The sequence below is a fragment of the Protobothrops mucrosquamatus genome, unplaced genomic scaffold (assembly GCF_001527695.2).
Source record: "Protobothrops mucrosquamatus isolate PMUCROS unplaced genomic scaffold, P.Mucros_1.0 scaffold1, whole genome shotgun sequence".
Taxonomy (NCBI): domain Eukaryota; kingdom Metazoa; phylum Chordata; class Lepidosauria; order Squamata; family Viperidae; genus Protobothrops; species Protobothrops mucrosquamatus.
In genome coordinates, this window is record NW_015386388.1 from 2,979,698 (window position 1) to 3,102,195 (window position 122,498).

The 122,498-nt window shown below is 36.9% G+C and overlaps 3 protein-coding genes across 3 annotated transcripts in view; 2 read left to right on the top strand and 1 right to left on the bottom strand.

Annotated features, from left to right (window-relative positions):
* The first annotated feature begins 4,603 nt into the window (after positions 1 to 4,603).
* Positions 4,604 to 58,096, top strand: GRB7 (growth factor receptor bound protein 7). The gene is made up of 16 exons (XM_015832263.1): positions 4,604 to 4,644; positions 10,418 to 10,587; positions 32,906 to 33,101; positions 35,358 to 35,499; positions 41,521 to 41,677; positions 42,573 to 42,694; positions 43,792 to 43,872; positions 46,710 to 46,847; positions 47,672 to 47,782; positions 48,845 to 48,943; positions 49,393 to 49,473; positions 52,579 to 52,695; positions 53,991 to 54,051; positions 55,109 to 55,196; positions 55,738 to 55,831; positions 56,841 to 58,096. Exons 3-16 carry the CDS (start codon positions 32,914 to 32,916, stop codon positions 56,985 to 56,987), a joined length of 1,626 nt encoding a protein of 541 aa, XP_015687749.1. The 5' UTR covers positions 4,604 to 4,644; positions 10,418 to 10,587; positions 32,906 to 32,913; the 3' UTR covers positions 56,988 to 58,096.
* A 776-nt stretch (positions 58,097 to 58,872) lies between these two features.
* LOC107303016 (retinol dehydrogenase 8-like) lies at positions 58,873 to 69,471 on the top strand. Its single transcript, XM_015832196.1, has 6 exons — positions 58,873 to 58,969; positions 62,187 to 62,348; positions 63,036 to 63,215; positions 64,614 to 64,707; positions 68,557 to 68,740; positions 69,232 to 69,471. The coding sequence occupies exons 1-6, from the start codon at positions 58,873 to 58,875 to the stop codon at positions 69,469 to 69,471; spliced, it is 957 nt and encodes a 318-aa protein (XP_015687682.1).
* Positions 69,472 to 100,947: 31,476 nt separating this feature from the next.
* IKZF3 (IKAROS family zinc finger 3) overlaps positions 100,948 to 122,498 on the bottom strand; it is a 42,086-nt gene continuing 20,535 nt past the window's right edge. The window contains exons 7-8 of the mRNA XM_015832197.1: positions 113,121 to 113,237; positions 100,948 to 101,647 (exon numbers count right to left, since the gene is read on the bottom strand). Of these exons, the coding sequence (XP_015687683.1) occupies positions 100,956 to 101,647; positions 113,121 to 113,237 (809 nt within the window). The 3' untranslated portion in view covers positions 100,948 to 100,955. The remainder of the gene's footprint in view (positions 101,648 to 113,120; positions 113,238 to 122,498) is intronic.

The following is a 122,498-nucleotide window of genomic DNA, read 5'->3' on the forward strand; positions in this document are numbered from 1 at the left end:
CGTCATCTTCAGGCTGGTGTCTTCAGCTTCGTGCTTCTAAGAGTGGTGTGTGATCGCAGCTGTTTCTTCCTTTTAACTGCCAGTGGGGTTGGAGCTGATTGGGTGGGAGCTTGGCTGTGTTCTGATTGGGTGGAGGTGTGTTCTGATTGGTTAAGGAGCCTGGCTGTGCTCTGATTGGCTGGGGGGTTCGCTGTGCTCTAATTCTACGCGGGAGAAAACCCGAATAACTAAAGACCTACATATATATATATATATATATATATATATATACTCTAAGAAGCACAAAGCTAAAAGCACAAGCCTGATGATGATGATTGTGATTTCATCGAAACGTCGCTATGATACTTCTAATCTTACATGGGAGAAAACCCGAATGACCAAAGACTCACATATAAACACCCGTGAAAACCTTAAAAATCATATATATATATATATATATATTTAAAAGACAACAAAGTGATCACCAGGAAGTATAAAACAATACAGTTTTAATAAATAATAAATAAATAAATAAATAAAACCAAGCTTTCGATGGCCTAAAACTGCCATCATCGTCAGGGTATAATCAGGATGCTGGGAGAGCTTGCTTATAAATATAGTCATGTCTGCGCACGGCTCCTAGATCTTGTGAAAGGCCCCGGCCGGCCAATCCTGGCCTCATCTGCAAACTGAGTTAATTCTTCCTTACCTCCTTTACCTACATGTGTGTTGCCGCCCTCCTCCCTCCTTTTTTGTGTCTGTATCTCAGGTGGGCGTCCTCTGCTTTCCCAGGCTGGAACACGCCTCCCATCCTTGGGCTGATTCACCCTTTCACGATCCTTGGGGGCCATTCCATCTCCACCCCTTTGATGTTTATCATGACTACCTCCACTTTCCCTTCGGTGAAGTCCAGTCCTAGGGATCCTGCATCCACTCACAACCTGGCATGGTGGGGGTCTCAAAGATGTTACCTCCCCCTTTCTTGCTGTCTCCACTGTCGTGTCCTGGGCGGGGGGGGTTGTACGGCCCCTGGGATGGTAGCCATTCCATCCCCTGGGCGGCGTGCGTACTGTCCTTGCTCCCAAATGCTGGTCATGGTGCGGAGGGCTGTTCAGTAAATCGGGCGGAGGGGCATTGAAATCGATGGGTTCCCTTGCCTGCGACGAGCGTGCCTGCCGGTGCTCAACCAAGGGGGCTCCGGACCGTAGGTCTTGCTTCTTTCCAATGCCGGTCTTTTCCGGTGGGTGCGCAAAGTTTTTGTTAACTAGTCGCTTTCTCCATGGTACTCGAGTACGTGCTTCCCACGCAAGACCTACGGTCCGGAGCCCCCTCAGTTGAGCACCGGCAGGCACGCTCGTCGCAGGCAAGGGAACCCATCGATTTCAACGCCCCTCCGCCCGATTTACTGAACAGCCCTCTGCACCATGACCAGCATGGTTGTGAGTGGATGCAGGATCCCTAGGACTGGTATCAGTGAAATGGAAGGAAAGAACACAGTGGAGGTTGTGAGTGGATGCAGGATCCCTAGGACTGGACTTCACCAAAGGGAAAGTGGGGGTAGTCATGATAAACATCAAAGGGGTGGAGATGGAATGGCCCCCAAGGATCGTGAAAGGGTGAATCAGCCCAAGGATGGGAGGCGTGTTCCAGCCTGGGAAAGCAGAGGACGCCCACCTGAGATACAGACACAAAAAAGGAGGGAGGAGGGCGGCAACACACATGTAGGTAAAGGAGGTAAGGAAGAATTAACTCGGTTTGCAGATGAGGCCAGGATTGGCCGGCCGGGGCCTGTCACAAGATCTAGGAGCCGTGCGCAGACATGACTATATTTATAAGCAAGCTCTCCCAGCATCCTGATTATACCCTGACGATGATGGCAGTTTTAGGCCATCGAAAGCTTGGTTTTATTTATTAAAACTGTATTGTTTTATACTTCCTGGTGATCACTTTGTTGTCTTTTAAAAATATGTTCATACCCAGGAATCGATGTTCCATTTTTAATGTTATTTTTAATATATATATATATATATGTTTTCTGAGGTTTTCGCGGGTGTTTGTATGTAGGTCTTTGGATATTCGGGTTTTCTCCCGCGTAAAATTGGAAGTGTCTTGGGACCAATATGGTAAAAGATAAAAGAAAGTGAACACCAGAAAGAATTAAAAACTATAAAAGTTTTAATAATTTATTAAAACTTTTATAGTTTTTAATTCTTCCTGGTGTTCACTTTCTTTTTTCTTTTACCATGATATATATATATATATATATGTAGATCTTTGGTTATACGGGTTTTCTCCTGCGTAAAATTAGAAGTGTCTTGACGACATTTCGACGAAGTCACATTCATCATCTTCAGGCTGGTGACTTCAGCTTCGTGCTTCTAGGAGTAGTGTGTGATCGTAGCTGTTTCTTCCTTTTAACTGCCAGTGGGGTTTGATCTGATTGGGTGGGAGCTTGGCTGTGTTCTGATTGGGTGGAGGTGTGTTCTGATTGGTTAAGGAGCTTGGCTGTGCTCTGATTGGCTGGGGGAGTGTTCTGTTTGGGTGGGGCTTTGTTGTGCTCAGTGCGTGCAGATAGCGGTTTGTGTGTGCACGCACTCTCACAGCTGGAGCTTGGCGCTATATCCTGGCACTTCTGAGCCCAGAAGAAGCGCCAATCAGATGGAATGTTGCAGCATCTCCAGGCTCTTGTGATTTACATTCAGATTCTTGGCAACAGATTCATATTTATGACGGTCTCAGTGTCCCAGGGTCATGTGAAGTGACCAAAACCTGCTACAACCACCCAGCAGACGGGGGGAATAAAAACCAAACACCCCCCTACTCCACCCCTGCTGCCAATCCTCAACAGAAATGCTCACAACAATGAAAACCTCAGATAGAAGGAAGAGCGCTGCCAGGTGGGCAGGCGTCTTGCTCGGCTGTGGCTTTCGGGGGCACTTTTTTCAGTGCCATTGTAACTTCGAACAGTTACTAAGCGAACTGTTGTAAGTCGAGGACTACCTGTAGTTCATCACTTTTTTTCTTTTATTTATGGGTCAAGTTTTTGACACCTTGCTAGGCGACTGATGGTACTCGGATGTTGCCATATCCTAAAAGTGGTACAATGGGTGAAAAGGTTGAAAAGCCCTGGTCTAAGGTGCAGATGATAATGCTTTCTGCAAAATGTTTCTTCCCAGCTGGCTGGGAATTTGGGAAACTATAGTCTCATGTATTCCAAGAATAGTAAATTGGGGAAGTCTGAGATATAACTCAGTAATAACTCAGATACATGAACCATAATACTAAACAGAGACTATTTTATGCAATCACAATCGGGACAGAATTTCCATTTACCAAGCACACAATAATCCCATGACTGTGTGAATGCTATGATGGTTGTAAATGCAAGGACTGATTGTGCATTTTTTCACTGCAATTGTAACTTCAGATGGTGGCTAAATGAATGGTTGTAAGTTGAGGTCTACCTTTGATGCTATTTTTCAAACTGCATCTTGGAGAAACTCAGTACTCTTTGGAAAATATTCAAAAGTTCATTTGTAATTCTCACTACACTTTTCCTAAAGACAATGCACAAATGCAACCACAGTGGACTTTGGGCCTTGCTCTAGAGCAGGGAAGAAATTGTTTTCCTCCAGTTGTTGACAAAATGCTACCTTCCTCATCCCTAGGAAATATGGAAATCATCATCAAGGATAAATTTAAGTAACTCTACCTGTTGCCATTATGTAATTCTTAATTCAGGAATGAAAATGATGGAAAAATTGGGTTAAATATGTCTTATAATATTTTTCTATCTTCACTTCCCTGCCACATTGCATTCTCTATCAAACATATATGCCATCCATAGCAGAATGAAGAAAAAGCTACTAGAAAGCTTGAAAACTACTGAAAGATAAAACTTCAGTAAAAAGGTTGTTGCCTTGCTTTCCATTAAAGATGGTTTGAGTTATGTCCATCTAGTGTCACAAGATTAAATTAAATACTTCTTTTGTAAAACTTAATTAAATAGCAATGCTGTTTTTTAACATTTAATTTCTTTTTAAAAAAAATCCTTCGTATAGAACTCTTTTCTGAACATCTAATCGTCCCATATGAAGGAGAACTTGGGATTTGTTATGTAGATTGAAATCAGCTTGAGGTCAGTATTCTAATAGAATTTATCTCTGGGCAAAATTATAAATGCCAAGTGCCAATGTACACATTAGCCAAAAATATGATCTTTCACACCCCATCTTCTACTACTTGCCCCATCCCAGACTTGAAGCTGTCAAGTCTGACTTTATCAGACTTTACAATAACACTCAATGATCTTTCCCTGCTAATTAGGAAAGTCTGAAATGGTATGAATAACCCCAAGAACTGACTGAAAAACAAAGTAGAATGGAGAAAAGGAAAAGGAATGTCCCAGAGGAGGGAAAGTTAAGCACGTTAACCATAAAACTCTCTAAAATGCTGCCAAGAAGAAAGAAACTTGAAATTGTGGTGCACCTGCTCTATTACCTGTGGTTAATTCTAGTCTGCTTGTATGTGTGTTTTGGCCGGCTGTGATGTCAAGAGAAAGAGGCGTGGCAACTTTGGAGGCAGGTAGATAAAGGATTCAAACTAAACAGGATTCCCCAGTTCTGAGAGTGGAACAACAGCGGAATCACAAGTCACCAGAGTCAGGTAAGCTTGTTTATCTCTCCCTCTCTTTTCTAACTCTTTTTGCTTCTCTTTTTCCTTCTTAAATCTGGAGTTAGGAAAGGTCAGGTTGAGGATAGGGGGTTGAGATGCCAGTGAACTGAAAGACATGCTGCCTGATCTTATTATTTACTGAGGAATAAAATCCACAATCTTGTTCCAGATAGCATTGCAGTTCAAACCTAACATCTGTAATGTAAGATTTTGAAGACTTTTGTACCTGAATTTGTTTTAATCCTTTTCTTGTGTTTCTCTCACATTCCTTTCAAGCCTGATTTTTCTTCTTTTTCTCTGGAAGATTTTTTTTAAAAAATGTTTTTATAAATATATACAAAGACCTGCACAGAGTTTTAAAACTACTTTTGTAACTTCCTGTCTCCTCAAAAAACTCTTACTCTTCCTTCTATTTGTTTCCTTTAAGATTGCAGTCTTCCTTTCCTGTTTATATTTCTGGAACAAAGATGAAAACAGGAGAAGTGGGACAAAGGAAAATGATAGGAAAACAGATTATAATTCAGTTTTGGTATTTGGAAAATTGGAAAATTGTACTCGGGAAAGAGATAGGAAAATATATGGAGCAATATGGCAAATTATATTATGAGCATAATTTCCAGAATTATTATATTTGAGCCTACTGACAATGCCTTTTAAGTACTGATAGAAGATACTTTATCAATAAATATGCATATGGTCATATTAATTTGAGTACTAATTGCAATAAAAAACTATAGCTTTTATTTTTGGTGTATTTAAAAGACTATGTAGAATGCCCTGAAACATGTTTACAAGGGGATCCTACAAACTGTAAATTAATACATTCCCATCCCCATTCTTGTTCCAGCCCTTCAGCTCAGTTTTTCTCAACCTTGGCAACTTGAGGATATGTGGATTTCCAGTTCCCAAAATCCTGGGCTGAGAAGCTGAGAAACAGCTTTAGTTGTAAGGATTACAACTCCCCAAAATCTAAGCTAATTTTCAGGGACGTTGGATAGATGGATGCCTGATTTGAGCATATAGAGCTTTTTAAAAATGCAGTATTGTTAAATTGCAGGGTCAAAATTCTTCAGATCACTCCCCAGAGGAGACTCTTGTCCAAATATAGAATTCTAGAAGCCATTGTTCTACACTTCTATTGTACCTTGTAACTGAGAATTCAAAATAGTCAAATAGTATAGCTTAACCATGAATGTGTGCGCCCATTGCTCTGACAACGTATAGTATCTGGGTTTATTAAAGTCACAAACAGAACGCAGGATAAAGTAATGATTCTGAAAGGATAGAGCTGATTGCTTATTATGCTCTATGAGTCATAAAATGGAATCACTTGTAACTGCAGTTCCAAATCAATATTTGTACTACTGCAGATCAGGAATTTTACAAAAGAAAAAAAAGTATTGTTAAACAGTGGAGAGTCATTCCTTGTCATTCAAATGCAAACCACTGCACTTTCAGTTGTGACTTCAGGTTTCTATGTTGACATAATAAGGTGTTTTTGTCTTCTGTTTGTTGCCAGGTTCTTCATAATAATCTGGGTAATCTATAGTCTTCTAATGCTATAAATCAAACCTCATGAGGTAGCCTTTTTGCCCCTTTTTTACTTTTTATAAAACATATATGGGTTCTGGTGGGAGGACAACTTTGTGTGTTCTTATTCTATATCCACTCATAAGAATCTTGTGGCATCACAATTTTAGGACTTCACTCAGCATTATAAACAAACATACAGGTAGATAAAAGAAATCGAACTCCCCTTTTCTCTTTAGCTGAAAAACTACTGATCAGAGGGTGTTAGTGTGATCTTAGTGTGGTTTAATTTCCTTCTTTTTTAAAACATTTTTTTAAACAAAACCTAATTTCACCCCCCCCACACACCCACTGCCATGGGTGGCAAACACTGGCAGAATTGTTCACAATTTTATCAAAGTTTGTAAACTTTTCTCCAAGAAATGAAATTAACATTTAAAATATAGAAGAAAAATTATAAGGAGTCAGATTGTCTTTCTTGGCACTTTTTCAACATGCCCGCTCACTCTAAATTGTTAAGTGCCAGCTCTTCCAAAATATTCAGTTATCTAACCATTCAACAGAAAATGAAAAGAGGCAGGTGTTAAGCTCAAAAACATGTGGCTCTTTTCCTAATTTCCCACCCATTAGGGCCCTTCTACAGGCAAGAGTAACACTGGATCCTGGAGTGATGCTACCTTTGTTTTTTCCAGTGCCACTGTGGGACTTCTAGTGATCTTCACACACGGCACCGATTAACTTTGGAAATTAACTGTTTCTGCTGTAGATTCTGAAAAAAACCCACATTAAAATAGAGGTGCAGCATTTCTTCCAAAATTATGGGATGGTGGATGCAGTCATCGTTTAGCAGCAACTGCTTCTAGGCTCCTGTGTTTCCTAGCCACTCTGAAGGTTTCCACACAGTGGGTGTGGGGTCTCTATTTTGTTTTTTATTTTTGTCCTTCTCCAAATAGCAGACACAAGGAGAGAAAAACAAGAATGGGGGCAGTTTGCTACCTAATTGATGTTTTTAGCACTCTGTTGACCAGCTGGAGGTACACATGCTAGCTCAATTGGGAAAAGGTGAGAGCACTCATTTTTTAAAAATAGCTTTTGATATTTTTTTTGTATATAATGCTTTGTCCCTTAGGACAACGCGTCATGATTTCTTCAGCAAGTTTGTAATCTTTGTTTAAATTTTTTCTACACTTTTAGGTAGTATGCTTCACATAAAAATAAATTATAATTTAGACACGTTATTTAAAATTTATAGTTGTATGCATTTGAATATGGTACATAAGTAACAAAACCAATTATACTTTTGTCACTGAAGAAATAAGATATTAAAGCCCAGAAATAAAAGTCCAAGTACAGTTGTGATGTGGGACTTCCTAGTGGAAGAGCCTCCATTGGAATCATCTGGTCCACCATTAAATACACTGGAATATTATTTCATTTATTATATTTACATCCTGCTTTTCCTCCAAGAATTTGGGGTGGGATAACTAGCGCTCTCATCTCTATTTTTTGGGTGATTGTATTCTTACGCAGTAGGTTAGGCTAAGAAAAAATGAAAAGGAGTTACCTAAAATCGCTCAATGTCTGAAGATGGACATGGGTCTGGGCCTCTCCCTTGGTCCTGGCATAGATAGATCCATATTGACTGTATGCCATATTTCCCTAAGTTATCCAGCAACTTCAAGAAGAAAAAGCTGTCCTGTTAGCCGTATTGAAATAAAATTCGGTCCCCAGCCTACTAGATATTTGTACCTAAGACTATAAATAGAGAAAAGGCCATCTTTATGTTGTAGGCATTCAGTTGTTTGGGCTAGTCCTTTAGGTAAGTAGATAAGTAGATAGATAGGTATCCATGGTTTTCTAATCTTGAAATCTTGAAAATCTTCCAGAAAATCTTTTGGTTTTGTTTTCTCTAAACAGATAGGTCAGTTTTGCCATTTCTGACATTTCCCCAATCCATTCATCCACTGTGGGAATTTTATTATTTTTACATCATTATGAATACAATAATATTGTTGAAGTTACCATAGACAAAATTAATGTACCATAAGTCTTTTCTAATCCATTGTCCATAAGTCCCAGTATAACCAATTTCAATTTCTTTGCAATATTAATCTTTAAAATCCTTTACATCACTGTGTGAATTTGTATCCAAAATTTTTCAGCTTTCTCACAAGTCCACCATGCATGATAAAAAGTTCCCTGATGCTTTTCACATTTCAAACACTGCTTTGAAATACCCTTATACATCTTTTATAAGTTCTCTGGTGTCATATACCAAAAACACATCATTTTATTAAAAAGTTATCTTAAATTAGTATACAATGTAAATTCAATACTATTTACCCACATTTTCTCCCAAATGTCCATCTAGCTGTGCAAACGAAAACCGTTGAAAACTATGTCCTCCTGCAGCCATTTGTTTTTTTTACTTTACCTGAGTCCTGTTTTTTTTTCCCAGTGGGAAGAGAATTAAGCTGCTCAGGGGCCTTCTAGTATAATCTTTGACTCAATGGTGGTGCTGCCAGCTCCTGTTTAGGGGCTGCCAGTTGGCCATTGGCCAATATTAGAAGGACATGACTTGTTGGCCTTGGAGAGGAACAGAATGTTCTGTTAATAAAAATCCAGGTGGAACCCAACTCTTGCCATCAAGTTTAATTAGTGAAGATAGGGCACAGAGCAGGGTGACTTGTAGCGTTTGAGGGCTGCCTGACAAAGGGATCCCTTCTTTGTGAAACTTTCCTTAGTAGACGACCTCTGCCATGGCCTTGTAAGCTGTCTGTCATTTCTGGAGCCATGATAGAGCAGGGTTAAACTTTAAACATATTAACTGGATCCTTAACTTGGAAGAATATCTGGATTCTTCACCAGAGTTAAAAAGAACAGTATATGCCACCCTGTAAAAATATTATTAGGATTAGACCTACAGTGTAATATATCCTAATTTTCCCCAATTGCTTAAAACATTTTAAAAATAGCAATGATCAAACTTTAATTGCCAATATGATAGAAGGGAAAATAGAATGGAGAGTGATCATATTAAATACAAGTACATTTACTTAATTCTAAATTGAATCAAATACAGTTTTTGTTATATCTTGCAACTGCTTTTGGGAATGAAGCCCCCAGCATTTTATTCATTCTACTGGAAAATCACATACACTGCTAAAAGCTCTATTCCAGTGTTTCATACAAATACACACATACACACACACACACACTCCCTCTCTCACACGCAAACACATTCTCACACACACTCATTTTTTATCTCTCATACGTACACATAAAAGTCATTAAATTTTTTAATAACAATAAGAACTAATATAAACTAAAAGAAAAGAAAAGAAAAAGGGAGAAATAAAAGAAAAAATGCAAAAAAACAAAAGAAAATGTACAGTGGCTTCTGATCTTTTTTACAGCAATTATAAGTACAATTATGTGTTTTCCTCTTATTCTATGGGTGCAACACTACTCTCTTCTTTCTATAATCTATCCTGTCTAATAATCAAAGCATAAATCATAAGTTCATTTTTTCTGTCTTATGCAAAACTCCAAAAGGAGCTTCCAGTCATTAATGAATGTGGATATTGTCTTTTCTCTAATCAAATAAGTCAATTTAGCCATTTCTGCATGTTTTGTCAACTTCACCAACCATTTCTTCATTGTAGGTACTGCCAAATCATTCCATCTTTGTGCATACAATCTTGTTGCAGTTATATATAAAAACAGTGTTCCATGATTCTTTTCTAATTGCTTATCCATCAGTCCCAGGAAGAAATGTTTTAGTTTCAATTGATTTTAATCTTTAAAATCCTCTAAATCATTATATGTGTTTGAACTCAAAATTTTCTAGCTTTTTGACACATCTACAAAGCATTTCTTATTCACATTTCCAACATAAACTCGATTTACCTTTACACATTCTAGATATATATTTTTGGTGCCATACACCAACAGTACATTATTTTATAAAAAATCTCTTTAAGATTATATTTGTACATAATGTAAATTTCAATCATTTCAATCACATTTCCTGTTGTTCCATTTGTATATTTTAATCAAAGTTTTAGCCTATTTTATCATACATTCTTTAATCTGTTCTATTTCAAATTTTACTAAATGTTTATATCTTTTAGCTATTACATATTCATCCTTTGTTTACAGTTCCATTTAAAATTCCTTCTTACAGTATTCAATGTAATGAATTCTTTTGTTTACTTTATTCTTTTTACTCCAGTGTTTCTTAATCCAAGCAACTGGAAGGGAATTCTGGGAGTTGAACTCCACCCATCTTAAAATGGCTGGGATTGAGAAATAGTGGCCTACTCTGGAATGTAAATCTACTTTGCAGACGATACTGGCTTAAAGCAAATAACAGTCTGGCTTTCCATATCTGTACCATATGTAGTGAGTAATACTGCTTTAAAATATTTATAAATGCACATATAGAGACAGTATTCTTTTAAGTCAACAATATTTATATCACAAAATGGATTCTGCTGTAGAATTCTGGGTCCTGAGTTCTTTTCGCTTCCTTATATACAACCCTATTTTAATGCTTTAACCAACAATTAGTACTGAAGTATTTTCTCTCATTGTCTCATTAGAAATTAATTATTTTGCTCTAGAGTTCTATGAATTTTGACTGAGAACTTAAAATCCAGTTTCCCTCCACTGTCACTCATTCTGTCTCTGTTTCTTTGTCTCAATTTCTTTCTTGCCAGCTTGTTCAAAATATTTGTAAAAAGACTAGAACTTTTTGTAACCTCTAAGTCAGGCATGTCAACTCGCAATGTATCACGACTTCTTCCCCATTACCAGCAATGGGGTGGGCACAGTTTCACCGTGACACATCTGGCCCGTGGGCTGGCAGTTTGACATGCCTGCTCTAAGTAGAAGCCTTGTTTCTTTATCCAGGTAATTGAGTTTGCTGTGTGACATCACCATGACATATCAATGTTCTCCATTAACTTTGCTTGTTGCAAGCTAGTTGGGAAGCATACAAATGACAACCACATGATTGTCACTGTGAGAAGCTGTGATGGCTGTAAAAGCAGGCCAATTGCAAGGCATTTGAATGGTGATTATGGGACCCTCCAATAGTCATAAATACAAGGCTTAGCATCAACCTGTATTTTTTAACACATCCAACTCTGAATAGTTGCTAAACAAGGGAGTCAACAAGCAAGGACAACTTGCATAGATAAAGAAGTGAAAGGGAGAATTCTGGAAACAGGAACATTGTTTTCTATTAGGCATAAATTTCTGCTCATAGGAAACTAATGGATAGCCTAATAAAGATTTTCTAAAATATATCATTTTTTGACAACAAAAGCAATAGTCTTGTGGCAACTTAAGTCTAAAAAAATGATTCATAAATTATCACATACCTGGAGTGTCATGGAAGGAGAAAAAGAAAATGGCAAATGGCAAAAGGACAGTTCATAAACAGAATTGCACATAAATGTGGCTGTTGTTAAAATGGTAATTAAGTACAAGAAAGACTGTATTAGACTTTTGAGTTGGTTAACATATATAACATGATAAAAATGTGCAAGTGGATATTAAAGACTGTGGGACAACGTTGCACTTTCAGCTTTCAAAGTGTATATGCCCATTTCTTAAGACAGGAATGGGAACCATCAGCTATTGGGCTTTCTATCTGTACTATTAGCTTTTTATCAAGGCCATGGACTGTTTACTACATTTATATAAAGCATTTAATAAATAAATGCAATTGTTTAAATTATCCTCTATATTTTCTACACTGTCAAAAACATTTGCAATTTTGAAATCTCAGATTGGTTCTCTAAATTTTGATGTTCAAAGTTAACAGTTTGGAGATGAGAATGCTTGGTCTCCTCTTATTATACTAGGGAAATAACATAGCAGCAGCCTTATCAGCAAACCAGATTCTTGTCCTTTCAGTTAGTTTATAATCTAGTTACACAATCCATGAAAAAATTGTGAAGTTTGATATCTCTGCTTTCCATGCCCCACCCAAGCCATTAATTTCTCTGCCACGTCAGATACATAGGGACTACATCTCTAGTCCAAATTAAAATAAAATGATAATCATTTTATAAAAAGACCTAATAGTATAAATGAGGGTTAAAAAAAGTCCCTGCCATATATTTTAATGTCTAAATACTATATTAAAGTGTCAAATCTTTTGGCCAGAAAAAAGACGGAAGGATGGAGGCCATATGGATTTTAAGAGCAGCTTATTGCACAAGGAAGTAGCTGCTTTTGAAAAGACCTGGTTTGGGAGCCATCTTACTTTGATCTCTCAAGGAGAGAGACTCTGAATGGATTGAACAAGACTGCTAGATTCCCCTTGGACAAGATATTCTCATTGGTAGTCTGGATCCAAGTCATACTGAGTTCTTATATTATGGGTAATTACAAACACATTGAACTGTACTCAGAAACAAATTGGCTATTTATGATATTGATGTAGTATCACTGTAGTGGCTCCCTCCATCATAGTTTGCAATCCTTATTTTTTATTTCACTTCAGAATATACTGGCACTGCATATGATTGTTCCAAATAATTTTTAGTTTTACTTATGCTTGAGTATTATAAAAGATCTGGACAAATGCCTTTAGCCCTCAAGGCAGGTGACCTGAAAGTGTAACATAATAAATGAATGATTAATCATTAGAATCAATTATCAACTTAATTTTTCAAGCTAAAATTTTAAATAGCTACCTCCTGCAGGCGTTTTAACACATTCCACATCTGGAATGTTCCTGTGGATATGAATATATCATGTCTGATCTACAGCATCAGATATATATTCTTGTGTATTAGTGACCTTTTTAATTACAGTATTCTGAATACACATTTGTTCTTTGTGATTGAGACAAAAGAGAAAAAAAATGGCAGTGAATGAACAAGGCCTCTTTTTTTTTTGTAAAATGTGGGAAACCTTGGACCAGTACCGTCGTATCTTTCAGCTCAGCATATTCACAGGTTTGTTTAGGAAGCACAGTGCTATATAAATCACTGTGTATAATATCTAGAAAGAAAGAAGCAATATAAATATACTAAGCAAAAAGGGGATTTTTTTAGATGTAATTTTAGAAGGAAATGAAGTCAGATAAAACAAAATAGAATACCCCTCTGGAAATACAATGATTGAAAGTCAGATGTAACTGTATTTGAAATTCTTCTAGTCTTTTCAAGAAAAAAAAACCTTTATGAAAAGAATTATCTCTCAGAAGTTTGGCAAAACAGAATTTTGGGAAAGTTTGATTCAGAGATCCCTTGATTGGGGGGGGGAAATCGGTCTATTAGTGAATATTAGTAATTGCCCCCATTGAGTAGTGTGTTGAATTACTGCATGGAAGTAAAGGAAATGTAATTTTATATATCAGTAGTTGATGTTCACACAGACATCTATAAAACAAAATTCCAATGTCTCTTGTATATAGGTTACCTACTAGCATATGAGATAAAGTAGCAGCCAACACTCATGTAAAGCAAAAATGATACTGTCAGTGTTCTCCAAAAATAGCGAAACTATTCAAAAATCAATCTTCTAAGTGGCTAACTTACCAAAAAGGGAGACAGAATGGGAAGAAAGAAAGAATCATGCTCCCTTTCTTAGATTCATGGGGAATGCTTATTCTAATAGTTCAAGAACACTATGCCTGACCATTGGCCATACCAACTACAGTATACCTGATGGGAACTATCACTATCCAACAGATATCTGGAGGCTGCCTACCAGCTTGGGGAACATAACACGTTTCATGATATAATGCAGCATGTGTTAAGAAGCTAAAATTTATTGGCCAAGGGGCATGGTAATGTCAATGATGGGAACTGAGCTCCTTTTTTTTTTGGAGGGATAGTTCATTTTCAGTAAAATTGATGTATTAAATCTGCTATTGTTTAGCACATTTACAGTAATGTCAATTTTTTTTTAAAATAGGCAAAAATTACTACTGAGAAGTGATAATTTGCTGTCCAATATTTATTGCATGATTATACCAATCAAATATAGACCAGGAATTGCCCAACTTTGGTATATATTGGACCCTAAGCAAAAAGACAAGTCCTTGCTCAAAAGAACGTTTAAAGTTAAAAAAAAAAAAAGCTATAATAGACAAGAGCCAAGTAATGGGGTATGAATGAAGCTACATTAGATGTATGTAGGATGGGTATCTACTGAGGAAATGAAAGTCGCATTTAAGAAATAGGAAAAAAGGTTGCTGAAGCCAGCAATTTTTTCTTTCTTTCTCCCCAGCATGTTTTACCCTATGTCATGATTATGCTGTGATTGCACCTTCTATCTAATCACTAGAACTTTGATCATCTTTACTCTGTTTCTTGCCTTCTGTGGGCTTGCTTTAAACCTCTTGTAATATAATTTTTTTTTGCGATAGGCGAAAGTGCAACTAATGTGCTGGGCTCAGCTTTGCTGCCAAGTTCAGATCCAATCATCAGGATCCTGATGAAATTACTTAGTCTCAGACGTCAGTGGCTAATGACTTACGTGTAGCTTTTTTATACAGTGTGTTGGCAGGAACCAATGTGCTTTGCTGGCAAATATGAGGTGGTAGGAAAATTCTTTGTGGGAATTACAGTTAAGTGTGCTGAAAAAAGCTTTATAAACTCTAGCATCCTCATAATGTCTCCCAGTATCCCACAAACAGGAACCATAATTAAATTATTTTAGGAAATATCATATATCAATATTTTTGTTAGAGTGATATATATTGGCTTGCAAATGCAGTTTTGCATATCTTGTCAAACTTTTCTGTTTGATGTAGAATGAATAATTCAGTAGGTTGCCTTATGCATCATAAGTATAACAAGCTAAAAATAGATCTGCCTGATTGGATAAGGGGAATCTGGCATCTGGTTTTTATAGTGGCCAACCCAAAAAATTAATACATGAGTGCCGTTGCTATTCAGCAATTCACTTTTAGAGTCATACCATCTTTGATTCTCCACCATTAAAAATCTAGCTGATCACTAAGATCATCAGAATAGATCCATGTCCTGAGATTGCTAGGATGTCTTTTTGCATCTTGATCAAAATCTTGGGTTACCTGTTGCTGTGTTATCAGTATATCCATGAAAACCAGCTTTTCAATCCTTCATTAAAACCAACCATAGATAGAAACAAGAAGTACTGGAAATGAAAAGAGAGAATGCATAAGTATCCTACTGGGAAATTTTGAGGAGACTTACATAATATTGCATTGTTACCTTGCAAGGCTATGCAGAGTACAACACTTATGTTCTGTCATATAAATTATTTGGACTGATTTATTTTGGCATTAGCAGTGCTATGCCAAGTCTACAGAACTTGTGATTAAGAAGGTAGGCTTTGAAATAGGAAGGTCTCAAATTTAAATCTTGTTTGTGGCATTTAACTCCATATGTCCTGTTTGGCACTCCAATCCTATTTTAATTACATAAATATCGATCTATGATTAAGCACAGTTACATGGTTTTGCCAAGTTTGGATTTGAGGTTATATAAGTCATCTAAAGTGTAAGACTGATGTAGAAGGAGTAAGCAGAGGAGTATATATTGCCTTGCTTCATCTTTTCTCCTCTACTTCTATTCCTTCTTTTTAGAAGTGAAAGGATGAACTGAGACAATATACTTAAGGCTTCCTCTGCTTTCTCCTTCTACATTAATCTCACACCATAGATGATTCCCTGACACATTTATATCTGGTCCTGGAGTTCAGCTGAAAGCTCTGGAGGACAGATTTCAAAAGTCAAATATCTTCTGTCCAGTAATTCTGTCCAGCAAATACCTCCCAACTGCCTTTGTTTAGTAGTTCCACACAAACAGAAGATGGAGGAAGCTGTTGTACTTCAACACAAATATTTGGCATCTTTTGTTATTTGTGTGTTATGGTTTCAGCTAATTATTGGGTCAAATAGCAACATCGGTTCTTATTATTATTATTTATTATTATTTATTGAATTTATAATGTAGCCATATGCCATAAGGGTTACTAAGTCATGATGACTGGGTTTGAACAACACAATAAGTAAAAAAAAAAATAGAACAAATTAAAGTTACTGTAATAATATACCCAGTCACTCAGTTCAGTGTAAATCTAAAATGAGAAAGGACTGGAGTCCTTCAAATAATTATCTGGGGTAAGGGAAATTGATTTTCAGCAAACTTGTCTACATACTTACTTTCAGGTAGAACACAATTGTTTTCTTTCACCTCACTTTTAGTAATAATAATAATAATAATAATAATAATAATAATAATAGTAGTAGTAGTAGTAGTAATAGTAATAGTAATAGTAATAGTAATAGTAATAGTAATAGTAATAGTAATAATAAAGTTGGAAGGAACCTTGAAGGTCATCTAGTCCAACCCTAGGCAGGAAACCCTATACCATTTCAGACAAATGACTGTCCAGTCTCTTCTTAAAAACTTCCAGTGTTGGAGCATTCACTGCTTCTGAAGGCAGGTTGTTCCACTGGTTAATTGTTCTCACTGTCAGGAAGTTTCTCCTTAGTTCTAGGTTGCTTCTCTCCTTGATTAGTTTCCACCCGTTGCTTCTTGTCCTGCCTTCAGGCGCTTTGGAAAATAGCTTGACTCCCTCTTCTTTATGGCAGCCCCTGAGATATTGGAGCCTATAACATGAAGGAAACCATTTGGCATAAAAATTAGATCCTTCAGAATACACATAGCCAATCCTGAGTCAAATTTATAATAAAAAATACATTAATTTTCAGCATAAAGATATGTGGAAAGTAAGAAAACAAATTAAAGATTTTAAGGAAAATGTGTCTCTGACTCTCAAGAATTGGGAGAGAAAATTTCTAGTTAAATCTGACACTAGTTTGCTAGGCACAGCATAAAGATTATCTATTATAACTTTTCCAGCCCATAAAAATAGAATTATGAGGTGCTGCATTCAGGAGATATCTTCCATATGTTCGGTAGAACCTTTTTTAATTTGAAACAGTGTTCTCATTGAACAAGGGCATGGATTAGATTGTTGTCTATAAGGCTGGAGATGATCCAATAGTATAACTAGTGGAGTTAGGAGTAGCAGATGTTGAGAATAGGCTCAACATCATTTTCAGGATTGAAATTGGAGTACACCAAAACTGATATAATTTCCACAGCATACTTTTTTGCCTACATGGAAAATTTTTTTATAGTGTGGAACAAAATGAAGGACTAAATGGTTTGAGATACACACACACACACACACACACACACGAGACAGAGAAAGAGAGACAGATAGAGAGTGTGTGTTCTATTTATAATACTGCCATTGCCTAAGCATTCTTGCATTAATACTGGATTTGAGAATGCTATATTTACCCTATTATGTACAGTTCCAGTCTTACTGAGTGTGCGAATAGCCTTGGATTCTCAATTTTATTATTTTTATTATTCTTCATATTCTGCAATAATCTGACATATTGCATTTGGCCGCTCAGCATCTGAGACTAAAATGTCTTAAGGTTAACTGGATTTTTTTTAAAAAAAATCTTTATAACATAAATTTCATGAGCAAGAACTCTTCTCCAACTACATACCCTCTAAATATATTGGGACTCCCAGAATTCTAAACCAACCTGCCTGCTGCAGATCTGATGTGTACTAAGCAACAGCCTGTTGATCATCTAGCCTTATTCCAGAATAACACTAATATTTGCTCAATTGCCTTTGCTCTCATGCCAAAAGCCCAGTATATATTTTCCCATTTCTTCCTCATTGCATACAGTGTGAGAAATGCCCTGTGTTGTAGAAAGAAAACAAGGAAGTAAATAAAGATAACAAAAGCTGTGTGAGTTTAGATATGAGTTTCATACAAAGGAAAACCATAAGTGTCCTGATTTCCTATTCAAAATTTCAAATTCTGGACAGTCTGCTTCTGCCTTAACAGACAAATTGTTTATGTAAGTGTAAAGTTGGTCCAAATTTGCTAATTTTTATTAGCAACTACTAATATCTGGGAGCCTTTTTCTTTGCAAAAAGTATGTGTCCTAGTATTGATTTTACAGCTTTTCTTGATTCAGCAACCACTCAGAGTTATAAATGGCAACCAGCAGGAATCCTTAGTAATGCTTTCTTGGGACATGTATTTTTTTCAGTCCATCTAGAAGAAAAGCTTTTAAATGCAATATTGCTGGCATGCTACTCATGATTTTGTGATCATTGCAACACTTTCAGGGTTTGCTGGGATAACACTTTACAGGGATTGCTAGAACACCACTTTCATAAGATCCACTCTTCAATCTGGGGAATAGAAGATTTTGAATGTTCAACACCTTTTGAAAGCATTTGAGATCAGCAAATGGCAAGGATCTGATGCAAAATTGCAAGTTGGTTTTAAAGTATAGTGCGAGTTATTAGGAAATAGAGGAGACTGAACAGAAGAAAAAGGCTTGCTAAATATTTACAAGTGAATTTTTGGTTGAGGTGAGTTTGATTGGTATACACAGTTATGCTGATTTAGTTCAGTTGTGATAAATATCCCTGGATATGATTTTGTTTTACATAACTTCCAGTTCATGGATTGCATAAACACTCATAACTATTTGTTTTTATAAGTATTTATTAGTGATTCAGCTGTTCTGTGACATTCATAAATTTCATTAAACTGTAATATGATGTGTTAGATTATATCCAAGAATAATGTGGATTCAATCATATGCTTAAAATTATGGTGTATGACTTTTAGTGTTATGTGAGACTACAATGAATTACATGCTGCCCATATCTAATATCTTATGAGATTTTGCATAACATTGTGAAAAAAATCTGAGATATGATGATATCCTGAGATTTTGAAATTTGTTTCATTTTTCATTACTTAGCTTTATAATGTTGTGGGCACCATTTCTGGACATTGATAGATATCCTGAGGCTGACAGTCACTGTATTAGTGACCCCTGAATTAGATGGAGTAAATGTTTCCAGTATTCTCTGTCCATGTTCTGTAATAACTTCTATATAAGTTCCCGAGTGAGCAGAAGGATGCATTTAATTAAAGTGGAATGCAAGAGTCCAGCCTAGAATCCAAATGTACTCTACAACACTCACTCTACAAACATTTGATTCTAAGGAGATTCTGTGTAATAAATGTATATATTTTATGTGCAATAACGTATACTGCCTTTCCTCCAAGAACTATGAGCTTGTGTACATAGTGAATATTTTTCTGTTTATTCTCACAGTCTCTCTATGATGTTTGAGTCAAATTTAAGGATAGGAATTACCCAAAACCATCCATCAGATTTATGATGTGAGAGAATCTGAAACTATGTTCTTGTGTGAATATTATTGAGCACGATGGGCCTCTCTTTCCAAGATCCCTGTCTGGCTATTCAGCCTGGGGCAGCCAGAAGATGTGTAATGAATTACACCATAAAAGAATAATGATTGTGACTATGCTTTTATTGCTTTTGCACTTTGTGACTGAAGGGTTAAATAACTCCTTTTGGTGCCTTGCTTTCTGCTATAGCTGCATCAGCTTTTGCTGACTTGCAGACTTTCTCTAGTTTTAGATCTGTTTTTAAAAATAGCTGCTGCTCCAGCTTATGCTGCCAACAGGGGTACTAATGGTGCAACTTATCACAGCCTGAAAGAATGTTTGAATATTGTGCCTTGTTTGGATCTGTGCCCATCTCAACCTGCCAACTCCCTGCATGGTCTTATCTCTGCTTCTTCTCAGTAGGGGTTATGTGTTAACACTTGAACTTCTCTTCTTTGTAAACCAAGGCATGGAGTCAGTGTGGGAAAATTGCAAAAAAAAAAAAAAATACCCTGCTGCAACATTTCTGTGGCTCACAGTGACATACCTGATTGAAATTAATCAAATAACTACATGTAAAGAGGCATGGTCTATATGGTTTTAATCCTGAAGTGGATTATCTTATGTGGGCAAATATCTGGAGGTGTGGGGATCTTAAAGGATTACTGGATAGATCAAAGGATAAAGTGCCTTCAACCCAGTGATTGCACTGATGTCTTTCAAATAGCAGGACATGGAGAGATGGAAGGAAGAATATTGTAATTTAGCATGGAGAAAGAATTAAGTGCTATCCCTCCCATGCTTTTCCAAAGCAGTTATTAAAATTGCTCAAAGGCTATTGGAGAACATTTACACATTTCTATCATGCAGTGTGTGCAACCTGGCCAGAGATCTCTGAAAATGGTACAGCAGATTGGCCATTTCAATAAGTTGCAACTAACAAAATGTTACAAAGCATTCCTCCGAAAGGTTTTTTTTAAAGAGCAGCAGATGAGTGATTTAACAAAATAGTAATTTAGTAACTAAGATTTTTCCCACTAGTTAAACTGGAATAATTGTGGAATATGGTGCTGGAGGTGGATTGGCTATACCCCAGCCTCTCCCCTAACATGGACACACACACACACACAAACACACACACACACACACAAATACATGGTTGAATATGGTATGACCTTGAGACTGTTGGGAAACTTGATCAGCCATGAAAAAGGCCTCCTGAAAGGCACAGAGCCAAAGAGAAAAGTAAAATAAAATGTGTTTGTCCCGTTTCCCTGGCTGGTTTGCTTCCTCTACAGAAAGGAACTGAATGCTTAACAGCCTGGTCTGTCTGAATTTGGGCTGTTCCTTAGGTAGTTCAGTGTATAGAGTTGTTCTCTCCTTTACCTGAGTATCTAAATCAAATTGAATGAGAGAGCATGTGCTCCAAAGAGACTATCATTTCCCAAGCTACAAGGTACAAATTGCAGTATGTGAAAGAAGTGATAGGAGCTAGCTTTAAGGAAGTCAGAATTTAGCAAGATTTTGTTCTGATTTTCCCAGAACAGTAAATGCAGCATTTATTATAGAGTTGAGAAACAATACAGGTAGTCCTTGCCTAACGACAGCCTTGTTTAGTGGCCCTAGGAAGTTACATTGGTGCTGAAAAAGTTACTTTATGACTGATCTTTACCCTTATAACCATTATAATGTTTCACAGTCACAGGATCATTATTTTGCCTGCTTTGCATCTGGCTTCAGACAAGCTGATTCAATAGAGAATTTGGCAGTAAAATCGCAAGGCATGGTCACATGACGTCTCACTTAATGATTGCTATGGATGCATAAGGTTGTTAGTCCATTGCAGTCTCACTTAACAACTATGTCATTCAGTGATGGAGTTACTGGTCCCAGTTGTGACAGTAAAAGCAAGGACGATCTGATATTAATCAATTCATAAATATCTGCCTAAGGATAAAAGGCTCAATGGCTATGCAAAGCTGAAATTGAAAGTGAGACCAGCGTAGATGGCTACAACACTTTGAAATAAGATGCTACCAAAAACAAAAGTGGATGATGAATCATAGCCTGCCAGCCTTTCTTTTGCAACATCCAAAGCCCCTGCAGAAAGGGTGGTTTACAGTGGATACCAAGCATTAGTTCACTATTAAGGCAGCATTTCATCTCTTAAGGCCCCTATCTGGCCAACCACAACTGGCAACTGAAACCTTTCATATTTTATGTAAAGCCCAGTGTTGCCTGAAGTCAGGGGTGTCAAACTCAATTTCATTGAGGGCCGCAGCAGCATTGCGGTTGCCCTTGGGGGGGGCAGGTGGGTGTGGCCAGGGTGGGTGCGGCCTACTGTGTGGGCATGGATGGAGTGGGTGTGGCCTACTGGGTGGGTGTGATTTCGGTAGGCAGCGGGACGCTCTCCTCACAGCACCGTTGAGCCGGGCAGTGCGAAGCTCGCCAACTTTGCACCTTGCTGCCTGCTGAAACCAGGCAGGCAGGGGGCTAGGCAGCATTGCACTTCTCATCAGATTCGCACCACCCAGTTCAGCTCTTGGCGCTGTGAAGAGAGCGCCCCGCTGCCTGCTGAAACCGGGCAGGCTGGGAGCTGGGCGGCCTAGCATTTCTTTTTGGATTTGTGCCGCCCAGCTCAGTCTCTCGGCGCTGTGAGAAGAGCGCTCCGCTGCCTGCCAAAACCCCTCCCCCAGAGCCCATCAAGATGGATATGTGAAGTAGGCAAGGGCCATTTGCTGGCCACATCCAGGTGATGGTGCATTTCTTCATTCCTCACAAAGGGTGACACCTCCCCAGCATGCACCCAAGGGGTGGGGCCGACACGGCAGGGGCTGGTTCCTCACTGTTTCCAGATGGCCTTGTGGAGCTAAGACTGAATGCTTGGCCACCACAAAATGTACATTGGCTCCCGGCCGGCCTGGTCCAGGGCCAAAGCAGCGGGGCCATTTCTTCACTGTTTCCAGGATGGCTTCACGGGCCTTGTGTTTGACATGTCTGCCTTAAGCTGACAGAAGTTGTGTTTATCATGTGTAGAGAGTAGAGAGCATCATATAGAAAGTAGAGATATTGACCTTGGTGTGCTAAGGAGAGAAATGCAAAGCAAAAGTATTCCCTATTAACAGAAAAAAAGTCAATTCAGCTAAGCTTACATGTTCCAAGGAAATGTTTTGGGCATGTCTCTTACCTGTTACAGTGGCAACAGGTCAAGAAAATATCTTTCTTCACTTTGGAATCTGAGATTTTTCATTTCAAAACCCTAGAAATGAATCTGGACCTTTTTTATGTAGAGCACCTGTTTTTCCACGGAACCCAGATGCCTCTCATATTTTTCCTTGTAGTTTAGCAAAAATGAAATAAAATTTTTAGACCTCCCATTGATGATATCATTTTGCCTTACCAGAAGGTGACCGAAGAGATGGTGATGGTTAATCTATTGATGAAAATAATTGTGGAAACATTCTGTTATATCAGGTGCTCAACTTTGTTGAATAAAGGCTGTCCTTAGCCTTTGAGTGGCATATGCTGAGATGGTAAAGATAAAAACTAAAATTTATTGAGTATGTCTTAAGGTAAGATGTATATTCAAATTGTAAAATGTAGTTAAAATAATGTCTATCTATGTGTTTAATAAATTCCCTCTAATATTTGCAGTTTGATATCAGGATTCAATAGACAACTTTTAGAATCTAGAATCTTCTGCATGAAGGTCTGGGAGTCCAGAATGGGTACCTGTTATGGCAATGGTACTAGTCTGCTGTGGATCCGGCAATGGCTATTCTGTGTAATTTCCTGGTTGGGGATAACATCTTCCAAATGTCCATTCAAAGGGAATACAGTGGGGGAGGGTTTTCGAGGATCTCAGAACTGTCTGGCAGGTGGGAAACAAAATACGAGACTAAGCAATGTCTTGGTTCATCACTATGTTTCTAAGTGAATTACAAAACTAGCATTAACAGTTGTGAGGGATTGCTGAATGTAAAGAACACAGCTTTTTTTCAGAAAAAAATTTCTTGATTTGCCCAACAGACTTCCATTTTGGGCAGTACTTTGAACTATGGAGAACTATTTTTAATGCTACAATTCTGCAATTATCTCTGAGCTATGGTAAGAAAGGATAGAAAAGTATGAATTAGCCAGATTAGTTGACCAGAGTGAGAGAAATACCAGGCTAGGTGAATTTTCCTGTTGCAGAGTTGCTTGAACTAGCTGTTGTATCCTGTTTGTATGAGAAGGTATCCAAAATTGGTAAGAGAGGTTAATCTAATTAGAAATAAAAACATAATATGGAATTATGGGATATTTTTTGTCATCCTCTGATTCATTCATTTATTGCTATGTGTACACTTGTAGTAGGTGAGCCCCAAGCCTGTATAGCAATTTCCTCCTCTGTTTGCCAACAACTGTCCCATCTCCCCCTCCCCACCACTATCCAATTTTTACAGCTCTTTCTTCCTGCTAGCCAAAATGAGCTGTCCTTCTTTGCAAGTGTCCCAGATACCAACTCAGTTAAGTATTACCAGGGAAGGGTTATTCAAGCATCCTTGCGTGGGAGATCATGATGCTAAACTAGTTTGACTGGAAATGAGGAGGCATAGGGACCTTGAGGTGTGTTGACTTTCTGTGTGGTGAGCAGAGGAAAAGGGGAAGGAAGGGATTCAGTCTCTATGATTTGATCTTGATTTCTCTAAATATCTTATGTGCTGCTCCTATCTTCAATCCTTTCCAATATGACCTCCATCTTTAATCTCATATTTTAAATGGGGTTCCCGTCTCTTTTTTTCCTGGTGTCTGTTATTCTTTTATTTCCCTTATTCTTTTATTTGTTTACTTATTTTACTTTCTAATTGCATACTGGGCATCCCTCTCTGTGTCTGAATATTTTAGGATGAGTCACATAGAGTGAAAAGGTTTCTGGAGGGAAAACAAACATCAGGCAACTTCTTGAGTTACAGGATGGGATACTACCACTTACTGCTAGAAAAGCATATTTGGTGTTAGATATACAGTTAAGTTACACATAGAACTTATTTTGTTTTCTTTATTTGTATGTTTATATGTCTACAATTTATTCAAATTTACTATGACTAATTGTTTAGTTCTTAAAGTGGTCTCAATGAGGCTTAGATATAAAGTATTAGCAGTGACGTTTCAGAAACTGTGCTGATTTTTTAGTAAGACTTGTAGCTTTGGTTCACATATGGCTGCTCACAACAATCAGATTGGTATGTCTGTCTAACCTGTGAAATTTGAAAACTTGGTTTGGTATAGCCTTTGGAATAGTTAACACTAATCTGACTCAGTCCTTGATCTTCAGATACAGTACAGATTGTTGGGGAAAAGATAAGAGCATTGGGGTTTATTTTATTTATATTCCACCTTTATTATTTTTATAAATAACCCACGGCAATAAACATACACAATTCTCCTTTCTCCTCCTATTTCCCCAACAACAACAACCCTGTGAGATGAGTTGGGTTGAGAGAAAGCTCAGCCAGCTTTCACACCTAAAATGGAGCTAGAATTCACTCTCCTGATTTATAGCTTGCTATCTGATTCACTACACCAAACTGGCTCTTTATATAGCTTGGTGCAAAATAATCATTTTCTTTATAGTACTATGTTCCTTTATCTCTGCTGCTTTAGTATTGCTTTTATTTGCTACATTTAATAATAAATTATCTTTTATAGATATTTTTGTATTTCTGCCATCGTTAGCTAAAAGATTTTTTTTCAGTGATAATCAGCCACACAATTAGCCAAGAATAATACAGAACAGAATCAAATCATGTGTTTTAGTTTTCTTTCTTCTCCATTGCAAGGGCTGAGCACCACTTCTAAAGTTGTAAATACTCTGCAAGTCACATGATTTTTTCCCCCAGGATGTTCCCAGTTTCAGAGTGCTAGCCAATGAGGTAATTCATTTTCCTCCAGCACCAAGCTGGCGCTTCTGCTATTTATGATGGTAAACCCTTTGTAAATCATGACTGCCTATGCAGCGAAAAACTTGATGATATAGCTGTACTGTTTGTATTTTATTCCCATTTCATTTATGCTTTTTAAAATAACTTATACTTCTTCTGTAAAATATGTGTTAACTACAAAATATCTGTGTAATTCCCAGATTTTCCAAAGTGGGTAGCATTATTTTGAAGTTCAAGAAAGTGCAGAGAAACATGATCAGATTTAGGGTCAAGATTTTGTGTTTCCACAATTTCCTGTTTCTTTCTTTGCAATTAGAAATAAGGATTGGCTTCATTTATAAATAAAAACTTGTTCAGCATTTCATTTAGGATTCTAGAGCTTATAGAGATTATGAGATGCTATTAAAGTAGTAAGTAGTTATAATTGTCTGTATTAACAAAATGTAAAAACACTTGAAAACAAATATAGTTGTCTTTCAGTTTCTTAATATACTTTTACATATAAGCTGATAAGATTTTTATTTGTGTTGTTATTTCTGGTTCTTTTTCACAATCTATAGTACTGTATTTCAGAAATTAATATCTAAGAAATTAATATCTAAGAACACTGAATGCTAAAAAAAAAACCTGGCAATACAAATGACTATTGAAAATTGATTTAATTCTGGAGGAATTTCTTGGGGCTCCATCACCATTTTGGTTTTTTCTAGATTTTAAATATGTGCTTAAATATCACAGAAGAATATATCTGCATACAAAACTTAGGCAACTAGACCAAATTATATTTTTCAGAGAATCCTACAGTAAACAGAAGCTCATACAACCAAACATTTCATGGAGAAGGAATTTGTGTCTATTTTATGCCTATACTTTTCCTCAAATATAGCATATCTGAGAGCGATGAGAATTTCAGTTGAGTGAAATCATATCGAAAAAGATAAAAAACTAAAAACAGTGACTGGAGATTGTCCAGTGCTAAAAATGAAATAAAATCATTCAAATTGCTAGGGAGAAATGTAAAGATCATCAAATCCAACACCCTGTTCTACCGGTATGTACAACCCACAGCGCTGATTGCAGCTAATACTACTAGTAGCATACCTGGGTGCTTACAGCACATACGTTGGCTGATCTGAAAAAAACTAAGCAGCTCAGACATGATGAGTAGTTGGATGACAAACCACCAGGAAATTCTAGATGGTAGGTTAGAAGAAGTAAAACAAAAAACAATCCTAAGAAGAAGGAGTGGCAAACCACTTCCGTATTTTTGCAACAACAACAACAAAAAATAACCTACATGAAGTGTTAGTACAATTTGAGCTAACATGAAGGTGTATGTCATGTGAAAAGAACAACCAGCATCTACATAAACAAATGCTGAGAATGCTAGTTTTTTCAGTGGTTGCTTTTGTGATTTACAGCATAAGGTGAGGTAGATGTTTTCTAATTGTAACAAGTAAATTAGAATAAGTAACACCCATTGTGACTGATCAGATATCTACTGTTGAGTCCAGAGATAGAGTGGCTTGTTTTCCCCTGAACCCCCACAACTCTCCAGGGGAAAAAGGAATCTGGAAGATAGAGTGCAGGTATGTGAAGGCTGAGACATGCTTGAGCCGGCACAAAGGGTGTGGTATGAGATCTGAATCACCACCTCACATTCTGACTCACTAGTTTCTTTTGATGGAAGGGAAACAGATCGGATAATAAGGTAGACCTGATTTCTACTTCCTTCCCTAACTCCGCCCCCCCCCCAGCCCTTCCCCTGCAAAAAAAATGACAGAGAGTATAATTGGTCAGTGTCAGATCAGTAATAAAGGAAGCAACATTTTTAGATGCATGCTTTTTTATAGCAGTATTCATCACTGCTGACGAGAGGCGGATGACTTCTCTTATAAAGATGCAGGTATGTGATTTTGATAAGCAGGATCAAACTGGCATCATGAGTTGATGATTCATGCCTAGTGACAAGTCTAGTCCCGCTGGAATTGAATATGAGGCAATATTGGCGCCTGTAAGGAGAAAAAAAAATGATGATAATAATAGTTACCTTCCAGGAGAAAACAATTGCCAGAGAGTTTGGAGAAAAATGTTGGTTGCCTACTACTCAGGTCGTGAATTAGGGCAGGCTTGCCTGCAAGCCAAAATAATTCGTCTTCTCCCGTCATTGTGACTCCGCTGCTCTGTTATCCACGCAGTTACAATGCAAGGTGCAGAATTTGCAAAACTTCAACTAATTTAGTCCCAACCTACTTGAATCTTTTCTCCAATGTCTCATTATGTTTTTAAAGTACCATCTGTAAGAATACTACCTGTGTACCAGTTTTACAAAGCATGACAGAAGGAATTGTTGGGATGGCTTCATGATTATGTGTGTTTCTCCTATAGACACAGCATCTTCAAACGCCTGTTTGAAAGTCCCATAACTTTTCCTACTTAGGCCTAGCCTTTGCTGTTAAGTCTAAGAAGAACAGGACCTATTCAATTAATTTCAGTCATTATACATTGCTGTTTTCTTACAACAGGCATGCATACCCATTTACACAAATATACTGATAATTATGTTTGCTTATGTTTTTGGTGATATGTAAGTTTGCACTTTTTAATCAGCTAAACCTTTAATAAATGGCAGACTACAAATATGAACACAGTAGCTGTGCTCACAGAGAACACTGAAACCTAATTCCAATTTAACAAAAACAGTTGCTGTGTTCATGTAACATGTTATGCCTAACCAAATAATCCCTATTATGACTTATCAAGTTGCATTTAGTCCTCATACTAAGGCTGGCTTCCCACAATACAATGAATTACAAATGATCCAAAGCCATTTTAGCCTATCCTAGCATGTTGCATGAACCCAGCCATGATACAATATGAAGAAAGGGCATACAAATGGTTTAAATGTTGATCACCTGCCCCCAATTTTGCAATACCGTAGACTTACTATACTTTTAAGTAGTAAAATCAGGGCAGAGGATTTAGAATTCTTTCAATGCTTCTTCACTTGCCTGCACAATTTGCAAAAGCAAAGGAGGGAGGGACTTTATTCAGCTAATCCAGAGCACAGATTTAATTATTGAAATTCTTTTCCTTTTCTTGTAAAAGTGGGGGGTGGGGGGGAATGACAAATTTATTCTCTCCCTTTGCTCTTCTGTAGCCCTACTTCCCGGACATTTTTTAAACCGATGTATGTATAATTGGGACAATCCCAGTTAAACCAGGGCATATGGTAATCTTACCCACATCTTTTCAGACAAATGGTGTACTTCTTGCAGTTTTTACATCTTTTATATTTACAGAAAAATTTATATGCACCATCTTTTTCAGGAATTTTCTGCACTGTGCATAGAAATCAACTAAGAACATGCTATTTATTATATATTATTCCTGCAGAGTGGGAAACCATAAGCTCCTAATCTGTGAACCTGATCCTGTTTTCAGGATATTTTCTTAAGTGCAAACTGAACTGCTTCGAGCTGAGAATTGCATTACAATAATTGTACTATCCAAAACTAAAATTAAGTTTAATTTATGCAGTGGGACTAATTTAACCACTGAGTTACCTTTAGATCATTATTCATATTTATTTGTTCATGGCTGCATTGTTGACCTAGTTTGCTAATATGCCTGTGCCAATTCAAAGTAGAGACTGGGGGCGGAGAGAGGATACCATATGATTAAATGCTTTGTAGGCTCCTCCTCCAGATTTTTACCAACACACTTATTTCTGTCGTTGAATTTAGAGCTGCTTGGTCACGTGATCTCTCACACCCATGGAATCTGAAGTGGTGTAGTCCAGGGTGTGCCACTGTTTTGTTTTGGAGGAGGCCAGAAGCCTTTTCTTAAATCAGAGAGCTCTGATTGTTTAGGCTCCATTTGGGAGAATAAAGAAATCTACAGATTTTATCTTTGTCCCTTTTACAGTGTTTTTTTTTTTTTGTCAGACACACTTATAAATCACCAACATTTACCTTAGTGACAAAAACCTGTACCCAAGCAATCTGTGTTGGGAAATTTTTAAAAGGGGAATAGTTTTAAGAATGCCTTTGAAAGGCTCAAAAATAATGTACACTGATTTGTGAAGGTAGATTTATCTGGACAGTAATGTTGCCTAAAGTAATTTTTTTGTTTTGTTTTATCAGTGAAGCTCTTGGTAATTTGGGATTCTGCAAACCTACTGGTTAAGAACTGATTTATTTATTTGTTTATTCGTTCATTCATATCCCTCCTTTTTAATTTTTTACACTGAACACATGTAATCCTCTTTCCTCCTATTTTCTCCATAACAACAACCTTGTGAGGTGGGTTGTGCTGAGAGAGATTAATGGCCCAAAGTCACCCCATTGGCTTTCAGGGCTAAGGCAGGACTTGATTACAAATAGGCTGCTATTTGTAGTTTTTCCTGCTGAGAAAAACCTGAAAGTCTGTGACTAGAAACTGACAAAATGTTCATTCTTATGAAGGGACAAGATCTCAGTGAAGGGACAAGATCTCAATGTCTCCTGCTGCTCTTTGTGAATGACAAGAGTGATTCAGATTAAGCAAGATTCCATATTAATGGCCAAACCTTCTTGTAGCATCTTGAAGCTTAACTGTGGTAATTTACAACAAAGACTTTTGTGGAGTATTTTATCAAAATATACTCAGCCACTTGAGCAACAAACATAGTTTCACCATGAAGCACAAAAGTGGTTGGCACAATACAACAAAGGGCGTGTGAAATTAGACTTTCTGATAACTTCCTATGCCACCTGAATTGCTTTTTGAACTCTGTCATCATTGCTTCTTTAACCCAAATAACTCCTGAGTCACCTTTACCTGATTCTGATAATGAAGTCATAGGTGAACAAGGAAATAAATACTAGGAGAGCTAGGTTTTTTAAAAAATTCTGCTGAGCAGTAAAAACATATGTACATTTGAATAAAAAATGATAAATAGAAATGTGATTATGAACTAGATATTAGAATTCCCATTGATCTATGTGAGTCTGTTGCATTTGGGAAGGAAATGCCTACAATGAGTCTGACAATACATGGGAAATTGACAGGTTTATTGTTTCTTGGTCTTTGAGAGACATTGAAAATATGTTTATCTCAAATGCAGCCTTATGCAAACTGGCACAAGGTTCTAAGGTTAGTAATGCTGGGATCCACTTAGATTTATAGCCATATTGATCCCATGTGACTGAATGTTACTAATTTCTTTTGACACAGATGGTACTTCAGTGTACGTTCCTTTATTTTTTCAATTCAATTCAATCTTGCATATTTCTCCATTTCCCAGAATTTTTATCTGAATGATGTTTATAATTCTACACAGTTTTACCCAGGCATATATCCTAATGAATTCAGTCATATATCCTCCTAGTAGATCTGTTGCCTAATCTATTAGATTTAATGGTTTTAAAGGCTTTTCTGTGTCAGAAAAGAATGTACCTACATTAAAAAAACTATAATAAATATATCATGAGAAATTGGGTAGAATACTATTTCTGCATTTTTCCCCTATATGAAAGGGGCTGAAACATATTCTAAAAATTAAATTCTGGGAAAGAATCTTGTATATTATGGGTTTTTTTTTCAATCCCAGCCTAGTTTAGCTTTCAGAAGTATAGATTTTAGTTCTCATTATTGACAACAGTAATCATGGTAGCTGGAGAATTTGGGCATTAAAGATCATACATCTGGAAAGGAATCAGGCTGGATGAGGTTATTATATAATTTCATATTTTGGTTCTTGCAATGTATCTGTTTTCTTTTTAGAAATATGCCTATAATTTGGACCTTAGTATTAATTCATACAGCATTGGCATTATAATTTGCTTGAATGGATTGTGTAGAGTTTATTTTAGGAGGAGAGAGAGAGAGAGAGAGGTTACCTGCCTCATTGTTATACTCTTATTAATTCTTCTGTCCATGCATTGTTGCATATGTTATTCTCTTATATCACTCTCCCATATCACAATAATCATTAAGTTTATATTAACGCATATACTGGATATTATATTTTTCAATGAACAATAAGGAAAAAAGCCAGAGCCAGATGGCAGCAACAGCTTATATTTGGAAAAAAACCCTGCATATAAATCAGAGTATATTTGGGGATTTGTGTAAAAATGACAGTTTGGTATAGTAGTTAAGCTGCTGGCCTAGAAACCAGGAAATGGTGAGTACTAGTCCTGCCTTAAGCATGTAAACTGGCTGGGTGACCTTGGGCCACTCACTCACTCTCAAGCCAACTCATCTCACAGGGTTGTTGTTGTGGGGAAAATAATAATAATAATAATAAGTATTATTTATATGTATGTTATATTAAGTATTATTTATATTTATATTAAGTTACTTATAAATAAGGTAGGGTTAAATCAAATCAAAATAAATAAAAATATTACTGTGTTTCAACGTAGTACACATTACGATAGTTGCATACAAAAAAAATCTCCCAAAATGACCCAAGTATTGGGATAGCCATGTAGACTGTCATATAAAACACTATATTCCACATACTGTGAAAATAAATGTTCAGAAATCGAAAAATAACTAAAGTTTCCCTGTGTTAATTAAAACTGAGAAATTAAATGGCTATATGTCACACATTGTACTAAGCTGTAATGTGGGTTGCTTTGTTTTGACACAATGTGATGAGTTTATTACTTAATATAACCATATGTTTCATTATTCAAGAAACCATGGTTAAAACAAATATTGTTTGTTTTAACGCAAATTTGTCTTGCATACTGCCATCTTATACTCATTATTCACAAGAGTAAATTGAGGCTTCTATTCTCCTTTGGGACTTGAATCAACTGTACAATTAACTATGTGCTTTCTGTATGGTTTACCTCATCATTACAGTATTTGAGTTTAAGGGAACCCATTGACAATACTCATATCCAAATATTCTAGAGCTGATATGAGAGAGAATGATTCATTTGGATGCTGCTTTTTCTATCAACAGATCACTGGCTAATTGCCTTGGTGAGACCCTAATCCTAACTCTAACCCATTTATTATGCTCCTGCAGTGCTACCAAATTAGCTCAGGGAAGATAATTTCTCTTGGAGCTTTACCAAAGACTGTAACAATGCATTCTTCAGCAGCATAAACAATGTTTTAATTGTGTATGTCACTTTGAGAATTTGAAGGTGATTCATATGTTTTACAAATAAGCAACTTTTGAGCTGAGTTTTACTGTCTAAGCTAGAATGGGATAATTGTAATAATATTGAAAAATTATTACCGGTACTTGTTTCATTAACCATTATCATTAACCATTTCATTAACCATGCACATCTTTTTGCCCTTTGAATATAAAGTGTTACACAGCTTTACAGTGAACATATTTAATTACACAATCCTATCACATCCTAAAAACAGCAACTGTTCATGTTAAAAAATAAAAAATAAAATGTGATAATGTTTTGAAGAATTGCTTTAAAAACAACTTGCATTTATCTCTCAGAATCTTATTCTATCTGAATATTTGCATTATCTTATTTTGGAAGAGTTAGTCAAATTATTATTTGTTACAGATAATGACATGGATCTTGGAACTCCCAGAAAAACCCTTAACAGAATGTTGGGCAACTCTTATGATGGTGACCTGCCATCTGATCACACTGGAACCCTTTCCAATGACAATCCTCTCTGCAATGGTGAACAGAGCAATTTTCTAGCCCGCACAGATATGGTCAAACGTTCTCAACCTCTGTTCATCCAAGCAAATAGGTAGGTTACAATGGAGCAAATCATTTGATACCACAAAAGGCTCATTTTTATAGAAGTAGAAATCAGTTGTGAAAAAAATTAGTCTGACCTTTCAGCTTTCTGTGGAATCAATGACAGTGCCACAAATAACTATTAATAAAAATTATTTCTGAATGACTCTGCCTTGTGTTTTCCACTTCATAAAAAATAGGAAAAATTATGGGAAGTCTTGAAATCTGCTTGAATTAATGATCGTCCAAGGTATGTTTGTATCTCATCTAAAAATAGGAAAAAATGAGATGTGGCTCATATGCTAATAGCTTTTTCTATTTTAAATAGAATAGAATAGAATAGAATAGAATAGAATAGAATAGAATAGAATAGAATAGAATAGAATATTGTCACTTTAAATGTACACTAATCAGCATACATTAAAATGAAATTTCATTGCATTCAGCTCTCAAAAAAATACCATTATTCATATAATGGTAAACATACGTATATGACATAGAGAAACATCACAGTCTAATTTGAATGTGTGTGTGTATATATATATATATATATATATATATATATATATATATATATATATATATATATATACACACACACACACACACACACACACACACATATACATACATACATGGTGAAAAAAAAGAATCCTGCGAATTTACAAGATGGATGACATAAGGAACAAAGCTGTTATAGAATGTATAAATACTTCAAAACCTCCTCCCAGAGGGGAGCAACAGAAACAGACCATGAAATAGGTTTGTGGGGTAACAAGTGAAATAGATTGTTAGTTTATCCACAGTTTATTAAGTTAAATCACTTTATGATCAAAATGAAATATTAGAATTAAGGCTTATGGGTAGTATGCAAATCTTTCATTTGACAGGATAGATAACTTTTTTCTGTGAGGATCACACTTCCTTTGGGATAACCTGCTGAGTTTGTATGCCAATGGCCATTTGGAACAAAACAAAAACATGGATGGAATCAGCCATTCTGTTACTCATTATGATATATTTTCTTGTACATTCTTGATCTACAGTTACTTGAATTCATTTTAATTCTGAAACCGAGGAACAGTTAATTTTGAGCTGCAGTGCTAGAGCACTTGCCATGCTAAGTAGAGCATTTTGAATTCCTTGGTAACTGCTCAGATAAATCTGCACACCTTGTGTCTTGTGGTGCCTCAAGATGCTTTGGTAGATGTGCAAACTTCCATCCTCAGTAATGGCCATGCATATAGATTACAAACCTGCAGTAATATAGAAGGGTTGGGGAAGAAAAAGCCAAAAGAATTAAATATTTGCTTTCTTGTCTGCTCACAGTATTAGTGGCACACAAAAATGGATATAGCAAGTTTGCTGAGTCTACTGACTGTTGAATGAGCTCTTTGTGAACAAATGCAGAGTGATCTAAAGTCTGGGCAATAAGTGTTGAATGTGATATATTGATCTGAAATATTTAATTATATGCAAGAGATGAGTTCAGACTTCTGGTAGGAATTATCTGCCTCTTCTCTTGCCACTTGTGGGATAAAAAAAAAATAGAGGGTGTCAGAAGAAAAAGAGAGAGATTTCCAAGAGATAATGAATGTTTCATCCACATTTGATTCTAGCTACAGAATAACAGACATGGAAAGGACCTTGGAAGCCTTATAGTCCAACCCCTTGCTCAAGTAAGAAACTCTAGACCAGGGGTAGTCAACCTTGGCTCTTTTATGACTCGTGGACTTCAACTCCCAGAATTCCTGAGCTGCTGGCTCAGGAATTCTGGGAATTGAAGTCCACGAGTCATAAAAGAGCCAAGGTTGACTACCCCTGCTCTAGACCATTTCAGAAAAATGGTTGTCCAATCTCTTCTTAAAAACCTCCAGTGCTGTACATCCTCAACTATATCCACCATGACTCTATGAGGAACAGTTGATTTGAATTGCAGGGCTAGACCACTTGCCATGTCATGTAGAGCACTTTGACTTCCTGTATACCACATCTTGTTTCTTATGATGCCTCAGAAACTTTGATAGATGCTGAAACATTTATGTTTCAGTAATGGCCATGCTGTACATGTAACTAACATGATTAGCTCTGAGAGAATATAAACTTAGGAAAAAAGCCTACCCCAATAATAATAATAACAACAACAACAACAACAACAACAATAATAATAATAATAATAATAATAATAATGACATTATTAACTAACCCAGATGTCCTATTAATAGTTAACCCATTTATAACAATCTTTCCATTTTTTTCCCTTTAGAAAAATGAAGGAGGAAAAGCCTCGTACCTTATCTTTGCCTTCTATCCCAAACCCTTTTCCAGAACTCTGTAGTCCCTCAAACTCACCTATCCTCACCAGCTCCACACTGGGGCCAGGATCACAGCGTGAAGGTGGCTCTCATGTAAGTGTATCTATTTGCATTTGGGGAAAGAGGAAGATGGCCCAGGGCTATATCAATTTCTCCTTGCTGGTCCAGCTAGGTGGCAATATCTATTTGATTTGACTAATCTGGGAAAAGCTAAGGCTCCTAGATAATCCCAGGATAAAGACTAAACTGCAAACCAAGAAAATATTTCAGAAGAAGACCATGAGTATTCAAGAACATTTCATGGATATATGCACAAAATCTTTAGGGATTGAACTCTTAGGAGAAACTCATTTTACAGGTTCTTTTTTTCCCCAAAGCTGTAGTGAAATAGAAGTATAGTAAACTTGCCTCTGAAGAAAGGCTTAAGGGATCTTTCCCTCTCATCACAACTACACACAAATGAGTTTGCTCTGCCAAGTTTAGAGTAGCTTCTCCCAATGTGATAGCCTGTACAAATGATTGATTTCAATTCCATAGGTTCCTTTTGAAAGGAACCAGTTTCAGGGAGTTTGTTTTTGAGTCTTGCAATTCAAAGATGATAAAAAGCGTACCAAGGTACATTTTGGCAGGACTACAAAAAAAAGGGCAGTCATGTATAAAAATTGAGTGAAAATTGCCTGCTGGCCCACAGTAAGAATGAGTTATAACTAAATAACCTGACAAGGTATTATAATTGGCTAGGTTCACACATTGTGCAAATGTATTTCTTTTTATTTTGCTTCATGCAACATATGAATCCAGGCACTATTTTTAATCAACCATTTTTAAATAAATAAATCATTTAGCATATCAAGTTGAGATTGGAACCTCCTCATTCTGGAGATCTCTTGTAATATTTCCTTATTTTTCTATGTTTGTTTCAATTTTTCAATATTTTTATAAATACTGTAATTCTGTTTTCTTGTTAATTCTAAAAGCTCTCTGAAATTCTTTGTTAACTTCCATCCTAACACAGTGGGTTGTTAACTAGCTAACCATGCTTCAGCCAGCCATGTTGCAAAAAAATCAGCCAATCACTCCTTCGGTCTCCTTGAAATATCCATCAAAATGATTTGTTTTTAGAATATCATTACAACATAATCTGAGTCTTCTCTATTCTTAAGAGCTGACAGTTGAACCCATAACATTCAGAGTTACCCATTGTTTTTCCCCTTCCATAAAGTATGGATAAAAGGAACAGTCAAGGGAAAATTACAGCTTTGGACTCTGAGTTCATAGGACAAGATATGGTGAGGCTGGTTCCCTTAGATATTGTTGCCAGGATTCTCAGGTTTGTTTAACTAGCCTGGGAGCCTCTGCTGGGAGTCTTTAATTATGGGATGGAAGGCTTCCAGCTGCTTTGTAAGTATTGGAGTTCATTTGATGTCTCTTTGGTTTCTTATCTAAAGATATGCTTTAAAAAAAGGACTTTGATGTGAGGCTGAGGCAGGCTAACAAATCAGCTGATAATCTCCTATCAGCTGGTTCGTTAGCCTGCCTGTGCCTCACATCAAAGAACTTTTTTTTAAAGCATCTTATTCTTGCTGTCTTGTTATGGTTGCTAATAGAAATTGTAATAATATATCTTTATTAAATAAATAATCCACATTTATATCACAACAAATAGCAATAAATTCTATGGTGAACTTAAAGAGACAACATCAGAACTGCATTAAGAAAAAGTGGCAAGCCTATATCCACTTACTATCATCCAAGAAGGACTTTCTAGATATACCCCAAAGAAGTATTGCTTAAAATTTAAAAACTCATTTTATCTCCATTATAAGATTCCCATTTCTGTTTTAAATTTAAATTATTTCATGGAGAGAGGCTAGTCTTTCTTTCAATTTTATATAGTAATTCTGATAAATATAGTACCCTTTTCAGACTGGTATCCTCAAGTGTTACCATGTGAAGAGTTCTTGACATTATATTGTAACTGATTGGATTTATTGCTTTCAGTGAAAGTTATTGATCCAGCTGACCATTTCAAATTTTAAAGGATACTTTTGCTCCATTTCAAATGTGGGAACTGATTTCATTTCCATTGCCTTTAAAAGGACATATTAAATTGTCCAGATCAGTAACTAGTGTTCACAGAAAACTCCATATATCATGAATGGTAGTACAGTAATTTAATATGGAATATAGAAGAGCATGGAAAGTAATGGCCAAGTTGTCTGTGATAAGAACCCACAGATTGAATTTAGAAAGTAATACTGAAGATTTTTTTTTCACAATTAGAAAACACATTGATTTCACACTCTCTTCATTTTTATTTCCAAGTACTAAGGCACAGACAAGATGTGATGAAGCCACTATGCATTATTCATCTCTGAAAGTGACCAGTGACCGAACATTTTTATAAACTAAACACTTCTCACTTTCTCATCTGATCCCTATACTTTTGTATTAACAGAAGTTTCATTTGCAGTCTTCAGTGCAGCAGTGGGAAAACAGTGATTCTCCAAATATTTCTGAAGTATAACTTCTAGCAACTTCAATCTTGTAGAAGCAATGGGAACTAAACAAGAAGCAATGGAAGTTACAGGTTACACCCCCCCCCCGTGATGATTTTTTTTACCTGCAAACTATAAAACCAAAACCAAAGATGCCCTTCACTCAATGATTTCTGTTGATCAAGGTGTTATTAAAGTTGTAATAGCCTAAGGCAATAATTTGAAAATTATTGGAAAATAAGCTAGGTGTACTCTATCTGGGCTACAAAAAGCTGATGGCCACTAGATAACAGTCACAGAAAACTCTAAATCTTTGCTGCCATCCAATGATGTTACTTATTTTTATAGCTTATATATTACAGCCCTCATAAATTAATACATTCCGTAAGTGCATAATCTCTTCTTTCCAAAGATTAGTGCTTAGCACTAGTGGCAAAAACTGCTTTATTTCTTATTTGTTTGTTGTATTCTAAATGTTTCTCAGACTGCTTTTGCATGGATCAGTGGACATTGGTTGCCTATTAACCTCCAGCCATCAATGCTAATTTAAACAATAATTTTCTAGATCTCAGTGCAATTAAAGGCATACCTTTAGCGAATGTAATAAACTAAGACATAGCACTCACTACTTATGTAGTATAGCTATTAAAATCTAATATTTCTCATGGAATTTAAATTACTTTTTGTATCTGCCAAGTCTTTGCAAAAAGGATGCCTTTCATCTTAAATACCTGCAAGGAATGTGCAGTGTTGCTGTTGTTACAAGTTTGGTGGCATACCTTTGGGAACTTGTGCAAAAGTGACTCACCAAAGGACTATAGAAATCCCTTTGGTATAGCCCTCACTGGTTTGGAACTTTGTTTGCCCTAAAATCTTCATGGCAATGGGAATTTTTTATAGAAGTTATCAGTTCACTAATGTATAAACATTATTTTGCACATTGTATAGTGATACGTTATCAACAGTAACACCAACAAAAATCATAAGAGCAAAAGCAGCATTAAAAATTAAATTTTGAGATTTCCACTGACTGATGCCCAGAAGAACTTTGGGATAATAAAGGTAAAAACTCCTTGGCTCCTGGTGACTATGTATCTAGTAGTTTTCTGGGCAACAGTACAGAACTGTATGTCTTCACCTTTTTCTGGAGTGTTTTTTTAACACTCCCATCTAGCCTAAACGCTGGCATTTCCTGGTGATCTGTATTCAAATACTAAAAATGATCACTTGTGAAGCAGAAATAACCACTTTCTGCTTGATGACTCCAAATCTGTAGATGGAGATACCTGTCAATAAAAGGAAGAGATGCTGAGATAAAGGCCAAAATGGTAAAAGGAAACATGGTTGGAACAAGGGAAATGCTGGATCTGACCCAAACGTAGCTATATTAAGCCATATGTGTTAGAGGGAGGAATGTCAGCAACATTCAGATGTAACTTCATGCCTTTATAAGGACATTTACATATGACATTCTGCCTTTCACTTATGATCAAGATAGATAGAATATCAAGCCAGCAACTGTTGTCAATCTTGTCATATGTTTGGGAAAAAACATGATACTGAGAAAATAATAATGATAGTCTGATAATTCAACTACTGGCATCTTGAAGATGGATTTTTTTACTAGATGAACTAGAGCCCTGTTCTTTAAAGGGATTGTGCCCTGCTTTATTAATAGCTTTTATACAAACACAAATATAGAAGAGTTGAAATGTAAACAAAATAATTAAATGGACATCAAATATATTTAATAATACAAACTGAGTGTTTACCACAATTCAGAAGAAGTTTTCTTACTTCTTTTCATCTCAAATAGCCTGGAAATTTGAATTTAATTGTGGAGGAATCTTTAAAAGACACACATCCCATCCTATCTCTTTTTTAAGGCTTAAAATGAACTTAAGAATCTCTTTTGAATATCATGTTTATATAAAATAATAATAAAGAGAAAATCTAAATATATGTATAATATATTTCCCCTTCATCATCAGGAATTCGAATACAAGACTATCAATAATTATGAGAACTTGTTTTGGATACTCTCATTTAATAAACTGAACATATATCCTTAATTATCTTTAAGCATAATATATTTAACTGAATTACTTGTTACTTGAATAACAGATTTACTCCCTCTTGTGGAATAATTGGATTGTAGCAGAAATATTTCAGAACTGACTAATTCATAAAAACATAAAATCAGGGCTGGGTCATTTGACATCGTCTTAAACATCTTGTTTCCATCAGTAGACAACCAAACTTGTAGGAGAAATGTAGGAGATAGGAAAGCAGCATCCTTTCCTATTTTTTGATTGGTGGTTGCCATCGTGCATGATATATGGAGGTATGTAAGTCTTGAACAGGTCATTTTGATACACATGTAAATCAGATTGTAATAGCTAATGGTACATGAGCTATCTGAAACAATCTGGACATTTGAAAAACATAGAATATATTGTTGAAGAATTTATCCCTCTGTTTTCTGAACAAGCTGATAGAATCCTTTACATTGCTGAGGGCTCTGAAGCTTTCCTTGGTGCGATAGTTTATTCATACTTACTATTCACTGAACTTGGTAGTCATCACTTTTCAATGGATGATCATGTTGGAATCACCATCATAGCTAAAGATAAATGAATGTGTCTCTTTTGGTTCCTTCAACTTTCATATTTTTGGACCACATAATCATTCCTGATGATTCTTTTAATAAGTTGTCTGTGTAATGAGGCACATATCTTAATATATCCTTTTTTAGTATGTGTTTTCCCCCTGATAGAATTCTAGATGCACATTTTGTGGTTTGTTGAGAGCTACATTGCAAAATTCAGAGAACTTTCTTACCAATGTGTCAGTTTGCATATTAATTTGACAACCACCAGTTAGATGGGTTCTTCCATCTGTAGCTGATTGCAGAGATTATGTCAAGCAGGAAAAAACTGAACCCTAAGAATGAAGTACAAGCTATCTTAATTTTATTGAAGGTTTTTTTTAAACAGGATAAAAATTACAAATTTAAAGGAAAAGTAAAGGATAAGTGAATAAGTAAAAAATAAAAGAGAAAATACAGAAAAGAAATAAAAAGAAAAAAGATATAAACAAGCGACTTTCAATTTTCTTTACAATAGTTATACATGCATTTATATTTTATTCTTTATAGCTATATCATGGCTCCTTTCTTTCCATATCCTATCCTACCCATAAATTATCAGTTCATTTTTCCATTTTCAGAAAAAAGACCATGAAGTGTTTCAAGTCACTGACAAATGTATTTGTTATCTTTTCCCTAATCAAGCAAGTCAATTTAGCCATTTTGCAAATTCTGTCATCTTTACTAACCTCCTTTATGTGTATTTCAAAGTCTTTCTTTCTTTGTGTGTATAATATTTTTGCTGCCGTACCATTCTCAAAGAATGAAGTACAAGTTATTGTATATTGTTATTGTTTAGAAGTTTCTTTAAAAAAAAACTTAGAAAGAAAAACCAGGAAATTAGAGTAATGAATTGTATGTCAATTTAAGAATTCTTAAAAGTTGTTCTTATAATTTTGCTCACAGAATTGAACAGGCCAGTCCTTTTAAGTGTTTGAGCTTATTCTTATTCTTTTTCTATTCTCACAGGTAGTAAAAGTTTACAGTGAAGATCATACTTGCTGCTCTTTGGAAGTCACAGCAGGGACCACGGCCCGTCATGTTTGTGAGATGCTGGTGCAGAAAACCCATTCTTTGCATGATGACTGCTGGTCTTTAGTAGAGGTCTATCATCACTTATCTCTAGGTGAGGAGGAAAATTAAAAAAAAGTACAGACTACATTTATCTTGGAAATCATGTGTTTTTGGTATCATTATATTTATTAAATAAGTGATAATAATGATAAAGTTGGAAGGGACCTTGGAGGTCATCTAGTCCAACCCCCTGCTCAGGCAGGAAACCCTAAACCATTTCGGACAAATGGCTGTCCAGTTTCTTCTTAAAACCTTCCAGTGTTGGCACATTCACCGCTTCTGGAGGCAGGTTGTTCCACTGGTTAATTGTTCTAACTGTCAGGAAGTTTCTCCTTAGTTCTAGATTGCTTCTCTCTTTGGTTAGCTTCCACCCGTTGTTCCTTGTCCTGCCTTCAGGCGCCTTGGAAAATAGCTTGACTCCCTCTTCTTTGTGGCATCCCCTGAGATATTGGAACACTGCTATCATGAGATATTGAAACACATGCATTCACATCCACAAACACACATTCTGTCAGATATATCCAGGAATGTTTTTACAAATAAAAAGGAACTTTTGGCAACAAGAAGCAAATATGCTCAAGTGTTCACTTTTTGGGGGCCCAGGTTGTAAACCTGTTCTGCTATTGGTTCCATGTAAAAGGATGCTTCACCATATAAAATAATTCCTAGGACCTAAATAGTTAGAGTATCAAGGAGAAAATATTATGTATTTTCTATATGGAGGAAATCAAAACTCCTACGTGATTTCCTTACCTGAAATCTAAAATGTTCACTTCAGAGACTGTTTGGGAAAAACTTGATTACAAAGTGAGATCAGATAATTGAACATGGTGACTATCAGATTTTTCCAGTTGCTTGTCTGTATGCATTTAGCATCTAGAAAAGACCTTCTGAATGTAGATATAATATTAATGTAGTGTATTTTTTTCTCCCCTTGTTTTCTCCAGAGCGGATCTTAGAAGATCATGAGTCTGTGGTAGAGGTTCAGGCCACATGGCCTGTGGGAGGTGACAGTCGGTTTGTCTTCAGGAAGAATTATGCTAAATACGAGTTGTTCAAGAGCTCACCAGTAAGTTGGAATAACCTTAAAGATAGCAACAAACATCATTTCATTCCTGTAATTTGCAGTTATTTCATTTTTCATTTTTAAAGAATTCCAAATTTCAGAAATGAAATAGTGTTTCCTGATGCTATTGTTTAGTAAAAACTCTGTGTTTCACATTTATAATGTTAATACCAAAAATAATGATTCTCAAAATGTGGTCCACCAGTAATCCATAACTGCTTGCCTTATAACACTTGGTTAGTTTGTGAAAATAGATCAGTACAGAAACTGAAAACTGGTTCACTGAAGCAAAGAATTGATAATAATATAAGCAACATGCGTACTATATTCCAGAAAACTTATTTACCTCCTCCCCAAAGTGAGCTTCCATGCTATTAAAATACAAAATGTTGTGAAGGATATGTTTGTTTCATTGGGCAATGCTCATACTTTAAAAATATTTATTGAATTGTCCATGATTAAAGAAAATTTGAGAAGCATGATTCTGAAAATATTCTTTCTACAGAAACCATTGTTTTCTACCTTTTATACTTTATGATCAAATGTATGCTTCAGAAAATTACTAACTTGCTTTAAGATGGCAATCTAATTTAATAATCATTCCTTTTATATTAGGTATTGGAAGAATTATAGAGAGCCAGTTTGATGTATTGGTGAAGGCACCAGGATAGAAACCAGGAGACTACAAGCTATAGTCCCTCTTTAGGTACAAAGTTAGTTGGGTGACATTGGACCAGTCATACACTCCTAGGAAGAAGGCAATGGCAAATCACTTTTGATAAATCATGGCAAGAAAAGTCCAGGGATTAGTCAACAGGAATCGATACTGACTCATAAATACCCCACTCCGCCAAAATGAGTAAACATAAAATAACATTTGTGGACATGTGAAAGCCAAACTTTTACAATTTTAGTAGGGATTTCCACTAGAAGTATAAGCGCAATAAACTTTTTTTTTAATCTAAAAATAAATGCACTATTTAGTATTCAGACCACTTTTTCCCTTGGTATTAAAACAATATGTTTAAGAACACAATGATACAGTATATGACAGTCCAAATTCATGACATTATCCTGCTTTTCTTTCTTTCCCATCATAGCAATCAATATTTCCTGAAGCTATGGTCTCCAGATGTCAGGATGCAGCTAATAAAGGCATGTCCCACCTAGAACTCATACAGGTAATTATCTTTTTCCTTTATCTAAACAGCAAGTAATCTTTTTGCACACTTATACATACATGCATACATATAGGTACATACATGTGTTTGGGTGTGTGTATATCTTCAGAAGCTTCTGTTTGTGTGTGCATGCACATATTTATATTCATTAGGCTTAAATATAAACCTTATGAACTCTCAAGCTTCCTCCTTCTGTTATATATTCAAGATGGACAATGTTTAATATTCATATGTTATGTATATGTAGGGGTGTAGGTCTATACATATGTTGTATATAGTATATATATGTTGTATATAATATGTTTAGGTGTGTGTCATGTATGTGTTCACTTTGAGAGCGGGCAACTAAATTTCATTTTTGATATGTGTCATTGTGCCCACACTAAAAAATGACAATAAATGTTATCTTATCTTAAATGCTGCCTATCGATCTAGTAGTAAGATTATATAGGTTAGTAGTAAGATTAAAACAATGTTAAAAAGAAATTCTATAGATAGAATCACAACAAATTTCCCAACACTGAGGAGAAATTATTCAGACAAATATTCATTCTCAAGAGGGAATGAGACAAAGACTACTCTTCAAAACCCAGATATAGGCTTCTGAAGATCATAGGACAGTGATGGCAAACCTTTTAGAGACCGAGTGCCCAAACTGCAACCCAAAACCCACTTATGTATCGTCGGGTGCCGGGTGGGCATGGCCCATTGGGTGTGTGGCCCATTGGGTGGGCGTGGCTGCGGTGGTAACAGCAGACTGGGTGGGACTAAAAAGTTCAATCAATCAATTCCAACTTTGCAAGATCTTTTTTTTTTCCTGCGAGAAGTTGAAATTGACTGATTGAACCTTTTTTTTTTGTACATGGCACCGGAGGTCTAAAGCGAAAAGGTTTTATAAAACCCAGCTGAAGGCCTAGGACTGGGGCGACGGCGCATGTGCCCACAGAGAGGGCTCTGAGTGCCGCCTCTGGCACCCGTGCCATAGGTTCGCCACCACTGTCATAGGAGGTGTGATTGTGATTTAGTGATATCACTGGAGGAGAGATGTGCTTGTCTTTGGTTGACTGCTTTTACTACATTTTTGACATTTGACATTTCAACAACATTTTCCCCCTCTTCAAAAATCATGCTACCAAATGTCTGTTTTGACAGTTTGTCACACATTTACAAGAAAAAATATTTGCAATCCGAGATGTGCAAAAAGGGAACTTGGGTCATTCCTGCTTTACTCATTCAGAGTTTTTTCAGTTCCCCTTTCATTCAAAAGGAGAAAATAGAGATCTTGGATGCTTTGATACAGAAACTAGATACTGCCTCTTTATATTGGATAGGAAACAGTCAGAAATTTGCAATATAAATTATATTGCCTTAATTATTTGCTCATCATGAAAGGTAACAGAAGGAATGTATTGTATCTGTAAAATTTTGCACAGTATAACTAAACTGTTGAAATCTTCTCTTGCAAAAGTTCATTGGCAACCAATTCCAGCCAGAGAAATGAATGTATTTCTCCACACAATATGCAATTAGATTAAAATAACCCATTGCCTTAATGTTGGATGGCTTTAAAAACAGTAGACAAATTCATAACGAACAGTTTTCCAGAAATTACTTTCTAATACTTAATATTGTGTTAAATGTATCATTACTTCTTATATTTTCCATTTTTTAAAATATCACTTGAACTTAAGCTATGTCAACGTTTTATGGCTGGATGTTCAGCTTTTTGTTGCTAGAATGTACTTATTTGAAAATTAAATAAGTATACCTATTGGCCTCTGAGATATGGTAGTAATTTCTGGGAGTTTGAAGGGAGTTTAAAAGATGAAAGGAGGCTTCAGACATACATTTTGTCCTTTAATTTCTCCTCTGCATCTCACTTCCAAATCCTGGAAAAACCTAGGGTTACTATATGTGGTCCACAAAAATCCATATGACCTCTAAATAGTAGCTAATGACTTGCTGCTAGGTAATCATCTAAATTTTCATAGTTCATGTATGATAGTTCTGTGTTTTGTTTTTAATGAGGCAGAGTAGATCTAACCAAACTTGATGTCCAAAATCTGCATTTTTGCTACCAAGTTGTGATGATAATGTGACCTGGGATGTTCTTGAGCGGGGGGGGGGGGGACACAGAATGAGTAAGGCAGGTTGTATATACCTGGATTTTCAAAATATATAATACATCTTTTTTTTTTTGCTTTATACCTGATGAGACAACATTCATACCTTGATACTTAACTGCTTCAAAACTCATTGAATTTGATACTCAGTGTGTTTTGAAGAGTAACTTTTGTCCTGGGACTCATCTTTCTCCTGGTATTCGATGCACAAGGTAGAACTTGCTGGCATCGGCTGCCTCATAACTTGCTACTCCTTCAGACTGAAATAAAGGGTCACATGGTAAGCCACATAGTTTGCTTGGTACTCATCATTTTTAGTACTTGTAGCTCCACCCTGAATGAAGTAGCAATGAGTACCAAGTTGCCACTGTAGGGGTTTTTTTTGACAACCAAAACATCTTTAAGGAGTTTTAAGGAGAAAATACAGCAAAGCACACTCCTTTGGGTCAAAGTATTGATCATATTACTTAGTTTGGTTATGAAATATTTACAAGAAGAAAACTAAGCTCAGCTAACAGCAGGATGCCAACAGGTATTTTAGAAACATTTCATATTCCCAGGGCTGCATGCTACAAATCTAAATCATGCAACACAGAACTTCTGCCATAATTTTCCCTCCTCCCATAATTCCCCACCACTCAAAAAGAAGCAATTAGGACCACCAGTAAATTTGTAATGCGGCCTGAGTCTTTAATTCCATTTTTTTTCTTTCAGAATGTTTTAAATTCAGGAAGTTGCCCTGAAATCCAAGGGTTCCTGCATCTGAAAGAAGTTGGGCGCAAAGCCTGGAAAAGATTTTACTTTTCTCTGCGGCGTTCTGGGCTCTATTACTCAACAAAAGGCATGTCAAAAGTAAGTTTGTGAGTGCAAGATATAATGGAGGATTCCCTTGTTTTTTTTCCCTATAGACACAGTTCTGAGTGTATGTTGCAACAGTTTTCCCAGAAAGGAAAACAGGATTAGGCATCAGCAATATTTAGAAGAATGATGTTTGTATGAAGCTTGATAGCAGAACCTGGTGATCTGAGACTTGATATGCCCAAGCTGAAACTGTCATACAAATTATAGACTAATGGAATTAAAATCTATGCTTTTCAAATGTTATGGATTTTGGGAATTCGTCTAATGTAAAATAAGATACATACAGTAATAACTTTAATCTTTAATAATGATACAATTTGCCTTCAGCTTCTATTAGCTCAGTAATTGTTATAGCCCTGTTTAAAGTAGTCAATATTATTATTCTGACATTGCTAAATAGATGAATTCAAGGAATTGATGAAATATGAATGTTTCTTGACTGCTATGCTCTGTTCAGAAATTAGAAACATGTATGTGTTATGGACTTATGCACATTTTCTTTTATTTAGGAAACTGAGATGGGAACTATACAAAACAATTAAGTCCTCTTGGTCCATAAAAGTTTTATTATTTTTAGTAATTATGAAAGCTACTTTTTTCTAGACAGAGGAAAGAAAAAAAAATCTTTTAATTTAGAAGGATACTTACGTTTGCATCAGATGCTAAATTCCATTCTTAGCCTTATCTAATCATGCATATACAGAATATGTCTAGAACCTAAATCCCCAGGTACAATTGGTCTGAAGTAAAATCTCATTTGTTAATACATATATATGTATGTGTGTGTGTGTGTTTTCTTGCCTCCCCTATGGTAGGACCCCCGGCATTTACAATATTGTGTTGACATAAATGAATCAGTCATCTATTATATAAGCCAAGGCAAAAAACAGTATAACACACCCACCGAATATGGCTTTTGTATCAAGGTAAGAGAAGTGAGAATTAATTTTGGGTTCATTCCACCTTTAATCTCTTAAATGATCAGGTTCATTAAAATATCCATAGAACTGAATATTAAGGATCAGGTAAAATGCAAAATGAGTATTGTTGTTCAATTGTTGTTCAGTCTATAACCCTAACTTTAACCTTTGATTCTCTGGGAAGTTGTGTTTATAAGGTTTTTCTTAAAATACTAATATTTTGAGGATTCTTAATTTAAATCTCAATATCCAAATAACTACATTTATAATATGCTATTATTAACATTATTATTATTAACATCTTATTGAGCTGAGAGGAGCAGGATAAAAATATAATAATGGTAATAATTTTCTTTTAATGTTTCATTCTGTTTTGAATATCTTAAGGTTTGCTTTTAAATTCTTTGATAGACAGTTTGACTATCTATTTTACCTTTTCATTTGGTTTTTAATATCTTTGTATTTTTATAATTTTATATTTGTATATAACATTTCTCAACTACTGTAAAAACTTGAATGTGAATCTCTACAAATAAAATTTAGAATGCTGACCAATATTTGAAAACTGGCAATACTTTTTCAAATTAAAACTGAAGGAATACTTCTCTTCAGAACGTATTAAAAAAATGCCAATCTCATAGTTGTCACACAAGCCACTCTCCTATTTAAAAAAATCCTGAGCAATAACTCAGGAAGAGATGCAATAACTGGGAATAATTTAATTTTCCTGACAAGCCCAATATAGAAAGGCTAGAACTATCATTCTTTTAAGGTTGATGAAAACAAACAAACTCAAAAAGTAAACCAAGAACAAAACACCCTGAGAATAAGTATTTTGGGCATCTAAGAGCATGCTTTTAACACATTAATTTTTAAAAAATGTTTTCTTCCATAGAATCTTGATTTGGGATGATGATTCCCGAGTCAAGATACCCCTAAAACAGGAGGCTTAACGATTTTTCAAATTAGACCAAGCACGTGTAGAATTTTTTCAGATGAGGAAGAGGAAGATCTTGCCAGAATTGTCATGTTGTATGCATTCTTATCAGTTTTTTCTCTCTCTTAAAGCCACATAAGGCACGCAGTGGAATCAAAGGCCTGAAGCTCTTTTGCTGTGAAGATGAACAAAGTCGCACATGCTGGATGGCTGCCTTTCGTCTCTTTAAGGTGGGAGCCATTCAGTTTGGCACTGGAAATAATAGGACATTTCTTTCAATATAAATAGAAATTTCCAAGAAACCATGTTCCTCCAAATGGGAAGGAAAGAGAAACTCCCTCTTTCTTCTTATTGCAACCTTACTTCAGCGGTTGAATTTTTCCTTTATCAAAAGGTGTAAATATACAAGGATGCATTTCAGTAACATTTAGCTTGACATAGGATTTTAAGCTCTGCCCACACCATCCTTCAAATCTTGCCTGCTGTATTGCTATATTGCTGATTTCCAATTGCATTTGGTAGCTTTTAATAATTTGTGTGGTCTCAATACTATGATTTCTAGAGGAAAGAAATAGTAGGACTGTACAGTATTGTCAAACTTGTCACTTTCAGGCATAGAAAACTGTTTCATGGGCTGGAGTTGCTTTCTCTATATTAACAACTATTAATCTTTCCTCAGTATGGCATACAGCTCTACAGAAACTATCAGCAATGTCAGGCACGGCAAAAGGAACCAGCTTGGTTTGGCACTGTGCCCCTGGTACGTAGTCTGATAACAAATCAGTTGTTTTTATTATTTGGGTGAACATTTTGATACCTTATGAAGGTGTAGGCATTTTAGAAATACCTTCCTCATATAAGTATATATTTCCTGAGTGGATGAAATGAAACCCTTTCTGGAGTTAATTTTAAATGGTAAATTTTTCTGCAGATATATTAGTTTCACACACCTACTTCCTATGTAGCGACTGAGTTCTAGTGACCAAATTGTTAAGCAAAATAATCATTATGTAAAAAAGTGGCCAAGATAGAAGCACATTGCAAAGATCACTGGTTGTTGCCCTCTCATTTAGATAAAGTTGTCTCCCACAGCTATGCCAGTATTATTCTTATTCCTGTGTGCAGTGTTGTCAGGACATGAAATTTAGTCATAAATACACATATTGGTCTGAAAATGAGTTCCTTACTACTGTCATAATAAATAGTGTAATAAATTCTGTTGTATTATGGTAGTATTAAGTATTGTAGTAGTACTGTATTAAGATAGTCACTAAATGAGGAGTGGCTGTACTTCATCAGATCTCAACCATATTTCTTCTGCTCAGTTTCGTGTGCAATTCAGCACTAGTCAACATGTTAGCTTTGTTTTTTGAAAAAAGCATGGACATATAAATTCTGGTCTATAAATGGATAACATCCATTTCAAGAGTAAGGAAGGACAAAACTGAGAGAGTTTCCAGACAAATTGCAAAACCAAATTTACACAGTGGAACCTTTTGTAATTACTGCTTTATATTTTATATTTGTCTTTGTGCTGAGAAAGTTTACCCATGAGGCTCTGTTGGGAGGAAGTTATTTACACTGAAAATAAGATCTTTTGTTTAGGATTCAAAATCTTTTCTTTCAGATATTGTGAGTTTGATTTTTTGATGTATATAGTATATTCATCTTCTACACTATCACCATTTTTATCCTGTTCTGTTGTTGTTTAGAGAAGTATATGTTGTTCATTCCTTTATAGCTCTAGGTACTTTGCAGTAGTCTAGCAGACAATTCATTTACACAGCTATTAAAAGATAGAAGAAGAAATGATGATGATGATGATGATGATGATGATGATGATGATGATGATGATGATGATGATGATGATGATGATGATGATATGGGAAGGGACCTTGGAAGTCATCCAGTCCAGGGCTTTTCAACCTTTTTACCAATTGTACCACTTTTAGGATATGACAATATTCAAGTACCACCTAGCAAGGTGTCAAAAACTTGATTACCACAAAAAAAAAAATCTGTTCAAAGTTGCAATTGTACTGAAATGACTTATGACCATTTTTCACACTTATGACCATTGCAGCATGCCCAGGGTCATGTGATTTATATTTGGATGCTTGGCAACTGATTCATATTTATAATGGTCACAGTGTTCCAGGGTCATGTGATCCCTTTCTGCAACCTTTTGACAAGCAAAATCAATGGCAGGGCTGCTGGTGGCCAAGTGCTAAGGCGGGACTTCCTTTCCTCCCTCCAGCCATTGCTGCCTTTTTTTCATTCCTCTTGGAGGGCGACCTCTCCCCCGCTGCATTTCTTGCCTGTTTGCTGCTGCCAGCACAGGTGGCTGCCACAGCAGTTGTAGATCGGTTCATGGCCAGCCTGCTTGATCTCTCACCCCACCCTCCCCCTCCCCTTCCCCCTCCCCTTCGGTGCAGCTGACTCTGCCTCCTCCCAAGGCTGCTGCTTTTTTTCTCTCTCCCTCTCCTGCCCAAACTGCCTCCTTTTATAGGCTCTCCTGTCTCTGCCCCCCCTCCTCCTTTCTCATGGGGGAGGGTGAGCCAGAAGTGAGCCTGGGGCCTTTGCAGCTCCAGAGGACTCTCTCACTGTAAGTCCTTGCCTGTGCTGGCTCTTTCCCTCCCCCACTACATTTGGCTAGGCAGGGCTGTATACCACCTGCCACTCATTAATATACCACAAGTGGTACGCGTACCACCGGTTGAAAAGCCCTGATCTAGTCCAACCCCCTGCTCAGGCAGAAAACCCTATACTGTTATGTCCTGGGCTGTGATTACACAGCAGGTGCAGGAAGCTTCAGAGAGTCCCGGGCAGACCACGAGGCTGCCCGGGCCAGACAGGCTGTCTCCAGCCTATTGCGCATGCGCAAGGCGGGAAAAATATGTTGCATTTATTGGTTGATGCTGCTCCCTGCAGAAGGGTATAAAAGGGATCCACGCCATTTTGTGTTGTTCTGTTGAAGATTGAATAAAGAAGCAACTGTTGTTACTCCTGCCTCGTCTCAATGCCTTACCAACGCTCAGAACAGAACATATACTATTTCAGACAAATGGCTGTCAAGTCTCTTCTTAAAAACTTCCAGTGTTGGAGCATTCACAACTTCTGGAGGCAGGTTGTTCTACTGATTAATTGTTCGAACTGTCAGGAAATTTCTCCTTAGAGAAATAAATAAACAAACAAACAAACAAATATTTTTAAATTCCCTCCTAAATTATAGCCAGAAGGAAACTTGCCTTAATTTGTTCCCTGGTGTGAAAAACATCAAATTTGTTGTCAGTGTCAAAAGATCCCTGGCATGTTCAAGAAATTATTTCTTTTTGATGACCTGAAAATGCAAAAAGGATTGTACTTACTTATGTCCTTCTAAGATTTATGTAAATACTTTTTAAATATTATTTCTGAAAATGATATAATTTTATATATTCAATTATTTAATCATTGAAATAATGAAACCATTTTAAATTGTATGTCAGTTGTAAAATCTGTTTACAATTTTATGGCCTATCTACTATGTATTTTCTCATAATCCTTTTTGTGCAGTCGTTTATTTTATTTTTCAAAAGTTTATTTTATTTTTTTAAAGAAAAGAAGTTTAAATGTAGACATAAACCTTAGAATTTAGAAACTGGTATACAGTATCAAAACTTGACATAAACCTTAGAATGTTGATGTGTGGTATCAAAACTTGCTAATTTCTATGCTAAGTATCTCCCTCTCTTTATTTGAAGATTTGTGTAAAAACTTTTTTGAAAGCTACTAAATTAGTCCCACCTTACCATGCTGCCAGTAGGAACTGATTATGCACTAGTAAAGAGAGCAATTGCTAAACTCTGTTTTAAAAATCCGCTAGCGGAGTGTGTCGGACAATACCCTCGTGGCCATGGACTTTTCGGGTTGTACAGGGCGAGTGATTGAAAATCCCAATGAGGCCCTGACTGTAGCTCTAGAGGAAGCTCGGGCATGGAGGGTAGGTCTACTATTTATTTCTTACTTAGACATTTCAGGGACATTGATACAGAAATGTTATAGAAGGAGAGCTGGGTTAATCTATGATGGCAACAGATTAATATTTTTGATCATAAAGTTGAATTAGCAAAACACACTTACTGTGATATTATAACTTGCCCATAAAATTAAAATATATAAAGACTTACTAAAGTCTTACCAAGGCTTTATTCAATAAGTTAAGAAAATAGCACAGTTTCCACAATACAGTCAGCCAAAACCAACCCATTTTCATTTTAGCCAGATTGTACTGTATGTGTAACTGTGTGCGGATAAACTCAAAGTGTCTTTAGGAAATTAAATGTCCCATAAGAGCTAAGGTCATCCTAAGTACAGGAAGCAGCATCCATTTGGGAGGCCAGTCATGGATGGCTGCTAGCAAAAGAAATTTAAGAGTTTAGGACAAATGGCAAGGATGTGCAGAGTTGAAGCCTAAAAGCCTGACATTGGAGTATCTTGGACAATAGCCAGAAGCCTGATCTAGTAATTAAACAAAACAATTCCTATAATAACAAGGATTTTAAACACCATTAGGCTCCTATTCCTAATATTAGCAAGTAGCTTGAATCAAACCCACAGGAATGTTCGTTATGTGTTTAAAATTCCTGTTTGTTTTTTTTAATATCCTTTATATGGCTGCACATCTCACATAGATGAGTCTGAGTGGCGTACAAGGATGAAAAGCAGAAAACCTGCAACACACCATTCACAGTGCTCCTAAATAAAACAATGGCCCCACTCACCAAAACAAACAAACAAACAAACAAACACATGGGCAACAGCACAATTCAGTTAACCTCCAATCCCAAACACCTCTACCATCCCATTATTTCCCTTCTTATTTCCCTTTCTCTTTATGCCAAGCAAAAAAAGTCCAATTTTGATATTCCTGAACACATTTATTCCTTTGGTGATACAAGATTATTAGACAAGTAAATCTGAAATAATTTAAGGCAACTCAAAAATTAACTCATTTATCATACCATCTGGCTTCTGTGAAGCTGACTAGGCTTTGTCAGATGAATCTGATGAAACCAACTCTTCTCCAAGGAAGTTTGCAGTCCAATCTCAAGAATGTTTTCTCTAAAGAAGCTCCCACTCTATACAGTAAATTTAGGACAGCAATTTTTGTAAAATGTTTATATAGTTGTTCACTGGAATTGTTCAAAACGTGTATGGCAATTAGCCAGGATAATTACTGTGAGGGCAAATTTAAACACTTGAACAACCTCTGATGTTTTTCTTTCTATGCTGCAGAAGAAGACATCTCAGCGATACAGCCTGCCCACTGCATTCCAGAGCTGTCCATTCAGTGCTGGTGAGTGCCTGTCCCAAGGACGTGATGTGATGTGTTTCATATTGGCAACATAAGCAGAACCCTGATTGGTGTTGTTGGTAGCAAGTTAAGAGGTGAATGAGGCCTCGTGATTGAGCAGGGGAAAATAATACTCTTTCTTATAGCACTAATTGTCCTTCACTACTTGTCCTTAAGTAGCAAAATAGCTAAAACAGCTTACTTTTCCAAATCATCATAGAATACTTACATTTATCATGTTAATATCCTCCTTTCAGCAATTTATGACAAAATGGGAAGGTGTCTTATACATACATACATACATACATACATACATACATACATACATATGTTCAAAGTCAGTCAATAGACGTGAGCACCAGGGAATACAAGAAATAATTTAATAATAATAATTTAGAGATAAAAGTTCTTAAAAATATTAAAAACCTTTAAAACACATAGAAATCAATAAAAGTGCCTAGCTTTCGTCGGCATCTGCTGACATCTTCAGGGTTTAGAATGCTGGTCAATGGGAAAGTCCCTTTATAGATTTAATTAGGGCGTGTGCACGACTCTTCGATCTCGTCACTGGGCCGGTTATACTAGAATGTACTCCAGGCACCGAGTTCTTACTAGAAGTTGTCCTTCCCGCACGATCCGTATCAGTGTAAGTAATAGCAGGGGATGTCCTTTCTTGGAGGTTTAGCGCGGGTAGAGCCTCTACTCCCCTTTAGGAATGAAAGAATTTCCCATTAATTGAACTTCAATTTAACTTAATTGGTTCATACTGATTATATTAGTTATATTAGTTCCTAACAGATTATTGATTAATTATTCTTCTCTGTTCATCAGCTCCAACTTATTCTCAACAGCCCAACTTTCTTCAGACATGATTTTTAATATTCTTCATTGTAAAAGTTAACATTTACACTTGAAGTTTTTTGTAAATATTTTTTAAATGCCTTGCTTCTCAAAGAAAAAAATATTTCTTTCTTTCTTTCTTTCTTTTCCTTCCTTCCTTCCTTCCTTCCTTCCTTCCTTCCTTCCTTCCTTCCTTCCTTCCTTCCTTCCTTCCTTCCAGCCATCCACAAAACTCAACCCTGGTTCCATGGTCACATTTCTAGAGAAGATACCCAGCGTCTTATAATTCAACAAGGACTTGTGGATGGGTATGTTGCTTGAATAACATTTCAGTTTGTAATATTAATTATACTACTATATTCAGATGTAGGGCTGTAGAAGTTGGCCAGGGTGGAGAGGGATATAGGTGTACCTGAAATTGTTCCCATAAGAATATTGTAAGAGAGTAGAACAATGTATTTCTTGATTTGGGAGAGTCAAGCAAGGAAACTTAGCAGTTGCTGTTCTTCACCCTCATAGCCACCAGAAGTTTTTTTAAGCTTTGACTTTCAAGGAAAAGGAATCACCATCTGTCCAAGTACTTGCCTGTTGCATCTCCCAACTCTGCAGAAAAATTCATTCTAGCAGTTTTCTATAATATAGTCCTTTAGCTGGGTTAGGACATTGGCAACTCTCAGATCTGCAATCTGTTTACATCTGGAAGAGACTAGTATCAGAAAAGACAAATTATTCAAAGATGTATAATTTGCAAGCAGTGCAGTACAATGGAAATTGGAACAGTGTATGGGGATTGGCCATGGTTACTGGGTGGTAAAAACTAATCCTTGTTTGGGATCTTATCAACTGCAGGTTATTCCTGGTGCGTGAAAGCCAGCGGAATCCCAAAGGCTTTGTCTTGTCCCTTAGTCATACGCAAAAAGTAAAGCACTATCTGATACTTCCGGTAAGTGAACAATGAAACTGGCTGATCTGCTTTCAACCATCCAGCCTAGCTTGTTGTCTAAGTGCAATGCAGGAATTTTCTTAGGTTTCTTACCTAAATTACTATTGCTTCAGTATGCTAGGGATTGAGTTTAAATGTTCTGCATGTATTCTTCTATTGTACTTTACCTTCCACAAAAGATGACTTCTATTTAATAGCATCACTCCAAGCCTCTTTTAGCTACATTTACAGCATGCTAAGAAAAAACAGTTCAAAACATAATCTACTTTAATCTGCATTTGTAGATGTGTAAGGAATTGATAGAGCATACAGCTCCCAGCTGCTAGCTAGATCAAGGTTATCTAGGTTTAGGGAAACAGAATCTGACCAAACCAAATATAAATGTATAAATATTATTGTTTTTAATGATATTTTGGAAGCAGGTGTTGGTGTTTGTTCATTTGTCATTGTAGGCATATCCTGAATACTATAATAAGTGGAATAGTTTACCCCCAGAAATCGTGGGCACTCCATCACTGGAGATTTTTAAAAAGAGGCTAGACAGTCACTTGTCTCAGATGGTATAGGTTCTCCTGCTTGAGCAGGGGGTTGGACTAGAAGACCTCCAAGGTCCCTTCCAACTCTATTCTATTCTAAATTCTAAATATGTGATAAGATTAAATTCCAATTCATTGTTGAAAAATATGAAAACGACAAAGCAGGAAAAAAAATATCAGCAGTCCATCTGTTTAACCATATTAGGAGAACTAAACAGTCATGCATAAGGAATTCTTGGGAGACCTGCAATTCATCTGGTGTTTACTTTTCCCACCACAAAAAGATGTTGTACTATACTCAGGTCAACCTGTGGAAGCACTGTTACTGGAGAGCCAAAATGGGCAGGGGTGGGGTAGAGCACTTCTGTCTGAGTTTAATTCTTGAGATGAAGACTGATATCACATTCCACTTATTCTGTTCTCTTTTGCCTCTTTTTCTATGCCAATGTTTCCTCATTCTTTATGTCTTTCAGTGTGAAGAAGAAGGACGTCTCTACTATACTATGGATGATGGCCAGACACGTTTTGCTGACTTGATTCAACTGGTGGAGTTTCACCAAATCAACCGTGGCATCCTGCCTTGCAAGCTGAAGCACTACTGCACATGTGTTGCCTTATGATAGACTGTCGTCCACTGGCCATTCCTGGGCCCTGAATATATATTGGCTAAGGCTTATATATAGATCCTTTTGAAATCAGGAGCTACTTTAGACTTTCACCTTGCCTTCAGCCACTCCTACAAGAAACCAAGAAAAGAACAGTATTGGACCTTCCTATGAGGCTACTCATCAGTAAGCCTTGAGGTTTTTTTTCAGAATCAAAGAAGGATTTGAGGTCACAGTATAGTAATTTAGTTTGGAAACAGTCACAACATTGTTGACTGGTGCCTTTTTTTTATATGACATTTTTTTTACCTCCTGAGTGTCCTTCTACATATATGTTTTTATACAGACTTTGCTTTGTCACCATGTTACAGAGATTTTGCTGCATTGATCATTTAATATTTCTAATGTGATTGCCGATTTCTAATAGTCTGGATGTTGTCCAGCATCTATGGCAGAGTTATGCATTGTTTCAAAATCCTAACTGACTAGAAACAATAGTAAAATGTAAGAATTGATTCTTATTGCAAATATTTTTTTATCTTATTAACTGTCTTAAGAACTATTGTCTGGTTCTACCCCAAATTCTGTGGGTGCTGTCATCTTTGTTAGAAAAGGAGCTCTTTTATTGTTCAAATCTTTTCCCCTGGTACCTAGTAGCATAAGTTTATGAAAGTAAATGCAAGCTGTTCAAGGGATTGGCTACAATGTTATAAGGATCTGATAAGAATCTTTGGGACTGACCTGAAAGAATCCACAGTAGGAAGGTTCACATGAAGCCAAAGATTGCTCTGAAATTTCTTGTGACTGTTTTAGCTCTGAGAACAATGGCTGCCTGGTAGGCAGAATCATCTTGGGCTTTGGGAAATCACAAAACCCATAAATTCTTCTAATTGTGAGTCCTATAGCAGAGCAAAGATTGAAAGATTTTTTGTTAATTTTAGTTAATGCGACAGATGAGAAATCAAGGTTTGAGGAGTTGTTTTTTTTCCTCCTTGTGTTAAGGGCTTAAAATATTGTGAGAGCGAGAGGGGATGATGCAAGAACGCTGTGACACTCTTATTTCTGCTACTTTTTGAGGCCAGTATATACTGTGATGTTTTTTTGTTTGTATCTGTAAATGATAATAAATCTTATTTTTATGATACCTTGTGCTGGTTTTTTACTCAAATCAAGTTGTGAAACCAACAAGCTAATTGCAACCTTTGATATGCATAATCAATGTTACCTAACAGAAAGAATGTTAAATACGTATACATCTCCATATCTAAGACACCAGGCTTCTAATGTATAATTGTATTTCAGCTTCATATTTTCCTATCCTAAACAGTGCCTACAGCAAGAACGATAGAGGAGTCAATAAGCAGACTTCCTTCATTGCTTTTTTTTTTTTAAAATAATTTGACTGCCTAATGTCTTTCCAGATGCCTTGGAGAGAGAAGTGCTAAATAACATTTGCAAAACCATCCAGTAAATATCACTTGAAAAATGATTGTATCAGGAAAAAAAGACCACTGTTCCAGATTAATTATGATGATTCTATGATATTTTGTCTACAAACAAACCAAGCTCAGTAATGTGCAAGGTTATTGGGAAATGCCATTTTCTTTTTTCCAAATACTTTGCCAAGTCTCATGGTTTTGTTTATGTATCACGAGTGTCTGATCCTGGAACTGATTAGATGGGATTTGTATGCAAATCCATTTGGGATTTAACAAAAATTTGGGAGATTAAGAGTTTACATTTTAGCCAATTAGGTCTTAAGCTGTCCCTTTTAAAGCCCTTTGAACCCTTTGAAGAAGATGTAAGGGTACAAAGTTTTTAGGAAGTTCAAGTCTTTTCAAAAGATTCTTAAAAGTCCTTTTTTGGGGAGTCTACATTTCTCTCCTTCACATACGGCACTATGTCTCCCAAAACTGTACTGATAACAGGTTGTTCATCTGGCATTGGGCTGGCTTTGGCTGCTAAACTAGCAAAAGATAAGCAGAGGAGGTTCAAAGGTGAGTTTTCAAAATTGTGGATTTTGTGTGATGTGTGTAAATGGTGTATATGCAAACTGTGACTAAGTTCATAAATAATGAATATATATAAATATATGTATATATTTCAATTCTGCAATTAAATAAAAAGCTGGTATGTTATCATGCAACACAAAGGAAATAAACACAAAGGAAATATCAGCGAAAGTTAACTATTTCCAACAATGCCTCTCACATCCTTAAAATATCTAAAGTATTCTTAGAAAACAAAATGAAGAGTAGTTTGTAGCTGAGAATTTCATCTGCCTTCCAAAATATGAGTGTTATATGACTGGTTACAGCTTTTTCAACAATCATTTTGCAAGCAAGTTTAAAATAAACTCTCTTTATTCCAACATTGTCTATTATCCCCAAATGTTAGGTAGCCTTGTTATATATAATGATTATATAGATAATAAGTTAGTAACTATTTACAAAACATGGTTAAGCAGGCCAGTTACAGATTTAACAAAAGTTTTCGCACAAAATCTTATGTACAGTTAATGATACTAGCTTAGTTATGATAAATATGTTTGGTTGTTAGGAGTTCTGTGTATTATACTAATCCAGAATACTACCTAACCTTGAATTGTACAAGATAAAAGCAGGATATAAATCTAATTAATACAAGAATAAATTCAGTAACCAGGTTAAAATTTGAACATATATAAATAGGTTTAAGTATTTATTTGGCACTTAAAGCAAATACAATTTCTCTGTCAAATAGGTTTTGATGAATTATACAATATATTGCTAAATGGGAATTCAAATTTTATATGAATATGTTAAAAAGTGCACAGCAGTGAGTATCAACCTCACTTTCAAAAAAAGTTTCAGTTGCCTGGTCCATCTCTATACAGTGTTATATATTTGTTCAGGACAAGCATGATCTGTTGTATTGGAAAAGCCGATTCGTGGTAAATGTTGAATACTTTCAGAGTTCAGACTTCCTCCCTAGTAATTATATGCATATTCGCTAACAGGCCATAAGCTGCACTGAAGCACCATTTCAGATAACAGTTTTAAAGGACAAAATGGTGAAAATATTAATATTGGGATGAGATTAACCATAGTTACAGCTCTTTCCTGGTTTGCCCATTATATTTCATTGCAAAAAGGATTAAATTTTAAAAATATATTTATACTACTAGTGTTTTACAGCAAAAGCTTAGTCATCTCTTGAAGAATTTTAATATAACATACCGTAGTACCAATTTTAGAAATGATGATCTCTTGGAACCTTTGCTTATCTATCTATTGCAAATTTTGAATTCCCCCTTTTGCTAGTTTTAACTTTCTTAACAACTGTTGGTATAACGAATAATTTTTTCATCTTGTGACTGCATGGGCATTCTGTAGTTCTATTTAATTGTTTGCATAATTTGCCAGCTTATTTTAGCTTACAAATGTTTTTGAGATATACAAAAACTATAGTTTGTAGACTTGTCCTCTTGAGGATCAAAATAATTTATGTCAAAAGTGGGGTCTATGGATCTCTAGTGTGCAAGCTTGAGAATTTACAGTATTTGCTCCAATTTATTTTGCTTCAGAATTCCTGCATGATCAAAAGCTATTGATTTATGCTAACCTTTTCTTCTACTGTTCCAGTTTTAAATCCAGATGTCCACTGCATGGTCTTCAAAACACTGACATCTTGGATCATAAAATGATACTTTGATATTTTTGGAATAGATTATTTGCCTGTGTTTAGGGTCATCAACTGGTGAAAATAAAACATCCAAGTCTTTACTTTTGGACCTTTAGTAGATTGATATAAAGCAACCAACAACTTGTTTTTACAAATGAATTTTAGTATACTCCAAGGCAGGTTTTTATTTATTAAATTTTTATCTCACCTTTATTACTTTATAAGTAATTCAGGTATGTGATCATAAACAATACTCCTTCCTCCATTTTCCCCACAACTGCAACTCTGTGAAGTGGGTTAGACCAGTGATGGCAAACCTTTTAGAGACCGAGTGCCCCAAAACCACCGCCCCACCCCCATCCCTGCTCCACCCTGCCCATTGGGCCACCCACCACCTCCACGGCCCACCACAGATCACCCAGGCAGCCCAGCAGCGCCATGGCAGCCACGCCCTCCGTCCATGCCCCGCAGCAGCATCTGCGCACAACGGGGCACAAGAGCAGAGTCTTGTCCCCACTGCCCGGCTACCATGTCCTTGGCTGCACTGCTTCGCGTGGGCCGGGCCCAGGGGTCACTCTCCTCCGGGGGGGCTGCTGGTGAGGAGGGGGCCGTGGGAGGAGGCGGGGCTGGGAAGACAGTGCGTGTGCCCACAGAGAGGGCTCCGAGTGCCGCCTCTGGCACCCGTGCCATAGGTTCGCCACCACTGGGTTAGACTTTCAGAGTGAATACCCCAAAGTCACCCAGCTGGCTTTCATGCCTAAAATGGGACTAGAACTCAGAGTCTCCTGATTTATCAACCAGCACCTTGTGGGGAACACATCTGCACACTACTACATTAAGAAAAGTTATATTTTAAGAACCATGAGATTGTTATATACACTAGCTGGACCTATAGTCCTGTACCATCTTGATCCTGATCATGGAGAGACTTTTCTTCCCTTTGCTCAAGACAAATGTTAGTGGACTTACACCCAAGGCTAACAATCATATTGCAAAGGATGAGTCTTGTATAGCATTTTCAAAGAGATAATAAACTATATTCCATGCTGTAACTTCCAATGTTTAGCAAATGCCAACTTTGCTATAGACCCTTCCTTCAACCACCTGTTGAAAGAAAATAGATTCAGTGTGAAGTGAGAGTCTGCTTCAGTTTTGTGAGGACATGCCCTGAGAACACATTTGTGCTTCCAAAAGCTCTGGTACCAGGGAATAATTACTGAATATTCTGGAAATACATTACAGTTCATAAAAATGAAGTAAATATCTATTGTAATGCACACCTGAAAATACCAGGTTGAGAAAAAATATGAGAAGAACTTGACAAAAGCAACATTACGAGACCAGTTGGTAAAATTGCTAATGTATTATGTAAGTTCATGTTTACCTAATATGCATATATTTATACAATTGACAATCTTATTTATATTGGGTTCATACTTTGAGAAAATTTTAAGCATTTGGCCATTTGAAATAAAACAGGAAAGAAACCATTCCCAAATTTGGCCAGCCAAGTTGAAAGGAATATATGACCAAGCCTCACCCTTATTCTAGTGATTGCCACAATGAGGAACGTCACCAAGAAAGAAAAGCTGGAAGCAGCCGCAGGGCCAGCACTCAACCAAACTCTAGAGATCAAACAGCTGGATGTCTGCGATGAGAAATCCATCCACAACTGTATTAACAGCATTCCTCAGAGACATATTGATATCCTCAGTGAGTACCCAGAGAATTGCAGCTTTATCAGCCTTCTGGGGGACATACAACAAACCCCTGTGAACCTGTGTGTTTGTGTGTGTGTTTGTGTGTGTGTGTGTGTGTGTCTGCATGGACCTGACTCAGTTAAGCAGATACCTCCATGAAAGCCAGTTATCCAGTTTCTCCTATTGCCCAAACCAAAATGGCCATTGAAGACAAGGGCATGTAATAATAATAATAACAACAACAACAACAACAACTTGTTTTCATTCTTTCCCACCATGCACATAAGCCATGCACATAAAGTCTGCTTTCACATATAATCCAGTCTTTTACTACTCTTGAATAACAATTCAGTTGCCAGGTATTCAGACACTTTATTTTGAGTGTATTGGTGAATATTTGGTTAATCTTCGCTTCAAGCAGCAAGAGGTCTTGGATTTTCTTTGGTGATGATCATCAACACAATAATCATGTGGTGTGGCAGTCTTCTTTATATTATTAATCCTCAGGTCTCTAAATATCTGATTATCTGGAAAAGTTAATGGTAGGTTATATTTTTTTTACTTAAATCTTTGGATATCCAAATGGCAAACTTTCAAGGTCCAATAATGTCATTTTCAGTTGACTGATTCCATTTGATGCTTTGTCTTATTGAGTGGGTAAGTGGGTAAAACAGTTAAAATTCTTAATTACTTCTTATAGTCAACAATGCTGGGCTGGGCTTTATTGGTCCTATTGAGTGTCAATCAATTGACGAGATGAAGGCTATAATGGAAACCAACTTCTTTGGTGTAGTAAGGATGATTAAAGAGGTCTTGCCAGACATGAAGAAAAGGAGGAGTGGACACATTGTGGTCATCAGTAGTGTCCTGGGTTTGCAAGGTAAGCTGACTTTAGTTTATCTACATTGTCTGTACAATAGTCAATTCAGAAGCAGCAGATAAGGCATCCCTTTCAAATGTATATCTTTTAGGACAATATTTCTTGCTCAACAGGTATATTAGATCACAATCAATTTCCAGATAGCATGAGCAAATAAACTGTGGGAAGTTTTCCCTAAGATATCTGGAGGATCCATGATTTGAAAATAATGCGGTTGAATAAAATAACCATCATAACCATTTTAAATCATGAATGAGGTAGAGATATCATAGATCATTCATGTACCAACATATGTACATTTACAAAAGAAATACTCTATACATATAATCCTTTCTGTATAGATCCAGTTGTTTCCATAATGCTAGTTTGAGACAAATCTTGCAGATATTTTGATTGGTATATTATTGTATATAAATAATACAGCAAGTAGCAATGTTTAAGCTATCTAAAAATAATAAATATATCCAAATTGGAGATACCAAAAACCTTTATAAAAGCAGTAGGCACATTTTGCTTTCAATTTTATATTTAGTCTCTCCAAATGTTCCTTTGGTTCCTAAAATGCATAAAACTCAGGAATCCAAATGAACAAGAATTTGCTGCTTGATCACGGTTCTAAAATTAATAATAAAAATAAAACCAATTCCAGTACCAGGGACAGGTTGGATTCTCACAACACATCAGATTAGCATTTGGTAGTTTCTGGTTTCAGCATGTTATAGGAACTTAGTCATTATCTTGTCTTGTTGACAGCCAATATAATCTATTATCCTACGAACTGATTATTTTTTCCTGGGTTAGGGATTGTAGTTCATTCTATCTTCCCATTGAAGAACCATAAGTAACATCAGGGGAAAGATAGAAGCAATGTTTCCAGTTAGTGTAGGCTTTCACAACCAGTTATCTATGGGAAGTGTTGAGCTTCAGGGTTTAGTGTCTGTGGTCTAGACCACAAATTTCTTGATATTTTGCTGGCAACTGTGGTTGGCTCTTCAGAGGTAAGGTGACCCAATGTTTTTTATTTTCTAAACTTTGGGAAAAGAAAAGCTGTGGGAAGCCATTCACATCAATTTCTCTTGTAAAATCCCTTCAACAACCCCCCTCTTCCAAAAGGCCTAGGCCAGGAAATGGTCCTTTCTAAAAATGTGAGGAAAACTCGGCCAACATGGTTTGGGCTTGTCTTGAATTCGATCACACAGTTGTGTAAAGAAAAGCCAGCAGTACAAGGGAGAACTATAGAAGAAGTGAAACTATTTGGGCCTTTATAGACTGCACTAAAAAGGGGAAACAGCCAATTGGATCTTATCATCCCAAGCTAAATTCCTCATTTCTGATTAACAAACTATAGAGATAAGGTCATGACTGCTTAACCATAATCTATTATGTTTTGTCTTCTAGGCATCATTTTCAATGACATCTATGCTGCATCCAAATTTGCCATTGAAGGTTTCTGTGAAAGCCTTATTATCCAAGCACTCAGATTTAATATCTTGTAAGTGGGTAGTAGTGGTGATGCTAATAAACTCCCCTCCCATTAGAATATAGTCAGATTTGCCATGTCTTTATTTCTATAAGGTTTTAATGAATGGAATGCAAACAAAATTTCAGGAAAAACATCTGCACTCATTGGAATAATCTAGCAGAAGGCTTAGCTTTTGACCTTTAGCAGAAAAAAGTGGCAATATGTGAAAAAAATTTGTTCCGTTAACTAAATATCACATAGCTGCTGATCACTATGAATAGTTCAGGGTTATCCTCTATACAGATAGTCCTTGACTTACAAGAGTTTGTTTAATGACCATTTGAAGTTACAATGGCAAAGAAAAAAGTGACTTATGACCTTTTTCACATGATCATTGCAGCATCCTCATGGCCACATGATCAAAATTTGAATGCTTAGCAACTGGCATGTATATATGATGGTTGCAGTGTGCTAGGTCATATGATCACTTTTTGCAACCTTCTGACAAGCTAAGTCAGTGGGGGAACTAGGTTCACTTAACAACCATGTTACTAACTTTTGTTTTTCAACATGTTTTATTAATTTTTAACATACACCTTAATATTTGGTAAACATCGTGTTGTCTGGGTTAGTGTTTAAAAAACAATCAATAACAATTAATTTCTATAATTCTGTAGCCCATATAGTAGCTTTACTTGATTTCCTTTTCTTCCAATATTCTCTTTTGCCAACCTTAAGTTAATACAGTTCTTGTTTAAATAAATGACAATTGAATATAAACATTTTTCTCATGTTTCTGCAAATACTAACCACATTAATATAAAGCTTCTTTTCATTGATCATCTTGATTGCCTCATCATAAATCCTGTTTACATTCTTATTTAAATTTGTTTTCCCCACAATATTCAAACCATTCTTACTGGTTAAGATTTTTTCAAAATTAGTTACACTTAAATATTTAAGTCTTTTTTTCCTCATACAAGCCATCACATTTTTACATTTCTCATGTCTTAAAGAAAAATAAGAGAAAAGAAAAAAGACAAAACAGAGAAAACATTTCTTTTATATAAACCATTCCAACATTTTTATACTTCTCATGTCAAAAAACCAAACACAAAATAAAAAAAGAAAGAAGGCATACTATATTACTTGAGGGGTTCGTGCCTCTTGAACTAATCTTCATTTATATTCAAAATCTTTCTATTTCTTTAACCATATTCAAACACATGCTTAATTTTTAAATACTCCCTTGGTAATTCCCATTATCTAATTTCTTAATTCTCACTTCAGCCTTTTTTTTTTTTTGCCCAACATCTTCCCTGTTCAATATACTTCGATGAATCACATAATCTTCCCATAATCTTATAAATGTTGTTGCCAGTACAAAAGGCAAAACAGATAAAATGTTTTTATAGGAAGGTTTCACCCCTTTGTATTCAGTGAAAATCGTTTCCTTTTTTCCTTTCTTGATTTTATTTATTATTTTTTGTCTCTCAAATTCTAGTAATTCTTCTGGCAAAGTCCATTTTGCCAAATCTTTTTTCTTATCCTCAAACTTATTTTGTTATCTTAAAGTGTAGTTTGTCTTTTCTATATCCAGAATTTCCTGTAATTTTTTTCCATCTGGGTTAAGTCATACTTCCTTGTATCGTTAAATTTCATCTTAAAATCTCTCTCCTCTGTCTCATATTCAGCTGTCTGTTTTTTCGGCTCACTCTCTATTTTTATTTTCTGAGAATTTTTATGTTGTAAAGTTAAATTGGAGATGTGTTCATTTATATTTTCAAGGTTATGTTTAATTTCCTCGTGGTTTGAAATTATTGTTGTTTGGGTTAGCTGCAACATAGCATAGATCTCCTTCTGGAAAATATTTGTTTTTTCTTGGTATATTCTTTCTGCAGATCTCTGATTTTCCATGATAGCCAAAAATCAGGGTTTTTCTTACTCTGCAGAAAGCTTATGAGTCACAGTTGAGTTAGTATTTGTAATTCAGAAGGTTAATTCTTTTTTTCTTTATTTTAGAATTTATAATTCTCACTTTGTAGAAAACCCAAGATGTTTTCTTTTTTCTTTTTGTCACAGCTGTTCTCTGTTATTAAGACATTGAAGGTCACCAGAATAAAATTTATCTTTTCCTAGGCCTTGCCAGTCCCCGTAATAGAGCAGCTGTTGTATATTTTCATCCACCACTAGATGTCAGCACCAGTTCTTTCAGTTCTTTTCAGTAGTAGACAATTATTTACTTCTATTTTCATGATATAAAAGAAAAATCTTAACAGATTCCACCGATTTTAAACTTATCCAAATTAAATCTTATATTCTTTTTATTTCAATATATTTCTGTTCCCCCTGAAAGGTTTAATTCACCACTTCCATGTGCAGGAGGGTGGGGCAAAAGTCCCCCTCCTTCTCACTTTTGGAGGCTTTTTGCTTCTTGAGGTTTTTCTTTTTCCAGGAAATCAATTTCTAAGTAGAAGAAAGAAAATCACAGATCTTACCCAGTTCCAAACATGTTGTTTACAATCAGCTTGAAGTAGTACTTTTGGACTTCAGTTGCTTGTAGCTTGGGCTAGACTCGGAAGTTACTGTTCTGACCAAGAGTTAAGTTGCTTTTGTAAATCCAGATCAGACAGATAAACTCAATAAGAATGATTATAAAACAGATACACTTTATTCAGAAGGAAATACCTGCAATTGTGGTTGTTGCTCCTGGATAATATACATCTGTTCATCCTTATAGGTAAGAAATTAAGGCTTCCTCCATACCAACTTCTAGCATGAAAATGGGACCATCTGAGTCCTGCCATGGCCCCATGCTTATATCAGACAAGGAATGTTCCAAACTGGCACGTAGCCAGTATATCCTGCAATGAACTTTAGAAACTACTCCCACTGACCTACTAACATGATATAGCTGACTAGTTAAAACTACATTACCCATAAGCCATCTCTTAAGGAGACAGCACTTAACCCAATAAATGCCAAACATTCTAACATGCAGATCTCCATGATCCAAAACAGCTAGCCTCTTCTCCTGCCAGTTTCTGGAGGGCTTTTCCCAAACCAATTGGATTGACTGCCATTTCTCTGCAATTGGCAGGACTTCCCCCCTTCTATGTTGCCTCTACAGGGCAACTTCAGGCCTATTTAAGGTCCCCTGGCAGGCAGAAATCAGCCGTAGGGTGTGGAGCCCTGCCATCCCTCAGCTGCTGCACTAATGTGCAAACCCAAAAGTCACAACAGTGTTACTAACTTAACAACTGCAGCGATTCATTTAACAACTGTGGCAATTGTGTCATAAGTCGAGGATTACCTGTGTGGACTTTTGGAATCTGTTCCCCTAAAGGTCAGTTGTAACCCAATCCAAATTCAGAGTGTTGTTAAGTAGAAGAAAACTGCTTTAGCATCTATAAACATTTTGATTAAAAGCTGTTTCCAGAGGGACATTACTAGTCTAAAACAGGTTTCCTTGTCCTGGTGTCCTCCAAATTATTGACCCAATAAAATAGTACTTTGGAATTCTGTGAGTTGTAAGTTCAGCATTTCTTGAGACTTGAAGAAGGTAACCCAATATTTTCTTAATAACTCAATACAAACAACTTTCACTCTTTTCTTGGGAAGCTTACCTGATTGGTTCCAGTTTCCAGTATGAATTCCGACCAGTATAAACATTAGATCTGTACGATTGAATAGATTTTTGCAGCTCACTCAATGATTTTGAAGATGAACACGACTAGTTTACAATGAACACGACTAGTTTACAAAAATTAAAAACTGAAGGAAACTGAAATTTTGTAGCCAATGTCCTCCAGATTAGGACTGCTGGTAGTACCTTCTAAAAATCCATTTTTGTTATGATTTTTCATGCTTTATTTGTAGTGTCAGCTTGATAGAACCTGGTCCAGTGGTAACTGAGTTTGAGATGAAAATCTATGAAGATGCAGAAAAAGCTGACTATTCCCAGACAGATCATGAGACTGCTGAGATATTTTCTCAGATTTACATGAAAAATTCCAGAGCCATCTTCTCCAGCCTGAGTCAAACACCTGAAGATGTAGCTGAGGTGATAATATCCTCTAATGTGGGATTTGATACTGTAGAATCAAAAGATTCAGAGATTTCCTGTGATCTTACCATACTAACTATACTCCCTGTGTCCTGTCTCCTGTCTGTTTATAGTATCTGTAAGCATGTATGTGAAAGGAGGTTGTATACATGTAATTTTTTTTATGCACTCACACAGTATTGATAAATGTGATATGCTTTTCTCTGACACTTGATATCCTTAGGACTCTTGTTTATTTACATCAGGGGTCTTCAAACTTGGCCGCTTTAAGACATGTGGACTTCAACTCCCAGAATTCCTCAGCCAGCATGGTTGGCTGACGAATTCTGGGAATTGAAGTCCACAAGTCTTAAAGCGGCCAAGTTTGAAGACCCCTGATTTACATCATAGAACCTCATTTGTTTTTGTTGAAAAAAATCATCCTTTTGCTTCCTAAAGTTGACTTTTAAAATAATACTCACATGAATGTCTTCTGATTCCCTTGGCAGCATGTCCTAAAGGTCATTAGTACAGCCAGACCACCCTTCCGTCACCAGACTAATGCCATGTATACCCCTATGATGGCTCTCAAGCAAGCTGATCCCACTGGGGCCCTGATGACCAATTCGTTCTATAAACTGATCTTCAGATATGACAAGCTTTTGCGCATTAGCCTAAGGGCCATCCAGCTTCTCCGCTGGCAAGCCCGCAAAGTGAAACAAGGTGTCCGATTGCTGGGCTTCAGATAAAGTTCTTTGTGATGGTAGCCCAAACTGCACTGTCAGCAAGACGGACGAATGCTTAGGGGTTGTTGCATGGAAACTATTCAAGCAATTGCTTAATGTATTAGCTTTAGACTATTGAACTTACACTTTATGTCTGTTGACCTCTTAACTCCCCATTCTTGTTTTATGTGCATTGTAGCATTATTAATTGCAATGCGTATATAATTATTTGCAAAACAAAAAAAAACAGAGGAAAAAAAATAAAACAAAGAAGCATCAATAAGAATTCCCCCAAAGAAAATCAATTTATAAATACAAGAAGCATAGCTGAAAATCATTAACTGGGAATTTGCCAAATTCAGAAGAATATACACAAAAATATGGCACACACACACACAAGCACACAATCTTGAGGAGAGAAAAAAAATCAAAAAAAGAACATCCATTTTCAATATTTCTGACAAGAATGATATATTAGGAGAACAATTATTAATATAACCTGCAAATAGTAAATAAATTTGATTTATTTAATTTTTCCTGTTTTTAAAATAATTTTTGGAGCTTTTCTATAGTAGTAATTTTACAGAAATACAATCTACATTTTAAAACAGTATTGATAAAATGAAAGATATTTTACTTTTCCAATATATTGCAATAGTCAATGGATAACCATAAAAATTGAATCAATTCATTTTGTTGTATTGTAAAACAACCTTAATTCACTATTAAAGGCTTTAAGTAATTTTCTTGGTTTTTTTAAAAAAAACCTCTGACCAAAGCACTAATTAATTGGGCATTACCACTAAAGTTGATAATATGTACCAATTCATTTACACCCCAGATAACACAATCTATTATATTTCTAGCCTGCAGAATTCATGCTCTGCTAATGGCAAATTAATTTGGAATTGAGTATTGTTTATATGGTGCAGAGCATTAGAAGGCTGTATTGTTATTATCTCATTTTGTTGTATTTTACTCTTTCCATTAATTCAGTTTCTTATCCTGCTTTATGGTATTTTATTGTACCTTTTTTATTTTTATATGCTAGGTAAGCCTGTGACTTGATTCAATTGAACTGAATCTAGCACAGTCATAATGTATACAATGTAACATTAATAAAGTGTAATACCACTGCTGATTTTTTTTTATTTCTTTATGGCTTACTAAAAAGGTTTAAAAGAAATTGAATGTAACAAGAATTCCAATGATGTTCATAAAGTTTAGTACTCAAATAATCTCACCACTTTAAAACTCCTTATAGAAAGCCATTTTGCTTAGTATAAAAGTCTTATATTAATTTGATAAAGTTCTCTTACTATCAAATTAAATGCACGCTGTTCTTTATATCTTAATGATTTGTGGAGTACATATATTGTATGAAGTAATGACTGAATGTGAATACTTAGTTCTTTAAAAGTTCAATCTTCTGAGAACTCCACTAATTATTGCTTCATTGGTTTCAGCTTCCTGCTAAATCAAGATAATGATTTAGGTCTGATAGATTTAGTAATAGTAACAGTTACCTGGACATCTTCTAATGCCACAGATTGTCAGAGGTTCAACAGTATGTCTGAGAAAGAGGTAAATTCCCAAGAATATTGAAGAAATTAACTGGATCTATCAAAGTGCCTGTCAGACCACTTTAACTGACCCTCCAACTTTATACAGCAATGTTTCTCAACCTCAGTAAGGTTAAGATGGGTGCCACAATTTCAGAATCAACATGCTGACTGGGGAATTCTGGGAGCTGAAGTTCACCTGTCTTAAACTTGCAGAAGTTGAGAAACACAGCTATAGTGGATGATAGCAAAGGCCAGCCTAAAACTGAATAACAAATAAGTTATCCAGGACAGCATAGTTCCTCCACTTTCAGATAACTGGCTCCAGCTAAACAAAATACCAAATGTATGTCCAGACCAGAAACCATTGGGAATAGTCCAAGGTCCTCATGAGAGATAAGAAATCCTGATCCATCTCCTACCTGGGGAACTTCAGTTTGATAGACCTATAGGGTAGTCCACTGCCATGCCACAATTCACTCTGTCTAGCTCAGGAAGAGTAGCTGTTGTGCAGCAATGTAGATAGCATACCAACAGCCTCCCATTCTGTCCTGACAATCCAGACACAGCAACAAACATTCCACACTGATGGACTGCCTGATGAAGTTTATAGATACAGATGGCCACACCAGATCCATATTCTCCAGCCTTAGCCTGATGCATTGCAGAGTAATCCATTGCACACAGAGCTGGGAGGAATCAGTTTCTCATCTCCAAGCAAGCCATTCCTAATCCATTTACATATCTGGGTCTTCATTCAGGATGAATAAATATTACCAGCAAGTACACTAGCATTAAAATATAGGATCTTTAGGTTGAAGGGTCCTCCTTCATGATTGGAAAGGATCACTCTCCTGTCTCTGAAATGGCCAAACTTTTGTTCCTGCTACATCTGTCCTTGCCAGTTATGACATCAATATTTACTTGTAGATCCATGCAACAATCCTCAGTTCAGAACCTTAGCAGTTCTGCTTTTGTTCATGGTTATTCATGCCATGATCAATTCCCAATTGGACTCTTGCAGAGTGCTTTACCTAGAAAACTGTTGAGGCTTCAATTGGTCCAGAATGCTGCAGTGTGGGTAATTGTGGGCAAATGTTGTTATATTTATGTATGTATGTATGTATGTATGTATGTATGTATGTATGTATGTATGTATGTATCTATCTATCTATCTATCTATCTATCTATCTATCTATCTATCTATCTATCTATCTATCTATCTATCTATCTATCTATCTATCTATCAAATTTATTTGCTACCCCATCTCATGGTTCAGGCAACTCTGACTCTTAGGCTCATATAATACTGCTATATTGCAAGCTGCACTGGCTCCCAATCTTAACTGGGGCTTTATTTTTGGGGTGGCGCTTTCATTACGAGTGTTCTGAAAAATCACGCTAGGGCTTATTTTCCAATTGGGTTTTATTTTCAAGGAAACACAGTACAACTCATCTTACCATTACAAAAGCTATTATAACTGGTTCATTCCTCAAGCTTTAGGAGTTAGTTGAGCAGGACTCTCCCTATGGTTGTTTATTGTGTGCTGGTCACCATTTTACATTTTGTTATTTGCTTATTGTTATATGGCCTCCTCTTCCTCCTGTTTGTTGTTATGCATTATGCAACCGAGAGGCATACTGTTTGAGTTGGGTAAGGAAAGAAGGGAAGGGATGAGAACAAGGCAAGGTAAGGCAAAGCAGAGGAGGGGAGAGGAGAGGAGAGAAGGGGAGAGGAGAGGAGAGGAGAGGAGAGGAGAGGAGAGGAGAGGAGAGGAAAGGAAAGGAAAGGAAAGGAAAGACATCAAGTAAAAACAAATCCGGCAAGCAAATGTTCTTAAGCTTTCAGATTTCTTGGCTGGGGTTTTATTCTCTCTATTTAACTTTTATAACTGGCACAGAACATGCTGATCCCCTCATTTTGTTTTCAGCCATAACAGCAATAGTACATTTGTTCTTGAAACTCATTACTGAACTTTTTTCAAAGTGTCATCTATGTTATCTTTCGTTTTTTCCATTTTATTTTAATGTAATGTGGCTTTTCTTCAGGACTTTTTTTTGATCCTAATGGCCTTGAAGGCATAATTCTGCAACTGCCATCACTGTGGTAGCAAACTCCATTTCTCTCTATTCAGCATTGATCAGCCCACATCAAGTATTGAGACAATTTTACAAAAGACATTAGCAAACTGGAGCATGTGCAGAGTATATCTAGAGACTAAGGTCCTCATACTCTTCTCTTTCAAAATCATTGAGCTTGAAGTCAGATATCTTGCAACTGTTCTGCCTTTGGGAAATCCTACTCCCCAATTGTTATAAAAATCTGCATCTTCACACTACATTTTACTGATTGACCATTAAATCTCCATTTAGCAAATTTGCCATTATGCCAATCAGCTGGCCTATAACTCCTAGGACAATTCAAAATACTCCATACTCTTCTCACTTTCCTCCATCTAAACATTATAGCTATCACCAATTGGAGCTCCTCTAACTAGCAAATATAAAACAGGGCATCCGGATTCTTCCAAGATACTTCTTATGTTAAGGACATTTTTAAACAAAGTCTTGCCATTTCTGAATTCCAGTCCTAAATGGCTCCTTGTTCAAAGATTGCCATTTTCACGGTTAAGGCTCAGACCTCTACCTTGGATGTTTCCAAACCCCCAAATACTTAAGTTGCCTCCAGCTGCAGGGATTTGCTCCATTTATCTTTTATGATGTGTATACTGACTAAAAGGTGACAATTATGTCTCTCCCTCTATTGGCTTCATTTTGCCATCTGATGTCCAAAGTGACGACCAGGCAACATATTCTCACTAGTCTTCTACTTCTCGATCAGGCTGATCTAATTCCTTTTCAATTAGAATGGTTTGTTCTATATGACAATGCCCATAGGTGGCATATACACTGCAATATAGAAGTAGGCTTTGCAACAAGCCTATTTTGCCTTTTGTTATCCATAGTTCTGCTTATACTTTGAACCAAGACTGCTAGCTTTTAAGACAGATCATTTGTATCTTCCTGCTTCCAGGGATTATTAAAAGCACTGTCTTCTCATTCATGCAACAAAGCAAAAGACTCTAGGTGCAAGGCTCTACTATGGCATTCTCCTTTCAAAAACCATCTTCATAGGCCTAGATAACTAATGATCAGTAAGTTTTGTCTATTGTTTCCCAATGCTACCACATTGCATTCTGGGCTATCAACACACTGAAAAATTCTATTGGTTCCAAGGCACTTCTGGAATGATATCAGGAATTCTATCTCCTCTAACTACAGTAGGTTTCTACATCAAAAGCAGTTTAGATGCCCCATGATGCCTTTTTGAATCTCATTGAGTTCAGCTGTACCTTTTTCCATCAACCTGCTGGCTACAATCCTTTGGAGATCCATAGGGATTTGGCCAATTACATTTTTTACTAGTTTCTTGAGGCTTTGGCTGTCATGATTTACTCAGCTGTCACACTGTCTCTCCAAGATTATCTTCATCTTTGAAAACATGAAAATAGCTTTTGCTTTACCTCTGTTGATCACTCCTTGGAGTTTCTCCCCCTGATTCCCCTTCATGTTGCCGAATTTTTTATACCAATATCCATTCATTGCTTGTCGTTGAAGATAGTATTTTTTTTTCACTTTCAGTTTTTTTTATCCAGAAAGTTAAAATACAAATTCCCCCTAAAATAAGAAATTTTACAAAAACAAAACAAAAGCAGACAAAACATTAAGGAAGATAGTATTTTTAATGTGTTCACTTAGCACCAAACATAAGGACTTTGCAATGGACTGCATCTTTATTATTTTTTCATAGGGATAAAGGGCTCTTTTGCCCAGAAATCTCTGTTAACTTTGATTCCATTTAAGTCTGGACATTATATTGCATCCCTCCCCCCCCCCCAATTCTTTGATACAGAGGAGTCTCTAGAGAATTCTTAACTTTTTCGTGCATCAAATGGCTTCACTTTATAAACTCCAACTTCTAATTTGGACCTTTCAAACCCCTCATTCAGAGGGTACGGGACTTTCCCTAATTATTTTTTAAATGGATCCTAGCAACCATTAGGTTTTGTTATATGCAACAAAGAAAATGTATATGCAAGCAACTTATTAAGCTGTTGAATATTTTTCCTGATACTTTTTGCTAATACTTAATAATGAGGTCAAACAAAATGAGAGAATTTAGTAATCCTATTTATTTTAAAAGGTCTTTTGTTGAGTCCACTGCTTTTAATTACATCTTTTGTGAGTAAGTATAACTGATTAATAATAAAATCAGCTAATTTCCCAATCCAGTTTTTTTTTACTTTTTGCTCCTACAAAAGCTTTCAGAATATCTAAAAACAGTGATGACAACATAACATATTGTAATCAATATTTTTCTAATTGAAAATATTTTATTTATTTTAGGAAAAAGCACGGTTGATCTGGGGAGATATAATTGCATAAGGACAGATTTAATTTTGGGACAATAATGTAGGACTTTATTTTTAAGTTTTCATTTAATAATGCTTATATTATGATGTTCAGTTAAGATATTGTTTCCAGGGATCCAGAATTTTCACTAATGCCTACCTTTGCTTTGGGAAAAGAGCCCACCCGATACATGGTTATGTATAGAGCAACCGTGTATAAGTTGCTCTACTTCCCAGCTAAAATTTAAAGTTTTTGACTTTTTTGAAAGCTTTTGACGTATCTTATGCTAATTGTTCAATTTTTGCATTCTGGCAAATCCTTCTTTCTTGCAAGGATTTAAGCAATATTGCCTTCAATTCAGTTTGGTGGTTTTCACATTTTTTTTGTTTTGGTTATTAATCATTTCCAAAGGTTTTCACTCACATGTGGACAGTATGGAAAAGAATAGTCTCTTACTGTATTATATAGTTCAGTCTCTTGGTCTATTTCAAGTCACCACAAAATATATTTTAGTGTTCTCTAATAGGGTAATTCTTCCAGATATGTGTGTTGACTGTATTGCTTGGGGATTAATGAGAATTGTAGTCCAATAATAACCTAAAGATCAATATAACTGAATAGCTCTTTCCCTCTTTAAGCCATTGAGCTCATGGCATTAGTTCTGCATAATTATCTGCATTCTCCCTTATTCCATGCCCCACAATAGCTTGTTAATTTATGCAAAATGTGTATCTTTATCCTAAAGTCTATAAATTAGGAAAAGTATGTGCGCTGCATTTTCTTTGATGCCCATTTATATCCAGTGGTGATGAGCTACTGGGTATAAAAGTTGCTAATGCAGGAAAAAGTGCACAGTCCTAATTTAACTGTAAGACATTCCATCACAACTAATAACATGAGAGGGAAAGTAATGTAAAATTTAATTAAATCTTATCAGATATAAGGTAAACTCATCTAATAAAATTAGGACTATGCAAAAAAGCCAGATGACCACTAGATGGCAGCAAAGAAAGTTCTAAGTAGGATGATTGTATCTGAAATGAATTCTAGGCCAACACTGAATATGTGGGTAAGTGGAGACACCTAATGGTGTATGTTGGTAAGATTTAAAATATTTTTGTAAGGTATTATACTTTATTTTATTTATTTGTATCCCACATTTACTATACAATTTTTTATCCAACTCTTTCAATATATATTTCAAGGTATAAACAGACCGGTCTGATTGAGTACACCTTGACATTTAAAACTGCTATACTGCAGGTTTTTTTCTTTTCTTTTTACAATATCTTTTACCATGCAGCGCCCAGCTAGGGGCGTTAAGCAGGCTCAAGTCGCAACTGCGAAACACTTTAAATCCAAATTTCTTTTTCTGACAAAGAGTAAAGAATTAAATCGGGAAACTAAGATGGCCATTTCTAGCTTGTTCTGCTTTCATCAGTTAGCCATACCCTTTATGGGATTCGAACCTGGGCAGTTTTACATACTAGGCAGTGATTTAACCACCAAGCCACATATATATATATACATTAGGATTTCTAGTATACCTAGTTCTTGACTTGCATTTCGGTTAGTGACTATTCAAAGTTACAACAGCAGTGAAAAAAGTGATTGATGACCATTTTTCACACTTACGACCATTGCAGTATTCCCCATGGTCACATGATCACAAGTCAGATGCTTGGCAATTGGTTCATATTTATGACGGTCGCATTGTCCTGGGGTCACCTTTTGCGAGCTTCTGACAAGGAAAGTCAATGGGGAAGCCAGATTCACTTAACAACTGTGGCAAGAGTTACTAACTTAGCAACTATAGTGATTCACTTAACTGTGACAAGAAAAGTCGTAAAATGGGACAAAACCCACTTAACAAATGTCTTGCTTAACAACAGAAGTTTTGGGCTCAGTTGTGGTTATAAGTTGAGAACTATTGGTACTACTTCTAAGAAGTCAAAGTGCAAATAAAAGATAGTGCAAACAGGGGAAATTGGAACATTAAGCAACAGGAAACACGACTGGCTGTGTTCACCGCACCTGCCTATCCATCTACAAAAATTCCAACATCAAGTTGTCATCCCAAAACGTCTGAGAGGCCCACAGCAATAGAAAGACTGCTACTGCCAATATATTTGCATGTTCACAGTCATAGATTCAGTCCCTGCTATTGCTGATTATAAATGGTTCAGGCAGAATATGTTAAGATCTGAGTCATACACAGATATTTTTTTTCACTACAGTCGCTGGATTATCAGATTTTGCTTCCTTTTGGTATTTTAAATGAGTAATATATCTGGAACTCAGCACTTTCCAGCCGAATCATCAACTAGAGCTGTATTTCTCAAACTTTAGGCAGATCTAGGTGGATCAACAGTTCAACTTTTCCACATACAAAGGAGTTGCTGTATCCTATTTTTGAATAAGTTAAATTAATTTCTGTGCAAATATTTGCTTCATAAGATTGCTTTGTCCTAGTGGAGACTCTTGTTTAAGAATCAACATGGTGCTGTGACATCTAAAATTTTCTGAAGGTATCACTCTTCTGGGTGGATCTTCAGAGTAAGTACTCAGTCAGAGATACAATAGGGAGCTTCTCTGGCAGCACCTGATGCTACTGCTTTTTCCAAGAAGCAAAGAGATACTCCAATCACATCCAAGGAGGAAATATAAAATTATATTCTCTATGAATGTGAATTGTAGATAACCATAACTGAGTTATAGCAGGTAGTCTCCAGGAAAAAAATACACCCATTGGAGTGTAAACATTCCATTTCGAAGAATCTATAGAACTTTTCTAGACTCAGAGGATTAACCATTTGCATCAATAAATAATCTGATTTCCTTGATTCTAAGTAAGTAAACTCAACAACTACTGTTTGTAAACTATGAGTTATAGCTTGGTTTTATGTTTAAGACAATACGCTAAACCATAAAATGACTTCTTCATTTTAGCTTTGTGCAAAGTATGATCCCAAGCATATCATTTTTAAACAATAGCAAATCACTTCCATTTTATGTGACCCTAACTGTGACATTACAACTACAGTTAAACAAACCATTAATATAATGCATGAATCCAGCAAATATGTAAGCAGGTGAAAAACGTTAGCCTTTGCTATCTGCCCATTTCTTTGCTCTATTAATTGAAGGATGAACCTATGAGAAGATAATCTTCTAGTACATTGTGTTCAGTTCACTGTACTTCCCTCAGTGCTTGCAGCTTTCAGTCTTATTTGCAATCATTATGTTCCAACTTTTCCTGTAGTAGTTTCACTGCGGGGGAGGTGATAGCGGTGATTGTGGCCATCTCTTTTGAGTGTGAACTAAATTGTGTGCTGGGAGGGAGGTTTACATTGGGTTGAACAGCTCACATGAGCCTAAGGTAGATAGCCCATGACCAGCCATAGGAGTTTCAGTTCCCAGTCCCAGACAGAAATATCTCCAGTGAGAGGTATTCATTAGACCATGACACAATATTTTTAGTCATGATGAGGTCTAAGCAACAAAAAATGACTGAGAAGCACTGCATTTTCTTTGTGTGACTGCTTGGATTGGCAAAAGCAGGTGCCAGGTCAAGACTTGTGGCTTATACAGCAGAGGGATCATACTGGTCAGACTGGTGCTTTATGAGATATAGCTACAGAATGACAATAGTGATCAAGATGGTTTTTTTGGGGGGGGGGGAGCTTCTGTGCAATGATATCTTTTTTTAGGAATGTTTCCAGAAGGAAACAAAAGATTATTTACATAGAAAGTTCTTCTTATGACCTCTACTGAGACCAGAATTTCCATGGTTAAGCAAGGCAGTTGTTAAGTAAGTCATGCTCCCTTTTTTCCAACCTTTTTTTTTTTGCCACAATTGATAAGCAAATCACTACGACAGTTAAGTGAATCACGCAGTCATTAAGCAAATATGGCTTCCTCATTGACTTTGCTTGTTGGAGATCAGTTGGGAAGGTCACAAATGGCGATCATATGTAACCATTGTAAATACATGGTGGATACCAAGCACCTGTGACATGGTGGTTATGTAACTGTGAGAATGTTGTGTCTTTTGTAAGTGAGAAGGCCAGTTGCAAGTCACAATTTTCAGTGCGGCTGTAACTTTAAATTTTCACCATGCAAATGGTTGTAAGTTGAGGACTGTCTATACTACTTTAGACAGTGCTTGGTAGCCATAATAATGAATTACCCTTGTGATGAAATGATCCCCTGCAATGTTTTCCCATATAAACATGGGTTAACTTTTGAAAGATCCTTTGCATGTAACTTTGCCAGAAACCGCCTTTGTTTCCCAACTTCCATTCACTGTAAAGCTCTTAGGATTTATAAACAGGGACAGCACAGATGATATTAAGCTGGGAGGAATAGCCAACACTTTAGAAGTTAGGCTCAAGATCTAGAAAGATTTTGACAGAATTGAAAACTGGGCCTTATCCAGCAAAATGCAATTCAATAGTGAGGAAAGTAATGTTTTATACTTAGGCAAGAAAACCAAAAGCATAGGTATAGAATAGGGGGTTCCTGGTTCAACAGCAATCAGTGTGAGAGGAATCTAGGAGTCCTAGTGGACAGTCACTTAATTATGAGCCAGCAATGTACTGCAGCTCCAAAAAAACCAATGCAGTACTAGGCTGCATCAACAGAGGAATAGTATCAAGATAATATGAAGTGTTAACAGTGCTTTATATGCACTGATAAGGTCACACTTGGAATGCTGTATCCAGCTTTGGTCATCACAATACAAAAAAAGGTGTTGACACTCTAGAAAGAGTGCAGAGAAGAGCAATAAGAATGATTAAGGGACTGGTAGCTAAACCGTACAATGAATGTCTAGTCTAAAAAAGAGAAAGACTAGGGGTGGTCCCAAAGGTGCTTTTTCAAGAGGCAACTGGACTTCCTTGTTTTTCTTTGAAGATGTTTCGCTTCTCATTCAAGAAGCTTCTTCAGCTCTGACTGGATGGTGGGAAATAGAAGGATTTATTTTCCTTGCAGACAGCTGGTCATTTGCACTCTTTTAGAGAATTATTGAGGCCATTTGGAGGTTTATCTGTGTCCTCGTGGTCACCTGAGTGGTGCAAATGGGTGTGGAGCCTTCTTGGAACTGCTGAAAGGACTGTGTGGTAGACTGGAGATAAATGATATCGTATCCCTCCCCCTCTATTGAGAAATGGCTGTTAATTTTTGACATAGATGGCCTCTTTGACCCCTCTTTCAAACCAGTGGTCCACTCTGCCCAAAATGTGGACTTTGCTGTCTTCGAAAGAGTGGCCTTTGTCATTCTTAGAAGGGAAGGGATATGATATCATCTATCTCCAATCTACAACGCAGTCATTTCAGAAGTTCTAAGAAGGCTCCACAATCACTTGCATCACTCAGGTGACCTTGAGGACCCAGATAAACTTCCAAGTGGCCTCAACAATTCCCTAAAAGAATGCAAATGACCAGCTGTCTGCAAGGAATATAAATCCTTCTATTCCCCCACCATCCAGTCAGAGTTGAAGAAGCTTCTTGGATGAGAAGTGAAACATCTTCAAAGAAAAACAGGAAAGTCCAGTTGCCTCTTGAAAAAGCACATTTGGGACAACCATGACCTGGATGATTGACAATCTCCATAGATACTAGGTTTATGTTTTCGGGTCGCAGGCATTAAATGAAGACACATGGTGAACTCAAGCTTTCTTTATTGACTTCTTCTTACAACCAGTGATAACCAAAAAAGGCACATAGGCCTTTTATACTGTCCTAAACCCGGACAGCGTCAGCCAATAAGAATCTGGCTGTTTTCGCACCTTGCGCATGTGCCCAAGGCTGGCGACAGCCAGTCTGGTCCCGGGCAGCTTTTGGTCTGCCCAGGACCATTTGCAACATTTCTGAGCCTGCTGAATGCTTCAGCAGGCTCAGGACACAACACCCCTCCCCCTAGATAAAACAATATATCTTATGATATAACAGCACAGGTACATGTGTTCAAGGGACTGGGGGTTAATGGAAATCACAATTGCCTGCACACAAGCAAACACTCTTACATATACAATCATTCAGAAAGAAAATAGAACAAATAATAAGCTGAAGATAACACCCCTTCACTGAGTGTTTGCTCTGCATCTTGTTTAAGGACTAGTAAGGTTCCCTTAGAATTGGCAGAAACCTCACATAGTCCTCAAGATGTTTAGGTGGGCCCTTGGCCCATTGTGACCTTCTGATGGCCGGTGAGTGTGCCTGGCCTGCCAGCTCATCTGCCAGGCTAGGCAGACAAGGACTTTGATGCCCCAAAGACCCAGGTGACCCACCCAGCAGCTGACTGGCTGGACCCTCTAAGCCCAAGCCAGAGTTCCTTGGGGTGGTGGAATTCCCCAAGTCCCGTGGTGGGATGGTATTCCCCAAGTCCACAATGGACTCCTCTTGGGAGCACTGTCCCTGGAGCCCAAGACCAACAGCTGGCCTGAGTGGCGGATGTGCCCCAATACCCCGTGGCCCCCGTGTGCATGTCGGAGGTGCCAGAGTCAGGAGCCGCCTGACAGGAGAATTCCTGTTTGGAGCACTTGCTGAAGTGTGGGATGACCCCCCTTTCTGGAGACTCCCTGTCTGGAGTGATAACTGGATTGTGTGGATGCCACCGGTGAGACTCCCTGGTCCTCCTCCCCCCCGAGAGCAGAGCTAGGCACGGAAATGTTGCTGGAGAGTCTCCAACACAGTTGGTCAATGTGTCATCTGAGGCCACTTCGTATGACAGTGCCCCAGAGACCTTGCATATCACTGCTGTGACCCAGAGATGTCCAGGTCCATAGTTCCTTGCCCAGACTGGATCGCCCACCTGTAATCTTCTAGGTGTCCGCGGCTGTGACACCTGTGAAGCCACCCGGTCTGGGTGCAACCTGTCCAGTTTCGTGATGAGGCGGTGACCCCAGCAGAGTTCTGATGGGCTCTTCTCTGTGGCTGTCAAGGTGTGGTGCGATGTGCAAGAAGGAAATCAGCTAACCTGTGATGCCGGCTGCCATAAGTGAGTCTCTTTAGAGCATCTTTGGTAGTGCGCACCAACCTCTCTGCCTGGCCGTTGGAACATGGATGGAAGGGAGCAGAAGCCGCATGCCAGATCAAGTTGGCCTGAAGAAAAGCCTGGAACTCAAAAAAGATAAATTGAGGGCCATTATTTGAAACCAGGACATCTGGAAGTCCATGTGAGGTGGAGATCCCTCTCAACACCTGGATGGTCCTGGCAGTAGTAGTGGAGGAAACAGGAACAACCTCTAGCCACTTGGAATGGCTGTCAACGAGGAGAAGGAAGAATTGCCCCTGAAAGGGCCCAGCATAATCTATATGTACCCGTGATCATGGGGTTTGTGTTTCCTCTCACCTATGTACTGGGGCCTGAGGCATTTCAGGCCTTGACTGCTGGCACACTTGGCACCCGTGCACCTGGGCCTTGATGGCTTTATCAAGCCCAGGCCACCAGAGATGGCTGCGTGCAAGCGCTTTCATCCTTACTATGCCTGGATGTCATGCAGAGAAAGCAAGATTCTAGACCTCAATGAGGCTGGGATGACTACCCTACTGCCCCATAACAGGCACCCCTTGAAAATGGAAAGTTCGTGCTTCCTTTGCTAGAAGCTTTGAAACTCCGTATCTGGACACGTGTCAGGCTATCCTGACAACACCCATGTCAGCACGCGTGTGAGCGTGTGATCAGTGGCAGTTTCTGCAGCCACGTCCCTAGCATTGAGGGGAGATTCAGGCAACTCCTGAATGGAAATAATATGAATAGCAGGAGCAGGATCTGCCTCTATCTGTTTTAGAAGTAATCTGCTGAGGCCATCTGCATGGCCCATCTCTTTTCCAGGTTTGTGAATTAGAGTGTAGTCATATGCTGACAGGAAAATGGACCATCTCAGCATACATGAAGAAATAATGTGTGCTGTCTGTTTGTTAGTAGTAAACAAGCCCAGCAGAGGCTTATGGTCTGTGTAGACCAGTGGTTCTCAACCTTCCTAATGCCATGACCCTTTAATACAGTTCCTCATGTTGTGGTGACCCCCAACCATAAAATTATTTTCATTGCTACTTCATAACTGTAATTTTGCTACTGTTATGAATAGTAATGTAAATATCTGATATGCAGGGTGTATTTTCATTGTTACGAATTGAACATAATTAAAGCATAGTGATTAATCACAAAAACAATATAGCAATGCTCACTGGAGAAGCTTACTCTTCCTTGCTCAAAAATGTTGGGAGGGAGAGAAGGGGAAGGAAGGAAGATTGAAGGGGAAAGGAAGGAGATGGAGAAGGAAGGAAAGAAGGAGAAAGAGATTGAAGTGGAAGGGATGGAGATGGAGATGGAAGGAAGGAAGGAAGATTGAAGGGGCAAGGAAGGAGATGGAGAAGGAAGGAGATGGAAGGAAGGAAGGAAGAAAGGAAGATTGAAGGAGAAAGGAAGGAGATGGAGAAGGAAGGAGATTGAAGGGGAAAGGAAGGAAGGAAGGAAGGAAGGAAGGAAGGAAGGAAGGAAGGAAGGAAGGAGAGAGAGAGATTGAAGGGGAAGGGATGGAGATGGATGGAAGGAAGGAAGATTGAAGGAAGGAAGGAAGGAAGGAAGGAAGGAAGGAAGGAAGGAAGGAAGGAAGGAAGGAAAGAGAGATTGAAGGGGAAGGGAAGGAGATGGATGGATGGAAGGAAGGAAGGAAGGACTGATCTTTGGAGAGTCATGTTTTTCCAGATGGTGATGAACTGCAACTTCCAGCATTCCCCACTCTTCCACAGTGCTTTTTAGGGCTGCTGGGGATGGTAATCCAGCAAGGTCTGGAGACACACAGAGATGCCCTCCGACGGCGAGGGAGGCGGGCCGGGCAGCACGGGGGAGGCTCCGGCACGGCGTGGAGGGTGGCTGGGGGCGGAGCGTGGCCGGGCAACCAGGAGGTGTGGGGATCGGCTTGGCACCGCAGTTCAGCTCAGCTCAGCTCAGCTCAGCCAGCAGCAGCAGCAGCAGCAGCAGCGCGTTGCCCGAGCAGGGCGGGAAGAGAGGGGGCGGTGGTGGCAAGTCATGAAAGCAGCGTCCACATGTTCAGGGTGCAAACGCCTTGGACGGTTTGGCTCCACTACCCCTTTATTTACTGATCTGCCACAAGCTCGTGCAAACAAGCCCCGAGGAGTTCTGAACGAGCGGTCGTTTTAAAAAAAAAGCTTTCAGCAACGAGGCAGAAAGGGGAACTCGCTCACGGCTCTTTTTTCCCCTTTCTTGGCAACTGGGAAGGCAGCAGCCAAAGACGCCGCTGCACAGAGGGAGGCGGAGAGAGGGGTGAGGGGGAAAACCTCACTCAACTTTCGCCCTTATCAGACCCGGTTCCCTTCTGGTCGACCCCCACCCACCCACCCACCCCCTTCACCTCCCACTACAGATCAATGCTACCCCTCAGGAATATTTCGCCAGCCTTTTTTTTTTACCTTGGCCCTGCACTTCTCCCAGATGGAAGCCAGGCAAGAGGACCTGAAAGAGGCCGAGCAAGGAGGTTCATAGCCATGGCGACGCGGCAGTAGCTGCTCTGCGATGGGTAGCTCAGCCCGCCATGCTGCTGAGGCGGCTGCTTTCCTGTCTGCCCGAGCTGGCTGGCGGACATTCTCACTAGTGTCTCAGTTCCTAAGACCATCGGAAATATGTGTTTTCCAATGGTCTTAGGCGACCCCTGTGAAAGCGTCGTTCGACCCCCAAAAGGGTCGTGACCCACAGGTTGAGAACTGCTGGTGTAGACCGTGAAGTGGCGGACATATAAGAAATCATGGAATTTCTTTATGCCAGCAATGGCCAAGGCTTCTCTGTCAATCTGAGCGTAATTCCGCTCTGCAGATGACAGAGTCCTTGAGTAATAGGCCACAGGGACATGTGTCCCATCAGCCTTTGGATGGCTAAGTACTGCTCCCATCCCATAAGGAGATGCATCGCATGCGATGCACACAGGCAGTTGCTCATTGAAATGCGCTAATAGAGCATTTGAAAAGAGCAAGGCCTTAACCTCATTGAAACTCCTTTCATGGACTTTAGTCCATGGAGCTTGTTTATCTAAGAGCCGGTGTAACGGCTCTGCCACTGCAGCCTTGTGTGGAAGAAATGCATGATAGAAATTTAAGAGCCCCAAGAAAGCTTGCAGCTCGCTTTTGGACTTGGGGCTTGGGGCCTGCTGAATTGCTTGAAGCTTCGATTCAGCAGGATGGATGCCTGGAGCATCCATTCTGAAACCTAAGAATTCAATGGAAGTGACTCCAATCTTACACTTTTCTTGCTTCAGTTTCAGACCCACTTGGCGGAAACGAAGCAAGACAGCCCTTAATCTCTCAGCTAAGTTTAGAGATGACTCCCCAGCAATGAGGATGTCATCAAAATAGGGACAGACCCCAGGAATACTATGAAGTGTGCGCTCTATGACACTTTGGAATATGCCAGGGGCTACATTAACCCCAAACTGCAATCTTTTAACCTTAAAGGCTCCTCTCTGTGTTACTATTGTTTGAGCCTCAGCTGTTGCCTCATCAACAGGTAGCTGTTGGTAGGCCTGTGCCAAATCAAGTTTTGCAAAAATGCGCCCCCCCCCCTTGAGGGAGGCCAGAATGTGGCTTACCTCAGGGACTGGGTATGCATGCTGTTGCAGTGCTTTGTTCAATGTACATTTATAGTTCGCGCAAATTTGGACTTCTCCATTAGCTTTTAAAGGCATTACAATGGGGGTTTCCCATGGACTAGAGTCCACAGGTTCTAAGATGCCCTGCTGGAGCAGCTTGTCCAGCTCTGAATCAGTTTTGCTCTTGAGAGCAAAAGGCACCCTTCTAGGCTTAATCCTAATAGGTGTGATAGTTGGTCGAGGCGTAGGGCAATGGGAGGCCCCTTGTAAGAGCCAAGCTCTGAGCTAAACACATCAGCAAACTCCCTGCAGACGTCTGCAAGGCCTGGTGTTTGCAGGCTGTGCAGCCCAGTCACTTGGATTCCAAGGGCCTCGAACCAATCGAATCCAATGATACTCGTGCGATCACCCCCACCAACTACCACCACATCTAGTAGGCCTTCAAAAGCCTTACGCTGCACTTTGAGCGTAGCCTCCCCCTTCACGCTGACTCTGGAATTCTGGAAGTCAGTGAGGATTAAGTTCGATGGCCTGAGTTTGACTCGAAGGCCACTACTGCTGCAAATCCTTTTGAAGGTGTCATGTGAAATGATCGATAGAGCGGACCCTGTGTCCAACTCCATTGATAAGGGAACCTCTTGCAGCTTCATGTCAATGCAAAGCTTTTTCTTAAGAGGTTTGTGTGTCCCTGTCCTCAGAATATTCCTGCGCGACGCGCAGAAACCCACCCTGTGTTGGCTGGGGACCCTGGTATCTTTCCGAAGCAATTCTTCCCGAGGTTGGATCTTCTGGCAACCCAAACAGATGGAGGCAATGTGGCCTTGCCTTCCACATGCCCAGAAAATGGCGGAGCAGAATCTGCAGTCTGCGCGCTTGTGGCGTCCTCCACACCCGAAGCACTGAGGAGATGCTGAAGCCTTGTCTGGACACTCCTTCGGCCTTCTCTCAGCTGGCTGGTGTAGCCTATCCACCTCTTCTTCAGGATCCATTTCTGGATCTTCTCTAGCGACCTCTTGATGGACGGTCACAGTGGCTGGAGGATTTCTGGCGAGCCGCAAAGCCTTCACAGCACCACCTGCTATTTCTTCAGCTGTAACCTCTCTCAATGCACCTTGGAATGAAACTTCTTCCTTGGCGAAGATCTTCTGTTGCAGCTCCCTACTTCATAGGCCACAAACGAAACGATCTCACAGCCTCTCTTCCAGGTCCTTGAATTCACAAGGCTTGGCTGCTTGTCTTAAGGCAGCAATAAAGTCCGCAGCAGACTCACCCGGCCTCTGGTCCCTCTGCTCGAATGCGTGCCTCCAAGCAATTACAGAAAGTTTAGGCTGGAAATGTTCTTTAAGCATTTTCTTCAAGTCAGTATAAGTTACTGACTCTAAAAGCGCAGGGGCCACCAGGTTCTCTGCTATATCGAACGTTTCCTGTCCATAAACACACAGCAGGGTTGCCGCTTTAAGGCCGTCTTCCCTTATCTGATTGACCCTAAAATAGTTCTCCACCCGCACCACGTATGAATTCCAGCGCTCCGAGTGGGAGACATCAAAGTCAGATAAGCGGCCAATCTTTGACATCTTAAGTCTTCACAGGCCTCGTTAATGCCTTTCGCTGCAAGGCTCATCTTACTGGGGGAAGGGGTCCATTTGCCAAGCTCACCTCCAGCGATGCTGTACCGGCAGGCTGAGTCGCAGAGCTGGACACCGACTTCCCAAGCTTCAGGACCTTCTGTGAGTCCTCGATTCAGTTGTAAATCTTCCTCTTGCCTGCAGCGATCCCACCTTCATCGCCAGTTTTATGTTTTCGGGTCACAGGCATTAAACGAAGACTCATGGTGAACATCAAGCTTTCTTTATTGACTTCTTCTTACAACCAGTGATAACCAAAAAAGGCACGCAGACCTTTTATACTGTCCTAAACCCAGACAGCGTCAGCCAATAAGAATCTGGCTGTTTTCGTGCCTTGCAGGCTGGCAACAGCCAGTCTGGTCCCGGGCAGCTTTTGGTCTGCCCGGGACCATTTGCAACATTTCTGAGCCTGCTGAATGCTTCAGCAGGCTCAGGACACAACACTAGGGGTGATATGATAGCAGTCTTCCAATATTTGAGGGATTGTCACAGAGAGGAGGGGGTCAACCTAGTCCCTTTGGTGACAATGGTTCAACACTGCCCAGTATAGGGAAAAGAAGAAAGTGGAGAGCCAAGGAGAAGTATCAGGATGTGCGTGGGTGCAAACTTCAGTACACTGCACTGGACACAAGAACCAAAGGCTTGAAGGTGTTTAAGAGGAAGGGACAAACTTGACCACAAAGACAAAGGAGATCTGAGGACTTCAGAGCTGGAAGAAATTCAGAGTCATTTCAGTCCCACAAAGAATAACTTTCTGACTCATATTTACTAATGAATGGTCCTCATGCAACCTTTTTCTTCCTTCTTTTTCTTGGGCTCAACATCTCAGACTCCAACAGCACAAGGACGAGGTGAAGCTAGGAGAAATGAAGTGCAACTTATAACATTTAAGCTAACGAGAAGGCATCAAACAATTCAGCAATCCCACCTCTGACACCCATTGCGTCAGTTCTTCTTTATCAGTCCTGCTTCTACTTTACTATACTTGAACAGCAACATTCATCCTATTAGAGATCATTCTTGTATTCCAAGTTCTTTGATGAGAACCAAGTGAAGGTTCTGCTATGTCAGAGCTCACCAGCCCCTCCCTTTGCTAAAGCCAGCTGGCCTATGAATAAAAATGTAAGTCATGGGAAAAAGCTATATTCCTGAAAACATTTAGTTTGGTGCTAAAGTGCTGGGCTAGTAATCAGGAGTCTGTGAGTTCTAATCCTTCCATAAGCATGAAAGCCAACTGGGTGACTGTAGACCAGTCATTCTTTCCTAGACTAACCCACTCTCAGGGTTGTTGTTGGAAAAATAGGAGGTAGGAGTATTAGATATTGTCTGCTGCCTTAAGTTTACAAAAAAGCAAGAATAAGGTAAAAATCAAATAAATAAATTTGGAGGGGTGAGGGGGTGAGGAAGACATGTGAGGTTGCCCAGAGTAACTCCAGCCATATTTCCCTGCTTCAAGTAGCAGTATGACCAAAAGCATGCAAATGAAGTGTTTCTTGAGGAATCCCTCACTTGTTGTCTTATATGTATTGATTCATACAGTACATTAAGTTATGTTTTATTTCACTTACAGTACTGTGCAAACACAGAAAATGTATGTTTTTAATGGCATTTTTTTTTTACATGTCCAACGAATCCAGCTAATTGTGATTTATTCAACCAACTATTGCTAAACATACCATGGGCGTGATTCATCCCATCTTGGCTGCAAGTTTCTAATAAACCATTTGAAAGAAATAGATTATCAATGACACCCAAGGGCATCTATCACCATCCTGCTCGCTTTGCTCGTCAGGGCCAGGCCTCCCTTGTGGGCAGGATACGGGATGGGTTTGGCAGCTGCGAGAGCGTGGCTGAGGGGAAAGAAAGACACAGGCAACAGTCTGCAGCAGCTGCCACATGTGGCCTCTCAACCTGATGCAAGTACATTGCTGAGGGAATGTGGGAGGAAGGGGAGCGGTACTTCCTGAGTGCAGAGCCAGTACTTTACTTAGCCCTCCCTGGGTAGGCTGCAGCCCATCTGGCTTATCCTCTAGGGAAACTGCAAGGGAATGGTGTGGTGGGGAGAGCATGCTTGCTCTCTGCACCTGATGCTGTGGCCCTGAGCAAAAGCATTCATGCACATTTGGCTAATGGTGGCAGCAGTCAGAGCAAAGGATCTGATCTCTGCTTATCTGTCTGTAGGATTCAACCCAAGAAAGTGCTGGTTTCAACTGGAAATTTCAGCAAGTTTATTAAATCTTTTCCACTGAAATTGGAAGTGGTCAACATCAGCAGGGATTGTCCCCTGCCCACCTTTTTTTTTTTTTTGTCTTTTTTCACACATCTTTTCTCCTGCACTCCCTACATTTTTGAACAAAGGAAAGTTTTATTCAAATCTGCAGAAACCACAGAGTCAGGGGTGGCTGCATCTTTTGGGGTCTTTGATGGGAACACATGTGAACTGTGGATCCGGCAGGTGCTCTTCCTGTTACTGTGGCAGCGGAGGAGGCGGCAGCTGGCTGCAAAGCTGGCAGCTCCCTGGCTTTTGGTTCTCTATTTCTTTTGTTTATTTTTTTCAAGTGAGATTCAGCAAGCAATCTGTAACAAGGAAAAAAAACCTCTCTTTTGCAAATCTAATGACGGAAACAAATGGATTCTGTGGAAGAGTTCAGTTTCAAAAACTGAAAAGTCTATGCAGCATAATTAGAGAATATTATTAATTATGTTACTGCAGTAAATTTCAGTTCATGGGAAACAAGCAATAGACTTTTCTTTTCTATTCATCATTTTTTTTTTTTACAGAATGAAAGAGAGAGGAAAAAGAAAGAGAGAGAGATGCTTAATTCTCTTTTGCACCAAAGAAGTCATCTGGCATTTCTAGACAATATTCTCCAATTTCTCCTTTCAGTCTTGAATCTTAAATAACTCAAAATATAGTCAGATCAGGGACTCTTAAAAAGCAGGACAGAAATAGTATTGATGCCTTCAAACTTTGGTGTTGGGAAATACTGTGGATAGCCACGAAAACAATATGTCAATGCTGCAAATACTGTATATTCTTGCTTTGACAATATGCAGAACTGTCTGGTATTTTTATAGTTAAATCAGGCAACAGTGAAAGGAATAAGGAAAGCCAGGGAAAAAGAAACAGGAAGTAAATCACATCTTCCAAGTTAATTGGAAGATGTGAACCATGACCCCAAAATAGGGGAGGGAAAAATGCCTGGAATGTATGTGCAACGGAAAAGAATCTCAGATCTAAGCATTTCCACCATGCCATACTGACATCTCTGTAACCTTAATAAATGCTTTTAGGATAAAAATATGCCTGAAAGTCCTTTTAAGTGTTTTGTTAATCAGACACATGACACAATAAATGAATCACAGATTAAATCCAGAGTTCTCACTCAAGGCATATTTTGGATACATTATGCAAGACAAAGTCCCTAGTCCATAATACTAGAAATAGTGGGAAAGAAAGAGAAGAAGAGGAGAACTAGCAGCAAGGTGGATGGTCTCAATTACAGCAGTGATTGGAAGATCTGAAGGACCAGGCTGGTGACAGATCATCCTGAGGCACATTATCAATCTTTTTTTCCAACTAAGCAAAAACTACTGGGTTAGGAAAACTTCCCATACATGTTTAATTGGGATGGAAAAATACCTTGGCCTGATGTTTAAGGCACCATATTAGAAACCAAAAGTCCAAAAGTTTTAGTCCCACCTTAGGCATGAAAACCAGATGGGTGGCTTTGACCAGTCATTCCCTCTCAGCTCAGTTCAGCTCACAGAATTGTTGTTGTGAGGAAAATCTGACAACCCAAAACTCAAAATTTTATGATTGAACAGAGCATAGCAAAGAACTAAAAAAGGCCAACCATTTCCACTGTGATCCTCACAGCATTCTTTTATTTGTAAAAATATTTTGTAGACAGCTGGGCATATTTGTGGGTACGAATGTTCATTATTTTTAAGTTGAAATTGTACTTTTCTAAAACAATACATATTTTATTTCCCAATAAAAATGTTTATCATGGAAGCAGTAGAAACAAACTCCTTTTTATTCCTGTTGTGATGATACTATGATTAAAGTGAGTTTGAAAATCTAAACTGCACATGCTTTGAGTATTTCTATTTTTAATATCAAAATTATCAAATAGTCTTTCAAATATATTCTAAGATACTAAGAATGCAAATTCAGTTTTAATATCTAGGTGGGGAGATAGTATGATGGTAGGGAGATGAATTTTTTTTTATTAAATTTAAAATTACTCATTTGCCATTAAACATTGCAGTCCCAGCCTGGAATATTTTAGATGTATATGAAAGTACAATTCCCATCATCTCCAGCCAATCTATCCATGAGGGTTATATTAGTATGGTGATAATTGTCACCCTGTCAGCCAGATGTTTAGCCTGGATTTGGCATTTTTGTTCACTAACTCACAAGTCCTTCCCAACGACCTGCAATAGACAATGATGTACAGATGTTGTTTGATGGTGTGAAAGATCTTGTTGCAGGTCATAAGCTGTTCCAATTATTATTATGACTGACCACACAGTCAGCCAGATGTTTACACTGGATTCAATATTTTTATCTATCCATTGAGTTCTTCCCAAATACCTGAGATAGGCAGATATTATTATGTTATGATTATTATTATTAACTTTCAAAATATTATAAAACACAAAACAATATATAACAGTAAAAAATATAACTAATCACCATGAGCAGGTTTTAAGAAACATAAAATGCCAAATGAATCAAAGTATTTTCAGCATAGTAAAAACTATAGCTCAACAGATAAGAGACAACTACTATGTGCTGATTAGGATTTCTTCCTCACAATTAAGTCAAACTATTCTGTTCCTCTTTGTGACAAAAAAAAAGAAATAAGTATACCAATAAGATTTTGCTATCTCCATTGCCATCCCAATTTCCACTAAGTCTCACCTGCAGGCAAATAATGATATCCTCACATTCTAACAGTTGTCCCTATACCTTTTATCAGTGGGGAAAACTTTCCACCAATCATAATGCAAGCTTTGACAGATATAGGACAGATAATCTTCAACTTATAATGGCAATTGGAACCAGAATTTATGTTGCTAAGCAAGGTAATTAAGTGAGTCACACCCAGTTTTAAAACCTTTTTCGCTATGATTGTTAAGCAAATCTGGCTTTCCCCATTGACTTTGGTTGTTGGAAGCTTGCTGGAAAGGCCACAAATGACAATCACATAACCCCAGGACGCTACAACTGTTGTAACTACTTGCCAGTTGCCAAAGACAAATTTTGACTACATGACCATAGACTGCAACAGTCATAAATACAAAGAGCAGTTGTAAGTCCCTATTTTCAGTGTTATTGTAACTTCAATGGTCACTAAACAAGTGGTTATAAATCAAGGACTATCTATAATTAAGCCTCTGAGTTTAGTAATTGGTCGCAACCTGCCTCCAACCTCTCATGAGACTCTCTCCACTTCAGGATCAGCTGCTCAAACTGATGGAGGCAGCAGGCAATGAAAGACGAGGTGCTTTATTTTCTGAGGTAATCCCTGGTTTGGACACCTGGACAGCTCAAATAGCTGAAATTCACATGAAGGCTGACAGAAAGAGGGCTGCATGAACCCACTCCCTCTTTCTGTTTCACTATGTACTCCAACTGGGCCTGCCAACTGTTATTCTGGCTGCTTTGGACATGGGTTTAGATCCCTTCCAGAAGCTCAAAGATTACTGACAGCAACCGACAGGCTTGGAATGCGTATGAATATGTATAAGAAGCTGTGAAATAGCACAAAGAAAAAGTCAATTCTGTCTTTTCTCCTTCTACTTTACCATATAGCTCTGAGACTGCAGATACAAGCAAGCAGTTCTTAGAGCTGATCAATATCTGAATTCAGAGACCTAAATGGAAGACAACTCAGTTCAAAAGAACTAGTCTCTCTTCCTACATAAACCAGAATGACCTTGGAGGGGAAGGAAGGGGTTGAGCTCACACTGTCTAAAGAGGCCAATATATGTTGAGTTTTCCCAACCCAAGTCACCTAAAGTGCATCAATAAAATAACTAGGGAAGCAAACTAAGTTGTTTACCAGCAAACTCTAAGAAAACGTCTTTCGTTTGGTGGCTATGTAAGGGGGAAAACATTATTTTAACAACAGAACAATAAGCTATGTCTATAAACTGCCCCAGATATGAGTAGAAGACCAATTGAAGGTATTATCATGAGGACAAGAATTAAAAAAAAAGTCACTATGGTATATCTGCATTATAATTGGATGGCAAAATAGAAAGGGTCTTGGAAAATTCTCAATATATCAAGCATGGAATTTTTCTCCAGACTTTTAAAGCTAGGAATACAGGAGATTTTCCTCTCTCTCACACACACACTCAATAAATATTTGCAGAAACATAGACTTTCCAGTTAAAATGTCATTTTGTTTGTTGTCAAGTAAGACTTGTTGAGGCTTCAACTGTTATTGGAAGACAAAGAATTTGTGACATCAAAACATTGAATCATTTCTCCTCCTCACTCACACCTCCTAATAATAAGAAAATGTTTTCTAAGGGCTGTGAAAACCTCTTGAAAGAACTTTAGAAGATAAACATCAATCTTAAAGTTCTCACCTTTGAGTGGTTGTTCACTAATTTGAGATGGGAAAGTATATGTGGGTGGTGGGAAGCCTTGTTTGAATCAAGGGAGAGAGGAGAAAAAAAAGAACGTAAGACAAATTCTCATGGATAACCTGGTAACATGGGAGAAACATAGTGCCACAAAGGTTTGCTAATGAGATCTCCGCATAAGTGTCGAATAGTATCTTTCAGTCTTTCAATGAAGTCAGTTGTCACTGTTAGAGCAGCCAAGGATCTGGTGAAAAAAACAAAAACAATCCTTGCTCAACAAGAAAAAAACACATTTTTTTGGTTTCTTTTTTTTCTTTATTAGTTTATAATATATAATACAAAAATACAAAAGAAAATAGTAAGAAAATAAGGGAGAAAAAAGGGAAGGCAAAAGTAATAATAATAATAATAATAATAATAATAATAATAATAATAATAATAATAATAATAATAATAATGATAAAGTTGGAAGGGACCTTGGAGGTCATCTAGTCCAACCCCCTGCTCAAGTGTGGGGCAAAGGGAAAAAAGAAAGAAAAAGTGTTGACTTCCGATTCCCTTTGGTGCAGTAGAATAAAATAATAACATCCAATTTTTACTTTTACATAATAATATAAATTAGCCATTTCTATAACAACGTTTGCTTTGTTTTTGTGCATTGTTGCATTCAAATATTTCAGGTAGGATGAATGTTCTTCCCTAAACTTTACCACCAGGCATATAAAGATTGTAGCATCTAGAATTCCCAACCAAGCATAGATATCCCACAGAAGAAAAGGGGGGGGGGGATAGTGAAATATGCATCATTACATCTAACCTGTATGTACATCCATCTTGATATGAGAATACATTTCATTTTTTATTTTTTGTTATTTTTGAAATTTAAAGTTCTTTATTATACATGTTTTATACACAGCACTCACTCTTTTGTCTTTCTGATCTCTAAACTTTTTTCTGGCTGTTCCTTTCTTCTAGATTTGAAGTATTATTCTTGTTTCCTTCCCTCTCTTTTTTTTAGATATAAACACAATTGATAAACCAACTTTTTTAATATTAGCAAATATCACAGTTCCAAAGATTAAACAGATTGGCAAACATAGAGCGAACCTCACTTATAAACACATATCGCACAATCTTGATAGTCTTCTAACAAAGTCTATTGATTCTAGTTGTCCCTACAAGTTCCAGCTTGCTATAGGATTTCCAGCTTTTTCCTCTGAGTTGCTGGTTGTATCCCCCAGCAGGAACATCACCCTTCTGAGATGTAGCAGAAGAGACAACTACTTCACTGCACTCCAATTAAGCTAAAACCATTCTTAGATACTTGACATTTCTAATCAAAGCTCTACTATCTTGGGTGTTAATTAGTTCAACGCTCTGAAGGATGGAACATTTTTATATATTGGCTGAAATTTATATTTAGTAAAATGTTTCACTGTTTTGATGAGGCTTCAGCATGCTGCCAATGCAGCCAATGATTTGAGTGGAATTTAGCAGACTATAGTCCAGTGGTGGCAAACCTATGGCACGCATGACAGAGGCGACACTTAGAGCCCTCTCTGTGGGCACGCATGCCATCACCCCAGCCCCGCTTTCCCCCCTTGGACCCCTCCTCACCAGCCCCCCCCGAGGAGAGTTGCTCCCAGGCACGGCCTGCATGAAGCAGCACAGCCAAGGACATGGCAGCCGGGCAGTGGGGTCAAGACTCCACCCTCATGCCCCATCGCATGCAGATGTTGCTGTGGGGGGCGGGCAGAGGGCGTGGCTGCCATGGCGCTGCTGGGCCACCTGGGCGATCTGCTGCAGCGGCCGTGGAGACAGTGGGTGGCCCTTTGGGTGGGCGGGATGGGGGTAGAGCGGGGCGGGAGCAGAGTGGGGGGCGGGTGGGGCTGTTTTGGGGCACTCGGTCTCTAAAAGGTTTGCCATCACTGCTATAGTTCAACCATATGGAAGACATCAGACTCAAACTAGGTTTAAAGTATTTCATTTCAAGTCTCCATGATAATTCTCAGCAGCATACCTATTTCAGCCTCTGAAATGTTCAAGAATCACAAATGACAAAGTGGAATATTTTCTCACAAGTAGGACATTGGGGGAAGTGGCCAAGATCAGGGGTCCCCAACCCGAGGCTGCGGCCCACTACCAGACCCTGAGCTGTTGGAACTGGGCTGCGGAAGTGTCAGGCAGGCAAGTGCACCCACATCCCCACTTGCACGAGTGGTGGGCGCACGTGCATGCTGCTCTTGCTAATGGAGCTGCGTGTATGTGTGCACTTGCCCATCACTCGTGTGGAACCATTCCCTCTCTCCATCCCCACCGGTCCGCAAAGCTGGAAAGGTTGGGGAACTCTGGCCTAGCTTAATATTAAAAAGTTTTTAGCATTAATATGCCACTGTCATAAGACTAGAATTTGAGGTTTTTTAAAAATGGTTTGGCAATAAATTCAAGGACTTAATCCAGACCTTTAACTTTGTATTTTACCTACCATAAGTTATGCAATAGTCATTGGTTTAGAGGAGTTCCAGCTTTGATCAGTTTGTCTCCACCAAAAACTTTCTGAGTGTGCTAACTAGAATCCTCTCAAATGAGGTTAGTGTGCATTCATGGAAGCCTAGTATATCAGAACTTAGTTGCAAGAGGAAACTCCATATATAAAAGAAGCACATTCACTCAAATGAGACAGATTATTTATACCCTTTCCTCTATGTCAGTGTTTCTCAACCTTGGCAATTTTAGGATATGTGAACTTCAACTTCTAGAATTCCGCAGCCAGTAAGATTGAAGTCCACATACCTTGAAATTGCTAAGATTGAGAAACACTGGTCTATGGAAATCAAAAAGGGCTTATGTTTATTTAAATAATAAAAAGGTATTTTAGTTAGGGATTCTGGGAAAACAGGTTAGCATAATCCTGTTACCTCTAAATAGCTCCTGAAATTTACTAGAAGCTAAGGAAGTTCAAGAAAGAAAGCAGAGTACTTTTGCTTCAGAAATACGTCCTACTTTTATGGAAATAGTTAAACCTCTAGCTAGGAGATAGCAATTTGTGGAATGGAATCTAAATCTAAGATTTTTTTATTTCTCTGTAAAATGTAAGAAAATACATGGAACTGTATTTTTCAATTTTTACTTTAGATTTGTTATTCCACCTTTATTATTTTTTTTAAAAATAACTCAAGGCAGCGAACATACTTAATACTCCTTTGATTTCCCCACAACAACAGCCCTGTGAAGTGACCTGGGCTCAAGTCACCCAGCCAGTTTCATGCCTAAAACAGGATTAGAATTTACAGTTTCCTGGTTTTTAGCCTGCTGTCTCAACCAGCAGACCAAACTAGACCAAATAACCTTTTATTCAGTTGTCAGGACTGCTTATGCAGCTATAATTTTTCTGTAAAATTGTTTAAAAAATCCTCCATTGTTTGAATAATGAAACTCTCCATTTCTAGAAAACCAGTGCCATCTTGTGGCTTGCCTGATATTTTATTATCTTTTTTCCTTTTTTAATTCCTCAGAAAGTGGTTGACCTGAGTTGGTAATTTTGTATCAGTTTCTCTTCACCCTTAATGTTTGTATTTCAGTGTCTAAAGCAGGGGTAGGCAACCTTGGCTCTTTTATGACTCGTGGACTTCAACTCCCAGAATTCCTGAGCCAGCCATATATGGCTGGCTCAGGAATTCTGGGAGTTGAAGTCCACGAGTCATAAAAGAGCCAAGGTTGCCTACCCCTGGTCTAAAGTTAATAAGAAATCATTATATTTTATCTGTTTTCTTTTTAAAAAAATAAAGGTCAATTTTGTTCATTCCTTATGAGATTGATCTATCACTCCCAATAGAAGGGCACTATTTTTTCAATTTCTTTTTATCTCTTAATAAATGACCTAGTTCTGCTGCATGCTGCTTATCAGATGAGCAACAGACAAACACACCCCTCCCAGAAAATAGACGGTGGCAGCAGAAATGAAGAAAGCAGAAATTGGGACCAGAGTTCAGAACCAGAGACTTCAAGTAGAAGAGATCTTTTTTAAGAAGAGACTAGACAGCCATTTGTCCGAAATGGTATAGGGTTTCCTGCCTGAGCAGGGGGTTGGACTAGATCACCTTCAAGGTTCCTACCAACTTTACCATTATTATTATTATTATTATTATTATTATTATTATTATTATTATTATTATTATTATTATTATTATTATTATTATTATTATTATTATTATTATTATTATCTGAGACCTTCAGCTTCCCATTCTGCTGGTTCCAAGCCAACCAAGCATTCCACTAAGGCTTGGTTGGAATTCCTCTATTGAGAAATTGTGCTGCTTAAGTATAATGTGTCCTATACCAAGACTTGTGAACTGGTTTTCTGAATTTGTTGCTTCTTTGTTACCATATAGTGCTTTTCTCCTCTGCAAGATATCATTGAGACAGATTAAAAAATATTGCAATGATTGATTACTAGCATAATAAAACTGAAAGTAGTGAATCAGCACTTGTCAAATAAGGATAGAATTTTTTTTCATGGAAAATAAATGTGGTAGTAGAATGTGCCTTTACTGTCCACATTGCTATTTGTTCCTAAAAGGTTCTGATGAGTGTAGTGGGTAAAGGATGACTTGACTGTAATAGAATGTGCATTTTAATCCCACTGTTATTAGATTTCTTACTTCTCAACCTTGATGCTTTGATTCAGGTATTAATGGACTGTTTTTACTGGTTTACAAAGAAGGCTTATAATATATAATCTAGACCAATAATAATAATAAAATAAAATAGTCAGAGCCATGTATATTGAAAACCATATTGTATTAAAATTATATCTACTAATTTACATTGAAGAAAAGACTTTAAAATAAGTGATTTACAATATAAAGTAAACACAGTAGAAATTTGTGTTTAAAGCCAAAACATTCCACTGAGTTTTTCTAGAGAAGATTCTGAGCAGCCGTTAGTGGAAATAGCAGTGTTTATACACAATATTACCATATATTAGAATGACTTAGCTATTATGGGATAATATTAAATCTACTTAGATAATAATATAGATATTTTTTGTTTACTAGGTAAGAGAAAGACTCGTTCTTCCGGAAGTATTAAAATGAAAGGAGATTAAGCAAACTTGAGTAAAAAAATTACTAGCACAATAATGCAAATCTTCCGACTGCCCTGAGTAATTTCTCTAGCCTTAAAGAAACTTCATTTTTTTTCTTAAGAATTCTTTGAAGGAAAAAAAAATCTACATTTTGAAAGCTGATTCTGAGCAAAATTTCTTAGCATGTATTGGATTTTTCCCCTTTCCTGTTGAGAAATGCTTTTACTGTTCATTGTATTTCGATATCACTTCAATATCCTTCTACTTTTTTTGCCCAGAAGAAGCTTTGACATTTCATTGAAAATGTGACTCTCATTGAAATTTGGTGGGATGTCTTCATTTCCCCACACCCACCTTTCTTCCCTCTTCATCAAATCTGGGGTTTATCTTGAAGGACAGAAGATAACCAAATTGTCTTCTGCTTGGTGTGATTTTATAGCTAACAGGCTACTATTATCCCATACGAAGCAGCTTTTGGATTGGAATACTACTATTATAGAGGATAACTTCATTCCTAGAATAACAAATCAGTACTCAATATTCAACAAAAGCTGAAGACATTCCCAGCAAATTTGACAAATATCCTTATGACACATGACTTCAAATATCTATTGAATACAAGTAACTATTACAGTGCATGTTTCAAAGAATGGCACATATAAGAAATTCTTAAATTCTTCCCCTAAAAATCTTTATCCAATGGTCTTATAATGATATACATTCATTTTTTTCATGAATGTCCAAAACATGATTATGCCAGCCCTATAACGCTATCCCAAAGCTTATTTTTTAATACTAAAGATGGCAATGAGTTACATGTTAAGCACTTTGGCTTCATAAAGATTTAGATTTCAATTCAGTCACAGAAAATTTCCACATTTTAAAAATTCCCTTCTTGTTGGCATTCCTTTTTAACCATGTGAGTTCCAGATGTTTGCTAAATTGTAATTTCTTCCTGTAAGAAAATGAGGCCCGCTGAAAGACATTGTGGAATGATTTGGGAGCTTTTTTTCTATATTGCAATTCTGAGACAAGAAGGTTAGAAATAGAATATGATGTCATTTGGAGATTTAGTAGAATTCTTAATAAGGCAGTTTGACAGCTTAATAGAAGTCTAGTATGGAAGAAATCTTTGTTTTCCTTTAAAAAACATGTGGCAAAATTATGCAGTAATGTTTGCTGGAGTTTAGGCAACACTATAATACAGTAAACTCTTTGCCACAAGACATGTTTAACTAGACAAAAGATGACTAGGCCAAATATTAATGCATTGCAATTAAAATATTGAAAAGCAAAGAATCACTGAAAAATGAACCAGTTTTTCTAGAAGTTTAGAATTTAAGGAGATCCTTGTTTTTAAAAAGATCTTATTATGCTTCTATATAAGTAATTATAATCTGTTTAACCTTCCTAGTTCAGGTCAAAGAATGCTGAACACTTTAGTTCTATAAGTGAACTTCATAAAAATACCCATTCTTACATCCATGATCAGATGTGTTTTGTTTTTTGAGAAAACTCAATATTTAACTATACTTCAAAAACTGGCTGATTTTGCAGTACAGATGCACATTGAGTCTCTCAGAAAAATAACAGAGTAATTTTGCTTTCACATCATCCCCATTCTGTGTTCACCCCGAATTATGTGAGAGGAGAACTCATATTTGTCATGGCTCCTGTGCCCACACATGTTACATTCGAAAGGGTCACGGAAACCATGACATCCCATATGGATAGTGAACATAACATAATCCAAGAAAAGAACACGACAATGATCACATCGATAGACTCCAACGGGTTCACCTTCTTTGTTGAAGACTTTCAAGACATCACAAGGATAAATGGTTGATTGTCTGAACATGTCATATGCTCTAGGAAGTCCATTCCTGGCCTGCAAAGGAGGAGGAACCATTTGATTTTGAAGGTAGGCATGATTCTGATTCTCTTCTTGATTGTTATCTGAATCTGCAGAATGTTGACCACTATTGTTTGGAGAAAGGCCTTGCTCAGTAGGTATCTTGTCCCTCGGTTGGGTGTCACTTTTTTCCATTTTTGGTGGGTTATTATTAGACATTTCAGTGTGAGTGAATGTAAGGGGATACAGGCTGCTGATAACAGGCACCATCTCTGAGGTTGGAGCAGCTGAGGCCTGCACAAGTGGGCGCACTGATTCTGCACCAAGATAGCCAATGGCATTGTTGAAGGCTTGCTCTGCCATGCATCCTGGCAGCATAGCCTCTCTCTCCTTTTCATATAAAAAGCCATGGCTGTAATTCACTTCAAAGTTGGGATGTTTTTCACCTGCAGAAGAAAATAATACTTGAGGAGTTAGAAAACAAATTTCCAAAACTGCAATATTTGTGATTGATGAAGGAGGGCACATCTTTGAATCTCAGATGTGCAGCACGTAAATTTAATAAACAAACAAATACTTTCTGCATATTTTCTAGCCTGGTTCAAGTACTGGAAAATTATCTTTAAAGTAATACAAAAAAGGAAAAATTCTTCAGCAGGTAAATGCTGCACTATATAGAAATCTTTATTTCAAAAATAAAATCATGGAATCAGAGTTAACAGTTTTCATCAAAACTGCTGACACAGACAACTTTTTAACCTGCAGCAGACAATACTTTCATATTAAAACATTGTAAGCTACATAATAGAAACTAGAACAAAACCTTGAGATATTTATCACTGGCAGAACTATGAGTCAAGGACCTCCAGTGTTCGGTGGATAGGAGTGAAACCATACACTCACGTTTCTTTAATAATGTGCTTGAGAGTGCTGACAGCTTATTGCCAATCTCAAGACCCATCTGATAGTTCAAAGGAATTTTTAAAAATCCCCACAACATGACATTTCATTATGACTCATAATACCTGTTCTAGAAAACATGAATCAAATAATATTCTTAAGCTAGGTTCTCAAGGGACATCCTGAATATATGTCAATACATATGCCATCCCTCCAAGTTGCTGGGATGTGAGCAAAAGTATGCTGATATGCTAACTTGCTTGGAATAGGGTGATCATGTCTGTGGTAAAACTGAGATTTGGTTGCACTTGTTGCATATTGGCCAATATGTGCCTGAATGTATCAGTCTTATCTTTACCCTTAGAAGGAAATGCCCCATATGGCACACAGATACTAAGGCTGGTGCTGTAGTCTATCCTGTCCTTATCAAAAATGTACTATGCAAAATCCTTGAATGACCAAAGCCATGTTGGACAGTGGAAGTCCATTTTTATGGGCCCATCTGTGATGAACATATGGAAAATTCCAAATGAAAATGAAATTAAAAAAGAAAAATAAATTGTGTTTTTTATGAAAATAAGACAAATGATATAATATTTTATATATAATATAAAAGTACTCTGAGCTGAATTGGTAAATACTTGCAGGGAAGTAAAGATGTACATGTAATTATGAATAAAAGGGCTGCAGAAATGTCTGAACCAGAGACATTTAAGTTGCTATGAATATGTATGAAAACAGGAATTTATAGATTGGTGTTAATTGCATCTTATGCGCCACTGAATGGTGATAACCGAAAAACTACAGAGGAGTTTTAGGGACAATGGTGCAACCTTTAGAATGAACGTGATTCAGAGGAAAATATTATTCTGTGAGGTGACATGATTGAATGGGTGAAAAGAAGATGATAAAAGAATACAGAAAAAGGATTGGGATGAATGAGAACAATGATTAAAATTTGCTTAGAAGAAGTTCTGTTTGTTTCTAATACATAATTAAACATAAATTTATTCATACATACTTATGTCAAACAAATAATATTAGCCTAAAATCATAATTTATTTAACTCTGTATAATGAGAAATTGAGAAAATTAGTGAAAGATACAAGAATAATGAAAGGCTCCAAATGAGGCATAGACCATTTTTTGTTAGTTTCATAAATATTCTTTAAAAAAAGAAAGACACAGGAAAGAAAGAAGTAAAAAATCCTAGAGCTGAAGTGAAAATCAGCGGGAAAAGAAAATGCAAATTATGTAAGGGAAAGAAAGAGAAGAAGATATATTAAACTCCCAGCAGAATGAACATAAGTTAACAAGGGAAAAGAACATGAATACAAGAGAAAAGAACAGAATGAAAAGAATTATGTTAGAGACTATCACAGAAATATGTAGAGTTATTCTAATGATCACTGTGGAAAAAATGGTGGGTGGGATGATGGTGGAAAAGATTGTGGAGGTGGGAAAAATGCACGTAATGGGGATACCACTGCACTCAAATAAGACACAGCAGAAATAACTGGACCTTGTTTACTTGCCCCAGGAACAGGTATCACCCCAAAGTTTCAAAGATTCTTCATTAATCTCAAGAGATGTAGCATAAAAGGCATAGACATACTGTAATAAAAAATCACTATCCTGATTTTAAGATAACCTATTTTGCTGTTTTGCCAGGCTATACCGGGAAAAGAGTTTATTTATTCATATCCCACATTTCTTATTTTCACAAATAACTCAAGGCAGCAAACATATTCAATACATTTTCCTCCTCCTATTTTACCCACTGTAACAACCCTGTGAGATGAGTTCGGCAGAGACAGAATGACTGGCCCAAAGTCACTCAGCTGGTTTTCATGGTTAAGACAGAACTTGAACTCATAGTCTCTTGCTTTTTAGCCAGGTGTCTTTTTAAAAATATATATAAACAAGATGGATCGACAACATCAGCAAGTATTGCGGGCCCAACTGGCAAAAGAAAGCTCAGGACCACATTGGTTTGAAACATACAGAAGAGGCCTTCATCCTGCACTGGATAGACAATGGCTAAAATGATGATGATGTTTTATCAACATCAAATAAGTCTAACATTGAACATACAAAAAGATCCACCCTAGTTGGATGCTGGAAAGAAAATAATAATAAAAAAACCCTTATAAATTCTTCTCCCATTACATGATGGGTCTACAAATAAGATAAGATAAGATAACCTTTATCTTCATTTTTTTTTACTGTGGGCACAGCGGCACACATCAAAAATGAAACAATTATAAGGTCTCTTGTTTTTATGTAACAAGAAAAATATATTATATGAACAAATATTTCAGAGGAGGCAATCTCCCAGCATTTAATCAATATATATTGTTTTTGTTGTGTTTACTGTTTATATATATAAAAGAACAGTCAACAGATTAACCCAAACATTACATAATCTTCAAATCCCTCTGTTAACTATCTGTTATTGTGCTTAATTCGTAGAAAGTCCACAAACAGCTCCAGTTTCTTAAAAAGCTCTAGTCTAGTCCATTGTCTTTAATCAATTTATTTGTAACTGCCTTCTGAACTCACTTTTGTTTCTTTTTATCCAGTTTAATGTCTGATGCCCAGAATTGGAGCAGAACTCCAAACTAATAAGTGTATATTATTTCCCATCACACAGGTGTAATGCTTTTGTTAATGCAATCCAAAACAGCATTAGTCTAATTACCTGTTTCATCATAATTTTTGCTCATGTTCAGCTGGTAGTGTACTAAAACCTCTAAATCATTCTCATAGGCACGGTAGTCAAGTCTGATTTCCCCAATCTGGATCTATATATTTGATGTTTTCTCTGATGCATCATCTGTTAGGTACAGCTAAATGTTCAAGACCATCAGTGTTATTTTATTTGTGGGATTTTTTTCCTCTAATTTTTTTAGTCAGTCACCACTTACTGTCATCTACCAATTTAAAAAGTTTCCATTCCATCCAACAGGTCATTTATAATAATATTTAATAGAAGGTGGCCAAGGCCAGAGCCACTCAGTATGTTTCTTCCAATGAATAATCATTTATTAGTATTCTTTGTGTGAACCTTTCATCTAAATCCTCTGCACTGCAGAATCTCTAGCTCACATTTATCCATCTTGTGTGCAAGAATGTAATGAGAGGTTTTGCTTTTGCTAAAGACCGTGCTCAATGTCTGTGTCACCCAACAGTATCAGTTTTCCCTTTAATATTCCATTTTCTACCAAGCTAAGGGATTACTCTGTCATGAAAAAGGGACAGACTGACATTTGTTCTCGACAAACCAATTCTGACTCCTAATAATCACAGCATTTTTTCTATATTTTCCGAGACATACGTCTTTATAATCTCTTCTAGTATCTTACCCAATGCAGGTATTAGTTTGTGTGTTTCATATTACCTGATGGTCTGACTGTTTTCCAAAAGAATCAGCTTGTACATTTAGCAAATTATCACAAAAAATTGGGTGACACAATATGACCAGCTCAAAGAAAAGCACCCCCTGAAAAGATACGAGTCCCAAATAATAGAAGTTGCAAAATAGTAGTACAAAAATGAATATTGCACTCCCATTAAACAGCAAGAGGTCTAGGCACCCAAGTGGGCAGGAGAATAACAGATAAAGAGTGGAGTGGAATGAGAATGAAACTGCAGCTTTAATTTCTGAAGATGGAATCAGCAGAACAGTTAAGTTCTTAGAAAAAAAATAATGATTACAGAGATTAGAATGAAGCAGGAAATTGTTTTTCCTGTGACATTCTAGGGAAGTAAAGGTTGGACGTTAAAGAAACAGAATAGAAAAAGTACTGATACTTTTGAACTATTGTATTGGACAAGATTCCTGAGAATACCATGGATAGCCAAGAAAACAAAACAAAACAAAAAGGCATGCACTGAACAAATCAACTCTGAGTTCTTATGCAAAGCACAACTTACCAATCTCAAACAAGCATACTTTGGAAACATTATAGAAAGGCCTACATCTCTGAAGAAGTCTATTGTGCAAGGAAAGGTGGAAAGAAAGAGAAGGAAATGAAAGAGAAGATGAGTACAAGTAGCAAGATGGATTGACTCAATTACAGAAGCAATGGATGCACTGACAGAAAACTTGAAAGATTAAAATAGAGACAGATAGTCTTGGAGAAAACCAAGAACTTGATACCAACTTGGTGGCACATAATCAATCCTATGTGGAACTTTTCAAAGTTTTCTTTGATTTGATGGGCAGTTTGGGGGGGGTAGTTGATATATGGAGATAGAAAAACAGTAATTCAAAGGATCCATTTCAAGACTGGACCTTATTTAGATTTCAAAGAACTTGGCTACTAAGGTTTATAATGTAAATATATTATCAAACATTTTTTAGGATTATAATCTTGTGAGTTTGGTTTATAAAAGATAATCAAATTTGTTTAGATGGAGACTAAATGAAATGTTGCTACAGAAAGAAGCAGTAACAAAGGATTGTAAAAAGAAATTAAAATAAGTTTTTGAAAATAATGTAGGTAAAGGCACTGATTTAAGAATAGTTTGACAGGTAGGTAAAACTTTTATTATAGATTATTTTATACAACATAATAGTGAACTTAAAAAGAAGAGCCAAGAGAAAACATAAGCTATTTTGGATGAAACAAAGGGGGGGACAAGTAAACCAGGAAAATGGCTAGCATATAAAATATGAAAAGAAGAAAATAACCTAGAGTCACTTGGTTGAGTTAGAAACTGAATGAGTGAATAAATGAATGAAATGATAAGAAGGAGATACAGCTCTAATGGACAATGCATCCATACAAAAAACATCCCATAAATAGTATTCCAATTTATATAAAGGAGATGATATCTTACTAAAGAAAATAGATGAATATCTAAAGAAATAAAGTTTATCAAGGATTGCAGAGGAGCAAAAATAGATTATGAATGGACCTATAACAATAAGAGTTGCTGAAGTTGCTGAAGATACAAAAAAAAAATTAAACCAGGAAAGGTGCTTGGACCAAATGGATTGCCAGGTTCTTGTCTTTACAAAACACAATGAATTTTATCTTACTGGGAGGGAAAATCCTGGAGACTTGGAAAGAGATATAACACTAATAGCTAAACAAGGACAAAGTTTGATTTTAACAAGAAACCATAGGCCAGTATCATAAATGATAATGACTACAAGATGTTCATAATCATTTTAGCTGGTAAACCTAAAATAATTTTGTAAAACATTATTTATGAGGACCAATGTAGATTTTTACATAAAAGACAGTTAAATGACAATGTTACAAATGTGCTGGATATTTTGGAATATTTAGAGCAACATAATGAAAAACAAGCCGCATTGATTTTCTTAAGATGTAGAGAAGGCTTTTGACAATTTGAATTGGACCTCTTTATTCAAGGTTTTGAAAGATATGTATTTTGGGGAGAACTTTATAACACAGGTAAGACTGATTTATACATCACAGAAGCATGAATAATTGTTAATGGAGACAATGGAACTAACAAAACCATGTGAAATACAAAAACGAACAAGACAAGGATTCCCACTGTCTCTTCTCTTATTGATTTGGGTTCCTGAAATACTAAATAGAGATAGAAGATAAGATGAGAGAACTCTGGGAATGAAGATTTAAAAAGAGATTTAAAAGTTAAGAGCTTTTGTAGATAATTTGGTGTTGGTTCTGGAAGATCCTCTAAAGAGAACTGAAATATTAATGGACAAATTAAAATTATTTGGTGCACTAGTAAGTTTTAAGAAGGTAAAATATCTAGATAAGGTCAAATATGATTGTATGCTATTTCAAAATAGTTATGTTAAGAGATGGAATGAAATTAAATGATACATTAAGATGTGGGAAGCTAAAATTGTTGCTGGAAAAAATTTCTATGATAACAATGAATGTTTTGCTTAGAATGATGTTTTCATTTCAGACAATACCTGTTTTGATAACTCATGCACCATTTAAACAGTGTCAGAAGGATATGTCTAAATTTGTACATGGGGAAAAAACCTAAATTAAATATAAAGTATTATAAGATGCAAAGGAGAAAGGAGGATTGGCAGACCTGATTTGAGATTGTATTTCATAGCTTGCTTTTGGTCTGGATGAGAAAGAGAAGTATACGACCTAAGATGTGAGTGGCATGGATATTTGTGACACAATAAAGTCAAGGTTAATAGGGATTTTTAAAACTATTATATTGGATGCATGATATTGAGAATATGGAATATGGAGATTCAGGTTATGCCTGGAAATACCTTTGTGACTGTCAGCACAAGAGGCATTTTATAAAGAGATAATAGGCAAATGCTAACTTATCACAAGATACTAGAATCTGGACAAGAGAAATATAATATAAAATCAAGAAAAGAACTGGTGGCAGAGGGATATAGTTTTCAATAGTTTCCTTATTTGCAATTATTAAAAAGATTTAAAGTAAATAAAAGAGTTTATGATTTTGAAGATTGTAAGACTGACCTTGAAATAGAATTGTGTACATGTAATTGCTAAAATGTATAACATTTTTATTGAAACTTGAAACAGAAGAAAACAGGTAAAGTGGCCTTAATTTTTTGGTTATAATATGCAGCTGTAGCAATGGAAAATATATGGCTGAAAGGATTGAAATTAACATTATGTTATAATCTTAAAGAGAATTTGTATAAAATGATGTATCATTAGTATATATCAGTAGAGAAATTGTCTAGAATGTTTAAAGGCATTCCAAACCTATGCTGGAAATACAAACAACAAGAACAGATATTTTACATTTTGGTAGACCTGTAAAAAAGCTAAAAAATTCTGGATTCAGATATATACACTAATTCACAGGATTTTAAACATTAATGTACAATTGAGACCAGAGGTTCTTCTTTCAAGATTAATGAACAAACACTTGGAAAAAAAGTCATGGAACTTTGTTTTGGTACATTAGAATTGCAGCAAGATTACAGTATTGTATGCACATAAATGAAAAGATTTGACACCAGCCACAATGGAGGAATGGATGGAGAAGATGATGGAAGTAGCTGAGATGAACAAATTCATTTATTTGATCAGAGAAAAGATAATATTTATGTTTATTGATAACTGGAAACCCCTTATGGACCTCCTTGCATGAAAGAGAAAAAATGAACTTGTGATTTATGGTTTTGATGATTAGACAGAATAAATTAGAAAAAGAAGACAACTACGTTGTAATCATAAAGTAAGAGGAAAATTCACGTTGTTATACTTATAACTGCTGTGAAGAAAATCAGAAGCTACTTTTTTGTATGGTTTATTTTCATACTTTTCTATTTTTCTCTTTATTTTCTTTTATTTTTAGTTTTGTCTTTGATTTTTTTCCTTCTTTTCTTTTTCTCACTTTATATTAATTTATATTAGTCTTTATCTTATTTTATAAAAACTCTCTAGGATAATTATACCAAGAAGGAAGTTGGCTTTGTAGTCTTTACAGATATCTTATCTTGTTTTTATACTGACTGTAAATCAAAAGTTTGATGTTTGCAAGTACCAGAAAATGCTGATAGGTGCAGTGGGAAAAATAGAGAACAGGTTTAAAATGATCTTCCTTTTATAGAAGTTACTTAGATCACCAGATTAGATTCTATTAAATAGATTTTTGACATTTCTGCTCAATAGACAAGATGACTAGCAATGTCTAGGCCACTATATGTTCTTCTTTATCAATTGGATCTGAACAGCATGACAATTATATTATTAAATTTTGCACATAATAGAAAAGAAAATGATGCAATAAAAGAAAAATAATGCAATCAGATGTAAATTAAAATGCATTCAATAAAAAGCTAGGAATCATGTTGCTTCAGCATTCAGGTGACAGCAGGCCAGCTAGAGAGGTACACAGTACAGGTAGTTCTCAACTTACAGCTAAAACTGAGCCCAACATTTATGGTGGTAAGTGGGATATTTGTTAAGTGAGTTTTGCCATTTTTTGGCCCATTTTGCAGCCTTTCTTGCCTCACTTATTAGAATCTGCCTCACTGCAGAATCACTGCAGTTGATAAGTTAGTAACACAGCTGTTAAGTGATTCTGGCTTCCACATTGTCTTCACTTGTCAGAAGGTCGCAAAAGGTGATCACATGACTTTGAGACACAGCAATGGTCGTAAACATGAACCAGTTGCTAAGCATCTGAATTTTGATCACATGATAATGGGGACGCTGCAAAGATCCAAACTGTGAAAAACGATCATACGTCACTGTTTTCAGTGTCATTATAACTTTGAACAGTCGCTAAATGAACTGTGGTAAATCAAGGATCACCTTTAGTACCTTATAGGCTCTGTACTTGTAACCTGCCACAGTAAAATACACATTATCACTGGTTTAAAATACAGCATTGCTGCACCCATCCCTCTATACCCATCATTCCTCAAGATTAGGGTGGGATGCAGTGGTTCTCTATATTTTATTCTCACAACATGAAGTTCATAGCAGATCAAAGGTTTGTATGTGGGTTCTCCTGATCTAGTATTCTACCTTCAAATGCTTTGATTTATTGACCTCTGCTGGAGGAAGAGTTATTGATTAAGTATAGAACATTAAAACCTGTAATGTTGAGTCAAACTTTGAATCTCTTCAGTTCTCCAAATAATCTCCTTTTTCTGCAACTATCACATTTTGGATTCATCTCCAATATTTGCAATGAAGCTTGCACAGCAGAAAATCTGTGTCACTGCAAATACACTCTGATAAACACATTCTTACACAGAACCATGTCTGAAGTTTAATATATGGCACCACCAAACAGTTTTGCATAGCTTTTGATGTAAATGACTGAGGGAGGTCTTTGCGGTTAAGGGGAACAATTGTTCCTCCTTCATTTTTGCAAAGTCAGAGGAAAAATATTAGGTCAACTTTTTTTTAGTTCAATGACAAAGACAGAAACAATAAAAAGGAATTATAGTTGTAAGATCTTTAGATAAATATATAGTATTATAGAGCTATTTATATAATTGTGGTGGGCTTAATTTGGGGGTGGGGAGCAGGGAAGAAAAGGTTTGTACATATTTGTATCTTAAGAAAACAATGTTTCTGTAAGGACCCACCTCACTTTACATCTTAAGAAGACAAAACTCTTGGAATGTCTCTTCCAACAGGAATCTTTATTAAGAGAAACTGATTGCAGGCATGCTAGACAGGATCTGAGGAATCCTCTCCCACCATTCAATGTTTTAAAGTGTCCCCAAGCAGCCCCTACCCCACAGTTCTTCCAGGTGATTCAATCCGTCAGTCCGCTCCGTCAGCACGATCACTCATCCTCTCTTTTCCCAGACCCCAGGCGTTGCATTCCCCCCACCTTTTCCCTCACTGCCGGCAAAGGGGAGAACTTCAGAGAGACTAGGATGAAAAGCGATGGCCGCATTGTTATGGTTAGTCCTTTCGAAGAGAATCAACATCTGGTCACTTTGTAGTTAATGAAGGAAGTGGGAGTCATAAAACCCCCATGCTTACCCTCTTCCGTAATATGACAGAATCCAGAAGAGAGTAAGAATTGGTTTTTTATCAAAGTAGGTAGATAGAAATGAAATATAATTGGATTCTGACAGTTTCCTTCTATTCTGATTGGAAATAGAATGATACACAAAATCAGAGGTTAAAGGTAGAAAACTCCATCTAGTTCTAAGGGCTAGTGCGTAAAGATTTATATTATGTCATTTAAATCAAACTCTGGAAGATGTATGTCTATGATTCAGTGGGTTTTTAATGAATCTTCAAAGTTTAAATGAAGTTGCTACCAAAAACTACCCAAACAAATAGCCAAAGCCTTTAACATTGTACTAAAATCCGCACTTAGAATATTTAATAGGCTCCTATCAAGTTGGGTAAAAAGCTGAGAAATTAAATAACCACCCAATTTTTCCAGTTGAGAAATATATTTGATTTGAAATGGCCTGCAAAATTAAAAATGTTTTTTCTCTCTTATAGTGTGGTTATTATGAATTGTATATTCAATTTATTTCATATTTGATAATATAAAATTCTTAGGAAATATTACAAATCCTAGAAATTAAAAAGCAAAAAAATATATATTTCTTCATTTAGTTTTTTTTTTGCCTTTTTTCTCTTTTTCAACAAATTATTTCAGTTATAGTTCAACAAATCATACCCTCATTAAAATTCTCCCAATATAATTATCAGATGCCTAAAATACCTTGCATTAAAATAAACATATTTTAAAAGCCAGTATTAATACTGACAATGATATTTTTTTATTATAAACAATCGTGCTAATCAATAGGTTTTCATTGTACAAACAACTGATGTGACCTAACAATCATAATATTTATTTTAAAAAATTCCCTACTGAATCAATATTCAGTTTATCTAATTATTAAATAGTAGAAAATGATTCTTAATCAATAAACAGAATGTCTCTGCATTAACTTTACTTTTAACCTGCTTCATCTTGCTCTCTGACAATGGTAAAGAATGAGATGTTTTACTTTTGGGGCAGTTTATTCTATATTTCAAAAGACTTATTGCTCAGCTTTTGAAAATTCACAAATATTTATCAATGAAATCAGCTTAAACCAATTTTGCTAAAAATATTTATTATAATGTCTATTTCATGGAGGAAGAATGAATGCCCCCCCATATAAGATAAAAGAGATATAACTATTTGCCTTGAAGTAGCTGCATATACTTTGGTAACAGGATCTTTTTGTATTGCAGCTGCCTTGACTAGTTGACATACTTTGAAATCAGTGACAATTCTCAGTATAATGCTTTGTGGTTTGAAAGAGTCATATATCATCCAGAAATCTCTGCTCTGTATATTTCAGAGGCTGGTCTGCTCGAGCCTGGGATATACATAAATCCATTCATGTCATTGTAAAGAGGGAAGAAGGAAATACAGTAATGTCTCTTCCTTATTTGATACATTACAGTTGCCTAACAAATGCAAGTTTATGAATTCATTCATAAGAAGAAGAACCATGTCATATTTCCATTGCTTTTAATGAGTATACCCAAAAGAGAGTCCATTAAAAAACATCCTTACCAATAAATTTCTGTGGCATGGAACGTTTTCGTTTGGCAACATTGCTTGCTAAGCGGTCCAGGACAAGGGCCCGCTCAGTCCCCATTTCACTTCTGATGTGCCTTCTCTCTGAACTTTCTAGATTGGGAAAAGCAAACAGAAAAATTAGAATGAAGTCCTTAAAAGCAAGTTTTAAAGGAAGACCTACACGCCCACAACTATTTAGCAGAGCTGCATGGGATTAACTGTGTGGTTATTTTTTTTTTCTTCTGCCTCTCTCTTATTCTCATACCTCCGTTTCACTAATGTGGTCAGCAGAGCTGGAGCAAAACAGAAGACACATCCAAATTTTGCAATTCTCAGATTCACAAAGCCTCACAGAATTAACATCTTGATTATACACTTCCTCTTGTTAATGAACAAGTTTGACCTGTTATTTTATGAAACACAGAGGAAGATATTGTCCCGCCCAAATTTCCATCTGATTTTTGAGAGCAATAACAAGACACCTGCAGAATGGCCCCTGAAGATGTAAAAGGCACGGGCGCATGGTGAATATTCAAACCCTTGAAATGCTGATCCACTGAGATGAAATCTTACTATCTCCACCTATGAAATATTAATTATCACCATAATAGTGACAGTAATATTCAAGATTGCAGTACATTATCACTAGGCTATATGTAGAAACTTAATAAGAATAGACTGCTAGAAGACTATTCCATGTACAAGGGATCATAGTAATAATGATGATTATAGTAGTAATATAAGCAAAAAATAAACTTGTACAACAAAATTTCATGGTGGCTGGGTTCATAACACATGCTAATTTCTATCTACAATGCATTTTTCTCTTAATTTCAATGGAATAGTATTTCATATTTTGTTTTATTAGGGTTTAGAGCACCACGAGGACAAAACAACAGAATGTTTCTTGGTTGGGAAATATTCTTATTACATTTTATTACAATGAGCTGCCCCACAGCCAAACCAAGCAGATAGGTTTGTAAATGGAATAATTGCCATAATAAAACTGCCCCATTTTTCCATTTTCTTAATATTTTGTGAATCTTAGTGAACGTTTCCATTGCAGCTATATTCCAATTCCTTTCAACACAGAAGCACATGGTAACCCCCTCCTCCAAGGATAACACTAAAACCATTTTTTTCATTCATTTATATGTCTTCTTATACAAAATATATAAAATTGAAACCTTGTAGCATTGGCATAAACATGTCAATTTGCTTTGGTAGGCATAGGGGCAGGCTGCAGTCATGTAAGAAGTGACTTTCATATGCAGATGAAAAAATAAAACTATTGAAATTGTGTTTTTAGTCATTTTTAGACTTCCTGCATAGATAATTGGTGTTTGCAGGAATTTGATGGCACTAATCATTTTGACAGTCCAATGGAATGGGGGATTGGCCTGGTGGTGATGGCCTCTCTAAGAAACTCTAGGGCAGTAGTGGCGAACCTATGGCACGCATGCCAGAGGCGGCACTCAGAGCCCTCTCTGTGGGCACTCATGCCGTTGCCCCAGACCCACCTCCCCCGTGGCTCCCTCCTCACTAGCAGCCCCCCGGAGGAGAGTCGCCCCTGAGCACAGCCAGCATGGAGCAGCGCAGCCAAGGACATGGCAGCTAGGCACCAGGGACAAGACTCCGCCCTTGTGCCCCGTTATGCGCAGATGATGCTGTGGGGTGCAGGCAGAGGCCATGGCCACCATGGTGCTGCAGGGCCACCTGGGCGATCTGCGGCGGGCCGTGGAGGCAGCGGGTGGCCCTGCAGGTGGGTGGGGCTGGGCTGGGGGTGGAGGGGGGGCAGAGCGGGAGTGGAACAGGGACAGGCAGGGCTGGGTTTTGGGCACTCGGTCTCTAAAAGGTTCGCCATCACTGCCCTAGGGAACAGATGCCAGGCCACCCCCACACTCTCAGATATCTTTACCTCCTAACATATGATGTTTTGCTCCTTTATTAACTTTATAAACAGGACATAATTTTAGCTGAGAGACATAGTACACTAACATTAGCAAGAATTTCTTAATCTGAGTTGATCATAATTTTGAAAAGCAGTTGTCCAAGCAAGTTTCCAGTCTCTTGAGATTGGCTTCAGTCCCAAACTATTTATTAAATTCTAGAATTTGCCTACAGTTTAGATGAAATGTTCTTATTTTGATCTTGACTGGATACAAATAATTTCCTCAATAAGGTTATTTTTCAAAGTGGGCTTTCTTTTTTTCTCTCTCAAAAAATATTCCTATTGCCCCTTTTTTGAAGCAAAACCTTGTATTATATCTAATTATCTAATATATTTTTTAAAGTTCTGAATAAAAAGCTTCCTCTCCCTCCATATTGCAATTCTTTATAAATTAAATAAAATGTCCCCTAAAAACAAAGACACATCTTGGAGAAGAAAAGCTTAAATACATTTTCCTAGCTTTTTTTAACCACAGTGTTTGTAAAAAAAATGTAAAACAGACAATATCTGGGAGCACCTTGAAAAAAGTATGGTAAATACATTGGATTTATCAATCATTTACTCTTGCCAGATTACCTATATCTAATTTTTCATTAGTAGATTATAGCAAAGCTGCATATGTAATATATTTTGTAATATATTTCAGCAATGGGGTAGGTGAAATGCCTCATGCTGTTCTGATTAGCAGCTACTTAAGTATAACCATAATAAGTAAATACATAGAACAATCAAAAATCATGCTCTAACATCAACAGATCTGCTTCAAGATGAACTGATCAAACTGAACTCAGGAGTGGAGTGTAACGAGGTTCAGTCCTGTATTTCAGTGATTTTTGGTTGAGGAAAGAATTAATGCTTATCAGATCTGCTGATGATATAAAGCTCTACAACAGCTTCTCAAAGTATTTGTCAAAAACCTTGAGGAGTTGTAAGATCATGGATTGGGAGATTCCTGAGAGAATGTCTTCTCAGAAGTTCCTCATGAGCAGGCTTGCCACTTCAATGAAAAATTTTGCTAAGCAAAAAAATAATATTATACTTCCAGAACCTATATAAAGATTGTTTTTTGTTTTCTTTGTGGTTTCCCCCACCCACCTCCACTACGTTCGGCTTTTTAAGGAAGAATAATCATGCCTTGAGCAGGACCATCAATTCCCATCTTAAAATTATGAATGAAGAAAAGAGGCAGATATCAGAGTACAGGGAAGAGGAAGTTCAAGAATAGGGGAAAAGATTTTCAAGTATCAGAGGCTAAAGGAAATAGATGATCACGCAGTGACTTTATGGTACTGCAACAATACGGGGAAAGAGTGCCAAACCCAGTTTAAAGGCTGTAGTGGTTTGCAAGCTTTAGTATTTAAGAGCAGGTGATTTAAAGGAAGAAGTTTATGATAGTAAAAGCTCAGGAAAAAAACCATCCATTTCTATTCTTTTTTTTTTTTTTTGGACTTTCTTGAGTTAAAAGTGGGGAGAGAGTAAGTTATAACAACATAATCATCTGATCCACATACCAACTAAAATCAGTATAGGAATTAAGTTTTTGCCTGTATTTGTATTTTGTCTCATAAATTAATAATATCAAAATGTGTTATTTTATTTGAAAATATGGTAATATCTAAACAAATATTGCTTGGTTTCAGCTTCAAAAATAAGCAAATTTATCCTGGACATTAAAAAAAAACAGTTTCAAAAATCAAATGAGACAGATTTCTAAGTTGTGAAGTTCTAGCATTTTTTGATACATGAGTTATTTTATAAATAAATAGTATTTTTATTTCTTGCCCAATCCTAACCCAAATGAAATAATTAGTTTTATTCATGTATTGGGTTATGCAAACTCATTCATTATGCTGGATTACTGTATTTGAGAACCTCTGCCTAGAAGACTGAAATAAAATTTCAATCTTTACAAAGTCCTGTTAGGGAACAAGAATCAAGTGCATCAAAGAGCCTGGAAATGTGGCTTAGCAATAATATTTATAAAAAAACAACAACCAAACATTAGTCAATAGCATCTGGTTGCAGAAACATTAAGTTCAATTTTAGGCTACATCAACAAAGGTATAGTTTCCAAAACTATAATGTAGTACTCCCACTTTATTCCACACTAGGCTACCCACATTTCAAGATATGTATTCAGTTTTGACTGTATCCCTGCACTTAAAAAAGATAAAAAAATCTGGAGGGGGGTAACTTAGGAATTAGAAACTACATCCTCTTCAGAGAACTGAAAGAACTGGAAATATTTAGCCTTGAGAAATAAAAACTTAGTGTAGCTAAAAAAAAAAAAGTTCCATTAAAAGTCTAAGCAGGTGTTACACAGAAGATGGGGAGAGTAGTAAGTCTCCCGTTTGTTTTGATATGAAATTTATTTGCATTCCTGCCATAGATGAATTGCACTTAGTGCCCAAACGCTATCATCATTTTATAATATAAAATAGTTATGCATTTCAGTCCAGTGTCCCTTTTTTATATTAGAAAAATAAAATAAAACAAGAAGAACATAGTTTGTAAAACAAAAGCAAAAAATAACAATGCAGACAAGAATCTCATGAGCCTTTTTTGTTTAATTATTTAAATGACTGTTAATACTCTTAACATTCTTTCATCAGATCTGAAATAATACTTACCAATTATATTTAATGCAATACTAAGGTAATCTGTAATTGTAGTTCTCAAAATATGTTCTTCTGAGTGCAACAAGTTTATCAGTAGTTTCTTAATGAGAATATTTATAAAAGAAGACAAACTTGCTAAAAAGTAATATCCTTAACATATTTTCCTTTGTTTGAAAGATGCTAAACATGCTCAAGATCACTCATTGACAGCAAAAGCATACTCAGAATTTCATATCCAATCTCACACAAACCACTTCGTTCTAATATGTTTCTACAAATAAAACTTAAAACACAGAAAAGCTTGGAATACCATCCATTCAGAATTTCAGCTCCTTAGGTTAAGCATATAAGAAGAGTCTACTGGGAAGAGTTCAAAGATCTGTCTAACTAGAGATTTTGTTTTTCACAGATGCCAGATTGATGGCTTAAAGACTCATTGCTATCTATGCCAAGAGTAGCCAAGATGACTATGATCTGCCCCACTGGAAGAGGTTTATCAAGAAAGAAAGAAAGAAAGAAAGAAGTGCTTTAAAAGCCTCAAACATAGAGACATAATATTGTACCATAATATTGTGCCTATTGCTCTGTAAGTTCTCCCTTGCCATGTTTTGTCAACTCAGTTTTAAACTCAGAGGTACGGTATTTGAATTGGCTCTGATATTAATCATAAAAATGGGACCAAGGCAGATTACTTAATTTCGGCAACTAGCACTTTACACAGCAAGTGCTATTGAAGGCATAGAGCCATCAAAACACGCATTTCCTAAATTGTGCTTTGGAAAATTTGTCAAAACTGGTGAGGGGGAAGAGTATGATTAACCATCACTGTGGCTTTTTGTTTCTTTCTTAGGCCATTATTTTGACCAAAAAAAAGTCCCACTACACAGCACACTATATATCAGCCTCTTTGGTGTAGTAGCTAAGGCATCAGGCTAGGCACTTAAAGGATGTGAGTTCCAGTACTGCCTTAAGCATGAAGCCAGCTCCCAGTTACCACATGTCATGACTGACTTCAAAGCACCAAAAAAACCCCACAACAACAACCCAACACCCCCCCCCCAAAGTATGCAACTTCATTCCTATTTTCAATTTAAGGACTGGGGTTGGGGGAGAATAATTCACATAACTTTTCAGAAATGCCTAATCCTACGTTCAATTTTGTTTTGTAGATGACATTCTTTTGTGTATTTCTAAACCCCATAGTACTATCTAGCACTGAAGCAAACGATTGATGCCTTTGATAAAATAGCAGGATATCCTATAATTTGTTCCAAAATCAAAATTAATGCCTGTAGGTGAAAATTTGGTTAGCCATTCATTTAAGCAACATCAATTCTATATTTTTACCATATCCATTAAATATCTAGGTATGTGTATATCAAAGGATATAACTCAGTAGTATCATATAATATAAATAAAATACAAAGAGATATCAATAGTGGGAGTCATTAAACCTTGCCCTTTGGGGAAAGGTAAATGAATATTTTTCACAAATTATTTTATATTACTTTATATAGTATTAAATATATACTGGTTGGTTGAAGCCAACAATCGGTGTTAATTTTCCAAATTGGGCAATTTTGGAATTCCTTTCAAATTTTGGAATATTGGTTGGAATGGACAATATTAGGATCTAAGTATACTAAAAGTGGGATATCTCTTGAAACAATTGCATCAGTTAGAAAAGTATGGAATTTAATGTTCACTTTTCCTTAATTTCAAAATATTCAAAAATCCACACCAAAATCCAAACATCCTTAGTGTGACCTTTTCTGTGTATGTTTCCAGTCCCCCAAAACAGTAGATACATTTTCCAAATATGTATGTATTTTTTGTGCCCATTTTTCATCTCATGCACACTTTGTATATAGTTTTTTTAATTGTAGAGTACATTGCAATGGCTAAAAGACTTTTAGTTTTAGGGATGTTATTTCACTAAATCTTAGTTCACAAGTGTTCTCTGTTGTACTTGAAACACAACATACAAACAGTTCAAGAAGTTAACTGAACGGAGTGATTACTTAATTAGTTCTGAATAATGTACAATCTCACAGTACATATTTCTTTCCATGTGGCTTGCATATTAGGGGGAAAATGCTCAGATCACATGGAAAATATTAATTTACTGGAGCTGTCTTCATGCAGTATAATTTCAATAAGCTCCACACTAAAGAATATGCATACAGGTTTATCTAACAAGAATTAGCTCTGTTTAAGCTGACTTAATGTAAATCCAACTAGACAAAAAAATACTTCTTCTTGACTTATAACTAGAGATGGGTAAATCTGTCACGTGTGGATTCTTGGTTTCCCATTTTTCCAAGTCAAATGTCCATGTTTCAATTTCACATACAATATAAAATTTATCACATAATCAATAAGTCATTATAAAATTGTATATGGAATACTTAATATTTTTTAAACTATACATGATAAATTTGATAAAGATTTTACATGCATTTTTCTAATAGATGCATTTTGCATGTATTTTGCCCAACTATATACATTTTTGCAAATGTGTTTTGTTAATAAATATGTTTTAATTTGAAATGCTACACTGTGAAAAATAAAAAATTCAAGACAGTGTTTCAATTCAAGTAGTGCTTCAAAATGTAAAATAATGCTGCAAGTATAGAATAAACATTTCAAATTAACAGAAAATGTGATTTAAATTAGTTGATAAAAATAAATCAGTTAAACTGTTTACAACAAAATATATTTCTGATATATTATAAAAAATAAATGTGAACCATTTTTTCAAACCTTAATATATTTAAATTTAATCAGTCAAGCCAATTAAAGCTAATATCTCTAATACTTACTTACATATGACATTATCTTAAATGTTGTCTATAGAACTACTGTGGTGATGTTAAAGGATATTCAAACTTAAATTACTATTAAAGGATAGTAAGAATAGAAAGAACTAGTAGCTAAAAACATCATCGTAAGTTTAACTAACTAATCCCATCAGAGGTATTTTTCTGATCTTTATTCTATTTCTCTCTATATCCCTTGATTCTCTATTTGATTATTATTACAGTGGTGAGTCTTTTGGAGAGACAGTTCACTCTGTTCCAACATGTGACTTTTGTCATTCCAGGCCTATAGTTTCACATTTTTCAGAGCAAGAGAGCTGGTTAACATAAACCTCAGAAATACTAAGCGTGACCTGAATGAACGGCACTGTTTCCTGTAACACCAAATGATGTGGTCAGCAAAGGAATGGAACACGGAAAAAGAGAACCTGTTAATGGTCTGATATGAATCTCCAATCAAGCATGGGAGCCACATTTGAATTCAATGTTACATTCACGTCCCTATGCTCTCAGCCCTGTGGTCACAAAAGTTAAAATTATCATCAGTGACAAATTCCAGAGGAGCAGTCAAACAAAGGTTAGTTATTGTTAGGTATGTTCTCTCTTCTAAAAGACCAACTAACTGTGATATAACCGTATAGCTACCATGAATATGGGCAGCCTCGATTTTTTTTTTTTACCTGTGTGATTTAACATTAAAAAATGAGTAGTTTTCTTTTTAGTGATATTGATAATTCCAATTGTTCGATTATTTTTGACACAAATATTATGATCAGAGATTTCTGTATTATCTGAGATACTGAAAAATACTTGAAATTACGTCAAAATACCCCTATGCCAAATTTCAAACATGAATTTTGAAGTACTGCATTTAACAAAGGCCTGTGATTTTTAAATCCATATTTCTGCTTTTTTTAAAAAAAAAAATGTAAGATATCAAATTATAAAATATTAACAAATGCTAAATACAATTGTAAATCAACCATTATTTTTAATTCAGCAATGAAAAAGCGTCTATGAAGGAGATGAGTGATTAATAAGTTTGATAAATAAATAAATAAATAAATAAATAAATAAATAAATAAATAAATAAATAAATAAATAACCATATCCTCAGCCAAAAATTCCCACTGTAGAAGTAGTAAGCCATTTGAACTGAGATGCCATTTACCTATCATTTAAGACAGACAGTTTTTTTTAAATGCCATTCCTTCGGTGATACAACTGAGAGAAGCCAGCAGTAAAATCACAAGTTGCAGTCATGTGATGCCTCACTTCATGACCTTAGGTGATTCACTTAATAACCATGGCTGAAGTTAGGTCTGCATTGCAATATGTCTATTGCAGTGACATATTTTACTTAACAATCACATAATTTAGCAACTGTATTGCTGGGCTGATCATGGACTACCTCTATGATATTTAAATTCCCATATTATATTCATTTAATCACAAAGTTCCATCGCTCTTCCTTACAGCAATAGGGAAATAAGATTTCCAACAAGACTGTTCCAACACAGCAATTAAGAATTCCCAGCTGCTGACTTCCGATTTTGCACAGTAGTGATCGGTTGCAGGCTTGCAGATTCTCCACACCCCCATGGCTAATTTTGCCCTGCCGGGGAACCCTAAATGGGTCTAAGTCACCCCGGAGAGGCAATGAAGAAAGAAGGGTGCTCCAGTGATTCTGGAATGGCGGCAGACATTCTGTTCAACTTGGGGAAAGCCTTCTAACATTTCAGGAAAAAGGCTGGCCATATTGCATTGACCAGCCCAAGCTACTTGCAACCAGGGCTTTTTTTCTCAGAGAAAAGGTGGCGGAACTCAAACCTGGCCACGCCCTCATCAAACCCTAGGACCGCCCCTTTAGAGAACAGGAATGCAAGTAAAATTTGGGAGGGGCTATTTCCGGTGCGGGAGGGGCTATTTCCGGTGCGGCCGGCCCGGAAAAAGGTGCCGGAACGCGGTTCCGCCGCGTTCCGGC

Coding starts and splice junctions, on each gene's coding strand:
- LOC107303016 (XM_015832196.1), top strand. CDS start 58,873: ATGTCTCCCAAAACTGTACTGATAACAGGTTGTTCATCTGGCATTGGG. Junction 63,216..64,613: donor TAGTGTCCTGGGTTTGCAAG/GTAAGCTGACTT, acceptor TTTGTCTTCTAG/GCATCATTTTCAATGACATC. Junction 64,708..68,556: donor GCACTCAGATTTAATATCTT/GTAAGTGGGTAG, acceptor CTTTATTTGTAG/TGTCAGCTTGATAGAACCTG.
- GRB7 (XM_015832263.1), top strand. CDS start 32,914: ATGGATCTTGGAACTCCCAGAAAAACCCTTAACAGAATGTTGGGCAAC. Junction 41,678..42,572: donor CTATCATCACTTATCTCTAG/GTGAGGAGGAAA, acceptor TGTTTTCTCCAG/AGCGGATCTTAGAAGATCAT. Junction 54,052..55,108: donor GAGCTGTCCATTCAGTGCTG/GTGAGTGCCTGT, acceptor CCTTCCTTCCAG/CCATCCACAAAACTCAACCC.